Source organism: Schistocerca americana, chromosome 11 (genome assembly GCF_021461395.2).
Source record: "Schistocerca americana isolate TAMUIC-IGC-003095 chromosome 11, iqSchAmer2.1, whole genome shotgun sequence".
Taxonomy (NCBI): domain Eukaryota; kingdom Metazoa; phylum Arthropoda; class Insecta; order Orthoptera; family Acrididae; genus Schistocerca; species Schistocerca americana.
The window spans coordinates 45,457,571-45,601,749 of NC_060129.1; the positions used below are offsets into that span (position 1 = coordinate 45,457,571).

At 44.6% G+C, this 144,179-nt stretch overlaps 2 protein-coding genes and 1 pseudogene across 3 annotated transcripts; 1 reads left to right on the forward strand and 2 right to left on the reverse strand.

Moving 5' to 3' along the window:
- Window positions 1-5,219: 5,219 nt before the first annotated feature.
- LOC124554302 lies at window positions 5,220-5,337 on the reverse strand (annotated as a pseudogene).
- An 8,250-nt stretch (window positions 5,338-13,587) lies between these two features.
- LOC124553624 (ADP-ribosylation factor-like protein 5B) lies at window positions 13,588-65,668 on the reverse strand. Its single transcript, XM_047127478.1, has 4 exons — window positions 65,030-65,668; window positions 62,725-62,933; window positions 52,622-52,857; window positions 13,588-14,534 (listed from the first exon to the last, which is right to left on the reverse strand). Exons 1-4 carry the CDS (start codon window positions 65,073-65,075, stop codon window positions 14,486-14,488), a joined length of 540 nt encoding a protein of 179 aa, XP_046983434.1. The 5' UTR covers window positions 65,076-65,668; the 3' UTR covers window positions 13,588-14,485.
- A 648-nt stretch (window positions 65,669-66,316) lies between these two features.
- On the forward strand, window positions 66,317-101,758 carry LOC124553625 (phosphatidylinositol N-acetylglucosaminyltransferase subunit P). 2 transcript variants are annotated; one of them, XM_047127479.1, is made up of 4 exons: window positions 66,317-66,447; window positions 81,677-81,836; window positions 87,310-87,532; window positions 101,503-101,758. In XM_047127479.1, exons 2-4 carry the CDS (start codon window positions 81,697-81,699, stop codon window positions 101,539-101,541), a joined length of 402 nt encoding a protein of 133 aa, XP_046983435.1. In that variant the 5' UTR covers window positions 66,317-66,447; window positions 81,677-81,696; the 3' UTR covers window positions 101,542-101,758. The 2 variants fall into 2 exon arrangements, with proteins under 2 accessions (XP_046983435.1, XP_046983436.1); XM_047127480.1 differs by lacking the exon at window positions 87,310-87,532.
- Window positions 101,759-144,179: the final 42,421 nt, after the last annotated feature.

A 144,179-nucleotide genomic window follows, 5' to 3' on the forward strand; every position in this document is an offset into this window, starting at 1 on the left:
CGTGGTCCTTACGCACAATGTATGTTAGTGGCAGTAGAATCATTTGGCGGTCAGCCTCGAACACCGGTTCTCTTAAATTTTCTCAATAGCATCCCTCGAAAAGAACGTAGCCTTCACTCCAGGGATTCCCATTTGAATTCCTGAAGCATATCTGTGTTGTTTGAACCTTACAAATATAGCAGCCCGTCTCTCGATTTGCTTTGATGTCTTCCTTCAATCCAACCTGGTACGGATTCCAAAACTCTAGCAGTACTCAAGAGTAGGTTGCGCCAATATATGCAGTCTATTACAATACAATGACAAAGCAAATAAGCATCACTCAACTGTGAAACAATGGATTATGGAGCCCAAAAGAATATTTTCATTTCTTATAATAGTTTAGTAAATAACTCAAATCCACAGTTTCTTCATAAATTGCTCCATTATTACTGGAATATTTGTTAACAATATTGTGTGAAGAACAAACTGCTACTTACAAGGCATTGGAGATGACGTGAGCTTTGGCCAAAAGGCCACGCGCGCACACACACACACACACACACACACAAAAAGCCACTGTCTCTGGCCACTTTGGCCAGACTGCAGCCGGTAGCTGTGCCTTATGGTAGCAGCAATGGGTGATAAGAAGGGGGCACGATGTGGGAAGGGTGTGGGGAAGGATAGCAGGGTAGGTGTGAGGGTAAGTGTAATGCTTATGGGAGCATGTAGGGAGTTCTGCAGACAGGGAGGCAGTTAGGTACAGTTGGGATATAGGGGGAGGGGGAGTGTAAAGGACAGAAGTAGAGGAGGGAAAAAAGACTATCGGGTGCGTTCGTGGAATAGAAGGCTGTGTACTGCTGGAGCGGGAGCAGGGAAGGGGGGTGAGATACGGACTAGTGAAGGCTGAGGCCAGGAAATGTATGATATATTGCAGGGAGATTTCCCACCTGCAAAATTCACAAAACCTAGTGTCGGTAGGAAGGATACAGATGGCGCCAGCTGTGAAGCAGTCACTGACGTGAAGCGTGTTGTGTCAGGCAGCATTCTCACCGACCGGACGGTCCAGCTCTGTCAGGCACAGTTAGTTGGTGGCAGACAGCTTGTTGGTTGTCGTGCCTACACAGAATGTAGCACAGTGGTTGCAACTTAGCTTGTAGATCACACGACTGGTTTCACAAGTAGTCCTGCCTTCGATGAGGTAGGTGATGTTAGTGACCGGACTGCAGTAGGTGGTGGTGGGAGAATGTACGGGACAGGTCTCGCATCTAGGTCTATTACAGGGGTATGGGCCAGGGCAAATGGTTGGGAGCAGGGTCTGAGTATGGACGGACTAGCATACTGTGTAGGTTCAGTGGGTGGCAGAATACCAGTGGAGAGAATAGTGGGTACGACATTCCTCATTTTAGGGCACAATGAGCGGTAGTCTAAATCCTGGCAGAGAATGTGGTTCAGTTGTTCCAGTCCACGGTGGTGCCGAATTACCGGGGGATTGGACGTGTGGGCCGTGGAAGGTAACTGGGGAGACAAGGCACGGATCTGTTTCTGGACGAGGACGGGAGGATAATTTTGGTCTGTGACTGCCTCAGTGAGACCCTCGGTAAATTTTTACAAGAATAGCTCGTTACTACAGATGTGACAATCGCAGGTAGCTAGGCTGTACGGAAGGAACTCCTCAGTACGGAAAGGGTGGTCACTGTCGAACTGGACATATTCGTGGTGATCGATCAGTTTGACGTGCACGGGGGTACTGATGTAGCCATCTTTGGGACGAAAGTCGACATCGAGGAGTGTGGAACCGGGAGATCGTGTGAATTGAAGGGGGAGAGATGTCGAAATTCTGGACGAATGTGGAGAAGGTGTCCCCACCTTAAGCCCAGATCACGAGGATGTCATCAGTGAACCTGAAGCAGGTAAGTTTGTGATTGTGGGTAGTTAGGAAGGATTCCTATAGATAGACCACGAATAGATTGACATAAGATAGTGCCACAGCAGTAAAAATTTGTGTGTGAAAACTATTACAGCTTTTTAAATAAAACCAACTTCATTAACATTCTACCTCTTTATTCTTCGTGTCTTTGTATTTATTTCTCAGCACTGGGATGGCATACACATTTTCTCAACAAAAGGCCAGTTTGTGTTTATACTGTCAGTATAGGATGTTTTTCTTTGACAGAGCCACAACCTCACCAATGCTTGCACTGCTTCATCACAAAGTGTAGTACTCAAAGGCGTTATTTAAACTTTGGGAACAGACGAAAATCAGAGGGGGCCCCGAGACAGAACTGTACGGAGGAGGATTGGTAACAGGGAGCCCGAGGCATCCGACGGTCACAGCGCTCGCGTGCGGTCCGACACGGTCGTACCAAAACAGTGTATGCTGCACGTGTACACGAATTATTCTGTGGTTACAATCTAGATTACAGCACACCATTTCTCACACGCCGGCACATTACATGCTACAATTCGGACCCCTCTGGCAGTAGAAGCAAAATGGGAAAGTCAACCAAGTAATATGCGTGAGAATCGATAAATGATAGAATAAAAAATTCGGAGACACTACTTTTTGGCACACTCTCGTATGAATGTTTTCAACAGTATCTGGGTTTGAGTGTTTTCAGTTAACATGTGAACTGCAACTAGGGCCTCCGACTATTTTTAGAGACAAATAATGTATCTTATTTCGAGTAGAAGTGAATAAAAAGTATGTTTTCTAAAAATAGCAGTTTGTATTGTGTAACAGACATAACCGTCAGACTTTTGTCAGTCAGTGGTCTCTCACTGAGTGAAACTGTTCAAACCCAAAGAGGGAGGGAAAAATTCGTATAGCTGACATGCCCGCAGACACTCGTTTCATTCGACTGAAAAACTGACGGAGGAAACACCCTGACTGGCCAATCGGTTATTAAAACCAGTCAGTTGTCCCAACCTCTGTAGATCTGTTGCTTCGGCAGTTGTTTTCACCTGAAGGTGCATTTAACGGTGGTGTCACATTGACAGCTCAAGCAGTAGCAACAGGAGATGTATTCACCGTATCAGTGAGCTGGAATGGAAACAAAGATGATGCGACTTACCAAACGAAAGTGCTGGCAGGTTGATAGACACACAAACACACGTGTGTGTGTGTGTGTGTGTGTGTGTGTGTGTGTGTGTGTGTGTGTGGAGGGGGGGGGGGGGGAGGCGGGGGCGGCGAGAGTGTATACCTGTCCTTTTTTCCCCCTAAGGTAAGTCTTTCCACTCCCGGGATTGGAATGACTCCTTACCCTCTCCCTTAAAACCCACATCCTTTCATCTTTCCCTCTCCTTCCCTCTTTCTTGACGAAGCAACCGTTGGTCACAAAAGCTTGAATTTTGTGTGTATGTTTGTGTGTCTATCGACCTGCCAGGACTTTCGTTTGGGAAGTCGAGAGAGAGAGAGAGAGAGAGAGAGAGAGAGAGAGAGAGAGAGAGAGAGAGAGAGAGAGAGAGGAGATGAAGTAAGTAGAACTTCTCGTATGATACAGGTGATGCAGATTGTGAGAACATTATGAAAGAGGCCAAAAGGTGGAGGGATAGAGGTGCTGAACTGGATCATAATGGTAACCATTTTTGCTTTCACACACACAGTATACTGCACAACACACATTGGAGTATAGTGTAGTATTAAGTGTTGGAAATTAATTAGTGCACACAACAACATAGCTTAATGCAAGTACATACGTAACTTTTCATTTGCTACATTTGTCTGGGTCTCTGGAGTTCCTTGTACCAGAGGCAGAATGGACACCAGCCAACACCGTGCAAGGGTGCCCGACAGTACTTTTGCTGCCGCGAGGTGTACCGGTACACTCTGTTACTTAATATAGCGACACGTCTTACTTCTTCCTGCTATAATAACAGAAAGATGTTCGTGGAGAAACGTGAATGTAATCAGTCGTATAGGAAGACCTGCACACCGTGCACGCATTTTTGGATTTATGCACTTACCAGAAAGGCAAAATGAGAGCACAGTGCATCCACGAGACACGACGACGAGCACATACCACTCCTCGTGACAGACACGTTGTTTAAATCCTGCAGTCACAGTTTGTGGATGCTGTGGATTCCAGACAGGAAGTAGTCTGGCAACAATGGTCTATCCCCAGAACAAATGAAACTAAATTACGTAATTTCTTACTTTTTCTGCCATTTGATGACTTAGCCTACATCTAGACTGTAAACGAGAGATCCGTTCACTACATTATTTTGGTTTACGAGAAACGTCAGTTGTACAAAAGTTCTTTAAAACCTCGTTACACAGTTTCGTAGCTAGTCGCTAGAGAATACAAGCTCCATCTTACAGTACTCGAGTCGCCGCATCTGGAAATCCAGTCTTACGGCACAGTTAGTGACAATGCACAGCAGGACCACCGCACTGAGAATTGGCGCAAAGACGACCGTAAGAAAATACTCGAGGTACACGGTATTGCGAGAAGAATCGGGGCGACAGATCACTTCGTGAAGTAGGTACCCACGCTAAGGCAAAGATGAACTTGAGTGATCTGTACCACTTCACAGGAGAGAACACCAGTGCACGCAGCTGCAATTGGTAGGATGTCATCGTGCTCGTTGCCACCACGTGTATACTTTCATTTTGTGATTCACCATTCATTACAATCTGTATGGATCTGAACCATTCCTCAGTCCTTTTAAATTCTTGGTACTCCTGTAAGATATGCAGTTTTTATTTCCACCTGCAGACACACAAAATGGAAACAAAACATGCTGAAAATCAAATGGAAGGAAACTCCACTTTTGTTAGTATCAGACTTTATGTAATGCAATTACAGTATATGTCTCATCGAAGCAAAAATTGTCTAGCCCCATACGGTTTTTCTGATGTCAAAATGAATTACTTACATGATCGCTCGTAACACTAACAGCCGATGTTATTCCGTGTGACAGCTCCACAGTAGTACAAGGAAATATTTCTAATCTCTTAAGAAATATCTTTGGCCTAATTTTGCTAGTGCTCCAAAAATTTATTGTATTTTTAACATTTTCTGTCACTGAAGAGATAAAAGCACTCCGTCTATAGGCCACAAGTGGCCCATCGGGACCATCCGACCGCCGTGTCATCGTCACGTGAGGATGCAGATAGGAGGGGCGTGTGGTCAGCATTCCGCTCTCCCGGTCGTTACGACGGTCGTCTTTGACCGGAGCCGCTACTATTCCGTCGAGTAGCTCCTCAATTGGCATCACGAGGCCGAGTGCACCCCGAAAAATGGCAACAGCTCACGGCGGCCCGGATGGTCACCCATCCGAGTGCCGGCCACGCCCGGCAGCGCTTAACTTCGGTGATCTGACGGGAACCGGTGTATCCACTGCAGCAAGGCCGTTGCCACTGAAGAGATAACCTACCGAAATATGTCCAGATGAAAGAAAAATTAGATCTTCGATATAGTTTAACAAGGGTGTCACTTGGTTCTCTATCATTTAGAGGTGTTCAATTGTTCAAATGTGATGTCGCTAGGAGCTTACAAAACAGTCCCTTACTGACAATGTGACTCAGCTCGTCAGACACTTAATTGTGTCACGAGACACCAGACCGACAAGAGGCTCAGCTAGTCTGGTGTTTACGCGGCTCATATAATTTCATATATAGTTTTGCAAAACATTCCAAATTTCAGTCAACATTTGCTTTGCTGTGTCGCAAATGGAAGAATATTCTACTTGGAAAGAATGTGACAGTCCTGCTTGTGTCTGTAGCTGCCAAGTATTTGGAAAGGCAGGAATGATTTATATATCACTGGATGAGTACTGAGTACTGCAGAACTACACAGTGACACAGAAGTTTATATCTGATTGGTAACAGTAGTATGCCACAACAACACTATATTCGCAGAACATTCATATACAAAAATTTTGAAAAGATAAGACCATTTTAGCTGCAAGTCCTTTATTTACAGGTTACAGTGGTTTCACAGCATTTTAGTCCCATCTTCAGGTGCAATCTTTACAAAGTGGGAGACAGAGGCTCATGTAAGGTAGTAAGAAAACACAACTAAAATTTAAAAATACATTAAGAGATCAAAGGTACATTGTGCTGCCACCTACTGCCAGGTACTCCATATCAGTGACCTCAGTAATCATTAGACACTGTGAGGGAGCAGAATGGGGCTCTCTGTGGAACTCACGGACTTCGAACGTGGCCAGGTGATTGGGTGTCACTTGTGTCATATGTCTGTATGCAAGATTTCCACACTCCTAAACATCCCTAGGTCCAATGTTTCTGATGTGATAGTGAAGTGGAAACGTGAAGAGACACGTACAGCACAAAAGCGTACAGGCCGACCTCATCTGTTGACAGAGAGACCGCCGACAGTTGAAGAGGGTCGTAAAGTGTAATAGGCAGACATCTATCCAGACCATCAGACAGGAATTCCAAACTACATCAGGATTCACTGCAAGTACTATAACAGTTAGGTGGGAGGTGAGAAAACTTGGATTTCGTGGTCGAGCAGCTGCTCATAAGCCGTACATCACACCAGTAAATGCCAAACGATGCCTCGCTCGGTGTAAGGAGCGTAAACATTGGACGATTGAACATTGGAAAAACGTTATGCGGAGTGATGATCACGGTACACAATGTGGCGATCTGATGGCAGGGTGTGGGTATGGTGAATGCCAGGTGACCGTCATCTGCCAGTGTGCGTAGTTCCAACAGCAAAATTCGGAAGCAGTGGTGTTACGATGTAATCGTGTTTTTCATGGAGGGGCTTGCACGCCTTGTTTTGCATGGCACTATCACAGCACAGGCCTACATTGTTATTTTAAGCACCTTCTCGCTTCCCAGTGTTGAAGAGCAAGTCGGGGACAGCGATTGCATCTTTGAACACAATCGATCACCTGTTCATAATGCACGGCCTGTGCCGGAGTGGTTACACGACAATAACATCCCTGTAATGGACTAGTGTGCACAGAGTCCTGACCTGAATCCTATAGAACACATTTGGGATGTTTTGGAACGCCGACTTGGTGCCAGGCCTCACTGACTGACATCAATACTTCTCCTCAGTGCAGCACTGCGTGAAGAATGGACTGCCATTCCCCAAGAAACCTTCCAGCACTCTATCGAATGTATGCCTGCAAGAGTGGAAGTTGTCATCAAGGCTATGGGTGGGCCAACACCGTATTGAATTCCGGCATTATCGAAGGATGGCACCGTGAACTTTTAAGTCATTTTCAGCCAGGTGTCCGGATACTTCTGATCACATAGTGTATACACAGGATGCACAGTCAAAAAATCAAGTTTTATACAGGAAAACTAATAGAAAGAAATTCCTTGTTAGAGACTATGAGGTAGGTAAAATATTAACAAATTCCACTCACCATAAGTAACAGTATGTGGTGAGCTTGCGGAATCACCGACTGTCGTAATGGTGCTAGAAGCACATCCCGTATATGATCGTCTACAGAATAATGTAAACATTGAGCAGCTAACGGTCCAATTGCGTAAAATGGATTAAAAACCATATTGCTTAAGACCTTGTTATTCAAGCTAAAAGTATACTGAGTATTCTCAAAAATATCCAGCATAAAGCTATTTTAAAGCTTAGCACGTAACTGGGATGCAGTAAATAATGGAACTGAGTATCATCCCGTACCTAAACAGCTCAACTGATGAAAAGTGACGCACTGCGAGGCCAGCTGGCAAGAGGCCAAGTGCACACACGGGACCGCGTGCCGAACAGGCAGCGTGTCGGGGCGCAAGTGACAGACATTGACACGGACAGAGCAGAGTCGTGTGGAGTGCTGCGAGTAACTAGATGACTACAATGATAGCTGGGTAGTTCCTTACAAAGTAGTAGTTGTCTCCAGTCTTAAGACTGGTTTGATGCAACTCCCTATGCTACTCTACACTGTGCAAGCCTCTTCATCTCCCAATAACTACTGCAACCTACACCCTTCTGAATCTGCTTACTGTATTCACATCTAGGTCTCCCTTTACGATTTTTACCACCCACACTTCCCCCCAATAATGAATTTGTGATCCCTTCTAGTCTGGTTGTGACACAAATTTCTTGTCTTCCAAAATTCAATTCAATACCTCCTCCTCATATATCCATCTAATATTCAGCACTCTTCTGTAGTACCCCATTTCAAAAGCTTCTATTCTCTTCTCGTCTGAACTGTTTATTGTCCACGTTTCACTTCTGTACGTGGCCACAATCCGTACAAATGCTTTCAGAAAAGAATTCTTAACACTTAAATCTAAATTCCGTGTTAACAATTTTCTCTTCTTCAGAAACACTTTTCTTGCCACTGTCACTCTACATTTTATACCCTCTCTACTTTGGTGATCATCTGTTATTTTGCTGCCCAAATAGCAACACTCAGCTACTACTTTTTGTGTGTTGTTTCCTAGTCCAGTTCCCTCTGCATCACACAATTTACAATTAAACTGCATCCCATTATCCTCGTTTTGTTTTTGCTGATGTTCATCTTCAAGAAAGTGCTTCTGTTTCGTGCCACTCACTCTCTTAACTGTCGTCCGGTTTCTGTACACATTGTACATAACCTTTCACTCCCCGTATTTTACTCGTGCTATTTTCTGTTATTCGAGGATTTCCACGAGACCTTGTCTCTTTACCTGTTGGATCCTCTGCTGCCTTATTTCACCACTTAAAGCTACCCATTACTCTTCTATTGTATTCTTTTCCACTGTTCAGTTAAATGTTTCCTAATTCTCCCTCCAAAATGATCAACAATATCTAATTCTTTCAACTTATCCAGGTCCTGTGTCTGCAATGTCTTACGCTTTTGCAAATTCTTGAGTTTTAATCTACATTTCAAAACAAATCCTAAACAATATATTTAAAAATGTAAATTTGTAAAAACTATTCTTAATGCCAGTACGGTGGAGGAGGTCGTTAGTGACAGAGTAAAGCTCGGATTAGGGAAGGAAATCGGCTGTGCCCTTTCGAAGGAACCGTGCTGGCATTTGCCTGAAGCGATTTACAGAAATCACAGAAAAACTAAATCAGGATAGTCGGACACGGGTTTGAACCTTCGTCCTCCTGAATGCCAGTATTATAAAAGGTAGACCGTGGAAAAGCAGTATATTAAATGGCTGCAAAATGAATTCAATATAGCAACTACCTAATAGTTCTCAACCATTAACATAATTTATAAAAAGATTTGAGGCACTGGATGATATTCAGTTCCACTGTTTACTGCATCTCAATTGTATGCTAACTTTTAAAACAGCTTCATGCTGGATATTTTTTTTACCATTATTTACCAATGTGTTTTTTAATCCATTTTAGGTAACTGAGAGGCCATTAGCTGTTCAGTTTTTATATTATTCCGTAGATGCTTATATGTGGTCTGTTTTGATAACCCTATCAACGTACGGGGATTTTGCTGACTTATCAGATACTATTCCTCATGGTGAGTGGAATTTGTTAGTATTTTATCTACTTCTTAGTCCCTTACTAGGAATTTCTTTTAATTAGTTTTCCTCTTTTCCAAGTATCACGGGAGCATTCTATGTTACTTTAGTTTCGACATCCACTACTTAGCGAAAATTTGTCGATTATAAACACTGGCTCATCCCATTCTCTTTTTTCAGTACAAACGTGACTCGATTTTGTGAGTATGCTCATCCCGTACACACTTTTTCCATTTTATCTGTGTTTTCTTGCTACCGTACATGAGGTTTTTCTACCAGTTTGCACGGACTGCACTCGATGCCCTCGAAATGCTAAGAAACCTTTTGTGCCGACAAATAAAAGATTTACAGCTTAAGTAGTGTTTGGCATTAACAAAAATTCTTGAAAAACTATGTGAGAGACTACAGCAGATTCGATTCTCATAACCTCAGTGACGGCAGTCACTCTCGCCTGCGACGTCTCGCTCACTGTCAAATGCGGCACGCATCTGCCGTCTGCCCTACAGGCCGTATCCTGTGTGGCTGTGCCTTTACAGGGTGAGCAAACCTCACACCTCCACGTTCTGTGACGACGCGCGGACGTCCGACACCTCCTCGCCTACTCGAAGTTTCGCAGTGCTTCGACTCCTTTCCGTAGGGGCTCACGACAGTAGCACGTGGACAAGTGACTGGCTCTGCCATTTACGAGATGCTTGTTCTTAAGTGCTGAAGCGTAACAATCTATTATTTGACAGAGATACTTACATCAGTGGATTTCCTTATTTCATCTACATCTACATACACGTACACATGCCACAAACCGCTGTATGCTGTGAGGTTGAGAGTACCTTCAAAATTGCGGTTTTCTAAATTTACTCAATAGTCTTCCTCGAAAAGACCTTCACCTTACCTCTAGGAATTCCAGTCTCATTTTTGAAACATCACCATAATAGTTGTACATTTTTTGAATCTACCGGCAACAAATCTAGTAGCCCACCTCTGAATTCCTTAGATGTCTCGCTTTACCAGATGTGGTAGTGATCCCAACCTCCCTAGAAGTACTCGAGAATGGGTCGCATTAGTGTTCTGTACACTCTCTCTTTTACAGATGAGCCACACTTCCCAAAATTCTCCCAATAAAGCCAAGTCCACAATTCGCCTCACCTATTACAACCCTTGCGAGTTCGTTTCATTTTGTATCATTTTCCACCATTACACCGAGACATTTAATCGGTCTGACAGTGTCGAGCGGCACACTATCGGTGGTGTATTCAAACATTACAGGCTCATTTTTTCTACTCATCTGTATTAACTTACATTTTTCTACATTTAGACCGAGATGCCACTCGTCACGCCAAATAGAAATTCTGTCAGAGTCATCTCGTATCCCCCGACAGTCACTCGAGTTTGTCGCCTTCCTGTACGCCACAGCATCGTCAGCAAATGGCCAGATTGCTGCATGTGCCATCCGTCAAATTTATGTACGACAATGAAAATAATCAATTTTTGACAATGCAATGTAATTGGATACATAAAAAAATTTACTCACCGTGCGGCAGTAGGAGAACACATGTACAAAACAGGTTTTGCATGTATGTAAGCTTTTGTAGCCTGTGGCTCCTCCTTGCAGCAGAAGGGTCGAAGAGGATGGAAAAGGACTAGCGAGATTTAGGAAAACGGGTAGAGTTCGGAAAAGTCAGCCAGAACCCCAGGTCTGGGGAGACTTACCAGACGGGAGGAAAAGGAAAGGCTGATCAGTCTTTGCCAGAAACAGTGAGTGCCAACATTGCACCCAAATTCAAATTACTGCCCAGTTGCCACAGTTGGTGTAGAACTGTCCTTTCTACATATAAAAGATTTTTGAGTGATCGAAGACACGATCGTACTACCGAACATTTGAAACCGTACTTGATTGTTTATGTTTACAATAGTAACAAAATGCAAAATAATTTGTAAATAATACGTCAGTCTGATAATACTAATTTAATGTTAATGTTGTTCAAAAAATTCCTGATTGTATGTCATGCCATTTTCAAAATAAAATATCAGGTAATTCTCGTGCATGTCCTTCCGCGTGCAATATACCTCTAAGTCGGATATGTGCATATCTACTGTTTTGTGGGGACTAACTCGCATTGCATTCACTCGTTACTGCCAACGATACAAAGAAGGAATACTATTTGAAACACAATGTGCATTTCTTTTTGCAATTTTTAAAAATTTATCTCAGAAATAAGCCTGCCTAATCTCTACCACAAAGTATAGAGATCGTGAAGGCATTCCAAATGTTCCTATTTTTCAGGTGCCCAGTGCTCTTCTTCGCAATGGATACGAACAGGTCCAACTTTGAGATATATCACATGCAGTAACTACTACGTTTTTTACTATTCAATCTTGCACGTTTCGACACTTTTTGTGCATATTTAAAGCATTTGTAAGCTATTTATATTGCAAATAATCTGGCCTCTAGCTATAAATAAACAAAAGCTCTCTCTGAAACTCAAATAACTAAAATGTGCAGTTACTTGGTGACTGCATCTTGTAAGGTAACAAACAGGTCTCAAAGCTGAGCATCCCATACAGAATATCGTAAATGTTAATGTGTGCATTTCTACAGAATTTTTTTGACGAGATATTAAAAACAGTTAAAAGAAGTACACCATTCCATCAAAAAACTATAAATACTTCAGTATTTCGACAGATAAAGTTTCGAGTATTAATCGTACCACGAAGTACACACCTGTCTGCACGCTATAATTTTCAAAAAACTTCTTTTTCATATCTAGAGCCATTTACGAAATAAAAGAGGTTTCTACGAGAGCACAATTCACATTAAGCACAAACAGAACACTGGGTGCACTGCACGCAACCCTCCGGCAGATATAAAATCTACGCAATGCATTTTTACCTCCACAAAACTCTTAAAATTGTGAGCAGTAGTTCACAAAATTTGCCACACGGTAACCGAGACAAATAACTGAAAGAAATTCATTCCTTTATCGAGCAAAGATATCGGGCTGTAAGATGTGAAATAATCAATTTTTTTCACCAAATAGTTTTCTTAATATCGGATGACGAGTATTTCAAAGCGACTGGCACATCCGCTCACGAGCATCGCTGACAATTCGTGGAATGCTCCGGGAATATTCGGTACAGAAAAGCCGGACCGTGTGGCAAAACCAGTATTCAGGCAGTGGGCGGAATGCGGTTTCTCGGCACAGATAGCAGTACGAGGTGAGAACGGGACCGCGTGCACCACGGAACGCAGCTACCTAATCTCTAGCAGATGGAGAGTTTTTGTTTCAGTTACTCTCCTGGCAGTGCGCGGCAGATGGAATCAGTCAGTAAAACCCTGACATTACAGCAGGTTCTGTACAGAGTCCGAGAGGAACCCCCCGAGTGCTCTGTTCCGTAGTCCTTCCACTGATGTCAAAGACGAGTGCCACAGAAATACAGAGTGTAGCAAGTGATAGCCGGTACTGGTCAGTAGGAGTCCAGCTCTTGCTCGTGAAAGAACAGCCAGTTTCAAATCGTTACATTTGTCCGGAATAAATACAAGTATTTGACAAAACCAAAATACGGAAAGGAGAAAAAAATGTAATTAGGCTATTTACTTATCTGTGAATACAAATGATAAAAGTGGAGTAAATTTAACCTACCAATACTGCAATTGAGTTTCGTCCCACAAATTAACGATGTAGTGGGTGCACAAACTGAAAGGTAGCCAATCACTGAAAACATTTATTTTGCACTAATATTATTTTTTGAAATGTACATTACAGTGACAGACTAACATGCAGCACAGCCCAGTGTCAGTGGTTAGGCTGGAAGATGATACCGACTGTGAGTTGGCAGTTCCTCTCATTTTGTAAACATGGAAAGCAAAAGTTTGTGAAAAATGAGAATGGGCCTGTAAAATTGGTATATCTAAATGATTTTAACTGGTGACAAGGCAGCCCTTTACATGCATTGCCAATGCAGTCTAAGTTTAACTTTCATCAAATAGTATATACGGGCATTTCTTAAGGTAGATGCCGCTTCCTTCCTTTGCAATTAATACTTATTAATAAACTGGTACCACACAGTTGTTGCACGAGTGAAATATTGTATAAAACTTGACTGGAACAAACTACCACGATGCACTGCATAAGATTACGACGTTCTTCCAAAAATGTTTCGGCACACAAAGAAGCTGGGAATATTAAAACAAATGACACCAGTAAATCTGCAAGTAATTGTTTATTTCTACAGTTACTGAAATGCGATTTAGACCTGTAGCTTATTTACTGGACAAGGCAGAAAACCTGCCGCATACTGCAGCCGAGTGTTCATTTTTTAGAGTTCTGGCGTTCACAGTGAGTAAAACGTCTCCACACGACGAGAAGTCACATTATTGGGAATGGAACAGTTATTTCATAAAAATCTATCACAGCCCTCACAAATCTGTGGGAGACACGACTGCAATTGTCACTTTCTGCGTACCCCGTCCAAACGGAGCCCGCGTACAAAAATTGAGGACACAAACACGATAAGGTAACACAAACAGCGCACAAAGATCACAATACTGCTTGTAACTTGACAAAAAATGCTGGCACTTATTTCATTAGTTAACTGAATAACTTCCTTTTTATTCACTTTGTAAATTCACTTAAAATATGGAAGAGGACGAGTTGTGGCAAAATGATAAGGCCTGGGGAAGGTGGGGGAAGGTGGGGGGTAAGTGGCAGATTTAAAGTTCTATCCTAATTATGCTGAACTTATGAAAGAAAAGATAATAATCATAATAATACAGTAATAGCAATAACAGTGATGTCCTTACACTGAACGACTGCAGATTTATTCCTCCGAAGAAATTAAAAGGCAATCTAAACGAAAAATTATCACATATTTCAGTCACTTTCTGTTCCAATTTGTCCAGTCCACACACCCGCATGGCAATACGCACAGGCGGATGTGCAACGCTGCACAGTCTGCCCCCTCGTCACTGTGATGTTTCGGGTGGCCGGCAGACGGGCAGACTCCGCCGCCGCCGCCGTCTCACCGCCTCCCCTCCGCCCCGCCCCACCCGCGGGCCCGCCGGCAGGGGGAGCCGCGCCCGCGCTACGCCCCCATCGGCCGTCACTTCTTCTTCAGTTGGCTGCATATCCACTCCAGGCCCTGGTACAACCTGCAACACGGCATTCGCCTACACGTCGTGCTCTTCCGGGAAGGGCTGTAAAATTAATTATTAAATTTTGTACAGTACATATCTGCTACCGACTAATGACATACCGGTTACTACCCATTCGTTATTCGTCACATCGTGTAGTGTTACAGAATATTCTCTGTAAGACGGACATCTACTGGCCTTAGCGCGTCGGGTAAATATTTACGAGTTTGCTTTTTAATGTATATTATTAAATATCTACCAAAACTAATAAAGAAATCAAATACTAAGCCGACAAAACATGCGCAAGAAACAGGACTCGAGGTATCCTTCGGAAACATTGAGACGGTGTTAAAAGACACCGTGTAACAGTAAATGACAACAGTAAAAATAGTAAAACAATTTTAATACCCAAGAGAAATTATAAAATGCACGTTAAATGAAAAAAGTGCTTGGCAAGAAATAACTAGCAAAATGGTAAAGTCTCAAAAACACACACGGTCCACACATAATAAAAACTGTATCGATCAAAACAAAATTAATATACTACGAGGCAGTGGTTCAGCCACAAGAACGTACACAAGTCAAACTCTCTTAAAAGTCACTCACAAAATCAATCGACAAAATCATTAAAGAAGAGAGAAGAACAGAACAGCTAGATGTATAAAAAAAACATAAAAAAGGGCAAAGGAGGATAGTGCTGCACATGGAGCTGGAGCCTATTACGGATACTGTACACGGGAAGAGGATTTCTCTCTTTAGCCACACGACGAGGACACTAGAAACCGTATTAATAAGTTACCGTGTGGTGATTTGTAGAAATCCCCTTGATAGGCCAGGGGCGCACAACACAGAGGAAGCAGCTACTCTGACAGCAGACTACTTGTGGAGTGCACACGAGGGTTTTTAGGTCAGGCAGTAGTTCGAAGTGCTCTGTCGAATACTCGCCGGTCGATATGTGGCGAGGGAAATCGAACGGCATTCGGAATTGAGACACTTCCACTGTCAAAATTTTATCAGTAAGCTGTCAAAGTATTCACAATAAAGTTCCCAAATTTACTGCCCTCCAGGAAAGTTCTAACGCTCAAATTATTCTCGGAACTGAGAGCTGGGTGAAACCCGAAGTGGGAAGCTCTCAGATATTTAGCGAGTTGTGGGACAAATATCGAAAGACAGATCAGAGGCCGTACGGGGGAGAGTATTCGTTGAGGTTGACAAAAATATTGTCTCTACTAAGAACGAAGTTGAGTGTGATAATGAAGTCACGTGTAACAGGTGTAAGTGAAACCAAGTTAATTGTCGGATTTATTACCGGCCCCTCATGCCGCTGTGACAGTTCTAGAGACATTCAAAGAAATTCTACAGTCAATAGCTTGTAAATACCCAGATCCTGCAATACTAGTTAGGGGCGACTAATCTGCTAAGTATATACAGGGATGTCTACGGATTCATTGCAGGCGTACAGACAGACAGTTGTGCAAAATACTTTTGAGCACGTTTTCTGAAAATTGTCTCGAGCAGCTAGCTCGGCAGCCCACACCCGACGGAAATACCTTAGACCTCGTAGCTACAAAGAGGCCACGCCTTATCGACGATGTCAATATAGAAATGGGGATTAGTGATTAGGAAGTCATTATAGCAACTTTGATTAGGAAAGTTAATAAATCAGTCAAGCTGTCTAGGAGAGTCTTTCTGCTAGCTAAAGCAGATAAGCAATTATTAGCATCTCACTTAGACAGTGAATTAGCATCACTTAGTTCCAGTAAGATGGATGTAGAGGAATTACGGGCAAAGTTCAAGCAGATTGTAAATCGTGGTCTGGAGAATTATGTGCCTAGTGAGTGAAAATGTAACTGTTACTGGAGATATTACTTTGTACTATAATTATTAATAAAGTGTGATCCTTGACATCTGTAACCGGGGTGCGTACATTGCAAACTGGGGGCTCAAGGATGCAACAGTTGAAAAAATTCGGAAACATAGTGCCGCACTGCCTGCTGAGCCCCTAGCGAGTCGGTGATGCAACCCGCTCGGTGCCAAGCGATAAGGCCGGCACACCAGCGAGTGTGTGCTACTAGTAAGGCTACAGCACGTGTCCGGGATAACGCTCACACGTTGGTGCCTGCAGAGTCTAAGTCCGTTACCAGCGCATTACGTAATCAGCGCATTACGTAATCAGCGCATTACGTAATCAGCGCATTACGTAATCAGCGCATTACGTAATCAGCGCATTACGTAATCGAGGTCACTCCTTTCCTATATAAGTGGGCAGTACACGCCAGCGGAACCATTCCGCTGTGAGCTCTATCTGCAACAGCATTGCGGCACTATGCCTCGTCGACGTGTGTATCGTCAACGCCGCCACCGCATACCTGTGATGTAATAACATAATGTGAGCAAGCAGAGGCTGTTGCACTCTCAGTTGAAAAGGGAACACACAAATGACGGTTAGTAGAGAAGAGTGTGTCTGTGAAAAGATCTATGCACGAAGCATACAATAACTGCCATCATCACACCTTAGCAAAAGATCTGGCAGAGAAACTGAGAAAATTCTCATCTTATGTGAAACTACAAAGCAGAGCTAAGGCTTCCATTCGGTCCCTTGTCAACCAGTCTGGTCTGGCAGTTGAAGATAACAATACGGAAGTCGAACACTGAAATTTCACGTAGAGAAATCGTTCACGCAGGAGTGTACAAAGTACCGTAATTTGATTATTGGACAGACTCTTGTATGAACAATATAGTAATAAGCGTACACGGTATAAAGAAACAACTGAAAGATTTGAAAGCAATTACACCAATAGGTCTGAACGGAATCCCAGTTCGAAATTTACAAAGAGTATTCTATGGCATTGGCCCCTTACCTAGCTTGCATTTATTGTGAATCTCTCACCCAGCACAAAGCCCAGGTGACTCCAGTATGTTAGAAGGGTAAAAGAACGGACTCGCAAAATTACAGACCGATACCCCTGACTTTGGTTTGCTGCAGAATTGTTGAACATATTCTCAGTTCGAATATAATAAACTTTCTCGAGAGCGAGAAGCTTATGTCCACGAATCAGCACGGCTTTAGAAAGCATCACTCGTGCAAAACAGCTTGCCCTTTTCTCACACGATATACTGCAAACATTCCATATTTCTAGAATTTCGGAAAGCATCTGACACTGTGCCCCATTGCAGGTTGTTAACAAAAATACAAGCTTACAGAATAGGTTCACAGATGCACGAGTGAAAAATGTTCATCAGAGACAGGGGTATTGTCAAGAGTGTCCCAGGCAAGTGTGATAGGACCACTGTTGTCCTGTAAATACATAAATGATTTGGCTGAGAGGGTGGGCAGCAATCTTTCGCCGTTTGCTGACGAGGCTGTGGTGTACGGTAAGGTGTTGAAATTGAGTAATTGTACGAAGATACAAGACAACTTAGACAAAATTTCCAGTCGGTGCGATTAATGGCAGTTAGCCCTAAATGTGGAAAAATATAAGTTAATGCTAACAAGTAGGAAGATCAAACCTGTAATTTTCAGATACAGTATTATTGGTGTCCTGTGTGGCACAGTCAAGTCATTTAAATATTTGAGTGCACCGCTGCAAGGCGATACGAGGTGGAACGAGCGTGTGCGAACTGTGGTAGGGAAGGCAAACGGTCTACTTCTGTCTATTGGGAGAATTTTGGGAAAGAACGGTTCACCAGTAATGGAGACCGCACATACAGTGCCGGTGCGACCTATTCTTCGGTACTGCTCGCACGTTTGGGATCCGTATCGTGTCGGATCTAAGAAAGACATTGAAGCACTTCAAAGGTGGGCTACTAGATTTGTTACCAGGGAGGTTTGAACAACACATAAGTGTTACAGAGTTGCTTCCGGAACTCAAATCGGAATCCCTGGAGGGAAGATGATGTTATTTTCGAGAAACATTATTGAGAAAATTTGGAGAACCGGCATTTAAGCTGACTGCCCAACGATTCTACCGCTGGCAACATATATTGTACGTAAGGACCACAAACTTAAGAGAAATTAGGGCTCATAAGGAGGCATATAGTCAGTCGTTTTTCCCTTGTTCTATTTGCAAGTGGAACAGAAAAGGAAATTAATAGTAGCAGTAGTACCTTCCGCAACACACTGTACAATGTCTTGCAGAGTATCTATGTAGGTGTAGAGGAAGTAGTATTGTAGAGAAATAGTGGAACCTGAAACAACAACAACAACAATGATGGATCTAGGAAATTAGAGAGGATGCGGTATGATCTGGAAAACAAAATAGATATAACCAAGAAACTGAAAAACAAGAAACAAGAAGTTCAAGATAGAATAACAACAATATGGAAAGGATAAATTGCTACCCACCACATAGAGGGGGCGTGTGGACACACACACACACACACACACACACACACACACACACACACACACACACACACACACACACGGCCACTGGCGAACGATTGTTTGGCGCTTGGAGACAGTGGTGGTAGAGTGAGAGTGAGAGAGAGAGAGAGAGAGAGAGAGAGAGAGAGAGTGTGTGTGTGTGTGTGTGTCCAAAAACTTGAATATTTCAGTGGTCTTTTTCATGTCTGTGACTCAACACCTCCTCTACGTGGTGAGTAGCAATTTATCCTCTCTATAAGATTTATAGCAACAATAGATGAATGGCATACAGTGGAAACGGTATTTACAGACGACAAAAGACGTAAAAGATGAGAACCGTGGAAATATATTATTCAGAAAGAATGAAACATAGCTTGTCAAAGAAGATGATCGGCAATTCATTGACTAGAGTGGTCCAATGACACCATACAAGTGTGTTGTAATAACATCAAACTACTGAAAGGATTTGTGTCATTTTTTCTGATTCAGGCTGAGCACACAAGTTTGTGACAGTTATTTCATGCGGACATGGTGATACAGGTCAATACTGTGCCTTTGCCAAAGGCTGGTGTGCAGAGCGAGATATCGACCGCATTGTCGAGAACCTCGTTGTGTTTGAACTCTGCAAAGTCATGTTCTTGCTGAGACTACAGATAGAAGATACTATATTATGCAATGACATTACTGTTATCTTCTGCAATAAAATCTATCTCAGCAATGAGGAAGCAATGGAGTTTTATTATAGTAGTATTATACAGTATTAGGAATCAGATTAAGGACGTTAATGTTAGTTGTTAAAATTGGATGTCGAATGTCAAAATCGTCGTCTCTGGTAAATTATGCACCGATTTTGCTTTTATCGAATATGAAAGTTACGAGCTGAAAGAAGTTAAACTACGAAGTTTCGTTCTCTTTTCATCTTAATTGAATGGGAGAACACGTAACAAAATAATAATGACGCAACATCTTAATATTCAAACTAAGCTGTTTGAAACGGAGAAATATGAGAATTTACATAATTTTTTGGTGTTATTGTGCAATTCCAGGCCATTCTTGTTACAAAGTACCCATAAATGGTCGATTGTTTAAAACACCTTCAAACATCTGATTACTTTTCACAACAGTTAAGGTGTTACCAATTTGTCATTTAGCATGTAAGCGAGAAAAACGTTTAGAAAAGTTTTGAAATTATGTTTAAAAGTGCTCTCATTATCAAACACCAGATAAGTATTCTGGGTAATTTGCACTATCTTAAGCAAAAGCTCTATGTTTATGATGTCGTATCTCCCGAACCCTGCGTCTTACAATGATATAATTTTGCAAGTGCAAATGTGGACATTGTCTGCAAAATGTGTTGTGAATACAGGCAGTAATAAAGAAGAACCAAATTAAAATGTCAGGGCTAATGTGTGTGTGTGTGTGTGTGTGTGTGTGTGTGTGTGTGTGTGTGTGTGTGTGTGTGTGTGTGTAGGAGAGGGGCAGAGGGGTTGGGTGTCAGTGAGAAGTAGTTTCAAAAGGTGTGAAACTGCGTACAAAGTTTGTCGGAAGATACTAAGTCATCCTCAAATGCTGGATGAATAGGATGTGGGTATTTGCGCGCTGTGAGTTGTGGCACCTCATAGTATATGCACAGTTTCTAAGAGTAACACGTGTCCCACTGTGTTAAACCAATAACATGAGATTATACCTATTGATGAGCAGATTATAACAGCCATTTTAATTTTGAAATTTCAACAATTATATGAAATAATAGCTGTTACCCACAGCTGAGCTCGAGTGAGTAACTAACTGTATGTGCCATAACACCAGCTGCCCTTATGTGTCTGCCTGTTTAGGTAACCAGAGCTCAAAACAGTTAAGTCCGAAATGACTAAAACTTTCTTAATGTAGTTTTTACTTTTTACGTTTACTCACTCCGAAGTACCCTGCACCGTGCCACGAATCGTCCTCTCGATCATTTCCCAGAGGCCTCAGCCAGAACATTACGATCACTGACCTACTACAGATATAAACCCGTCCGAGTATAGCAGTGTCACCTGGCGAGGAACGATTGCTAGTCGGACACACGCGCGGTGCACTTAGTATCGCCGAGCGTACACGTCTGTGCGTACGACGAGGAAGGTGCGCGACTCGTCCGAGTTTCACCGAGGGCAGATTGTGACGGAACAGAGGCTCGGCTCTCGCATTTCTGAAACTGCGCGATCTGTCAGGAGTTTGAGCAGTGCCGTCTTGAGTGTCTCGAAGACAAAATGAAACTGTGTCCAGAAGTGGGGTCGGACAGCTACCCCTCATTAAAGATGTCGGATATTGTACGATGGGCAGACTGGTAAAATGGGACAGGTGGCAAACTGTGACCTGACATCAGACTTTAATGCTCAGCAGAGTACAAGTGTATCTGACCACACAGTGCACCGATAACCCCAAACGGTGTACTTCTGCAGCCGATGACCTGTTTACTTGCCCCGAAATCACAACTATGACAAATGGGCACGGGGACGCCAGCGCAGTGGTAGAGTGGCACGGAGTTGCACAGTCTAATAATTCCCAATGCCTCCTCCACCGTGGGCACGAATCTGTCATCTTGTAAACAGTAGATTTCCGCTATCAGTCATCCTTTGGAATTTTTATTGGTAGATCTAGATTTCACATAGAAACTAGGCATTCACAATGCACTATCATTATTGCTCAATGCATGTAATACCTGTTGGTCAGGCTCTGTTCACAATTCATTGAATTCAATGAACTGTGAACAAAGCCCGACCAACAGGCATCCCATGCATTGAGAATGGCTAGTTTCTATCTGAAATCTAGATCTACCAATAAAAATTCCAAAGGACGACTGAAAGCTGAAATCTATTATTTACAAATCAAAAGTAACAGTCACTGTGTGCAACAGCCTCTGAATCGAGGGTAACCTGATGAATCTGTCATCTACCGGGGAAACGGCCCTTCGACACCTGTACGGTGGGACAGAGACAGTCTGGGGGTGGCCCATTTCACACTGGGGAACATTCACATAGGCATCCGTTAGTCCAGTGGAGCTCGTACAAAGCAGTGTGACGGCCGAGGAGTACGAGACTGGTCGCAGACCTCGTACGCTCCTTCGTGTCGATCGAGTTTTCCGATGGCAGCGGCATTTTTCTCAACGAGGTAACACACTGTGTCACGAGGACAGGACTGTGACACAGTGGTTCGAGGAATACAGTGGCGAGTTCCAATTGATGTGCAAACCCCCAAAACTGATTGAGCATATCTGGGATGTGATCGAACGTGGTGTCAGAGCTCATCGACACCCTCCCGGGTATTTACAGGGATTAGGCGCGCGCGTGTGTGTGTGTGTGTGTGTGTGTGTGTGTGTGTGTGTGTGGTGCCAACTCCCTGACCTACTGAGGACTCTCACTGCTTCCACGCCATGACGCATTGCCACTGTTATCCGTGCCAACAGTGGAAATACCGGCTATCGAGTAGGTGTTCACAATCGTCTAGCTGATCAGTCAGTAGGGATGACGACCTTTAGAGGTGCACCAAAATATGCGGAATCAAAACATGGAAAAATAGAAGGATACATTGCTGGTCAATACAAAGATGAGACGTCGAATTGCAGACAGGCACGACACAAAGACTGATACGTATAAGCTTTTGGCCAAAGCCAGTCATCATCAGAAAGTGAGCAACCACACCTCACACACACGACCACTACCAACAGTCGCCCCAGTCAGAATGCAACCAAATTGTACTGAACGGAAGTGACAAATCTTAGTGTGGTGGGGAAGGATGAGGGACGGCAGGATACGCGTGGGACAGAAGGACGGAAGGAAGGAAGGAAGGAAGGAAGGAATCGGCACTGCTGCTGAAGTGTGCAGCGACTAGATCGAACGATTAATCGAGAGGGTTTACGGGACCAAACGACGAAGTCACCAGTCCTGTGATTCCAAAGTTGCTCACAGAACGAAGAGGGACCACTAAAAGCGGATGAATCCAGTCAGCGAAGTGAAACTGAAAAAACATGGAAGTTAAAGAGACACACAGTAAAAGGGATAAAAGGTTAAACCAAATCTAAAAACTGGAAAGAAGAGCGGTCTCACCATGAGGGAGTGGTCGCGGTATAACATTACAGGTCGGGATTGATCTATGAAGTCTTGAATATCTTATCTGTATCTGTCAGTTGGTATGGAGAAATTGAGATTTCGGTCATTTCTTTATATAGTTCTGTGAGATTAAGCCCGGGCACTATGCAAAGCTGTTATTTAGTTACATGCGATTTTTCTGATTACCATTAAAATATAATAACGATAAATGTTTGAGGTCATTTGGAATAATATTTTAATAACTATCTAGATGACGTGACGTCATTCTTTTACTCTTAGAAAAAGAGTGCTAATTGTGCGTTTATGAACAGTGTCGGAACCAGTGATTACGATCCGAGAAATAATTGATTTGATGAAGTTCAATTGCACACAATCGCGAGGGGTGAATTATGACCTTGGAATTGATTGTAGATGTATGCAGGTCAATTTCGTGACAGGCTAGCGAGTGTCGCGAGTGTGTCGCACTATCAAGACCGCTTTCACGTCACCGACGGTTTGCTTTAAACTCACAAAAATACAATTTACACGAATTCTTAATTATTGCGAAAGGGTAGAATATTTTATGGTTAGCCCACTGTTGATGGGCCATTGTGGAGGATGTAAGTTTGGATAGAAGATCAATTTAAGAATCCAATATAAATCCTGTTGATCAAAGTAGCCTAGCAATGCAAAAGCTCATACGTGGTTATCAGCAAGAAACAGTGTACGGTCAAACGGGGTGATTTCGGACAATGGGGTGAATTCGGACAGTATGGCTTATTTGCTCTTTGCCACTGCATAGAAACAAAGAGTTACTTATTTTAACATCTGTGCGCCAGCTATTTTAAGCCCAAGATTGCATTTATCGCTTTCCACAACTTTTATTTGTGTCAATTGTTTCCCTAGGTGAATAATTGACAAACAGTCTCAGTATTAAAAATCCACGCATTATCGTAAAGTGGAAACTTTCTATTGTTGTGCCGAGCGGGAAGTTATTGTAACTGTAATTGTCGACACACTCAGTAGCTAACAGCATCGAGACAATTTCTGTACAAGTTTGTCTAGTTTCTCATGCAAGGTTACAAAATAACGACAGTTTTTGTAAAATTGTGTACTGTGTGGGATGATTTCAGACAATGCCAAGAACGTATAAGAGCAGGAGAGGTGCTACAGTACGGTCTAATTACGACCCAGAACTTAAAAGCAGTTCGTGATATTCAGAGTGGTAAATTATCGTACAGAAAAGCGTGTGATTTGTATGGTATACCTAAATCAACCCTACAAAATAAAGTGCAGGAAACACATAAAAAAAAAAAAAAAAAAAAAAAAAAAAAAAAAAAAAAAAAATATGGGAGGACAGCCAGTGCTAAATAAAGGAGAAAAAGAAATGTTGAAGCAAGGTATCTTGAGGACTACACATTGGGGATTTCCCTTCACTAAATTGGATATTAGATATTTAGTTAAAGGCTACCTCGATAAGTCTGGCCGAAAAGAGAAGAAATTTCGTAATAATTTGCCAGGAGAAGAATGGGTGCATTTATTCCTCATACGACAGTCAGAAGTTCTTTCATTCGCTTAAGCGAAAATATTAAATGAGCTCGTGCAGAAGAGAACAAATAGACTTAAGATTCTTCTCCAGTATCAAGGCAAAGCTGGAAAATCTCCCACCTAGCAACATGACCAACTATGATGAAACCGACATGTCAGATGATCCAGGCAAGCAGCAGATAATTACGAAACGAGGGATTAAGCATGCTGAAAAAGCGATGGACTCATCAAAATCTAGTGTCTCAATAATGATGGCAGCTAGTGCTGATGGTAAACTGCTTCCTCCGTACACCCTTTACAAATCAGAGCATTTGTGGGACATGTGGCAAGAAGGTGGACCACAAGCAATCAATTTCAATAGGAACAAAAGTGGATGGTTTGACCTGCCAGTATTTGAAGGCTGGTTCTTTACAATCGCTTTGCCCTATTTGAAGAGGCAAAACGGGCCAACAGTCACGATTGGAGACAACTTATCCAGTTTACGTGTTATTGAAGAGGGTGAGCGGAACGATATTTCATTCATTCTCCTTCCCCCCCAATAGCACGTACCTCCACCAACCGCTCGATGTAAGCTTCTTCAGGCCAATGAAAGCAGTGCGGCGAGCTGTATTAACTGACTGGGAGAAAAACACTCGTGGGACCATTTCCAAGGATGCCTTCCCATCTCTTCTGAAGCAGACACTGACTAAGATTTCAGCATACTCCAAGGAAAACATAAAGGGTGGATTTTGCGCCACGGGCCTAATCCCTTTTGATCCAGTGCGTCTCTTACGAAAATTTCGTGATAATCAGGAGAGCCAGCAAAGCAACGCAGATGCTTGGTCTTCCACTTTTGAAGACATGCTCAAAGAAATTTGTTATCCTCCAAATAAGCTCGGTAGCTCCCGCTGCCGCCGCAAACTAGACGTTCGACCTGGAAAATCTTTCACTGGCCGAGATTTCGAAGGAAACAAATACAGTGGTGAAACAAGTGACAGTGTTTCTAGCAGTAGTGAAAGTGAAAACAACACATTATCCAATGAAGTTTTACTGCTGAAAGAAGAGGCTTTTCTTGTTGCAGAGTACAAATATAAGCGTGGAAACAAGGAGCAAACAGGGCAGTATGTTGGAGTTGCCACAAATGTTGGTGCTACGGAAGTAAGTGTGAAATTCTAGCGCCCACACAAGAACAGTAAAAACATTACTTCCCACACAAGTTGAGAAGAGAGGAATGTTCATTTTTCGAGAAGATGTGCAAAGGACTCTAAGACAATCGTTTATTTAAGGTGTTTGCAACTTAATTTAGAATGACAAGTGAGAAAAACTATTTTGACCTTTTAATTAAATTACTTTGTTTGTTTCTGTTTCTAATATTTCAGTTAAGAACCGTAAAAATTTTTTATTTAAATTCTTGCAAAATAAAAACTTATCTGTAATATATAAAATTCGTATCATATCATTCCATATCACTTATTCGTAACAAAGGGCTTAAAAAAAAAAAAAAAAAAAAAAAAAAAGAAGAGGACAGTAACTGTCCGAATTTGCCCTCTATATACTGTAACTTTGGACACAGATTTAAAAAACACATGTGTCCGAAATCACCCCAATCCATGGGGTGACTTCGGACACTTTAACTGCCTCAGATAAATATACCTACACTTACACTTTCTGGTTCTTGGATATTTTATTTGTTACACATATACCCTACCACTTCCATAACAATCAATTAATCTAACAATATATACGAAAGTTACAATCAAAATAATGACAAAACCATCCGAAATCACCCCGTTTGACGGTACTATTTTTCATGCACACATTTACACTGTACATTGAGGTGTGAATGATTTGTGGGTGCGACAAACATTTGAAAGCATTTGACTGAATAAAAGGAACAATATAAAGAAGTTTATTCGTATATTTCGTTATTTCATGAACAGTGATATTTTATTACAGTGGTGTATAGCCTTACGTACTATGAATATTGTGACAGACTGGTCGTAAGTGCTCTCACTACAAGTCGAGTTTTGGGCCAGATTAAGAGTCGCTGGTTCTTAGAGTCTCAAAGATTAAGTGAAGAATAAAATCACACTTAAATAACATTGCATTGAAGCCCACTATCTTTATACCATATTAAGCTAGCTATCCTGGAATCAGGTGGTACCGTGGCCGTGTCATCGTGTGTTGTCGACAATAAATATGTAAACACGCACAAACATTTCTCACACTCTGATATCGACGAGGGAAAGAAGAGACGTCAACGATGACATACATGTATACATATACAAATGGTATACGTGGCACCTTACAATACGACGCACTGACGTCACGGTATAGCAGGGTCCCAGACAGAGAAAATGTGAAAAGAGGCCCCGACCAGAACTTCCTGCCCCTGCTCAGGAATAAAGCAAAACTTTATACCTGGAAATAGAAACGACTTTCATGGAAGAAATTGAGGACTAGTTCAACTGTGAATATTCTGCTAATACTAAAATTAAGAAATCTAGAAGACTAAACTTTGTACGAAGGGGCAAAAGAAAGGAGCATTCCACCAATATGTGGGATACTGTCAGTCTGGTGCCACAGCCACACTGTGGGGGTAGTTTGTTAAGCAGGAGCAAACACCGGGTGAGCCCGATACGACGAGTGAGTAGATGGCACGTGACAGTGGACTCCTCCTGTGAGGAGGGGAAGGAAGAGCGCCACACTGCAGTAGACTCCTCGACTGAGCAGAGTTTATTACTGAGAGTAGTAGCGCACCAGACGTCATTCCACTTTTGGGTAAAAAGAGATACGTCACATCTGCATATCTGTACCTGGAGGTACGAAAGGGAACGGAGGGTAAGTATCGGCTTCTCTAGCCGAACGGTCAGCCGTTTCGCTCCCTGGGACACCCACACAACTCGGGTCCCAGAGCAAGATAACTGAACAGGTGGCACAGCCGAGGTATGAGAAAGGACACGGACGGCAGAGACCGAAGGCTGACGAGAGCGGCATCGGTCGATTGCCTGTAGACTGATTATCGAGTCGGTATATATTAAAACACAGTGGAGGGAGGCCGGAGTAATAAAATGTAGTGCCCAGGTAACGGTTAGCAGCTCTGCTGTGAACACACTACAAGATCCCAGAAATAAACTGTGTTCTAAGCCAGTAGGAGTGTATCCCGCTTCATCTACCACTTTAGGACCGTCAGTGTAGAAGATAGTAGCACCCTGGAACTCTGCAAGGACGGAACGTATGAGACGCCAGAAGACTGTAGGGGCGACAGAGACCTCGGCACCCAGGAATAGAGACCTCGGCACCCTGGAATAGGTCGATCCTAATCCGTGATATAGGCACCAGCTGAGGGTAGGTACGGGGTGTATTCCAGTGAGTGGAGATGGTGATCCGGACAGATAAAACTGAGATGCAGTCTAACCGACAATTCCACCGGTGGGCGGTGGTTAGGAGGGAGACATCCCTCGCTTGCAAAGAGGACAAAGTACAAGGCACTTTCAGGCAATTTGCGGATAGCAGTACGTAAGAAACCAGGAGTCGGCTCTGTCATATTTGCGGAGAGGGAATCCCCGCACCTGCGAGGAGACTCGACGGGACTAGTGCGAAAGGCACCGATAGCCAGATGCACCCCACAGTGGAAGTGGAAGGAGCTGCCGAGCCGTAAACCTGTCTACCAAAATCTAGCCCAGACGAGACGAGAACGCAGTACGGGGGCAGAAGAGTCACGCGGTCTGCACCCTGAAATGTGTGGGCCGGGAGCAAGTGTTAAGCTTCCGTGTGCATCATGCAGTCTTCAGGTGGGGAGTATGCGTCAGCTTTTTATCAGTAATAAGGCCCAAAAAATGGAACTGTGCTATGAAATATGCTCACTATTTTTATATACTCGAATTTAGCATATTTCGTGACAGTACTCACTTTTCGGTGGATGTTTATAAGATGATATTTGACTTTTTTGTGTCGGCTTCAGTCGTCTAGTGAAAGTACGATTCCATAATGCTGTTTCGTCGGCTGCAGAAATGTCCCGGTTCGATGCGTCTGCCTCATTTTTGGTGCTTCAAATACCATTTTTCCAAATGTGCTTCCTTCTTGATGTTTATATAAAAAAGTAGTAGAATAACTCATTTTTGCCGGTCACTCGCAAATTATTATTATGGGGACCTGTACATTGTTCCACCGTCACACACCGAGTGTTCACTGCCGACTGACTACGGTCAGAGACGACGCCAGCGTCAAAGACATTTCACACGACACACAAGCTTCCACTTGTAACCAATCTCTTTGATATTATTCGTCACATCTACTAATATTAATCAATATGCTGTCACTCTCGAACATATAAGCAAATTAGCATAAAATAAGGCAAATTACAATTCACAAAAAAAATTCTGACAAAAATATAAGAAAACATTTACAACCTCCCTCATTAGATTTGGTATCGACAAATCCGGTAGAAAATAACACATCTCCCAGATCCGTCACAGCTACAACATCGAGGAGCCAGTCATCTAAATAAAGTTCCAGATTGAGGCCTAATGTGGGTTGTCGACAAAAATTCACAAATCACGTTTTCGAGGGTGAAAAGCTGACTTGGAGCCGGTGCTCGGCCGACGGTGCCAGTGGGGACTGCACCAGATGCAAACATCGTCGACAGACAGTAACGGTGTAACCAGAGGTTACAAGCCTACTGCTGGCTATGAGGAAGAGTGTGACACTTAATACGGAATGCTGAGGGATACTGTTCTCCCGAATACGAGAGGTACAGTGAAGTACAAACTCGAACCTGGAAGAACCGGTGGGATAAAAACAGACAAATAAAAGTCAGAAGGGGACCGCGAATGCCGCAGTGATGTAAGGTAACTAAAATGTGGTTGCGCCAAACCGTGTCGTATGCCTTACGTAGGTCAAGAGAAGACAGTAACACGGTGCCGGAGGTCAGTAAAGACCTGTCGGATTGCAGTTTCCGATCTGAGTAAGTGGTCAGTTCGAGTTGGTCCTTTTGGAAGCGACCAAAGGGCCCGATGCTCGAGTACCCGAGATAATCTCAAGCTGCCTGTCGTCTCTAGTAGTTCACAAACTACGATCGTCAGGCTAACTGGGTAGCACCTGTCTAGAGACACTGGATTCTTCCCCGGATTAAGGATGGGGACAACTGTACTGTCTCGCCATTGCGAGGAAAGTCGCCTGTGAGCCAAAGGCGGTCGAAGACCCCGAGTAGACATTTGTAACATCCGAGTGTCGGATCATCTAGTTGTGGATAGAATCCGGGCCTGGGGCCGTGTCAGGTGAAGAAGGAAAAGCCTGCAAGAATTCCCGTTCAGTGAAGGGTTCGTAATAGGGTTCAGCTTGGCGAGGGTTGAGACGGAGGGGGTCTGCTCAACTCGGTGTTTCTGCTGGAGAAAGGTAGCGGGATAGAAAGAGGACACCAACGCCGTCACAAAGTGTGTCGCGAGGACCGACGGAACAGTAGACAGAGCACCTCGGAGGATAAGGCCGCAGACGGTCTACTGTCGCCGGCTGCCGAGAAGGCAGACGAGCTCGGACTGAACTTGCGACGGAGGTGCGTACGTTCCCACGGAGGAAACGTAGTGCTCCCGGGATTCCTTTTTACTCGGTTTAATAAGGTAACGAGCCTTATCAAAGAGACGCTTAAAAGCCGGGACGTGCCGACAGCACGAAGAATAGTGGTGCCGGAGATGCCCTGCACAAACGCACCAGTGCTGTTCGAGAGAGGGTTGTTTCAGTGCACAGCAGACGTATATAAAGGCCAATTGGCACTGCGGAATGCCCGATGTGAATGCCCGTCTGCCTCGCGGCGGCAGGGGAATGACAGAATCGCCAGAAAGTGGTCACTGTTACAAAGATCGTCATGGGGCAACCGATGCGGGGAAGCCACGAAAGCGGGGGAGCAGAATGAGAGATCGACAGCAGTACAGGTACCACGAGCGGCACTAAAGTGGGTAGGGGGACCGTTGTCGAGGGAAGAGAAATCGAAGTCTGCAATACGCCAGTCGAGTAGAAGATCCCTACCTGGCACACCATCACAAGGGATGACACGCACTGAAGTTCCCGAGGAGGAGATATGGGGATGGGAGTTGCTGTATTAAGTAAGACAGTTTGACATAAAGAACTGGGCTACCTAGAGGAACGCAGGCACTGCAAACTGTAATTGCCAGAGTCGTCTGCACTCTAACCACTATCAATTACAGGCCGGTACAAAGGGGGTTCCGGTCACTAACGACATCGGCGCGAACCGAAGTGCAGACCCCTCCAGACAGTATCCCAGGGCAGGCACGGTTCAGGCAGAACATCTGATAACTGCGAAACGCCGGAAAGTGGTCGTCACAAAAGTGCGTTTCTCGAAGAATGAAGGGTAGGAGGAAATGAAGCTTCATGTTTGCGGTAGGTGACGATAATATCCAGTGCGATTCCACTGGATTACAGTGTGGTGAGAGGCCAGTCGAGACATAAATAAGCTGAGGGGAGTTCACATCAGTCTGTCAGTGGTCGCCACTGACGAGGATCGAGCGACATCCATAAAAATTGGGCCAGATTCAGAACGAGGAGGAGGAGCAAAGCCCCCTGGGAAGCCTCGTACTTGGACTTGCCTTGCTGCTTCTTCTCCCTCAGCGGGAGTGAAGAAGGAAGTGTTATCAGTAAGGAGAGAGAGCTAGTGGCTTCGGGGCCCTCGGAGGGCGGGTCTCGCGCCCGACCGAGGGTCCTGTCCCGAGACTGCCACGGAAGGGTGTTCCGAGAGGAAGCCCCATCCCTAGCACGAGCCAGAGAAGAGGACGTCTTCCCTGGCCGAGGAGGAGAAGGAAGAGGAGGGGCGTTCCTGGAGGCGAAGGGGCGGGTGCTGCCGATGGCGGGGAAAGGGAAAGGAGTAATGGGGAGAGGTGAGGAGGGGAAGACATAACAGATGCCGAGGTACGAAAGAGATTCACAGAGTGAAGTCTGTCAAACTACTTCCAGGTCTGAAAGTGGCCGAGACAGTCAAGTATCGTTAGTTATCATTATTTCCTGAATTCTTTTTTCCTTCACGTACACAGGACACTCCGGTGAGCGTGGAGAATGGAGGCCAAAGCAGTTTACACAGTTAGGCGGTGGGGTGCAAGGGGGTCACCACACGAAGAGAGCGGCCACAGTCGCCACAGACGGGAGTGGCATCGCACCGCGAGGACACGTGGCCAAACTCGAGACGACGGAAGCGACGCACGGGTGGTTTCGCATCGCATCTGTACACCATTAGCTCGAACTTCTCGGACAGTGTATCCCCCCGAAATGTCCAAATGAAAGCACTAGGGCTACATGACAGTCCTCGGGGCCTTTCTGGACACGCCGGACAAAACTGATGCCATGTCGTTCCAGATTAGTTCCAAGTTCATTATCAGCCCGGAGGACATGGTCCCTATGGAAATTTACACTTTGTGTTATATTGAATGACTCGTGAGGAACGATAGTCACGGTCCCAGGCACGGACGGAGGCCGACTGACTGGCAGAAGTTATCTTTATAAGGAGAGACAGATCTCGTCTCGCTCAACGACTCAACTTCACCGAACTTGTGGTCCACAGAGGAAAGATGTTCGGTGGTGACAAAAGTCTCCCCGTCGGTTCCAGTACAGACGGGGAACCGCGGAAAGGATTTCGCCCCGAGCCGGGAGGCCCGGTCCTCTTCCCAGGGGATAGAAAAGGAGGGCACGGCCAGGAAGGCAGAAACGCGAACCAAGACAGAACTGTGTCGAGCAGAAGATGCGGCTGCAAAACGGCAGTCCGAGCGTTTGACACATTTTGTGTAACAATCGTCCACCACAGTATCGCCCAGTCCGAACGGGGTCTCGCCTCGTGGCCGCCACCGAGCCACAGTGACGGCCACCCAGCAGGACAGTTCTCGCCAAGATTCAATGTCCCGAAAAGGTGGGCTACTGCTCCCAGGCTCGCATTCACAGTGCAGGTACCGGCAGTGTGATCCCTGTGGTATCAGGCGGCACATAATAGCCCTACCGCACAGACCGGCTACCGAGCTGGCGAACTTCTGAGGAGGTGAAAGGGCTACAGTGGGGAGGGAAGGGGGGTAAAGGGAGACGATGACGAGGGCGAGAGGAACCCACGCCGGAGGCACTAGGGAGGGAGTTCTTCCCCTTCTGGCTCACACTACAGATTTCAAATCCCTGAGAGGGACCAAAAAAGGAAAGCCAAAAAGTAAGGGGAAAAGCAACCGACCAAAACTGCAGGACGAAGAAAAGTTATGAGGATAGTCAGGCCGACATAAAGAACACCTTTAGGTAAAGGAAGGGGCAAAGCGACAGGAAGGGGAAGGTAAAGCAGCATGGAACAGAATAACTACTGCAATAGCTCGGGGACCAGTGCGCGCCACATACGTATCCACGAAAGAGCTGTGGGCACCCCGGGGGAGGGGACGGAGACGCAGAGACTTTGAACTACTATACACACAATCTAGTATCCTGGAATTGAGTAGTGCTTATGTAGCACACAGAATTTTTATCAAATGCTTTGATGTTTCAGTAGTGTCTATGCTGCACACAGTAATTCATGAATTATTGACAATGTAAAATGGTATCAAAAGCCACAGTAGTGCCAAAAGGCAGAGGACTTGCTTCTAAGATACAGTATCGCATTTTTCGATAGTGAAATTGGTATTGTAATCTACAATATTGCAAGTGGTATCATATTTTACAGTTATGATGAAAGTAACAGAAAAAGACCGTTTTCAAAATAGTATTAACTTTTCAAAAATTGAGTAACTTTAGGAAGTGAAATGTATAAGAGAAAAAAAATCATTTATCTTATTATTTTCTGCATCCAAGTTAAAATTTACTGACTGTTGAGTGTTAGTTTTAGTTTTGTTACCCCTAATACATTAATATTAGTATTACAGTTTTGTCTTAGTACATGTGTTTTTCCTTTAATATTACTAACTAGTACTCGCATAAAATTTAACAGCATAATTACATCTAACAAAATCAAATTTTTTTTGTTTTTTAAATTTTTTTGGGGATGAGTCAGTATTTGCTTTTGCCTTGAGGGTTTGCCAAGTATTCTTTTCATGTAACTTCAAATCAGTTAAGAATTCATTTTGGTCTTTCTCTGTCTTTTTTTTTTGAAACTCAGATTCTGAGAGCCTTTGTTTAACCTACAATTTTCTCATGAAATATTTCATATACGTCATTAGAGAATGTTGGATTCTGAAGCTGATACACTCTAAAATGTTGTAGGAAATACCCTGGAGCGGTGTCAAAAAAAAAGGAGACAGTAGGTTACCATAGGTCAAGGCCAGGAGAATTTTGAGAGTGGACAAAGTGTTTCAGAAAAGCTGGTGGTGGAGAAGAGGATCCAAGATTGTGAAGTAGCCACTGAAATCGTACGTGTTATGTTCGGCTGCACGTCGTGCTACAGTGTGTTCCGTTCTGCTCTCCGCTACGGCGGTGGCCATTAATTCTGGTGTACGGCCAGTCGGTTGTCGTACCGGTATAAAAAGCTGCACAACGATCGCAGCAGCTTCGTCTGGTTTGAATCGATTGTTTATTGTGCTTTGATCTGATAAGTGCCGTTCTCTTTGTTATAGGTGTTTACGTCACTCTAAGCTGAAACTGCATTATTGTACTGTGTCGGGCATTGTTTACGACCTGTAGCCGCACGCGGCATGGCTCACTTTTGTGCGCGCTACCGCCGCTTACAATGAAAAAAAAAAAAAAAAAAAAGGAGAGGAATTGTCTCATAAGCGAAACAGAGGCAAGAGACTGCTATTTGTTGTTACTTACAAGAACCAAATAATATACTGCGTATGATAGAAGATGTTCTGAACAAGAGATTAGCGAAAATTCTTCTCCGTTTGAAAATCTTTGCAGATGCCTCTTTAACACATTACATACTGCACAGAAATTAGTGTCATCTTAGATTTAAAAATCTAGTCAGCTGCCGTGCTTAATTTCTGACTATCACTATTCAGCATAAGAATAATACGAATATAAACATGACGTGATATGTATATTCTTCCGTGTTTGCTGTTGTCTCACTCTAGTTTCGTAGTTTATTAGGCATACGGGATTTAAATGCAATAGCAGCAAACACGAAAGAATACACGGCATTATGTTTACATTCTTCTACCTTTTCTTTTAATTTATTTGCTGACGCAGGGGTTTTGGTGCCAGTATTTATCTTTGTGCCTGCAAAGCATGCCTGTGTAATGCTCATATATTCAACAGCAGAAGTTAGTTGTGGCAGCACTACCAACATTTTTCACAACTTCCGCTTACTTTGCACTCGACTAAGCCGCAGGCGGTTTTTTGGATCACAAAAACTGGAAAAAAAAGCGCGGCTTAGATTCGAGTAAATACGGTAACTCTCACAAATACACAGATGTAACACCAGTCACTCAGATAAATACTTGGTCAACTCACTCAAATACCTGGGCGTAAAACTGCAGGTATATGAAACAGAATGATTACGTAGGTTCAGTTGTGGGTAAGGCAGACATTTTCCCACTTTGGTTTGTCAGTAGAATACCGGGGGATCTGCAGTCAATCTGCAAAGGAGATCTGTAAGCAATTACGCGTGCGACCCATCCTATACCGGATAGGACTGACAGCGGATACTGAAAGTATACAGAGAGGGACAGCACAAATGGTCACAGGTTTGTTTGTCCCACGGGAGAGTGTCACAGAAATACTGAAGGAACTGAACAGGAGTACTCTCAAAGATATACGTAACTATCTCGAGAAAGTCTATTAACAAAGTTTCAACAACCATCTTTAAACCATTACTCTAGTGGTATACTACAACCCTCTAATTATCACTCGCACAGGGATCATTAGGATAAGATTATACAGGGTGTATACACAGAAAAGAAAAAAAAAAATTCAGATTTTTCCCAGATTTCCCAATTAAAAGTACAATTTCTCCTGGATGAAAACACAATTTTTCCGTGTTAAGTGACAGTATATTTTCCCTTGGAACTGTAAAACTTATCAATCTTTTGAATAGTTATGCTTTTATACACAGGTGTAGAATTTCCCGGCACTTTAGAGAATGAAACTCAGGGAAAAAAACATGTTTTGGAAAGATCTTTGATGAGAAGCAACATGTACCCTGCGTATTTTCGTATTACGAAAGTATAAATTCTAATTCCATCAAAAACCGCATGTTACTTTCGCAAGCATTTAAATCGAGACTGCAATGCGCTTTGGAAAGCCAGTCATAGCTCGTGTCACGTGATGTAGTCAGCCAATTAGGCACATCACTGTTAAGTAGCACAAACACACAAACAAGAAAAGTTAATTGTTTAAATTGGTATACATAGAGTTACTACAAGAAAAGCAAAGCTTTTACATATAATATTGGTCTCTAAGGTTAATAAGCTGCAAGAGAAGCTAAGCTTCCACATATAATGTTGATCGTTTTGCGCATGTTGCACTTTAAGATACATCACACAAATATGCCAGTAAAATTTTTAATAACGACATAAATGTCTGATCTGCTGGGTTCGAAATTCTTCTAAATGGCTCATCATCAAAGAGTCGATTTTTAAATGAGAGTCAAACGCTGTTTGATTTACGAAATTAATCGTACAATCTCGCACATAGTTCAACTTACATAAAAGGAAGTTTACTTTGAAAGTAACGCTTTTCAAATCACCATCTGCAATATTTTCCCGTGACCTGTTAGAAATAGGTTCATTTCCGCAGTTGCCAGAGAGCGCCAGATGACAGGCGCTATCACATTATGTCATAAAAGAAACAAGACATCAGAGGATACCCCAAGAGCATCAGAATGTGCACAATGAAAGTGCATACTTAAAGTGCACATTTAGATGTCCAGATACCCAATGAAGTAGTCCTCGACCTGATATTATAAGCTTTTCAGTGTGGTTTTCGGGATGTAAATTTTCTTGGAGTACCACTTCTGTATTATCTCATGTTTGGTTCTTTATTATGGCTTAATGCTGTACGTGCTAGAAGGTGAAAACGTGCACTTGAAATGCAGTGAACAGTGTGTGGAATTAAACATTTCAAATACTTTGTCTGCCTCAGCAGAAAAGATTAATAAAAGCCAAATTTCTTTAGCAAACTGACAAAAACAACTTCATTGTTCTGCAAGGGGATTAATGCTTGACTGTTAGAAAGGTAGAAATAAAATAAAATCTGAAACTAATACCAAATTTTTGCCTTCCGTAATTATATGAATGTATTTTAATTCACCAGATAGCTTCCGGCCACAGAAATCCATTTTGTTTTCATTTGACGTGAGAGCATTAACGAAGAGGAAGCAGCAAAATCACGAAATAATATAAACACGTGTCACGTGGAGACTATCCACTTCCCCACTGTAACTCAGACTGCTCTGCGCATCAGCCCCGGATCTATGATAGTTCCGAACCGGGACAATACTCGATACTCAACTGCGCATGCGGACGAGCCCACTCATAACTGCTATATCGACTCTAATGTAAACAGTTGTGACATCACGTTCATTGCAGGCAATTTTTTGTTATGAAGCATTGCATAGTCTTCCTAAAGCCTTTGACACATTTTGCTGCTGGCAGATGCTTGTATGTATGAATACTATGTTCTGTTGTTGTATATGGCGTACTTCCTTTGCAATTTAAGTTTTATTTTTGTTTTTTCTCTCGTTCATCTTTTATTGCTGCAGTATTTTGCAGTAGCAGGATATAGTAATATCCTTTGTTAGAGTATCGGTTCTTACCGGTCAAAATTACGAAAATTTAACTGAAAACTAAAACAATGGAAAATTCCCGGAGTTTGAAAAATTCCCTGTTTTTTCCCGGTTCTCTCTCGGATGAAAAAATTCCTGGGTTTATCCCAGATCTCCCAGGTTCTATACACTCTATTATAATAATTACCGCACGCACAGAAGCATTCCGACACTCTTTCCTCCCACGCTACATGTGAATGGAACAGGAAGAAACCCTAAAGACCAATACTACAGGACGTGTATCATCTGCCGAGCACCTCACGGTGGTCTGCAGAGTATACATATAGATGTAGATGGGCAACAGTGCAACGAATCACGGCTCAAATCGACGCAGGACACGCTAGACAAACACCGAGTGGGCAATCTGTAGGAATACAGGCTCTGTTGGATACGAGAGCCTGCACCGTGCACAGTGCCACTGTTAAACTGACGTCGTCTGGCACGACAGCTCCCATTTATCGCCGATCACCGGGGACTGACACCGGAACAGTGGCTTAACACGATATGGTTGCACGAATCACAATTTCGCCTGACAGGAGACACCGTGCGAACACAGACCTCACGAATCGACAGATACTGCCTGCCGAGAAGGTGCAGTTCGAAGCTGTGGTGTGTGTTACAGTCCGGGTCACATTTTCCCAGTACAGAATGAGCCACCTAGTCATTCCGGAACTGACTTCAAACGGTCCATGGCACATCGAGCCACTCAGAGCGTCTCCACCCGTTTGGCCTCCCGACAGCCAGACAGTACTGCAGTGTTTCGAGATAATGTGTTGCCACATTGCTCCCTTGTTGCCAGGGAACGGTTCCAGGAACATGCACCGGGGGACATGGTCAAAGACCGGGAAGACCACCCGGGAGCCAGCCCAGATTTGAACCCCACCGAACGTATCGGGGATGTCACAGAATGCGGGCTTGTACCGTGGATCCTGCATCCGGAACAGATCAAAATGGGCAGCAGCTTTGCACACAATTCGATGTCAGCTGCTTCCGAAGGAGTATCGAGGACTTGTAGACTCAGTTCTGTGGTGTCTCACTGCAGTCTGCAGGGTCAGAGGAGGCTCCATGGAATATTAGGTACCTATCCCCTGAAAATATTAGGTCCCATGAAATTTTCAAAATCATTGTATTGTTGGCAAAATCACCAACATACACTACTGGCCATTAAAATTGCTACACCATGAAGAAATGCAGATGATAAACGGGTATTCATTGGACAAATATATTATACTAGAACTGATATGTGATTACATTTTCACGCAATTTTGGGTGCACAGATCCTGAGAAATCAGTGCCCAGGACAACTACCTCTGGCCATAATAACGGCCTTGATACGCCTGGGCATTGAGTCAAACAGAGCTTGGATGGTGTGTACAGGTACAGCTGCCCATGCAGCTTCAACACGATACCTCAGTTCATCAAGAATAGTGACTGGCGTATTGTGACGAGCCAGTTGCTCGACCAGATGTTTTCAATTGGTGAGAGATCTGGAGAATGTGCTGGCCAGGGCAGCAGTCGAACATTTTCTGTATCCAGAAAGGCCCGTACAGGACCTGCAACATGCGGTCGTGCATTATGCTGCTGAAATGTAGGGTTTCGCAGGGACAGAATGAAGGGTAGAGCCACAGGTCGTAACACATCTGAAATGCAACGTCCACTGTTCAAAGTGCCGTCAATGTGAACAAGAGGTGACCGAATCGTGTAACCAATGGCACTCCAAACCATCACACCGGGTGATACACCAGTATGGCGATGGCAAATACCTGCTCCCAATGTGCTGTCACCGTGATGTCGCCAAACACGGACGCAACCATCGTGATGCTGTAAACAGAACCTGGATTCATCCTAAAATATGACGTTTTGCCATTCGTGCACCCAGGATCGTCATCGATTACACCATCGCAGGCGCTCCTGTCTGTAATGCAGCGTCAAGGGTAACCGCAGCCACGGTCTCCGAGCTGATAGCCCGTACTGCTGCAAACATCGTCGAACTGTTCGTACAGATGGTTGTCGTCTTGCAAACGTCCCCATCTATTGACTCAGGGATCAAGACGTGGCTGCACGATCTGTTACAGCCGTGCAGATAAGATGCCTTTCATCTCAACTGCTAGTGATACGAGGCCGTTGGGATCCAGCACGGCATTCCATATTACCCTCCTGAACCCACCGATTCCATATTCTGCTAACAGTCATTGGATATCGACCAATGCGAGCAGCAGTGTCGCGATGCGATAAACCACAATCGCAATAGGCTACCATCCGACCTTTATCAAAGTCGGAAATGTGATGGTACGCATTTCTCCTCCTTACACGATGTATCACAACGTTTCACCCGGCAATGCTGGTCAACTGCTGTTTTGTGTATGAGAAATCGGTTGGAAACTTTCCACATATCAGCACGTTGTAGGTGTCGTCACCGGCGCCAACCTTGTGTGAATTCTCTGAAAAGCTAATCATTTGCATATCACAGCATCTTCTTCCTGTCGGTTAAATTTCACGTCTGTAGCACATCATCTTCATGGTGTAGCAATTTTAATGGCCAGTAGTGTAAATAGAGCCACAAATTTGGAAATGACATTACACTTACCAATAAAAAAATCATTACAATGTGATGATTAAAACTGGGTGTCCTATTCCTCAATGCCTTGCACAAACACAGCCAAACAATGAAAAAGTGGAAGATCCCAGTTTATGGCTATGTAAACAGTATGGATAACAAGAAGCTGACAAAGAAATTTCACCTTCTGTGACAACAATAAAAGAAAACACCTGGGGGAGTTGCTAGTCTCCTACCAGGTGCCTCCCCAGGTGGCGGATAGGGGAATGCTCACCAGATATGGTGGGTACCGGGGAAATAAAATACCCGGGGTGGACCAAAACTAGCAAACTAGGGCACGACGGTTCCACATGTCAGTGGCGGTTTCCCGACAGCGTCTGTTCCACATGTTAGTGGCGGCTGATTTGTGTTTCAAGGCTCCACAACCTTGATCCTACCAACTGGCACATGTCAGACCAAAATACAATTACAAGTAAAATCATGGTTCGTGTATGTAATAACAAAAGTACCCCAGGTGGTGAAATCAACCCACCTAGCAGAAAGGTGGCAACCGGTCTATCGGATTCTGGGGAGACCGGACCTACACGACTTGTGAGTGGATCGGAGCACTCTGGAAAACTTCCCAAAAATGAAGATTACATTGGAACAGTAAACATACGGACACTAATACAAACCGGAAAATTATACACATTAACAGAAGAATTAAAGAAGCTGAAAATCCAAATCCTAGCAGTACAAGAGACCAGATTTCCTGATAATCAAATCACTGACTACAATGGCTTCAGAATTTTCAAAAGTGGAACGGACAGAAAAATTGGTAAAGGGGCAAACATGCTTGGTATGGCCTTTATGGTCGAAAAATCCTCAGTTAAATTTGTAAAATCTGTAAAAACTATTAGCAATAGACTAATGTTTCTTAGGTTGAAACACAAGAATAAATATTACACCCTAATTAATGTTCACGCACCCTGCAACGTTGACAATAGAAAGGACCTAGACAATGTGGATAAATTTTGGGAACGATTAGAACTTGAAATGTCAAAGATACCGAGGAATGATGTCAAAATACTTCTTGGAGATTTCAATGCACAGATTGGCAGAGAAAAGAAATACAGGAAGACGGTTGGGCTATACCCAGCACACAAATTGACCAACAAAAATGGCATGCGACTAATCCAACTTTGTCAACAATTCAACATGAAAATCAGCTCAACGTCGTTCAATAAGAAACCAAGAAAACAGAAGACCTGGAGATCCCCTATAAGCCAATTGGGAGAATTTCAAATTGACCATGTGGCCATCTCATATAACTTCCAAAAAGAGATCAGAGATATCCAGGTTAGGAGAGGTGCAAATATTGACTCAGATCATTATCTCACAAGAGTTCGGGTCCAATTCACCCCAAGAAGGAAAACACCAAGAATTCCACCAGCAATCCCAAAATTTGACCAACAAAAACTAACAGAATCAGAAACAAAAAATGGGAAAATTCTCCCGCAAGCAACTGGGAAACATTCAAGGAAAAAAATCACAAAAACAGCGAAGGAGCAAATACCACTGAAGAAGAAGCACAAACATCCATGGTGGAATATGGAATACGAAAAGGCAATTCAAGTTCGTACAGAAGCCTTTGCAAAGTACAGTTCAAATAAAAATGAGAAAACTCTTCAAAACTTTTTAGAAACACGGAAACTTTCAAATAAACTTATTAGACAAGAGAAGAGAAAGTATGTAACTCAGCAACTGGAATCAATAGAAGCAGATTTTAAAAATTATAATACGCATGGATTCTACAAAACTTTTGCAAACCAAATTAAAGGGTATATCCCTCAAAATGTCTGTTTTCGGAAATCAGACGGGAATCTGGCACTAAGCGACGAAGAAAACTGTGAAGAATTAGCCAAATATTTTGAAACGCTACTAAACTGTCCAGAACCAACAGAAGCTCTTCCAATATCCAGCACTAAAGCCCCGCAACAGCAAGACCCTGTACCGCCAACTGAAGAAGAAATTATCAAACACATAAACAAACTCAAAAATAACAAAGCATCAGGAGAAGATGGAATTGTAGCCGAATTTCTCAAAAGTCTAGGGTCTAACTCAAGAAATGAGCTAGTTAAAATTATTCAAAACATATGGGTTACTGAAGAAATACCAGAAGATTGGAAATGTGCCCTAATACATCCGTTACATAAAAAAGGGGATAAATCGGATGTGAACAACTATAGAGGAATCTCCTTACTTGCCGTCACATACAAGATATTATCAGCTTGTCTTCTTGAAAGAACACAAAAACTGCTAGAACCCAAAATCTCAGATTTCCAAGCTGGTTTCAGACCAAACAGATCATGTCCAGAACAAATTTTAAACTTGAAATTGATTACAAGGATGAGACAAATGCGAAGGAAGCCTACAGTATATGTCTTTGTCGACTTTAAAAAGGCATATGATTCAATTCACAGACCCACACTATTTAAAATTCTTGAAGAACAAGGATTGGATAAGAAGACACGGAACATCATAGAGCAGACATTAACAAATACAAAATGCAAAGTGAAATTCATGGGAAAACTTTCAAAATCATTTGAGATAAAAACTGGGGTTAGACAAGGTGATGGATTATCACCTCTGTTATTTAACTTAGTTCTGGATAGAGTCATGGCAGAATGGGAAAAAGAACTCAAAAAAGAAAAGTACTGGAAACCAATATCACTGGGAACCAAAAAAGATGACCTACAAATCCCCTATTTAGCCTACGCAGACGATCTTGCAATAATGGCAGATTCTAGTGAAATGGCAGTCAAACAGATAGAAACTTTAAAAGAGTGTGCAGGAAAAGTTGGCCTACAAATATCTTTTGAGAAAACGGTGTTTACAACAACAAATCTAGAAATTTCTAAGTTACAAACCAAATATGGAGAAATTAAGAAGGTACCATACTTTAAATATTTAGGAGAGATAATTTCTGAAAAATACTCACAACAAGAAAAAATATTAACAGCTCGTAGGGGTCTAGGGCTGGTCCAAAACATTTACAATAAAAAATGTCTGTCTATAAATACAAAAATTAAACATTATAAGTCGGTAATTAAACCAATAATGCTATATGCCAGCGAAACCTTGACACTTAAAAGGAAAACAGATATGGAAAACCTGAAGAAAGAGGAAAGGAAAATCATTAGGAAAATTCTGGGACCAAGATGGACCAAAGAGGGGTATAGATTACAGAAAAATTCTAAAATTGAAGAATATTCTAACATAGAGATAGACATGAGGAAGAGGCGTCTAAAATTCTATGGCCACATAATGAGACTTCCTGATCACAGACTTACAAAAAAAATAGTAAGATACGTAGCATCCCTTGTTAATGGAGGAGAATGGATCAAAAATGTAAAGAAAGATCTGGAATTAGCCAACATTACTACTGAAGACATGAACAAAAGAAACAATTTCAAACTTAAAGTTGACAAATGGGAGGTCAAACCAGAGACAAAAGCGCCGAGAACTGGAACAAAATGGAGCGAAGAAAGAAAAGCTGAATTCTCGCAAAGAATGAAGACCTGGTGGGCAAACAAGAAGAATAAGAAGCCCCAGAAGTGAACCATCTTTACTTAGCGTCTTCCATGTTGGGAGCTTTACGACTAATAATAATAATAATAATAATAATAATAATAATAATAATAATAATAAAAGAAAACAAATTTCATGGTTTGTAGACGTTAAGAAAGATATGCAGGAGTTGGGAATAATTGACAAAGACATAAAACATACGTGAATTGAAGGAAAAAGGTGCAAAACGTCAAGTGTTTCCAGAAGAGAACAAAAGAAGTGAGGAGGGACAGAGACAGAAGAAAGAAGAAAGCAACAGAAAGCAAGAATGAAGAAATGTCGGGAAGGAAAAGTTAGTGTCCTGAACCATCTGCTGATCCTGAGTTGACTAGATTCAAATACTACTACTACTACTACTACTACTACTACTACTAATAATAATAATAATAATAATAATAATAATAATAATAATAAATCTAGGGTGGACCAACGCAAACCCAGAATCCCATAGCATGGCTGAAATCCATAACAGCATGAAAGATTTTAAGGATTTTAAGGCCCCTGAGGTAATTCAGTAACTGCTGAAATGTGGAAAACTGGAAATGCTGGAACAGTCAAGAAGCTACATGGAGTCTTTCAGAAAGTCTGGGAAACAGTAGCTGTATCAGATTACTGGGAAACAGCATTCATTTCTCCTATCTATAAAAAAAAAAAAGAGGTAAAACTGACACAAACAACTGTAGACGAATTTCCATTCTTCCAACAATTTACAAAATTCTGTCAAAAACATTGCAAAACTGACTGGAAAGCCAACTATATCGGCAACTAGGAGAGTACCGAGGAGGATACCCCCTGTAGAACAAATTTCAGTTATGAAGTTTATTATCAGGTATATAAGAATGAGAACCAAAATCATTTATATTACATGTGTAGTCTTCAAAAAATCATGTGAGTCAACTGTCAGTGAAATATTGTTCAACTCCTTAAAATAGTTTGGTGTTCACAACACATCATTGGCAACCGTAAAATACACATAGATAAATACAAAACGAAAAATTAAAGTTTTAGGTGAAACCTTCAGAGTTTTTGAGATAAAAACTGGTCCAAGACAAGATGACGGACTGTCCCCACTGCTGTCAAGCTGTGTACCAGAAAAAGTAATCAGGGAATGGAAAAAAGGGGACAGAATAAGAAGGAATTTAAAATATTTTGAATAAATAGACCGGCTCTTTTGCATATCTTTCCATCTCAGCTGAAACTATAGACGACGCAACAATGTAGATGAGTCTACACAAAACAGGTTCAAAGGCAGGCCGACGGACGAGGCAGTTATTATTAACGTGCAGCTACTCTCAGAGGACCAGTGTGGTGCGTAATTATCTCACGGCAGTGAAACTTGGTCGATATTCCAATTTTGGCCACAGGGTGCAAATCTGGCGCTGTAAATGCAAGACAGACACACGGAAAAGTTTCCGTATGGTAACAGGACGTGGACAGTAAAGGACAAACACGTGAGAAAGGCGCAACACTGATTTTGTAATTAAGTGCCGCTTACAAAATTTGTTCAATACGAGCACCAAAGTAGCCTAGGAGACGGTGCATCCGCGAAACGACACGTTCGACAGTTACTCGCAACGATTCCAGTGGAAGACAAGCGACATGTTCCTGTATATTGGCCTTCAGATATGGTAAAGACTGAATGTGTCTCTGGTAAACACGTTCTTTTAGATATCCTCGGAGTCAAAAGTCACACGAATTCAGATCAGGTCATCTAGCAGGCCACACATCTGGAAAACCTACAGAGATAACACGTGTGTGGAAGGCTGCACAAAGCAGATCTGTTACTGGGCGAGTGACTCGAGGGGTTGCCCCATCTTTCACAAAAACAAAGGTTTCCACACAATTGCGCTCTTCCAAAGCACCGTACGAGGTGGTCGATAACATTCAAATTTCACTGTACACCTGTCAGGGTCTCCGGTTTATTCTCTTCAAAGAAGAATGGCCCCAGAATGAAGCCGCTCGTCGATACACCCCACACAGTGAGTGCAATGTTTCTTTGCGCACAATATGCGTTTCACTAATATCCCCGATTTGGTAGTTCTGTGTCTCACTGCACCCTGTAGCGAGAAACGTGCCTCGTCACCCCACAGAATATTTACTGGACACAGAGTGTCAACTTTGGCGCTTGCCAGAAACCGAAGAGCAAATGCAAAATGTTGCTGCAGATCGTGAGGTTTCTGTTGCTAACTCGTCCGGATCTCGTCGCTCGCAATGTGTCCGGTGGAATATAAGCGAGGTGTTCCCGTATATTGGCCTTCAGATACGTCAACTACAGCCAGTGTAAAACAGACAACAACCCTTTCCGTACTGTCAGTCACAGGACGTACAATTCTTGTGACACTCAGTAAGAACTAGTACTATGCAGAGCACGTGCTGCACGCTCAATTAAAGCGACAGCAACCTTGTCAATAAATTCCACCGAGATAGCGTGCCCTCCTCTTCTGTGTGACAAAGTGAGCTCACCCGTGTTTTTTAATTTCATTGTCATCGTCTTTAAACCATTTAATGAGATCAGGGTTCTCCTCAGACATTTCAGTTGGTGACAGTCTCTCGATGTCACACTGCTGGTTGGTTTTGGGGTTTGATGAGGGCTAAACATCGAGGTCATCAGTCCCCTGTTCCAAACAGACGTACTTGTAAAAGTCATATACAGTAAAAGCGTAACCTCTGCACCCAGAGGGAGGGAATACCAAGGGGTACAGAGCGAAAATGAACACCACAATAACACAAAATAGAGAACACTTAAAAGGAGCAGAGCAAATAGTTGACTAGAGTAAAACAGACTACAGTGGTTGATGGATCAGGTAGAAAGTCAACCACTCAACTACAGACGAAGAACCTCCAGCTGGAAAGTGTCAATAGAGGTACCATCACAACTTGTTACCAGAAAAGACACTATTTTGGTATCCACGTCACAATTAAAAGTAGCCGGAGTGGGTGTAGCCTGAGAAATCGTGCGAGAGCGCCCACACTAGAGCGAGTGATAAAACACAGCTGCACGGATAAAACGTAAAACTGAGTCAGCTATAGAGGCATAGTCATCGAGAATTAAAGGAAGTGCGGCTGGTAAATTAAAGGACTGCCACAAGGGGGCTAAAAGGGGGCAGTCCATCAGAAGATGGACCACTGTCAGCCCTGCATCACAGAGACACTCGGGCGGGTTCTCACGACGAAGGAGATAGCTGTAGGTCAACTGCGCATGTCCAATTCAGAGACGGCAGAGAACAACTGAGTCCCTACGCGTGCCCCTCAAGGATGAGTTCCGTACGGCCGTGGACGACTTGACCATGTGGAGCTTATGTGGCGTGTTCGAGACAGACCATTCGGAGCTCCAGACATCGCAGACCTTGCGATGTAGGGCTGACCGGAGTCTCTTTCCACGAGACCGAGCTCCAGGGATGGCGAAGTGGTGGCCTGCTCGGCCAACCGATCGATACGTTCGTTTCCTGGAATGTCTATGTGGCCCGGAGTCCACACAAACGTCGCCAAACGACCACACTCGGAGAGAGCAGAAACAGCATCTAGAATACCACGCACCAAAGGGTCCCGATAAAAAACACTGGTCGAGTGCTTGCAATCCACTCAGGGAGTCACAGCATATGAATGTCACACTGTAATTGCAACCGTACAGAAAAACAATTTCACTAACTGTGCACGGTCTCCCTTCTCGACAGCATTACAGCTTGTCAAATGACACCGTGGATGTCATCCTCTCATACAAACAATGTACAGTGCCAAACTTGGACCTGGTGGCCAAAACAGGAACTAACTGTTTTTCCAGTATAAATCAGTTATGCACTAACACATTATAAATCTACAAAGTTTTGCTGCCATACAATAACTGTAGCCCACACTGTATCTCCATGTGTAGCTGTACACCAGCTGCAACCACCCAGTACATGTTTTGAAAAAAAAAAAAAAAAAAAAAAAAAAAAAAAAAAAAAAAAAAAAAGAGAGAGAGAGAGAGAGAGAGAGAGAGAGAGAGAGAGAGAGTATGTGACAAACGTGAAGGAGACACCGAAATACGTGGACACTGATTACAGATGAATAAGAAAGGGTACAGAATTTGAATATATAGGTGAAATAATGCAATCGAGTGCTTCTGACACAGAAGCTAACTTAGCAAGTACAAGGAAAATGGATGCAGCTTTTCATTTAACAAAAAACCTGCACAACAAGAAATCTTTATCCATAAATATTAAACTTGGCACTACAACAATCCTTAGACCAGAATGGCTTTGTGCTTTAGAATGCCTGTTGATTAAATTTAGCCAAATATTTGGCTGAAAAAGAAAAGAAGAAAAGGAAAACATCTTGGCATCAATGGAAAATGGAAATTAAGACGTAATGAAACAGTAGGATGAATATTAGACAGTGAGGAAGAGAACAGTTGTATTCTATGGATATCTAGGAAGGCTAGAAAGAAACAGAACAAAAAGAAAATAATTTTTTTGACATAAATCCAAAAATAACAATGAGGTGAATCAAACAATGGAAAATCCTGGATGGAATGTAACAATACAAGAGAAGGAAAGTTGCTAGTCACCATATAGTGGAGATGCTGAGTCGCGATAGGCACAATAAAAAGATTCACAGAATCATATCTTTCGGCCGTTAAGGCCTTTGTCAGCAGTACACACACACACACACACACACACACACACACACACACGCACACGCACACGCGCGCGCGCGCAACTTGCACACACGTCTGCAGTCTCAGAGAACTGAAACTACACTGCGAGGAGCAGCACCAGTGCATGATGGGAGTGGCGACTGGGTGGGGGAAAGGAGGAGGCTGGGGTGGGGAGGGGGAGGGATAGTATGGTGGGAGTGGCAGTCAAGTGTTGCAGTTTAGACGGAGGGCAGGAGAGAAAGAGAAGGTGCGGAGAGGGTAAGTAGCGGAAAGAAGAGAAATAAAAAGACTGGGTGTGGTGGTGAAATGACGGCTGTGTAGTGCTGGAATGGGAACAGGGAGGGGCTGGATGGGCGAGGACAGTGACTAACGAAGGTCGAGGCCAGGAGGGTTACGGGAACGTAGCTGGTGTCGGTGGGAAGGATCCATATGCCACAGCTACTGGAAAGAAAAAAAGGAGAAAAGAAACAAGACATTAGTTATTCTATGTGGTCCTCAATAGGCCAAAGCCATATATCTGTCCTAACAATAAATCTGTAAAATTCTCGGGTCTGTTTGCCCGAATACACTTCACCAAACCCACACGATAAATTTTCACAGGGGTTTCCGCAGGTACTTCGGGGCACCATATAGGCTTTATTTCATCGAAATCAGAAAAAAAGATACCGTAATTGAATGTTTTATTTGTAGAAACATTATCAATTTATAAGTTTTCACAAGTAACCTGGTGGACCAATTTCAATAATACTGATTTTAATTTTAATAATCAACAGCCTCAGTTGCACCGTTTACCTAGAATTTACCTAGGTTTCAGTCAGGATAACCCAACCTTCTTCAGAATAACAGTAACTACCATTTGTCCGTAGTGGACATCGTCAAGCGAAAACTACAAATCCATAAATTTTCATCAGAGTGTAAAACTTATCTGGAACTGCCTAGGCCCTACGGGCAGCCCCTTCCTCCTGTGACAGACTTCTTCCGACAAATGTTTTCCCTCGTATTTTCCCTTCGATTACGAGTCATAATAGCTGGTATCTTTCGCCTCTTATAACGTCTCCTTGATATTGATTTACTTTATAGAGGGAAACATTCCACATGGGAAAAATATACCTAAAAACAAAGATGATATGGTTATAATAGAGGGAAACATTCCACGTAGGAAATAAATCTCTAAAAACAAAGATGATTTGACTTACCAAATGAAAGTGCTGGCAGGTCGACACACACACAAACAACCACAAACATACACACAAAATTCAAGCTTTCCAACAAACTGTTGCCTCATCAGGAAAGAGGGAAGGAGAGGGAAAGACGAAAGGAAGTGGGTTTTAAGGGAGAGGGTAAGGAGTCATTCCAATCCCGGGAGCGGAAAGACTTACCTTAGGGGGCAAAAAGGACGGGTATACACTCGCGCACACACACACATATCCATCCACACATATACAGACACAAGCAGACATATTTAAAGACAAAGAGTTTGGGCAGAGATGTCAGTCGAGGCAGAAGTGCAGAGGCAAAGATGTTGTTGAATGACAGGTGAGGTATGAGTGGCGGCAACTTGAAATTAGCGGAGATTGAGGCCTGGTGGATAACGGGAAGAGAGGATGTATTGAAGAGCAAGTTCCCATCTCCGGAGTTTGGATAGGTTGGTGTTGGTGGCAAGTATCCAGATAACCCGGACGGTGTAACACTGCGCCAAGATGTGCTGGCCGTGCAGCAAGGCATGTTTAGCCACAGGGTGATCCTCATTACCAACAAACACTGTCTGCTTGTGTCCATTCATGCGAATGGACAGTTTGTTGCTGGTCATTCCCAACGATCAAAGGCAGAGCCACGTGTGCAAGCACCCACGTGATCTACCAACTGACCTGCCTACACTGTGACGCATTATTTATATATATATATATATTTTTTACAGTCGGCAATAGTTCTTTCTGCTTTTTAATCCTACAACGGACTACTTCATTTGAAATTTTCATCACCCAGAACATCCGTAAGAAACGGCAATACGGATACATTTCCAAAGTGTCATATTTTCTTCCCCCAGATATCGATTGAAGGGCCAGTTTTCACACCGACGGAAAAAAAATTGAGAACTAGTAGTGACAAATCATTTACATGTTCAGTTGCGGACCGAGACCCGATCTTACGAAAGGTTTCTTCAGGCTACTAAATTGGTTCCTGGCTTTTTCTATTCTAGAGCTGATCTCTTTCTTGCAGTCACACTGCTGAGCCACCACAGGGCCCCGAGTACTTCGACGACAATACCTGTACAACCTTATTTCCCCGTACTGACAAGGTTGCCTGGACTCTTCTCCCAGATAAGACTACAACTTAGGTCTCAGGCAGGTCAAACTTGCCACACTGCCGGACTAAATTGTCTGTCAGGTGTCGGACTGCAGGCAGACCGTGTACTACAACAGTGACCAGCGTACCTAATACTGTCGATTATGTTTCCATTTGTGAAGATCCCACTGCTACCTTCTGCCAAAACTCTCCTAAGAATTGCTCCAAACTAAATGATAAATGAGAGAGGTGGTAGTACACGGAACTGACAAACACCTTTACTAATTGTAGTCGCTTCCAAATGTTCGTCTGCCAGTTTTCACACCTGCAGTCAGATTCCAATATCGGACACTCACGATACGTAGATCGTTTTGCTCGAAACTGGTTAACCTCAAAATCACTGCCTTTTACGGCTTACGCAATCGAAGGCATTTTTATAGTCCACAGAACACCTGTTCACATTGACATTCGTATGACTAACATATCTGTGCAGACTAAAGTGTCGAATGAAAATTTGTACTGAAGCTGGGAGTCTAAATCGGGCCTCCCGCTCACTAGGCAGGTGCGCTAACCGATACCCCCTCAGGGCACAGTGGCTCTGCAGAACTGTACGAACTATCCTAGCTCGCCTCCCTGCCCGATCCAAATTCCGTCACGCCTCGACCCACTCGGTATCCTTCCCCGACAGCACTGCAAAGACGCTCTAACAGTACCGGAATACTACCTCAGCTTCCAACAAATCCCAGCCTCAGAACGAATGTTCGTGCGTCCCCTCAGTCTGCACGTATACACCGTACATGCTCGAGACTCTAAAAGGTCTCCGGAACTGTATATTTTCATCTGATTCGTATCTCTGCACTCTGTGCACTAGTGCATTAGGAAATAAGACACTTCTGAAATGTGCTGCTCCAGAAGGAAGCTACCGTATTTACTCAAATCTAAGCCGTGCATTTTTTCCGGTTTTTGTAATGCAAAAAACCGCCTGCGGCTTAGAATCGAGTGCAAAGTAAGCGGAAGTTGTGAAAAATGTTGGTAGGTGCTGCCACAACTAACTTCTGCTGTTGAATATATGAGCGCTACACAGGCATGCTTTGCAGGCACAAAGATAAATACTGGCACCAAAACCTCTGCGTCAGCAAATAAATTAAAAGAAAAGGTAGAAGAATGTAAACATAATGCCGTGTATTCTTTCGTGTTTGCTGCTACTGCATTTAAATCCCGTCTGCCTAATAAACTACGAAATTAGAGTGAGACAGCAGCAAACACGGAAGAATATACATAACACGTCATGTTTATATTCGTATTATTCTTATGCTGAATAGTGATAGTCAGAAGTTAAGCACGGCAACTGACTAGATTTTTAAATCTAAGATGACTCTAATTTCTGTGCAGTATGTAATGTGCTAAAGAGGCATCTGCAAAGATTTTCAAACGGAGAAGAATTTTCGCTAATCTCTTGTTCAGAACATCTTCTATCATACGCAGTATATTATTTGGTTCTTGTAAGTAACAACAAATAGCAGTCTCTTGCCTCTGTTTCGCTTATGAGACAATTCCTCTCCTTTCCCCCCCCCCCCCCCCCCCCCAAATTGTAAGCGGCGGTAGCGAGCACAAAAGTGAGCCATGCCGCGTGCCGCTACAGGTCGTAAACACTCATTATCAGAATGCAACGAACAATGCCTGAAACACCTATAACAAAGAGAACAGCACTTATCAGATCAAAGCACAATAAGCAATCGATTCAAACTAGACAAAGCACGTGAAAAAGGAAGGGTACCCGTATTAATACGGACGGAGCGCCTGACGCATAGCAATGGCTACCTGGGAAAGCTTAACTGCTAAGCTTACGACTCGAACCAAACTACTGTAGCTGTATCTTCATCCATTCGACCTAAATTGTGTCTCGTGTTACAATTGACCAACTTTGTTTCGATTTGGAGGTGCAGTCTAAGACTTTTCTCTCGTCTCAAATTCCAGGTGCGGCTGAGATTCGGGAAATTTTTTTTTCCTCAATTTCGAGTCTCATTTTTCAGGTGCAGCTTAGTTTAGAGTGCGGCTTAGATTCGAGTAAATATGGTAAACATTACACAGGTAGATGGAGTAAACTAATTAAGAGATGCAACTGCGGAGAAAAGACCCGAGGAAGGGGTCAGTCAGTAGGACACGTCCCGAAGTACCGAGGAATCGTCAATTGAGAGGCGAGAAATATACCACTCTGCTAATCGGGACCCGGCACCGACCTCTCGCAGAGACTGCCACCGACACCTACGGACGACAGACGGGAGGGGTCCTAGACTCGGGGACGTGCGAGAAGAGGAGAGGAGAGAACTGACCCTTCTCCGGTGAGGGCGCAGCAGGACTGGATCTGCCACTGGTGGTGCTTGATGGAGGTGAGGTCGAGCAGGCGAGAGATCTCGGCCGCCGACATCGAGCCGCGCAGGTCCTGCTTGTTGGCGTACACCAGCACCGCCGCCTTCGACAGCTCCTCGTGCTGCAGCATGCGGCACAGTTCCTGCCGGCACACGCCGATGCGCTCCCGGTCCGTCGAGTCCACCACCAGGATCACGAACTGAAACCGGACGTGCACTAGTCTATCAGGCTGTGGCTGAGGTGGTCGTAATTTATGCCGACCGAATAAAAATGCCAAACTGTAATTATGAAAATTTGATCGATATAAAAATGTTACACAGTCAGCCTTACAAAAATTAAAAAGAGCCATTGTATTTATTGAAGGCAACTTGTCTCTTAACTTTTCTTGCCGAATAACATTTACATTCCCAGAAAATAAAGTAACTTTACATATAACTGTAATAACTGTAATGACTGTTAAGTACAATTTAGTCCTTTTTTGGAATGCTGCACAAATTTATAGATCTTCACTAGTTTCTTAGTTCTTTTTCTGCTAAATTATTCCCTTATTTTCAGCAAACAAGCCGGCAAAATGACAAGATTCTCTCCGTGCATGTAGTGCTGGCAGGACAAGAAACAATGAACTAATAAAGAACTTGTATAAATGGCTTAGTGTTTCGAATAAATTAATTGTACGAATTTAAATGAAACTATTTACCATATTTTATAGACTGTACGACATTTATTTCTTCAAAAAACTGCCTCCAAAATTCTAGTGCTTCTTGTACTCTAAATTAATATAAAAATGCCTGATTGTTTGATTTGAAATTTCCACTAGTCTTAAAAATGGCCATCTATTCGATGCCACAAGAAATCAATCTCTATCTGGCAACACTGGATTCGACTGGCAGCAGCAGTGCACCAATGCAACAAACTTAAGATGCGAGGATTCGTGAGCTCGCTAACACTGTCTCCCTCCCGGCTCGCCGTCACAAACCCTGGACACTGTCTAGCCTATGATGCGTAATTGCAGTCTATGGTGACAGTGAACTCTAAAGTGATGTATGTTATCGATGACAGTACAATATTTTTATTAGTAACTAGTTTTGTAAAGGAAAAAATAAAAGATCGTATGATGTGGGTTATAAATTTAAAGTAATGCCATATGGAGAGGAAAATGGAAACAAAGCAACTGAGTAGCATTGTGGCCCTCTAGCAACAGCAGAAACAATTTGTGGCTAGCAGACAAGTAAAGAAGAACTGAAAAAAAAAATGAAGGCTAAATGTGCAAATAGGGGACTGAATGCAAAATGGCCAAAACTACAAGTCGACTTACTGAAATGGATTCAAGGATACTGTCAAAATGGCATTAGAGTTAATACGAAAATGATTCAAGCACATACTCTAAGTTAGAGCTACAGTGGAACTTAACAGAGGTTAAGAGTGAAGTTGGTAACTGATACAGGTTTACAAAGCATCACGGACTTGGCACGTGAATCAAAACCAAAATATGTCAGAAAATGCCACAAGAGTATGAAGACGAAATATTACCTTTCCATCACTTTATTATTCAACACTGAAAGAAAACTACTGTGGAACTAAGCCAAACAGCGAATTACGGATGAAACTTCTGGCATCTGTTGTGCCGAGTAACAGAACTGTTGCCATGAAAGGTGCTAAAACTATAAATATAAAAAACAAGTACACATGAAAAAATACACTACAGTGTTGTCATTTCACGTCGTGCTGGTAGCACTAAACTTAATCCGATGATCATTTTCAAGCACAAAATGAGGCCAAAATCTTCTGAAATTCAACCACGTGGCAGTGTTCATGTACACGACAAGGGTTCAACGGATGAGGTCTGTACGAAATTACGTATTAACAGAGTGTCGGAGAGAAGGAAAGCTACTTTATTCAAGAAGAGTCCTCTTCTTTTGTTGGATCAGTTTAGAAGTCATTTGAAAAATTTTGTGAAAGAGAAACTGAGACAGAAAACTCAAGTACAAAGTTTGCTGTTATTCTGGGAAGACGTACTTCAGAACTGCAACCTCTCGATGTCTCGATAAATAAACCATTTAAATGGCGTGTATATGAGGGAGGAATGGAACAAATGGATGACTGATGAAATCAATCATGAATTCACACCAAAGGGAGATGTAAAATGACCTACGATCTAAGAAGTGCGTCAGTGGAAAAAACAGTACATGGTCTTGAATGAGAGAAGACATTATTGTTACATCTTTCAAGTAGCGTGGCATAAGTAATGCTCTCTATGGCAGTGAAGACTGTCTTATATATAAAGAGGACAAGGAGGAGGAGGAGGAGGAGGAGGAGGAGGAAGAAAAAGAAGAATATTTTTTAGTGTGGCTTTGCAATCTAATAATAAAAATGGTAAGGCTTATTTATTAAAAAAAAAGACTTGCTTAAAAATTAAGGTGCATCTTTTAGTCCATAACATCTTATGGGTCATAAAATACAGTAATTGTCAATCTGGACAGGGTGGGGGTGGGCGGACAAAAACCCAATTTCACCCACCAGGTGTATTCTAACAGGGTTTATCCCAACGCTGTCTGCAACACTTTAATTTTGTCATGTAGACAGTACAATATTTCCATAAAATATGTAGTGATATACACCACGCCTTGGAGTGAGGCATGTTCCCACACAATTCTTACCTATGAACAGTGCTCAAGGAGGAAATAGGACAAACAAATGGGTCACGGTAAATAGCACTTAACTGCTAGTCCACGAAAGGTGTGGTTCTGAGTTACTGAATGTTACATGTTTGTTTAAAGTTGTGCATTGCAAATAACAAAGTACTTATCTGAAACTTTTTCTATAAACTGTTGCACTTTTTTTAGGTATGTGATCTGCCACATGGGTAAATAAGTCAATAAAGCCTGGAAAATTGTTTACTTGTAGCACTGTCCCCACAATTTTAGGTTAGGCACTGTCATAATCAAAATGTAACCAGAAAAATATTGACAGCAAATATCTTACATCAGAGCATAGTGTAACAGAAATGCTAAATACAAGGAAAAAGTTATTACAAAACTATTCGTAAAGTCACTACATAAATTGTTCTGTAGTGACTGGATTAATCTACCAATTGTTTCCAAATTCGTGATCGCTTTCTTTAGCATTACAAAATGGAATACCAGAGAATTAAATTTTCATACAACTCAACAACACAATCCAATATGCATAAAACACTCAGGGAGAAACTGAGGTATTGTTAAGTGTAATCATAACACTAATACATGATTTGGTCCATATTATCATCTTGTTGACTTAAAGGTGGGAGTAATTGCCTCTCTACCTCTGTTTCGTAATGACACGTTTAAATAAAAAGTCTGTATTCACTTAATGTCTGACCTTCATTGACATTGTCACCTGCTTCCTACTTCGCTTTAGTATTGGGTGGTGGTGGTGGAGGAGGAGGAGGATCAGCTGGTACTGAGCGCAGGACAGTATAACCTTCAGTGCCTACGCGAAAACAGTTTGAGGCAATTGTCAGTAAAATACACTAAACAGGAGCACAAAACAGCACGGAAACTAAAAGTAACAAAATTTGGAAAGCTATATGTGTGCCTACACAGAATCACGAAACAAAGTATAGTGCCAATATTAAAACATTAGCTAAACAGGAAGAATGTCGTAGGAGGAGTTAAAACAATACAGCTGATGGACATGGCTGGCTGACTGCAAGAATAAAAAAAGGATGTGGAACCCACTCTGCAACATACTCAAACCTCCAGTCTAGAAGCTTATGCCAGAGTCCACAGACATAAGAAAACTTTAAAACTCGGGTCACGCTCATCTCGTGATTAGCTGAAATAGAGGGGCAGAACCTTGCCAATATTGGCTTCTGCCCTCGCATAGCGGTGTGAAATAATCTGTTAAAATATGGCGTGCAGAGATTCGCATTCCTCATCCTACAACTGCACGAGCTTCCTACGGAGTGCAGAAACGACAGCCTTTAGGGGAATAGGACACTGAGCCGTATTCTGTTTTCTGCAGCGTGATCGGCCTGTTCATTTTCCCACATCCCTACACAATCTGGCACTCGGCAGAATGACACCTGCTTTGCCCACCATCGGAGCAAGTATACAGTCGGTCGTATACCGGTCGGGCCAACTTCTCAGCTGGGTACAGGTTCTGTAACGACTGTAAGGCTCCGAGGGAATCTGAGCAGACGAGGAACCGTTTGCCTCGAATACGTCACATCTGCTCCGGTGCCTTCACCGTGGTGTAGAGCTCTGCTGAAAAACCGCTATACTCGTCACGATGGGGAATCCTAGTGACGTGGTCAGGGAGCACTACAGAGCAGCCGAGGGCATCCCTCGTTTGGAGCCACCGCTGTACATTACTGTGAAACAGTAATGCATACCAAAAATGTTAAAAAACATGAAGTGAAATGGAATATGCAGTGTACTATCTTTCTTAAAATTGGTTAACTCTAAAATAAGTCTGGGCCTCTGTAGGAGCCAATGTGGAAATCTGCTCCAAACCTGTTGTAAAACATTAAGACCACCTCCTAAAGGCAATTCTGTGCGCGAATCCCGTACGGCATCATCGACTGTTACCTGTTACGAAAAAGCCTTTCTGATGAAGGCTGAGCAATGGAACGGTACGCAGATGTGTACGGTTCGAACGGTATTCTAGAAGCCTAGTGCAACGTACGTAGCGGTCGCCTGACGTGAAGTGGCGGTTCACCGGCCTCTGCACAGAGGTTCGGTACGGGGCCCGTTCCGGACGCCCCAGTGGCCGACCGGATCCCTTCACAGTGCAACGAGCCCGACATCTTCAAACGAGAGGGCCTCGCAGACCCGTACACCCGTAATCTAGCCGAGATCGACAGAGGCTCTGTGAAACCAGAGCAGACGAGTCCTGTCTGCTCCCCGTGTACTGTGGCTGAGACATTTTAAAATACTTACAGCTTTAAGAGGGACTTTTTTCAGGTCCTCAATATGTGGGAACCGTGTAAGTTTACAGTCAAATATGACGCTCAGAAACATCACCGTGTCTTTAAAATTAAGACCAGTGTTCCACAGCCTCAATTCAGTAAAGTTTAAAACGGAACGAGAACAGTTAAAAAGAACACACACGGACTTCTCGGTCGAAAACTAAAAACCACTCTTCTCCACCATTTGTCCAAATGTCAAAGAGTTAGTCACAGCTGACAAGCTGTCGTCGAAAGGCTGGAAGAACAACAAAACAGGAAGAAGTCGTCGACAAACAGAGAAAACCGGACAGGAATTTTCACTACTGACACAATGCTATTATTAGCTATGGCAAAGACAGTAACTCTTAAAACATTGTCTCGAGGAATAGAAGCATCCTGCTCGCAGCAATCCTACAGGCCATCACTGGGTCGTATCTACAGTACTGTAACGAAAGGACAGAATAAAAATGGGAAGCCGTCCACGAAATCCCCATTCGTGAAGCAGCTCGAGAATAACACACCTCCGAGTAGTACCGTACGCCTTCTTAATGTCAAAAAATATACCCAGAAAGTGATGCCGGTCCAGATGCCTGTTGTACAGCCACCTCCAGGGCGGCTAGATTATCGAAAGTGGGACAATACCTCCTGAAACCACCACGGAGTTGCCCGGTTTCTAAGAACAAGACAAGGCGGCAGTTGACTATCTCCTCCTAGGTCTTTCCTATGAAGCCAGTCAGGACGACACGACAGTAACTAATTGGGCACATGCTGTCTTTCCTAGGTTTTAAAAGAGGAATTGAAATTGCCTCACGCCACGAGTCGGGAAAGTGACCCGACACCAAAATGGCATTAAAAAGTGCGAGGAGGGTATCTCCGTTTCACCTCGTGAGTGAGCAGCTGTAATGTTCATCAGTGGTGGATCGGAAGACCAAATTGCTCCTCTCAGCAACCAACCTTTGGTGCTGGAAAACAACACTACTGGCCATTAAAATTGCTACACCACGAAGATGGCATGCTAAAGACGTGAAATTTAAACCGACAGGAAGAAGATGCTGTGATATGCAAATGATTAGCTTTTCAGAGCATTCGCACAAGGATGGCGCCGGTGGCGACACCTACAACGTGCTGACGTGAGGAAAGTTTCCAACCGATTTCTCATACACACACAGCAGTTGACTGGCATTGCCTGGTGAAACTTTGTTGTGATGCCTCGTGTAAGGAGGAGAAATGAGTACCATCACGTTTCCGACTTTGATAAAGGTGGGACTGTAGCCTATCGTCATTGCGGTGTGGCCTCGTTTCACTAGCAGTCGAGATGACAGACATCTTATCCCCATGGCTGTAACGGATTGTGCAGCCACGTCTCGATCCCCGAGTCAACAGATGGGGACTTTTGCAAGACAACAACCATCTGCACGAACAGTTCTACGACATTTGCAGCAGCACGGACTATCAGCTCGGAGACCATTACTGGCGTATCACCCGGCATGACGATATGGGGTGTCATTGGTTACACGTCTCGGTCACCTCTTGTTTGCATTGACAGCACTTTGAACAATGGACATTACATTTCAGATGTGTTACGACCCGTGGCTCTACCCTTCATTCGATCCCTGCAAAACGCTACATTTCGGCAGGATAATACACGACCGTGTATTGCATGTCCTGTGTAGATACACAAAATGTTCGACTGCTGCCCTGGCCAGCACATTCTCCAGATCTCTCACCCACTGAAAACGTCTAGGCAATGGTGGCCGAGCAACTGGCTCGTCACAATATGCCAGTCACTACTCTTGATGAACTGTGGTATCGTGCTGAAGCTGCATGGCCAGCTGTACCTGTACACGCCATCCGAGCTCTGTTTGACTCAATGCCCAGGCGTATCAAGGCAGTTATTACGGCCAGTGGTGGTTGTCCTGGGTACTGATTTGCGTGAAAATGTAATCACGTCAGTTCTATTATAATATATTTGTCCAATGAATACCAGTTTATCATCTGCATTTCATCTTGGTGTAGCAATTTTAATGGCCAGTAGTGTAGATCTCTACTGGTGATTGCAGTAAATCAGGCAAAATAGGTCGTTACAGTCCAGGCAATGTCTTGTGTGGTTTGGAGAGTACCGTTCTCCACTACGGCAACCACGCGGCACTTCCCTCCTCTCCTAGAAATTCTACTGACCGTCTCCAAACCAGCAGAACTCTCTGAGGAACGATTAACGGTGCTCAGAAACTGTCGCCACGAGCTTTTCTCGCTCTCTCAAATAATGCGGCAACATTTTGGTCTCGCCACCCGAAAGGCTGCGAGATTATCACCCCGTGTCTCCACCGGAGTGGGGGGACTGCGACGGGCGAAAGTTCAGTTGTGGGCGAGACGACTGCCCCACATACTCCCCGTACTCCGACAGCTCTGGGGAAGAGTCAAATGCAGCACCAGGTAGAAGCGTGTCGACACGGTCCGACGTCTTACTACCCAATTTTACTTGTTATTGCTGTACATTAGCTTTTCTCTGTTTTGAGGGCTCTGCCGGAGCTCGAGTAGGGGCGGTGACGGTCGTGCCGGGCTTCTCGACAACCTCAGCCCTCGGAGGTGCCTGGGACTCTCCAACGTTGGCCACCACCTTTTTGTACTGCTCTGGGGGGCGCTACAGGTTCTGAAACACTTGCTGCCTTGCAAGTGCACTGACAGGTGCAGGCGTCACTGCTGACACGCGAACCTCCATTTGTGTAGAGGCATCAACTTTCGAGGTACGCTCCTCGAGGATCGATGCTGAAGGTGTAGCAAATGCGGGAGGCTGCACGAGCTTTTAGATCTTTTCAGCCTCACCACACGGGATGTGCTTCGGTGTTCTTATTTCTCGAAGTTTGCATTCCTCTAGAAAGATTATGCAGTTTATACATTTGACAAGAGACGCGCAACCGACTCCTTCACGGGTGACCTCGATGCAGTCGCCACACGTCGTTACAGCCTCGGGTCGTACGGCAAAATGCTGGAATTTGAGACAGTCCGTCAGGTTTGGGACTTAAAGCTGTACATTTAGGTGAAGAAAGACCACCTCGGTGTGCTCTGGGGCTTTGTCAGTACTGACCGAGTACCTGACCACCCTTTTCATAATTTTCTGAACATCAACAATTCCCTCCAGGGCCCACTCTTTCTTCAATCCTTCTACAGGAATTTCAACTAGATCCCCACAAGACAACACCTTTGCCGAAGTTTAAGGAACTACGGAGCTCAGTGTCTGTAGCATATTCCCCCGGGCACTTACCTCTCTGTAGGTTAACAGCTTCTCCAGAACTGGACATTTCGACCGACAGTGTCTCATTTTGCAACTGTACAGATTTTAGACTGCTGGCAGCTCCTGCTCAGCCCTTATGGACATATAAAAGTGAGACACTCTTAAAACTTCCTTCTTTCCTTTTTATTAATAGAAACACATTTAGATTGCCACCTCATGTTCTGTTATTCTTTACCGCTTTGCTTTTCTTTACTCCCCCGTCTGGACGGCCGATTACCCGAGCCCTCGTATTAAGTCGGGCCTCTGTGCCCATCGCCAGTCTACCCATCCTACTGGCAGGTGTAAAATTAAAAGTCGAAGGATCCATTTTAGTCCCACGAGCAGCTAGGGAACTAGAAGTCCACCTAGACAGAGCGCCACATACCCGGATAAGCCTCATACAACTGATGCACGCTCAGTTTCCCAGGAGGTTCCCACTCTCGACTGTTCCACCTCGTCAGCCACGCACCTTTTCGGTGCGCTGCGCACCGTAAGATTGAGGGCTTTTTAGACATTCCACCGCTGTGCCCGGAGCTTACGGTGACAGAGGACACGCGGCAGTCGGCGGTCCCCGGCTCAGGTACACCGGAGTCTCCAGACGTGTACTCGGCAAATGAATTCTGAGTCCCTGGGGGGTTTCTTTCAGTGATCATAATGCAATTTCCGAAAAATAAACACACACAGACATTTGTAGACAAACAAAACAGTAAAAGTAACGCTAATCTGAAACGTTTAATGACGGAGCCATAACAACGCAAACTCTCAAACACTTTCATTGTAAGTTTTTATATTGTCTGAGGTAAAATGAGTGTCTGCAACAATATTCCTGGCGTTCGTGATAAATATTAGATTAAATGGACATGCTGCCAACTTTAAAGAATTCTCCAGGATTTGTGTATAAGCCTTTTGAGGTCAGATTAGTGGCAATAGCAGCACCAGCATATTTTCAACATCTGATGTATTCCTTTGTATGTATAGATCACTGCTGTCACTAACATCCTCACCAAATCTTATAAAGTAGCAGGATAGAATAACACACACGGTTCGTGGCCAACTGAAGTTCACGACACCACCTACCGGTATATATGGGAAGGTATTTAATTAAATGAACACGTACTGTAATGGTATTAGCTGACTCAATAAATGACACAGAGGTACCCGAAATTTAATTAAGATGAAATATAATGATATTTAATCACTAACTGGGCATATAAGGATAAAACAAGTGTCCAAACTTGTACTTACAAAATTCAAGCACAGTAAATTAATAGCAATTATTATTCAGTTAGTCGAAGTTGCACGGGTCCTGTTAGTATCAAAATCAAATCTGTATTAACAAAGTTACAAAGGAAATGACATCCAACATCATTTTATAAAAGTGTTTCATGTCATTTCACCAATACACTCTTGATATTTTGGCACATTAATCATTTTAGAAAGATCGCAACACATTTGAATCGACAATTCTGTAACCTGCTTTGCAAAACTAATTAAATTTTACTTGTAAACTTCAAAAATATCTAATTCAAACAGTGTATGTTTTCGTGCTGCAATTGTTGAAACTTATATAAAGACCAGTGGCAGCAGCACTGACAAGGCTGGTATTGTCTCAGACTTTGTAGGGTCAAGTTTGTATCATCTTTGCGGTACAATTAATTGACTTTATTTAAATCGATAAATTGCTTCAGCCACATTATTTCAATTCGACAGACACTTACACTGTGAGTGACCTTTATCTGTTTGCAATCAAAACAAACAAATTACAAAAGTTATGAAGGTGGTGCACACATTTTTAGAGCTATTTACAAACTGTATAACGTAACGTCACTGTGAAATGAGTATTCTGACAGTGCGGTCGGCAGGCTCACCTCCGTGTTGGCGTAGTAGGTGCTCCAGGCAGCGCGCAGGGACTGCTGCCCACCCAAGTCCCACATGATAAAATGGATGTTCTTCCAGACCACCTCCTCGACGTTGGAGCCAATTGTGGGACTCGTGTGCACCACCTCGTTCATCAGGTACTGGTACAGGATCGTCGTCTTGCCCGCATTGTCCAGGCCCACCATCACAATCTTGTGTTCTACAAGCCACGCAATCTCAGTTTCCTTCGATATGGCAGTCTAACACTTACAAACGAATGCACTCTACAATAAGTTGAAAAACATCTCCTTTTACTTTCTGTGTAATATTTGTCATCATAATAAAATGAAAATAAACATCTCTAATGCACAGACATAAAAAAATACAAGGAAATATTTATGGGATATGACACGTGATCGGCAATGACCTCGGGGGAAGCATGCCAGCATTTGTCATATTATTTTGGGAAACCTCAGAAAACCCAAATCGAAATGGTCGAAAAGTGCAAATTCCATCCGGCTGAATATTAAGTACACTGTCTCATTCGGTCGGTATAATTTTCTTTCGATTACACACAATTTTCACAATTGTAAACAATACACACAGCAACATCTAAACTCAAACATACAAACAAAAACATTAGAAACACCATGTGTGTAATATAACAGCTCACTTCAAAGAAGATAGTCTACCAATTGCTTGAACTGTTTACTATAGAATTCCTGCTGCTGCTTCTCTGATTTCATTGTTTTTCAGTGTACCAGGGTGAAGAGCAATAACGATTTTTTGTTTTGTTTTGTGTGTGTGTGTGTGTGTGTGTGTGTGTGTGTGTGTGTGTGTGTGTGTGTGTGTGTGGGGAGAGAGAGAGGGCACATGCGCGAGGGAGGCAATGCATTTGTGTGGCACATGCTAAGTTACAATTTACAATCTTGTGGATGTAACACTTTAACCACTTTTGATCAGCCAGTGGTCACTGCTGGACAAAGAATAAGCTGCAAGTGGTGACATAACATTCCTGTTGTTTAGTTGACTTAAGTACTTCTGTGATTGTGTCAACAACAGGAAGGTGATAACTGACCGGTCTATATCCATGGAAAACTTTTCCAAGCTCGAAAAGGCAACAAATCTAACAGTAGAGGTCTCATATCTCTTCACATGTTATAAATATTATCAACCTGCTTGTAACAGGAACGAACATGAAACATGTCAAATAAAAAAATAATAAAAAAAACCATCACCCTTCAAATAAAAACGGAGAAATAACAAAGATAAAGAACCCCATAAAATCCAGTTACAAGAGTAGTGGGAAACATCTTGAGCACATCACATTTTAAAAGTATCTTGGATTAACACCATGAAGCTGTGTGAAATGAGAATCAGGTAAAAACAGTCTCAGGGAAGATAAGTTTGTTTGAAGGGTTCTGGGAAAGTCCAGTGCATCTCAAAAGATAACCACGCATGCAAGATGCTAGTGTGACCAAATTTTACATTATTGTTGTGTTTGGAATAATTTAAAGTAAGCATGAAAAAAAAAAATCATTAAACTAATTTACACATGCACTGACAGAATTGTTGCAGGCTAATATAGCCCTTATGCAATTTTAACAAAAACGCTTGGGGAACTTAAATGGGAAACCTCGGAAGAAAGAGGACCTCTGCCTTAAATAAATAAATATTAATTAACTGGCTCAATCCAGGTAACACACACACTGTGCAACAATTTTGCTGTCATCTCTTAACATCTCACAAAGGAATTATGAGAGTAAGATCAGAGAGCTTACGCAACATCTCCCGATGCAGTGTCATTTAACAGCTGACATGCAACCACCACAGCTGTTACTCGGACACGAAAAAAAAATTATTTAAATATCTAGAATGTTACAACTAGAAGAAAAAAATGAAAGATGAGAAACTGAGAATGCTGGTCAAATACGGATACAAAATAATAACAAAATAGGTAATACAAAATTGCCTAACTTGCTACTAGCTTTGATCCCATAAACAATGTTGTGAGATCAAACATGACAACAAAAATCTCAGGCAGTTATTAATTTAAATAACTTAAGCTACTATCGTTAATGAATAAAACAAACAATTGTGATGACATGAAAACATGAACAGCATTCTGACAAAATTGTGCGAAGAACTAAGGGTGTTTCATTCCGTGTACTTATGCTAATGTTTATAAATTACTAGTGTATGACGTAAAGTGCTGAATGCAACCCACAATAGTTAACAGCTGTTGATATGTAGCTAACTACTACTCACAGAATAAAAATAAATAAACAGTGTGCCAAATGGCTCTCTTTCCCTTACCTTCATTTCCGAACAGGCTCCAAATTTTAGAAAACAGCAGCCCCATTGTTCTATCACGCAGTGTTATACAAAAAATGGAACTTGGTAAACAATCACCAGCCTATTGCCATCGCAATATGGTACGTCGACGAAAAACCACGTAAACCGTTATAAAAATACTCACTTTCACTCAATGCCACTGGCGACTGGTATCTCTCATACATCAAAGAAGTACTATGAACTTACGTAAATTTAACAAGTTACAGTTTCTAACCTAACATGATAATGAATTAACCACAAATAAAGCTGGCAGGCACTATCGATTCCAACACCTTCTTTACTTGTCGGACACGGAATTGCCATTTACTCCAGTTTCCACAACCTATGTGTAAAGTAGGCCATTTGTTACAGTTAAATGACCATGAAACATGAGGTCTGCGAAAAGGTGTTGTACTATCTATAAAACGGCTTGTACATCACAGAATCGTTAGCATAACAATGTCGATGACTTCTTGACGCTTAGAGCGGTGACTAATGAAGGCTTCATATGGTGCACTTAATCTCATTTAAACGTCACTCTCCCAGTAAAAAATACTATCACTCCCACAGCCTTTCTCTTGTTGATTCTCACTGTGACGTCACGCAATCAGATTTCGCTTGCGCATAGGAAGAAACCTCTGATTGGTCAAGGCCGCCAGCATTGTGCGACTAACGTTATCGATAACAAATGCGGAAGAGAACTATCGATACGGTAGAATATCGAATCAATTGTGAGTTGTGAGTATCGTCGCTATGTCGGTGGAAGGTGATGAATATGAGTTGTATCCTTTTGTAACAACAGCGAAGGCTCATTAATTGATTAAAGTTATAGAGCTCTGTTGTAGAAGTGTAATCAACTCGCGTACTGAAAGTTGGACCTGCCAATGCTATTATGTGGCGCTACGTTTTTCGGTAATCGGAATCGGGCCGAATGAATCCCTTGTTTACATGTTGGCATTCAACTCACAAATGATGTGCAGCAATTACAGAACGAATTAATGTAATTTATTTCCATGATAAAGTAGTTCCTTTTCCTTAAATAATGCTCTGTAGACAAGTCGATATTCCGTTTCTAGCGAAACGACACGCTGAAATAGCACACAAGGTCCTAAGAGTGGATCTAGAGCCTGCCAGAAGCAAAGTGAAAAAGAATTTCTCTATCAACGAAAATGTTTTATCTATGTGAGTTCCCTTTCTTCCAAGTTAGCAGGACAATCATTACCATTTTTCGTTTACGGTGAAGTTTATACTGTGGCCTTTATTTTGCAGTAAAGTGAGGGCGCCAGAAGTACGGAATCTAAGGGTGTGCATGACGAATTTTTTCGAGAGTCTCCTCTCAGTAGTTGAGACAATTGAAGAATTCGGGGAAGAAAACAGTTAACGACATTAACACTGAAGAGGTGAGAGGGAATAACATCCTCAAATATCCTATTTATAATTTTTAAAAAATTGTCTAGCGTTTGTTTAGGTTTGTTCAATTTTAGTTAGTTATTAATAATTTTATTCTAATTAAGCTTTGAACATGTTGTGAATGAATATTACTTTCCTTTATTATTAAACAAATGTATATGAAATTTTGTTGTTCACATTTGAGTGTAATATGGACAAAGCAAATCTGTATTTCTTGATATTGTGTAGCTCTTTTACTTGCAAAACTTTGGACCTATCTTCTGGAGGAGATGAGGTGAACATTCACCTTTTTATGAGCAGAAATTTCGAAGATGTACACAAGACTATTGTATGTCACTGTTAAACATACATTGATGTATTTTTCATATGTGCATTATAAAATGAAACTTAGTTACTGTCACATGTTTCTTGTCACCTAAGTGCATACCTTATGTCGGCAGGAAAAGCTAGCAGTTGATAATTGTTCAGCGTTTCCATGAGGGATGTGTAGGACATTATATATATTTTTAAATCCTTGGTTCCTTTCTGGAATCCAAACTTTTATTAGTTGGTAAAAAAGATTACTGGGCGATTTTAGTAGTTCACTGTTATAGTCTGCAAAAAAAAAAAGGGGGGGGGCAAGATTCGTGTGATTTATGTATATATTAAAACTAGTGTAACTACTACAAGAACTTGAAACCTCAAGAACTGTCCATAGCACATCTTAATGTAGGGCCATTTATAAATTTAAATTTCTGAAACAATAAATGTTATGCACGGGGCAGGTAATGTGATGGACAGGACGTGCCTGATGATTGGCCCTCCAAAATTATATTAAACGCTTTCCAGATGGCTAAAACTGTATAAAGTGGCAGTAGCAACAGAAATAAAGCTGCAGTGAAAGAGTAATGTCTTAAAAAAACAGCTGAAAAACTAAATTACACCATAGAGGCACAATATTTGCTGTAAAAGTTATCAAACTTGAACCTCCCCCCCTACTGTTTTGTACAACAGCAGAAGAAATTATTTTCATCATCTTTGCTGTAGTATGTTCAATCTGTTTACTGACACCACTTCCACTGGCCTAGAACATGTGTCTAGAGCAATGCTGTGCTCTGACCGCTCTAATCACTTCACTAGGATAATTTTTTTACGACGTAAGTCACAGCAACTAATTTCCCAGATGCATCATCTGTGTCGGCTTGTAAAGCAGTCATTAATATCAGTGCTAATTTGAATCTCAGGAACGCGACAGCATAATTGTCTGACTCATCCTAAGAGTAAATTTCATATATTCTTACTCAGTTTTAGGGCTCTGTACCTCAATTGGTAAAAATGAAGAGTCAACAGAAGCGTCCAATCCCACGCATCGACTTTGACCCATGACATAAGGGTGTTGTCGTGTGTGACATCATGACGGCGCAGAGTTAGGTTTGTGAGTGTGGCGTGTTTGTAGAGGTCGTCGAGTTGTGGTTTGTTGTGCTCTCTGTTGGTATGTTCAGGGTTTTCGTTTGTGGGGTGTAATGGGCTCAGTTTGCTTTTGCTCATTATCCAGAATTGTTCGAGTGTCAGTGTGTTTGTAGCGGAATTCGTTTCAGTGAGTTAACGATTTTGTGTGAAGGTTAATTTAGTGTTGTTCACTGTATGTCGTGTGGTAAATTTAGGAAAATTAATCGGTTGTTGTTTTTGTTCAGGAATGGATATGACTGATAAAATTAACAGTGCGCAGGTCAAGGGAAGTGTTCGATCCCAATGTGTGGCTGTGTATGTTGGTGTTGGTATCGGGAGATATTTTGAGCTATATAGGCCAAGGGAAGTGTTTGATTCTAATTTATGGGATCGGGAGCTGCTGTTGAGCTATATAGGTCAAGGGAAGTGTCCGATTCCAGATGATACTGTGTTTAGTGGTATTTGGGGAGTTTTGTGATGTCTTTTTTTTGTTTTTCTTTTGTTTTGTATGGGGGTGGGTGTCTAAATTTGTTTATATTTACTTTGCCCCCACCCAAATAAAACCCCATTTCCCGCACTTGTCCCGTTAGTGTCATTAGGCTTTTTGTGGAAAGTATGTGTGTTTGTTTTTCGATGTATTTTTGTCCTCATAATGTGTACGTAACGACTTTATATGCGCCATATTGGAATCGTGGTTTATGGTCGTTTCTGCCATATTTGTGACGTCATGGGTCAAAGCAGACAGGCGGGATCGGACGCTTCCGTATTTCCAAAATGAAACCCATTTGTGTAGGTTTCCATTGTTGTCATCCTGTTTGTTAAGAACCCTTTTTTTCACATGACTGGGTGGGTGTGTCAGGTTCAAATTTGTCACATACAAAAGCCTGCACTTCCTTGGCTGTGTAAAATATTTAATGTTGTAAGTCAGTGCTGTCAAAGATACAGCCATTTGTGTCACATATTTTGATGATCTAACTCGCTATTGGGAAGTTCCCATGGACATAGAACCACGAAGTTGAGGAAGAAGCAAGGTTTCACGGTACAAGTAAAGGAAAAAAATAAAAATTTGAAAATTGGTAATTTGCAGTTATATCACAAAAAAAAGGTCATTTGTTACCTATTTGTCTGTTCGTCTGCCTGTCTGTTAAGGCCTGTTTTTCTCAGGAATGAGTAGATGTATCAAATTAAAAACTACATTACATACTAAGACATATGCTGGATAATGTAAAAAATTTAAGCTCACTCAGTGCAGACAGAAGACATGGCCATTTGTGACACATATTTTGATACTCGCAGACTCTCCCATAAAAACTTAAAGGGCATTTCTCACTGACCTAGAATCATAAAATTTGACAAGAAGCAAGGTTTCACAGTACAAGTCTAGGAAGAAAATCTGAAAATTGTTAATCAGTAATTATACCACATGAAAAAATATTTTTGTCTTTTTTATTTGTCTGTCTGTTTGTCCTTCTGTTAACCCTCCTTTTTCTCAGGAATGGGTACACTTATATATTTTGACACTCGCAGAATTCCTCGTCAAAACCTATAGGGTACTTCCGTTTGACCTTGTAACATGAAATTTGGCGAGAAGCAAGGTTTCACTGTACAAGTAAAGGAAAAAAAAGATCCAAAAATTGTTAAATTGTAATTATTGCATGTAAAAATTCTCTCTTTGCCATTAGAACTAGCATATTCAGCACCCATCAAAAGCATAATAGAAAAGTATTAATGTATGCAAACATAAAATGTAAGCTGTATGTACGCTATAGTTGTGTTTTAGTAAGTAAATGGAGAATATTTTATTAAATCTTCTGTCTCTTCAGATCCCTTCACTTCCTTTTATATGTTGAATGTAGTCTCATGAACTACCATAGAGGTCTTTACATAGTTGATTCCTCAGATGGCTGAAGTGTCTATATATGATTAAATTTGCACAGAACCCTCAGTGTGCAAGTCTTTCACACACTTGTCCCCCCCCCCCCCCCACTTTTTTCCCCCCTTTCTTTCAACCAGTAAATGATTCAAGTTATGTTGTCTGAAAAAGTGACTGGACTGAGTTCTGGGCACATCTGACACTGAACCACTGCTTAGAAAGCATTTGTTCATTTTTTAGTACTGTTTCTGTACTTATTAAAAGAATTGAGGTATTTATTATTTCTTCTTTTGCACTATCAAATAATTCCTGTGGGTTAGGTACTGTACTGGTGAGACATCACTCATTACGAACCTTTCTTTTAACGTTTCCATCAGTTGATCCTTCTCGGCGGGATGTTGCAAAAAGAAATAGAGAGAGAGAGAGAGAGAGAGGAGGGGGGAGGCAGTGGAGCTCTGCACCAGTCATCTCTTGAATAGCATGATGGGCTCACAATAAATTTATTTTTAAATTTGGGTGCTGCCACATATTTGTCACGTGTAAGGTGGTCACTACTGCAAAGGACTGCTCTCTAATTCCAGTCCAAGCACATGCACTCAAGATAGTCACTTGTTTGTAACAATAATGTGCTGACTGTATTTCATCCTGGGAAACCATTGAGTGTGTAAAATCCATTTGCAGGACATTGTGTTGCACTGGTATTCAGCTTTTTCTTTTCAGACTATGCATCTTGAAAATTATGAGAGATTGTTTCTTGAATACTGGAACCTGATCTTTAATTTCAGGACTCATTTCGTGGAGAGGATCGTTTTCTTTCAAAAGGGCTATCTTTTTATTTCTCCTCTTCCACTACTTCCATTTTACAGACTGGTTTCTGGCAACATCTTTTGAGAGGAACTGATAAAGATCAGGGATGTTATCAGAAATATCACTGTGTCTTAACATCTGGGGCACTTTCTGTGTTGCAAGACACAAGAGGAAGCAAGCCCCTACTAGGAAATTGTACCCACACACTATTTACAGCCTCTAGCAGGTAATTAAAGTTAGCATGATATTGAAACACACACACACACACACAAAGTGGAGTATCTGAAACAGCCAGTACACACATGGGATGAAGCTTGTAAAAGAGAGACTTCTTTATGACAATTTCTGTTTCTTGTTTAAAGACTTCATATGCCTGTTTAACAGGAAGCAACATATACATCTTCTGGTGAACCTCGAGTTTCCCTGTTTTGAAGTTATTTACAGACTTTGTGCCTTGTTTTCCTACTGATTGCACAATAATTAAAGGTGCATCTCTAGTAAGTTCATTCCAATGAGCAATCAGTAAAGCAAAAATGTTGCTAAGTAAAAAATATATATTGGAATATTTACAATATTATGAAAAGAAAGATTGCTATTGACCATATAGTGGAGATGTTGAGTTGCAGATGTTGTTGTTGTTGTTGTGGTCTTCAGTCCTGAGACTGGTTTGATACAGCTCTCCATGCTGCTCTGTCCTGTGCAAGCTCCTTCATCTCCCAGTACCTACTGCAGCCTACATCCTTCTGAATCTGCTTAGTGTATTCATCTCTTGGTCTCCCTCTATGATTTTTACCCTCCACGCTGCCCTCCAATGCTAAATTTGTGATCCCTCGATGCCTCAGAACATGTCCTCCCAACTGATCACTTCTTCTAGTCAAGTTGTGCCACAAGCTCCTCTTCTCCCCAATTCTATTCAATACCTCCTCATTAGTTATGTGATCTACCCATCTAATCTTCAGCATTTTTCTGTAGCACCACATGTCGAAAGCTTCTATTCTCTTCTTGTACAAACTATTTATTGTCCTAGTTTCACTTCCATACACGGCTACACTCCTTACAAATACTTCCAGAAACAACTTCCTGACACTTAAATCAATACTCAATGTTAACAAATTTCTCTTCTTCAGAAATGCTTTCCTTGCCACTGCCAGTCTACATTTTATATCCTCTCTACTTCGACCATCGTCAGTTATTTTGCTCCTCAAATATTAAAACTCCTTTACTACTTTAAGTGTCTCATTTCCTAATCTAATTCCCTCGGCATCACCTGACTTAATTTGACTACATTCCATTATCATCGTTTTGCTTTTTTTTATGTTCATCTTATACCTTCCTTTCAAGACACTGTCCAGATAGACACAACAAAAATACTGCTAAATAAGTAAGATTATAGCCAAAGGCGTTCTTCTGACAGAGACAACACGCACCCATGCCCTAATGCAACTTGCACCCGTGTGACACGGTCTGTGGCTGCCGAGGCCAGACCTGGCGGCCAGACACAGTGGTCACGTGTGTGTGAGTTGTGTTTGTATGAATGTGCTCGTGTGTACTGTCTACTTCAGGAGGAGGCCTTTGGCCTAAAGCTTTCTTATTTAGTGGACTTTTTGTTGCGCCTGTCTGTAATTCGGCATCCCCACTATATGGTGAATAGCAATCTATCCTTTTCATAACATTGTCATTATTCCAGCCTGGATTTTCCTTTGTTTGATATTGGAATATTTACATAGGTTCACTGGCTACTTCTCAACATAGTTGCCATTGCCGAGATATTTATCGTAACGGTGCATTGTCAGTTGTGTTTCACAGGTGTCTGCCACCAATGTCAAGAGTCACAAAGTCACTTCAGTCTGCACCTCAACGTCTTCGTGCAAACGTTTTCCTACCAGAAAAAACATCACGAAGTGGAAGAGATGAGTCACTTGTAGTGTAGGTGGTCAAAGACCTCCAAATGGATTTGATACATTTTTTGTGGCATCGGATGTACGAGATCTTGCATTGTAATGAAAAAGCTTAATGCCTCCCGTCAACATCCCAGATCTCTCATTCTGGATTGCAATTCTTAGATGTCGACGTCTGTCTATACCGATCGGCATTTTTTGCCTCCCCTCATGATAAAAACTAGCACTGGATGACATCACATCAGTCCCAGAAGACTGTGTACACGACTTTTTGACAAAGATTGTCCGTTCGAATTTGATCTTCGCAGGCGAACCACTACGCCGCCAATGTGCGGATTGTTGTTCTGTTTCCGGTGTGACGTACGATACCCACATTTCATCCCCAGTGACGACACGGACGAGAAACTCGTCACCTTTCTCTGCTTACGGCTGTAGGAATGTCAGAGCTGTAGCCAGACGTGTGGTTTTGTCGTCAGTTGCCCCGGCACCTATCTCGCACACACTTTACGAAAACTGAGCCGCCGGTAGTCAGTTTTGGTCAACAGCAGGTGAAGTTGTTGGGATTGACAGTACAGTTCCGAAATTGCATTCTGCACGTTTCGGCGTCACCAGACAGAGTCAGCCGCTACGCTCTTCACCACAAATATCGGTCCGTCCTTCAGCAAATTCCCTCCCAGGGGGCTCACAATCCTTTCGTTTATACGTGCATGGCGAGCACGGGACTCCGAGCCATTGCAGCCTTCCTTCTTTCCAGGGCTGCATTTCCTTGCCCTTCCCCTCCTTTCCTCTCCTCGTTCCTCCCCTTCGCCCTCTCATCTCCCTCTCTCGGTGTCCTCGCTTATGTCGGTCCCGCTATCCTCCTGGTTTTGCAATTTGGTTTTGTTGCGTCATCACCTCATCCTTTTGGCATTTCCTTGTCCCCCTCTGGGGTTTGACCTCCATTACTAAATTTCTATTCCGTGGTGTGAGCCATTTGGGGAAGAGCACCTCACCTGGTGTCTCCGACGTGTGCCCTCCTAGTACATTCCACCTTTTCTTTCACGTTGTTGTCTGATGCTAGGGTGCATAGCCAGCACGGTAGCCAGCCCGTGTGGTGGGGTCGCTATGTACCCTTTTGGTTGAGCCCCCTGAACACACAGGGATCACACTTCTGATACCTGGGCCGTGACCACCTCGTGCGTGCCTCGGAGTGGTTGCTCATCATCCTGGAGCATCTGAACTCCCGGCAATAGCCGCCGTGCCAGACGGCCCTCGCTGTGGCTGGGTTGCGCCCGTGGGGAGAGCCCCTGATTGGAGTGGGTGGTACCAGGGCGGACACCGTGCAAATGAAACGCGTACGGGTCCAGAACTCTGGCCGTTCGGTTTGTTTTCTAATTGTGGCATGTGATTGTGCAGTACTTTTTCAGAATTACCTTTTTTTTAAAGGACTCATTGGTAACCCTGATTCTGTCCTTCTTACACCCTTCTCCAGGCTTTGCAGATCTTATAGTATCCTATACTTGAAGTAGATCAGGTACTATTTCCAGTGGAGTTTCCTCCTTTGTTTTTCGACCAGCATTTCTGCTTTCTTTGCCTTTCTTTCTCCCTTTTCACTTTCAAAGCTTTCTTCTTTTGTAACAGAGCCTGCGTTTGAATAATTTTTCCTGTTTTCTTTCTTTCTGTGTACTTTTTTGAATATTCACTTCACCTGACCTCATCTGATATCAAGATGATCATGATACTTCTTTGATCACACCTTGACCTCCATTTTCTTCACTTAAATAAAGTCAGCTATAACATTGTTTTTATTTATTTATTTTAACAATCAGGGTTACTTATTACCTTATAAGTCAGAGAACCTATTAATAATTTTGACTAATGTCTGACACAGAATTCTAGATTAACACCATAAAAATGATGAACAATTTTAGTGATGGATGGGACAGCTTGCATCGCAAAAGAAAAATCTTATGCAAAAGAATTTAGAAACACTTAGCAGTTTTCAGGTTTTCTAGATTTAATAGAAAGACTGCTGTACCAGAAACAAGCGTAACAGTGAACTGTTTATCAATACTAGTGGGAATTGTCGTCAGCTTGACAACCTACTTTCTGCCACTACCACCTGTAACTGTAAATTTTCTAAGTTGGTGATAAACAAAAAGAAAAAGAAATTGCAGATCGTTTTTATCCTCTATGTGTAATTTCAGTGCCTTAGGATAACACTGAAACTACTCACATCCGTGACTTTCAGATTTTTAAATGTGTACTCACTATGAAGATGACATGTTAAGTTGCAGACGGGCACAACAAAGAGACATACATGTCGAGCTTTCGGCCAAAGCCACCTCCAGAAGGGAAAAGAGAAACAAACTGTGCGTACATTAGCATTACCTCACACCCAAGACTGCTATCTCCGGCTAGAATGCAACTGTACCGTGATGAGTGGAAGCGGCGGTGAGGAGTGGGTTGGGGGGGGGGGGGGCAGTAGCAGAGAATGGGTGGGCAGGATAGGAGCCGGTGCCGCCTGGTGGAGTGTGTGGGAACTAGGTGGCAGGTCGGGGCTGCCGTATGCAGTGTCAGGAGGCTCTGGGAGAGGGTAGAGGGGTGGGGAAATGGAGAACAGAAAAGGAGAGGAGCAGAGTGGCACACAATAGGGGTGAGGGGATATGAACTGGGTGGTATAGGACAGAGAAGTATAAAAAGTCGGATGAAGGCAGCAAGTCGACACTCGGACGATTTCAGGAGAGGAGAATGTTGCGTAAGGATAACTCCCGTGAGCACTGATCCGAAAAGCTGGTGACGGAGGGCGGATCCGGGTGGCCCACGTCGTGAAGTAACCGTCAGATTGTTCGGCTGCAAGTCGTGCCACGGGACAATGTACTTCATCGGCCACATTCGCTATCAGCTGTTCGATCCGGTGGATGGCCGGTCGGAGGTCGTACCGATATAAAAAGCTGTGCGACAGTTGTCGCAGAGCCGGTATACGACACGGGCAGTTTCACATGTGGCCCGGCCTTTAGTGGGGTAAGGTAAGCCCGTGACAGAACTGGAATAGAAAGCGACGAGTGGTCGGGATTGGGAGTGTAGTAGAGACGGGCCGTCTGGATCCTCCTCTGTACTGCCAGCTGTTCTGCTGCACACGTGGGAGTTATCCTTACGACACTTTCTCTGCTCCCGAAATCGTCCCGCCCTCGACGTTCGGTAACCTACTGCCGCACGCCCTCCACGCGACAGTTTCTGCCCCGTCTGTTCTTTCGCATCCTCTTAACACGTCGTGCTCTGCTCTCTGCCGACACACCCACCCAATTTTTCACCTTTGCTGTTGTTCTCCTTTTCCATTTCCTGTTTTGTCCCACCTCCTCTCTCCCCCACTCCCCCACAGCCTTCTGGCACTGCGTGTGGCGGCCTCATCCTCCCACTCGGCCTCTGCTCGCTTTACCGAGCGGTGCTGACCCCCCCCCCCCCCCCATACCTACCTACCTCCTCTCTCTCTCTCTCTCTCTCTCTCTCTCTCTCTCTCTCTCTCTCTCCTCCCCCCCCCTCTCCCCCTCCCCTCCCCTCCTCTCTCCCTCCCTCTCCCACTTCACCACCCCTCTCTGGACTGCCGCTTCCACTCGACACGTTACACTCGCATTCTAGCTGGAGCGGCCAAAGGTAGCAGTTGTGTGTGTACGAGTTGTGTTCAGTTTGTGTGAACCTGTGTACGTTTTTCTTTTCCTTTTGGAAGAAGGCTCTAGCTAAAAGCTCAATGTGTAACAGTCTTTTCCACTGTGCCTGCCTGCAACTCGACGTGCTACCCGTAAGGTGAGTAGCGATCTGTCCTTTTCTTAATATTGTCTATATTTGTTGTCAGATTTTTACATTTCACTCGTAGGCTCAATAAGTCTCTGAATGCCTTTGGTAAATATTTTTCAGAAATTCTAAACAGATGCCAAAGAAGAAACTGCCGCAGAAGAGAATCGAATCACAGCTATTTGTTTTGGTGGGGGACAGATCTGAATTCATTGGGTTGAGGAAAACTGTACGGTTGTGGTAGTAACTGGCAAACAGCAGTAATTATACTTCGTCACCTTTCAGCTTTCTTAATGATTTACTCAATTAAATTTAGATAGCATGATTGTTAATACAGATTATGTTTCTATAATGTCTTTGTCTTGTGTAAATGAATACTTTGGCTTGTTCCACACATCTGAAGGAACTTACTTATTTATTGAGCCTGTGAGTCTAGGACCGTACAGTGTACGAAAGATACTTGATTTCTTAATTAGTATACACATTTCTTGAAATTAATTTTACACACAGCATTTTAGCAAAAGGTAGTGTTACACTATATTTTATTAATCTATACACCTCACAAATACATTCTTAATTGCTGCTACAGCTTTTGTTTTTCTAGGTTTGCCTTACTGTATAGAAGCAGTGCTTGACAAAGTAATCCTTTCAGATGATTTGAAATTGTTTCTTCCCATTATCACCTTTGTGCATTTGGGTAATGCACTGTACAGTTTGACGCCAGGATGTAGTATGACTTCCTGTAATAGTGCGCAGTATCAGGTGTGGGCACAAAGTGGTAATTGGAATCTTTTATTGTCCTCCAGACGCGTCTCCTGATGTGACCAAAAACTTAAGAGAAAACCTCAGTTCACTTCTGTGTAACTTGCCTAATCGTACTTTCATCGTCCGACAATTAATTGTGAAAATTACAGTCTTGTTAGTGGTGGGCACGATTAGACATCCTGTTAAGCTTTACAAAATGTCTCATGTGAAAACTACGTGGAACAGATAGGAACCCTGCTCGTGATGGAAATATGTTGGATCTAATAGCAACAAATAGACCTGACCTCTCTGAGGATATCCACTACAAAAATTGGTACCAGTGGCCACGAGACGGTTGTGGCAACAGCGATCGTCAAAGTAGAAAACAACTGAAACAAGCAGAAAGATATATTTGTTGAGTAAACTAGATAGCAAGTCAGTATTGTCCTGTCTCAGTGGGAACTTGAAACTTTCAGCACAGGTCAGGAGCATGTAGAGGAACTTTGTTTCGAGTGTAAAACAATAGTTGATGATGCACTGGGTAGATATGTACCCAGTAGAACAGTTAATAATGGGAGGGAACCTCTGTGGTATACAGTCACTGTAAAGAAACTTCTAAAGAAACAGAGATTGCTGCACAATACAAGGGTCGAATGAAAAGTAATGCCCCCACCTTCGTTAGTTGGGTTTGGATGGGAATATTTTAATAAATTAAATGCAGAAATAATCCTTAGAATGTGATCTTTAATTACCAATATTCACTTTTCCACATAATCACCAGCCAATCGGATACATTTCTGCCAACGGTGACAAAGTTTTCTGAAGCCGTCACGGAAGAAGTCGACACTCCGTTTCTGCAACCACTGTCCTGCAGTTCTCTCGACGTCTTCAACAGAAGCGTAACGGTGTCCCCACAGATCGTGTTTCATTATCGTGAACAGATGGAAGTCAGACGGTGCCGAATCTGGACTGTACGGAGGATGTTGTACGGTGATGAGATTCAGTCTCCGAAGTTCTGCTGTGGTGGCACGCGAAGTGTGTGGTTTGGCATTGTCACACTCCAGGAAAACATTTACGTTTTCCTTTCAGAACCTCATTAGCTGTCGTTTCAGAGCTGCAGTTTCTCTCCGAGTGATACGATGATCGTCCTGAATCAATCTGTCAACATTTTGCTTGTGAAACTCGGTGGTTGCTGTCACAGGATGCCCAACTCTTTGTTTATCACGCAGGTGAGATGTTCCCACCTCAACATCTGTAAACTTACTCGCTCAATGACACACAGTACTCACATCGACACAACTACCCTGAACTGCTTTCATTCTCTGATGAATCTCCTTTGGGGTGACACCTTCTGCTGTGAAGAATTCAATGACTGCACATTGCTTTAATCGCATTGGCCGATCGTCTGTGCAGGGTTCCGTACTTAACACTAACAACACACCCGTTCGATGCTAAGATTTCCCTCCGACTGTTGAAGAGTTGCGAATGTGGAGGCATTACCTTCCAGTCAACCCTCGTAGTAGTAAACAGAGCATAGGGCTACAGACGGAGAGATGCTGAATGAAACGCATTTGGTTGTCGGGAGAGCAATGTGTGATGCCTTCAGTGAATACTGTAGCAGAATATTGTCAATTAACATTTTATTAGTGTCTGTGGTGGTAAGAAACAGCTGAAATCATTAAAATTGAGCAAAGCTCGAGGGCGCAATGGAATCCCTGTTATGTTACATACTGAATTGATGACTGTGTCAGCTACCGTGTAATATCCTTGACTTCAATTTGTTGTAGAATCTTAGAACATATTCTGAGCTCAGATGTAATGAGGTATCTTGAATAGAATGACCTCCTCAATGCCAGCCAACACGGATTCCAAAAACATCTGTCATGCGAAATCCAGCTCTCACTTTTCTCGCATGACTTACTAAAAGATTTGTGTGAAGGCAGTCAGATTGAATAACATCGGGGAGAGGCTACAACCCTGTCTCACTCCCTTCTCAACCACTGCTTCCCTTTCACGCCCCTTGACTCTTATAACTGCCATCTTGTTTCTGTACAAATTCTAAATAGCCTTTCGCTCCCTGTATTTTACCCCTGCCACTTTCAGAATTTGAAAGAGTATTCCAGTCAACATTTTCAAAAGCTTTCTCTGCGTATACAAATACTAGAAATGTAGGTTTGCCTTTCCGTAATCTATCTTCTAAGATAAGTTGTAGGGTCAGTATTGCCTTATGTGTTCCAACATTTCTACAGGATCCAAACTGATCTTCCCCGAGGTCGGCTTCTGCCAGTTTTTCCATTCGTCTGTAAAGAATTTGCATTAGTATTTCGCATCCGTGGCTTATTAAACTGATAGTTTGGTAATTTTCTTACCTGTCAATACTAGCTTTCTTTGGGATTGGAATTAATATATTATTTTTGAAGTCTGAGGGTGTTTCGCCTGTCTCATACATCTTGCTCACCAGATGGTAAGAGTTTTGTCAGGGCTGAATCTCCCAATACTACCAGTAGTTCTGATGGAATGTTGTCTACTTGTCTACTCCCTGGGTCTTGTTTCGACTTAGGTCTTTCAGTGCTCTGTCATATTCTTCACGCAGTATCGTATCTCCCATTTCATTTTCATCTACAACTTCTTCCATTTCCGTAATATTGTTCCCAAGTACATTGCCCTTGTATAGACCCTACATATACTCCTTCCATCTTTCTGCCTTTCCCTGTTTGCTTAGAACTGGTTTTCCATCTGACCTCTTGATATTCATACAACTGGTTCTCTTTTCTCCAGAGGTATCTTTAATTTTCCTTTCAGGAAGTATCTGTCTTACCCGTAGTGATATATGCCTCCACATCCTTACATTTATCCTCTAGCCATCCCTGCGTAGCCATTTTGCACACCCAGTTGCTCATTTTTGAGATGTTTGTATACCTTTTTGCCTGCTTCATCTACTGCATTTTTATATTTTCTCCTTTCATCAATTAAATTCATCTCTCTTCCGTTATCCAAGGATTTCTACTAGCCCTCGTCTTTTTACCTACTTGATCCTCTGCTGTCTTCACTATTTCGTCTGTCAAAGCTACCCATTCTTCTTCTACTGTACTTCTTTCTCCCATTCTTGTCAATCGTTCCCTAATGCTCTCTGAAACACTCTACAACCTCTGGTTCTTTTAGTTTGTCCAGGTCCCATCTCCTGAAATTCCTACCTTTTTGCAGTTTCTTCAGTTTTACTCTACAGTTCATAACCAATAGATTGTTGTCAGAGTCCACATCTGTCCCTGGAAATTTCTTATAATTTAAAACCTGGTTCCTAAATCTCTGTCTTACCATTATATAATATATCTGAAACCTTCCAGTGTCTCCAGGCCTTTTCCGTGTATACAACCTTCTTTCATGATTCGTAAACCAAGTGTTAGCTATGATTAAGTTATGCTCTGCGGAAAATACTACCAGGCAGCTTCCTCTTTCATTCCTTAGCCCCATTCCATATTCATCCACTACTTTTCTTTGACTTCCTTTTCCTACTATTGAATTCCAGTCCCCCATGACTATTAAATTTTCATCTCCCTTCACTATCTGAATAATTTCTTTTATCTCATAGATTTGTTTAATCTCTCTGTCATATGCGGAGCTAGTTGGCATATAAACTTGTACTACTGTGGTAGGTGTGGGCTTCGTCTCTATCTGGACTACAGTAATGTGTTACCTATCCTGTTCGTTGTAGCTTACCTGCACTCCTATTTTGAAATTAATTATTAAACCTACTCCTGCATTACTGTTCTTTGATTTTGTATTTATAACCCAGTATTCACCTGACCAGAAGTCTCGTTTCTCCTGCCACCGAACTTCAGTAGTTCCCACTATATCTAGCTTTAACTTACAAGCATTTAACTGGGTCACTTCTCCCAGGGTTTTCTTTTTTAAAGGAACTTTTGAAAATGGAGTTAACCATTTCAGCTTTTGCTACCGCCAATTTCAGTTCCTGTCTCATTTGCAAGTGCTCGGATACTACACATGGCCAGAATTTATTTGGGTTTTGTGAAAGTTCATTTGACAGTATTCTGCTACAGTAATCGCTGAAGACTTAATGCGTTGCTCTCTTAACAGCCAAACGTGATTCAGTCAGCATCTCTCTATCCGTAGGCCTGTGCTTTTTTTTTACACCCATCCTCAGACCTCTGCATTCTGTGACAAGTCACGGTTTCAAACACCTTTGTCACTTCTTTACAGTTTCACCTTTCTTCAGTGATTTTTCATAGGTGCTCACAATTAGTGCGTGAACAGCTGCCAACTTTTTCATTCCAGAAACACTAGTCCCCAGGTGCCCTTTGTTAAAGTTGCTTATGTTAGTGGGTTTTCCCATTTGCACAAGAATGATTCCCCATTTGTATCTGGTCCAATTACGTACTTTGCTCACCGTGTTGTGAGCTACCGAGTGGCATTCAGTGTCGTGGTGGTGATATTGTGACTCGGTGTTATATTATTACCTCGTACTATTAAGTTGAACATTATGAAAAAGAATTTCAGAATAAAGCAGAACTCTCTTATTAGCAGACAACAGCTTACCCGTTCCTCAACATCAAACTAAAAATCCAAATTCCTGAAGAGACGGGTGTCTTATTGGGAAATATGCAGGGATAGTATATTCTTCACTAGCCCGAAGTACTGTACACTTCAGAAACGCACAGTGTAGGCCGCGGCCTGTTGCAGCGTGCATTCGGCCGAGAGCCATGCCCGAGCACACCCCGGCACCGACACCGGCGCGTGCCGTCTACGGGTTCGTCTTGTACCTGGCGTCCGTCACGTCAGCCGCACTCTTCCTGCTGTGGGCGTACGTGCCGCCGGACGTGGCATCTTCGCTCGGTCTCAGGTACGGTGTGCCGTAATTTTGGTTGAGCCGAGCTCGACTGGGATAGTTTGATGGCGGCTGCAGTAGTGTGACAGCCTCGTGTAGTTTGGACGTACCCTAATAAACAAACAGAGAGAGATATGTGCCAATGTAGTTGGTACACTTCTCTCACGCATATAAACAGTAATGTGTACAGTTGTATTAGCAGTTGTCTATTTGATTAAGGGGATAGTAATAGTAATAATTTTTTTGGTAGTGGAGAAAGTAGTTTTCCTTTCATTTTATGTTTATTTGCTGTACTATAGATTCTTCTTTTTTTCTGGTGGTGTTATAGTATTAGGAATTTTTCCTATGTAGTGTTTGTCCGTACCAGGTAGTAATAATTACCATTTACACTGTTTATTAGACAAAGAAGTCTGAGGTCACTGAAAAGTGGTAATTCTGCTGGTTATGACTGCATGTATAAAAGAATATATCAGGGTCACTCCAAAAGAAATGCACACTATTTTTTTAAAAATCCATCTTTTATTCTACATGTTTGAAAGTTTTAGTGTGTAGACACATCCTTTAGGGACAATATTTTCATTTCTCCACATAATTTCCATCCCTCTCAACTGCCTTACACCATCTTGGAACCGGCACCTGTATATCCACATGGTAAAATTTTGGACCAACCTGTTGGAGCCACTGTTTGGCAGCGTGCACAAGGGAGTCATCATCTTCAAACTTTGTTCCACGAAGAGTCTTTCAGTTTCCCAAAGAGATGATAGCCACACGAAGCCAGGTCAGAACTGTAAGGCGGGTGTTTCAGTGTTGTCCATCCGAGTTTTGTGATCGCTTCCATGGTTTTTTACTGACATGTGGCCTTGTATTGTCGTGCAACAGCAAAACATCCTGCTTTTGCCAACGTGGTCGAACACGAATCAGTCGAGCTCGAAGTTTCTTCAGTGTCGTCACATATGCATCAGAATTTATGGTGGTTCCACTTGGAACGATGTCCACAAGCAAGAGTCCTTCAGAATTGAATAACACCGTAGCCATATCTTTTCCAGCAGAAGGTGTGGTTTTGAATTTTTTTTTTTCTTGGGTGAATTTCCATGATGCCGCTCCATTGATTGCCTCTTTGTCTGTGATGAAAAATGATGTAGCCATGTTTCATCACCTGTCACAATTTTTCCAAGAAATTCATCTCCACCATTCTCGCACTGTTCCAAAAGTTCGCTGCATACCATTTTTCTTGTTTCTTTGTGAGCCACTGTCAACATCCTGGGAACCCACCTGGCACAAACCTTTTTTAACGCCAACACTTTCAGCATTCTGCTGCAAACACTTCCTTCCCCTATCCCAACATACCGTGACAATTCGTTCACCCTGATGCGTCTGTCTGCAGTCACCAATTCGTTAACTCTCCGCACACTGTCTGGAGTGTGTGCAGTGTGAAGCCTGCCGCTGCGAGGACAATCCTAAATATTGCCGTGCCCGCTTTCATCACGTAACCTGCTTGCTCACCGACTAACTGTACTGCGATCGACAGCAGCATCTCCGTACACCTTTTTCAACCTCTTGTGGATGTTTCCCACAGTCTCGTTTTCACAGCACTGGAATTCTATGACAGCACGTTGTTTCTGACGAACGTCAAGTGTAGCAGCCAACTTGAAGACCTGCTGTGACGGCGCCACTCACGGGAACAGGTTTAGCTGAGTTTTAAAACAAGCAGGAAGGATGTATCTACACACTGTAAAACTTTCACACATGCAGAATCAAAACTGTATTTTTACAAAAATAGTGTGCATTTCTTTTGGAGTGACCCTCGCAAAATGTTGTGCTTACTTGATAATGTTGCTGTTAGTTATCTTTATAAGCATTCAGTGACTCACAGCAAGTTTCCTATAGACTTAAATATACTGCAGTAACACTCATATGTGAAACTAGATACAGACAAATAATTGCAGACCTGTATCACTCATTCCGATCTTTGCAGAACTGTTTCAGAAAGTGGCCTGTGGTAAGATACCATCTCATTTAACTGTGCAGAACATATTAACTACTTCGGAGTTCAGCTTTTATAAAGGATTGTCCACACGGAAAGCAGTGCAAGACCTCACAAATGAAGTGCTAGCAGAGCTAAACGAGAAAAATTATCCTGTTCGTATGTTCTGTGACGTTGACAAAGCCTTCGATTTAGTAGGTAACAAAATTCTGCTTATAAAACTGATGTATAATGTCATTCATCACACACGGATGGAATCTCACCTCTGTAACAGAAAGCAGTGTTCCCATTGAGACACTTATCGCAGACACAAAAATATCAGAATGGGAGAACATAATGTGTGGGGTGTTTCTGACCTATGTAAATGATTTTCTATTGACATTAGAGGACAATTCAAAAACTATGTTTGCTGATGACATGAGCATACTAATCAAGGTTCCAGACTCGACCCTAAAAGACACAGCTCGAATGATAGCCGAACTGGCTTGCAAATTGTTAATAGCTAACGTTTTAAGTGGTAGTCTCACAAAGACTCAAATTACACATTTATGAGCACATAATAGTGACCTTCTAACACCAGAATTTTAATGCTAACATGAATTTGACATCAAAATAAAAGTTTTGCTTTACTGAATAAGTGACTTTCGGTGTAGATCACAAAGAACAAAAATGTAGACATACCGATTGTGGTAAGGATATTATAGAATCGAATAATTTTTATAATAATGAAGATGGAGAATTATATAAATTTGAAGTAAGAAACAAAGCTAAAACAATGATGAACAAACAAAATTAACTGGAGGTTGGATTCCATTGGGGACCGTGTGCTGTTTGTATTATGCAACTGTTGGTCTTATTAAACTCTCTACCAAACAGTTTACCATCCACAACAACAATTTTATTCTGATCAGCTTTGGTACCTTAATTGTGTTCATTGCAAATATTATGTGAGGTGACATATTTTTAATAGCCTTCGTATCAGTTCTCTTACTAATTTTATACTTAAGCTGTTTCTTTAACAACAATTTCTCATGTTGCTCAAGCACAATGTTTGTCAAATTTAAAACCCAAAATGTGTTTCACAAACAGCATAGGAGGTGCACGACTGTGCCATTATGTTTAAAATCTTTTTTTCGTACCTTTGCCTTACATCATTTATCGCTTTTACGACAGTATCGAGCACAAAATTGGACAGTGGATCAAAGACTATAGGGAAAACTAAATTAGCTAAGTCAAAGAAGGGCAATTCGTTTTGTTTTTTGTGAAGTAAGGGAGAGACTGCCACAGATACAGTCATTAAAACAGAGGCCTTTCTTGCTGTGGCAGGACCTTCTCATGAAATTTCAACCATCGAGCTTCTTCTTAGAATGTGAAAATATTTAGTTAGCACTCACCTACCTTGGGAGAAGTAATTGTTGTAATAAAGTAAGAGAAGCCAGAGCTCGCAAGGAGAGATTTAAGTGTTTGTTTTTCCTGAACGCTGTTTGAGAGTGGAACGGTAGAGAAGTAGCTTAAGGGGGGAAGCCACATTGGATTTTTAATAAAATTTTGACATTTCGTTCATATTTCGAACAGTTTTTGTGAATTTTTTTGAATAATTTCAGCCAAAAATAACAAAGTTACGCTGTGTTGTCTGCTGAAGGTTGAGAGTATAGTTCAAATGTGTGCTGTGTAGCCATTCAGATTTTCATTTGAAATCAAAAAGGTTTTGATTTTACATTAACTTATTTTCTAAGAATATGAACCTCAATGCAGGTGAAAATAATGAAAATTAAAAATTTTGTAGGTGTTGGAAAAATTTTCTTAGATATTTATGATTTTTTTTTCTAATTATTCAAAGAAAGATACCCTTAAAATCATGATATCATGTCACAAGTTGGCACATATAATTTGTAATTTTTATGAAGAATGATATTATAAGTTTTCATAATGATCAGTTCTATACTTTTTGAGTTAGAGTGCACGCAAATGTGAAAAAAGGCATTTAGAGATAAACGCGTTTGAAAAATAAAATCTCGGAAACTAGAAATTCGAGGAAGTTTACAGTAATGTAAAATGCTTACCAATTAATCTGCGATTCCAGTACCGTATAGTAATCCTTCTTCCTCATAGGTTTCGTTTTGCGCTTGCAGCAGTGCTTTCTGAGCTTTCCGATCTTCCTTCGATTCCAATGAACTATGTCGATTCTGTTGGCTCACGTGCTGGTCATCCGTTTGTTCTGCATAATTGAAGCTTTGCGTGCCTACTACAATTCCTGCCTTGTTCGTGACCGTCAGAAGGGATGAATTTCCTTCATTGAATAAGCCCACTGCTAAATACAGTGCCAATTCAATGACTTTTGTTCCGGAGTTCACGTGTTTATGAGCTAATCGCCAAATAGTGAAATTAAAACTTCCATTCACATTTTGTGTGTGGCCACTTAAACATCTCTCCAGTAACTCATCCCTTGATAAATCATCATATATTGGAAGAATTTCGTTCTGTACGTCGGGGTGCAATGGAGTAGGGAGCGCTTCATGTTCCATTCCGAGGGCTGCTCGTTTCTGCAACTCGCACTAGTTGTCTTCTCCCTCTGGGAAATACTCGTGTCGAGGATTTTCAGCCGTGGAAATTGTACGATAGTATGTCGTCATAATTGCTTCTTTGACGTCTTGCACATTATCGAGGTGTCACGTACAGTACTCGCGTATTGTGTACGCCAGTTAATTTCCCAGTAGAACCTGACCTCGAGAAGATCGTGCCTAGCCCGGCACGTGCAGCGTACTTTGAGTTTTACCCACGTCAGAGTCACACTAGCAGTTACGATTTGGCACATTTCGACAATGCCTTCGAATCGGTAGTCCGTAATAAGTGCTAAGCATTTTCACTAACGACGCTGTGAGTTTGCCTTTTCCACCGAGCTTTTTAGTTTTTCGAATGTTTCGGTGTCGCGTCCCCATTCTCCTGGAGTCGAGCCTGTACGTAATGTGCACTGGATTCTGTGCTCGTAAAATCTAAACGAACGCAAATTTCGCTTCAAAATTTTGACAGCGTATTCTTGGAGAGTTGAGCTAACAATTTGTGCAATAAAAAAAGTCAGTTTTTTTGGCCCTTCTAATGCGGTTTCCCCCCCTCGAAGGTGGTTTGATGGAACCCCTGACAGGCACTTAATCGTGAATTGTAGAGTCACCGTGTAGATGTAAATGTGTTATATAATTCTGCACTAATCACTTTTTTGTCGGATAGAACTTTCTAATTTCACTCCTTACCAAAACAGCTTCGCATTTTCTCATAGCTAATTTTCTAGTATTTAGTCCACCGTCGAAATGTGCCGAAGTGTAACTGCTAGTGTGATTCCGAAGTGGGTAAAACTCAAAAGTCCGCTGCACGTGCCGGGCTAGGCAGAATTTTCTCGAGGTCAGGTTCTATCGGGAAATTAACTGGCATACGGGAGTACCGCACGTGACACCTCTACGGTGTATTCGGGCCGAGTCGGGGTACCGTAATTTAGTGTCTGTGGCGCAGCTACCTGCCGCAGCGCTACTGGGCCGTCGCCCTGCCGGTGCACCTGTGCGTCGGGCTGGCGCTGTTCGCATTCTTCTTCTACCCCGGACTGGGTCTCGCGATGACGCCCGCCCTCTCCGACCCGCAGACCGTCGGGGACGGGCGAGGCCGCGGAACGCGCAACGCCGCGCCTGCGCCTGCGCCCGGCGCCGTACCCCCGGTGGGAGACCTACACGTCTCCGAGGTGAGTACTGCCGCGGGAGGCTGTAAATGAAATGTACTCATTTTACGAGTATGTAGTTTGTGACGGAGCGGGTCCGAAAGGAACGGGAGGACAGAGGAACTTCTCGGGAACGCTCGTCTGTCCTCCACTTCTGGTCAGTCCCGTTTCGTTTCCACGTCGGTCTCGTCCGTTTTCGACCGGTTACTCGTCGCCCTCTCCTGCCCCACTGTTCTTTGCCCAGTTGCAGTTCCTTTCATTTTTTATGTTCACACGTTCTCGTGCAGTTTCAGACGATTCTCGAAATTTTGCCTTTTAGTTCTTTGTGTGCACTGATCCGTGTCCCTGACCGGTAAGGTTATTTTGTTTGGCCACACCCTCGGAACTTGCGACCAAAGTTTAATGTTAAATTTATTGTCTTCTGTGAACTGTTGTTGTAATTTGTATATAGCTTATTAATTAATGTTTCGCAAATTTTGTATTAGCTAAATAATCTTACATCACATTTACACTAAAATAATTCCTCTTCTTATATTCCTAAATCTAACATTTCCATCTCTGGAAGCGGAGTTACTAAGAGGGTATTCCCAAAAGTAAAGTCTCCTATTTTTTTTTATAAGTACGTAGACCTGTTTCCTTCTACAATGGCTTACATCAGTTTACAGCTTGAACATTTAGCTATTTTTCGACATAAGCATCATTTCTGTCAATGCGTTTTTGTAGACGCTGTGGCAGTTTTTGTCTGCCCGTGTGATACTAGCTCGCCACCGTGCTGTTCGGAAAGTTATGAACTGACACGATTGTTGCTTGGTCTCAGGTGTAAAGTGGTATGCCCAGGTTTTGTCACCCGTGACAACGGAGTCCAGAAAGTTCTCCTGTTCAGCTGCAAGGCGGTGAAGAAATGTGCGGGAACCATCAACTCGTTACTGCATGTTGTAATGTAATCAACCGTCGGAGATAAAATTTATCTTGTGCAAAAAGTACAATGCCCACAGTAAAGAGTTAAGGTAATTTCATTATGTTCCCAGAAAATGTTTAATTTATTTAATTGTGAATATTTTCTTTTATGATAAATAATTGACTTACCTTAGGGGGGAAAAAAGGACAGCTATACACTCGCGCGCGCGCGCACACACACACACACACACACACACACACACACACACACACACACACACACACATCCATCCACACATATACAGACACAAGCATATATATATATATATATATATATATATATATATATATATATATATAATGGAAGGAAACATTCCACGTGGGAAATATTTATATATATCTGTGTGTGTGTGTGTGTGTGTGTGTGTGTGTGTGTGTGTGTGTGTGTGTGTGTGTGTGTATATATATATATATATGAATTAATAGAGGGAAACATTCCACATGGCAAAAATATACCTAAAAACAAAGATGATGTGACTTACCAAATGAAAGTGCTGGCAGGTCGACACACACAAACATACACACAAAATTCAAGCTTTCGCAACAAACTGTTGCCTCATCAGGAAAGAGGGAAGGAGAGGGAAAGATGAAAGGATGTGGGTTTTAAGGGAGAGGGTAAGGAGTCATTTCAATCCCGGGAGCGGAAAGACTTACCTTAGGGGGGAAAAAAGGACAGGTATACACTCGCACACACACTCATATCCATCCGCACATACACAGACACAAGCAGACATTTGTAAAGGCAAAGAGTTTGGGCAGAGATGTCAGTCGAGGTGGAAGTGCAGAGGCAAAGATGTTGTTGAATTACAGGTGAGGTATGAGTGGCGGCAACTTGAAATTAGCGGAGATTGGGGCGTGGTGGATAACGGGAAGAGAGGATATATTGAAGAGAAAGTTCCCATCTCCGGAGTTCGGATAGGTTGGTGTTAGTGGGAAGTATCCAGATAACCCGAACGGTGTAACACTGTGCCAAGATGTGCTGGCCGTGCACCAAGGCATGTTTAGCCACAGGGTGATCCTCATTACCAACAAACACTGTCTGCCTGTGTCCATTCATGCGAATGTACAGTTTGTTGCTGGTCATTCCCACATAGAATGCGTCACAGTGTAGGCAGGTCAGTTGGTAAATCATGTGGGTGCTTTCACACGTGGCTCTGCCTTTGATCGTGTACACCTTCCGGGTTACAGGACTGGAGTAGGTGGTGGTGGGAGGGTGCATGGGACAGGTTTTACACCGGGGGCAGTTACAAGGGTAGGAACCAGAGGGTAGGGAAGGTGGTTTGGGGATTTCATAGGGATGAACTAAGAGGTTACGAAGGTTAGGTGGACGGCGGAAAGACACTCTTGGTGGAGTGGGGAGGATTTGGTAAGTCACATCATCTTTGTTTTTAGGTATATTTTGTTTGTATGTTTGTGTTTGTTTGTGTGACTGTCGACCTGCAAGCACTTTCATTTGGTAAGTCACATCATGAAACTTCCTGGCAGATTAAAACTGTGTGCCCGACCGAGACTCGAACTCGGGAACTTTGCCTTTCGCGGGCAAGTGCTCTACCATCTGACTTACCAAAGCACGACTCACGCCCGGTACTCACAGCTTTACTTCTCCCAGTACCTCGTCTCCTACCTTCCAAACTTTACAGAAGCTCTCCTGCGAACATTGCAGAACTAGCACTCCTGAAAGAAAGGATATTGCGGAGACATGGCTTAGCCACAGCCTGGGGGATGTTTCCAGAATGAGATTTCCACTCTGCAGCGGAGTGTGCGCTGATATGAAACTTCCTGGCAGATTAAAACTGTGTCCCCGACCGAGACTCGAACTCGGGACCTTTGCCTTCCGCGGGCATGTGCTCTACCATCTGAGCTACCGAAGCACGACTCACGCCCGGTACTCACAGCTTTACTTCTCCCAGTACCTCGTCTCCTACCTTCCAAACTTTACAGAAGCTCTCCTGCGAACATTGCAGACCTTACAGAAGCTCTCCTGCGAACATTGCAGAACTAGCACTCCTGAAAGAAAGGATATTGCGGAGACATGGCTTAGCCACAGCCTGGGGGATGTTTCCAGAATGAGATTTCCGCTCTGCAGCGGAGTGTGCGCTGATATGAAACTTCCTGGCAGATTAAAACTGTGTCCCCGACCGAGACTCGAACTCGGGACCTTTGCCTTCCGCGGGCATGTGCTCTACCATCTGAGCTACCGAAGCACGACTCACGCCCGGTACTCACAGCAGGAGACGAGGTACTGGCAGAAGTAAAGCTGTGAGTACCGGGCGTGAGTCGTGCTTCGGTAGCTCAGATGGTAGAGCACTTGCCCGTGAAAGGCAAAGGTCCCGAGTTCGAGTCTCGGTCGGGGACACAGTTTTAATCTGCCAGGAAGTTTCATATCAGCGCACACTCCGCTGCAGAGTGAAAATCTCATTCTGGAAACATCCCCCAGGCTGTGGCTAAGCCATGTCTCCGCAATATCCTTCCTTTCAGGAGTGCTAGTTCTGCAATGTTCGCAGGAGAGCTTCTGTAAAGTTTGGAAGGTAAGTGACGAGGTACTGGCAGAAGTAAAGCTGTGAGTACCGGGCGTGAGTCGTGCTTCGGTAGCTCAGATGGTAGAGCACTTGCCCGCGAAAGGCAAAGGTCCCGAGTTCAAGTCTCGGTCGGGGACACAGTTTTAATCTGCCAGGAAGTTTCATATCAGCACACACTCCGCTGCAGAGTGAGAATCTCATTCAAGTCACATCATCTTTGTTTTTAGATATATTTTTCCTTCGTGGAATGTTTCCCTCTTTGTCAGTATTAGAGGGAAACCGATTTGCTTATGTGACAAGTGCAGTATAATGGATTTAGATTACCAATGTTCATAGTGAAAATGGTGTAGTTCCTAACAAAAAGTATGAATATATATAATTTTTATCTGAAAGTATTTCATATGTGGTGCTGTTTATTTCAAACAAGAAGAAGACCCAGGCCACGCTTGTTGGAATGATTATTTTGCAGACAAAACTAAGAGAACCCCCTAGAAAAACGGGATCTGCAGTGTGTAATCTTTCAGCAGCTACTAAAAAAATTGTGCTGGAACTGGTTCTATTATTCTCATTGAAAAACACATGAGGAGAGTGTGGTCCTACCACAACATACCATGTAAGATTCCACAAACAATTTTTCAGTTATCTAAGAAATGAGAAGGATAACAACCAGTACAATGTGGTCCTCAGTCAGCATGTGTGGCATCCATCTTGTTCACACTTTCCGGTAGTTCAATTGTTTCGTTTCTGTTAAAATTCTGTGAGTGGTGCTTCGGGAAACCTCAGGAACCGACATGCAGAGATCATCCACGGTGATCCGCCGATCTTTACGCGTGCTTTGCTCAACCTTCAACACTGTCTCCTCAGAAATTGACGGTCTCTCGCTCATTAGTTCGTCGCGAATTTCGGCCTTACCAGCTGCAAACTCTCTACGCCATTTACGAACATTTTTGACATCCGCACACAACTCCCATACACTTCCATCAATTGGCGATGGATTTCAATTGGCGCAGTGCTCTTTGCGTTCAAAAACCGAATAACTGCGCGCAGTTCACACTTGGCGGTAACATCTGACGGGAGCTCCATTCTCGAGGGCTGCCGAGCCGAGACTGAGCGCCTCAGCATGGCGTGCGGGTGTTTACACACAGCGCATGAAGCACTCTTCATAACAGGGTGACCAGCTGCCGCACAAGCAGAGTTCTGTACTTATAAAAAAATAGAAGACCTTACTTTTGGAATTACCCTCGTATGTAGATTCACTAGTTTAAATTCCTTTATTCAAGCAAATTCCACTGCACCACTTATTTATATCTGTCCCTGACGATGGCTTAACAGCCACAAACTGGTTTGTGAAATAAATAATAAATACTGTAGAATATTACACCATTGTTGTGTGTGTTTTCATTCACAATGTATAAAATTTGATACCACGAACCAATGGAAAAGTCAATAAATGCACTTCGGTGATCACTTTGTTGTCTGCTGTCTGTCCGTCTGACTGTTAAAAGCCCTTTTTTCAGGAGAAGGTAGACATATCAAGCTGAAATTTGTGTCATACTGAGGTCTGTGGTCCTTCAGCAGTGTAAAATGTCGAAGTTTCTAAGTCTGTGCTGTTAAAAGATATGGCCGTATCTGTCACAGATTTTGATACTCGTGAACCCACTCGTCAGAACTTATAGAATACTTCCTGTGGGTGTAGAATTATAAAGCGAGATTTCGAACTAGAAGTAGAGGGAAAAAATCCAAAAATTATTGATTTGCAGCTATCTCACACAATACTTTATGATTGTTTACCTTACTGTCCGTCCATCTGACAACACGCACTTTTCTCAGGACTGGATAGACATATCAACTTGAAATGTATGTGACATACTAAGGCCTATGGCCCCCTGGTGGTGTAAAAAGTTAAGATTCCAAGTTATCAAACAGTGGAAAATCCAGGTGGAATGTAACAATATGGGAGAAAGAAAGTTGCTACTCACCATATAGTGGAGATGCCGAGTCACAATAAAAAGTGTAGTTTCAGCTCTCTGAGACTGCAGACGTGTGTGCAAGTTGTGCGTGCGTGTGTCTACTGCTGACAAAGGCCTTAATAGCCGAAAGCTATGATTGTGTCAATCTTTTTATTGTGCCTATCGCGACTCAGCATCTCCGCCATATGGTGAGTAGCAACTTTCCTTCTCCCGTATTGTGAGGTTCTAAGTTAGTGCTACCAAAAGATCGAATCGTTTGTGTCACATATTTCGATGCTCAAACCCTACACGGTTTTGCAGTAAAAGTAAAGGGGAAAAACCAGGAAATTATTAATTTGTATTTATGGCACATTGTCGTCTGTTGTGCAACTTCAGACTTAAAATCAAAACATTCTCAAAAGCTTCAGAATTCCCAGCATCGATATCTGGCCAGTACCGATGTCGATAATGGGCAGAAATCGCCAAAGTTCTCGATTCCTGGGACGGGTGAACTGTCTGTATGTACGGACAAGTTTGTACGCAATCCTCAGAGCTCGGATCCTGCTCCCACCAGCTTTTTTTATATTATTCAACTCAATTTGGTATTTCCTAAGTAGTCGTTTTATCTACCCTATAATCTTCAGCAGTCTCCTATAAGACCACATGAAAAGCTTTTATTATCTTCTACTCTGATCAGACAAATGTCCACCTTTCCCTTCCGTACACGGCTGCACTCCAGACAAAAGCCTTCAGTAAAAGCCTTCCTAATACTCAAACTTATTAATACAAACTGTAAATTTATTATTTTCAGGGACGCTTTCTGTGCTATTGCCCTTCTGCATTTTATACCTTCTGTACTTCAGTCCTTCAGATATTTCGCTGGCCGAGTAGCAACCAGTGTTGCCCCCGTGTCCCGTACGGCGAGGTTGAGAAGATCTGTGGGGCCGTGTGACCTCCCACATTCGCTCCACCTTCTGCTTTGACTCTCGAGAAGCCTGTTTCCTCAGTCGACACTTTTACACAAATGGATATTGCTAGCGTCGTCACTAGAACCTGTGTTCGTAACTGCACTTGTCAAGCTGCTGTTATTTCAGAGCCCACAGCCGCCGCCCGGAGAACATCAGAGAAAGCTACAGTTGCCACGACTGCAGTGCTCCCGGCACCTCAAAAGACAGAGCCCGATAAGAAACCCGGCACTGCGTGTGCCTCTGCTGCGGCATCTCGTAGAAAGTACTCCCAGATCGAAAAAGCAAATGGGAAGCTTCCACTGCAAGCAAAAACGGGCAGTAGACTGTCAGACCGTTTCGGTGTCACTTGACGTGACGGTTCTAGTGCTTCTCCTCCGGAGCTGACGGATTGCGAAGTCTGCCCGGGGTGACCGTCTCACCCCGACTCTGTACCTCCACCTGTTGCGGGCTCCCCAGCCCGGTGGAAAGACAGGGTGAAAGTGCAAACCCCGCGGTAAATGGCTCTCGTACTAAAGTGGAGCATAAACTGGTTCAGAGCTCGTGTGAAGGAACTGAAACCCCCTGGCACTCGGACATTCCCAGTGCTCGTGTTTACTGGAGACCCCTGTGCTACCGGGCTATAACCTCCACCGAATGGACGACCTGACTCGGCCGAGAACTGAGGGAGGGGTTGCTGTGTTTGTCAATAACACACACCACTCCTCGGCTGCTGACCTACAAGCAGTAGCCAGTGGGTCACTATTTGCTCCCTATATTTACCTACACAGGAGTGATAGACTTTGAGGCTCTCACACCTCTTATCGCACAACTGCTTCCCCCCCCCCCCCCCCCTATCCACCCTCCGTTACTGTGTGATTTCGGTGCCCGTAACGTATTACGAGGCTCAAACTATATTTGCCCCGGGGATCGGAGAACCTCGTGATGTTTCGTGAGCTGTGCACCCTCGACACAGGCGGTCACACTCGCTCCTCTTCCGGAACCGGGTCATCCTCGACTGTCGACCTCACTTTCTGCTCTCCGGCCTCGAAGACGGTAAAAAATGACTGGTGACCTTCATTCCGGTGACCACTTCCCCACTGCAGATCCACCTACCGGACAGAGAATTGCTCAAACAGAGACCACCGAAATGTGCGGTCGGCAGGGCTAACTGGACACCGTTCAGCCAGCTGGCAGTGTCCGAACACCCCGACAGTGTCCGGCAGTGGGTGGACCGCATCGGGTGTGTGATCTGTCACCCCGCCGACTTGCCCGTCCCGACGTCTTTTGGCCGTCGCAGGTGACTTGTACCTCGACAGACTGACGAGTGCCGTTCGACAATCTGGGACGGGCGCATGGCGCTTCGACAGTTTAAATGCTACCCGACAGCAGGCGATCTCCCAGTTGTACGAGAGCCGAAGCGAAGCTCGGTGCGTAACTGACCGGAGTGGGTAAAGGTCGTGGAACTCATTCCTGTACCCGTCAACTTTTCTGCTTGTTCTACAAAAGTATGAGAAGTCATCTAGAGGATCTCTGCTCAATGCAGTTGTTTACCATTAGCAGTGGTGCTGCAGTAGGGGTGTCTCTGGACAATTTCTGGAGGCATCACACAGATGATAACAGAGCATTTTGCAGTGACTACTGGCAAGGCTAGCCAGGATCCGGCATTTGACCACTATCCCGTGACTGCAGAGACGGGCAAGTTGGACTCCAGATTCCATAATTCTGAATCTTACAACTCTTCTTTCTCTACGTGGGAGTTGGAATCGGCACTGTCTAAGAACCGTCATTCTGCACCCGGTCACAATCGCACGCTTAAACATTCACTAGCAGCATCGGAGGAAATCCTCCTCTGATGTTTTAATATGATATGGCAGACGACCCATTTTCCGAACTTGTGGAGAGAGGCAATATTGGTACCTCGCCTTAAACCGGGAAAGAACTGCATATATTTCAGTAATTACGAGAGTGTCGCATTAACGAACTGTGTAGGAAGGACCCCGGAGCAAATGGTTAACCGTCACCCGGTCTGGTTGTTAGAGACAGGGTAACTCCTTAGCCACTCTCTGTGTGGATCGTGGAGGTTTCGGTCCACTTTCGATGACCTGACCTGCTAGACGCGGCCGTTCAGCAGACTTTCGTATGTAAACATCATTGTCTCAATTACAGTGAAGAGACAAAAATGCTGGTACACCTGCATAGTATCGTGTGGGGCCCCCGCGAGAACGCAGAAGTGCCACAGCGTGATGCGGCGTGGACCCGACTGATGTCTGAAGTAGTGCTGGAGGGAATTAACACCGTGAATCCTGCAGAGTTCTCCGTAAATCCGTAAGAGTATGAGGAGTGGAGATTTCTTCCGAACAGCACGTTGCGAGGCATCCCAAATACTTTCAATAATGTTCATGTCTGGGGAGTTTGTAGGCTAGCGGAAGTGTTTAAACTCAGAAGAGTGTTCCCGGAGCCACTCTGTCGCAATTCTGGACGTGTGGGGTGTCACATTGTCCTGTCGGAATAGCCCACGTCCGTCAGAATGCACAGTGGACGCGAATGGATGCAGATGATCGGACAGGATGCTTACGTGCGTGACATATGTCAGTGTTGTATCTAGACATGTGAGGGGGTCCACAGTCACCTGCTGACATGCAGGGTCCACGGATTCGTGAGATTGTTTCCATACCCGTACACATCCATCTGCTCGATACACTTTGAAACAAGACTCGTCCACGCAGGCAGCACGTTTTCAGTCATCAACAGTCCCACATCTATGTCGACGGGCCCAGGTGAGGTGTAAAGCTTTGTCGTGCAGTTACCAAGAGGACACGAGTGGGCCTGTGGCTCCGAAAGCTCATATCCGTCACGTTTCATCTAATCGTTCGCACGCTGACACTTCTCGATGGCCCAGCATTGACTTCTGCAGCAGTTTGTGGAAGGGTTGCACTTCTGTCACATTGAACAAGTCTCTTCAGGTGTTGATGGTCCCATTCTTGAAGGATCTTTTTCCGGCCGCAGCAGTGTCGGAGATTTGACGTTTTACCCGGGTGCCTGATATTCACGGTAGGGAATTTTTAAATGGGCTCCACAAATATGTAACTGTCTTCACGGTCAGGCCTAAACAGGGGGACTCCTTCGGTTCTTCCGTCATTTCTCCAGATCGTGTCCTCGAAATTCGGTCACCTCCAGAGTTTACTGTATTTGATACCGAACTATCTGCTTTCTTGAGGGTGCTGGAGCAGACGAGATGGGCTGTAACTGCTAAATTTGTCACCTCTTTCGACTCTGATTGCCCTTCTGTAATGGTTAATAAAAAAGAAAAAGAAAAGAAAAGGTAGAAAATGTGGGAAGAAATCGTGAATAAAAGGGGGTTTTTAAAATCGTTAATGACCGTGAAAAAGAGAAAGCATGAAATGCAAGTCGGACTTTGTGTTACAGAAAAGTTATCGGACTTCGTGATTCGGAAAAGCTATTGTTGGGGTGGTCCTTGTGGCGTTTCTGAGCAAACGTCAAACCAATTTCCACTACAAAAATTATTTGAAAGAGAACAGAGAATAACAAAATGTGATTAACAGGGGGGAAATGGCGTAGATAAGAGTTCATTCTTTACCGTGTTAACATGTCTTCTCTTGTGCAGCGTCCAGGTCTTGTTCTCCAAAAATTTCCTGTTTCATTTCTGCGTGAAAAGTCGTAGCTGCTCCGAAATTTTGCAATCGTCCAGGAATCACTAATTTATACAAATCAAAACCATCTTGGTATTGAAAGCAATTTATTTTACGTTGCTACTTCTATCCTCTGAATTTCATACCAACTTCCACAATACGTCTGCACATCAATGAGTTTTTTCGTCTTAATCTGACCACGAATAGCTAATAAGTAAGTTAAGCTTCTGCTCTCAAAGACAAAAAGCAGGTAGAAAAACAAAAAAAGTTACAAGTTTAGTACCTTCATTTTCATATATATTTTCCCTGCCGTCGAGCACTCGTACAGCTGCGACGGTATAATTTATATCTGAGGGAACGAGTGTAGCGCGGCGAAATTCAAAGTCCCACTACACTTCAGTCTCCGCAATTCTTGTGTCTAACTGATAAAATAATCTGTAATATCCAATACTCCCTCCTCTGGCTACAACAGTGGGGAAGGAGGTGTACTTCTGCCGGATGCCGGGACGCACAGATATTACGCCAGGACACTCGGGTATTGCGGGGAACAAAAGGGCAGACGATACAGCCGAGGAGGCGTGTCGCAATCCTCAGTTACTTCGGTGTGCCGTCACCACGCACGCTCTCGCCTCACTGTCGAGGTACAGTGCCATGCGTCGACGGGAAGGGGAGTGGCTGGAACTTACGGACGACGAGCCCTGTCTAGTAAAGCGTACGACGCAGCAGCGGTGTAGCTCCTTCCGGCCACGTGGGCGGGATGTAGCTCTCCGTACTCATCTTCGTGTAGGTCACAGGTCTGTGATGCACGGCTCGTTGCACCGGTGGCTAGAGGACCCTCAGGGTGTGGTGCTTGTGGCGTACAGATCACAGTGCACCACATTTTATTACATTGTGTTTTATTTTCCGATAAGAGGGCGGTCAGATTGCTGCCAGATCTGCCCTCTATTTTATGTAACGTTTACACAAACGTGGTGTGAGGTTTAAGATTTCGTGATATGTCCAACTTGTTTCCTAAAAATTTTAGGGAGATGTTCCCAATGTGTTAACAGGGTAAATGTCTCACTCACGTATTTCGCAAGTGGTCAGTCAGTCACATTTCCCTTTGCATTTGTTTTAGCTCTTCTATGATTTCACATCTGTTTCAATCCCAGGTATAGTACCTATTACCTTTCCTCAGTTGTTTTCAGGCATGTGAGATAGTGTGACTGTGTGGCTCAATGCAAATGTTATCCCTCATTTTGTCCAACTGCTCTATTGTCTTCCTTTCAAACTGTCTCTTCTTCACTCTGCATAATTTATCTGCTCTTTCCCTCCTCTCTCTCCCTCTAATCTTCTGCAGCTAGTCTCATTTTCCTTTGTAGTATTCTCTGTCTTGCCTCATTTCTTTCTCAGATTACCAGTGTGCATCTAACCATTTCACCGTACTTTAGTGTTCTGCCCTCACCGATACTCCTGCCGCGGTTACAGTGACGGCTGTTTCCAGTATCCCCCATTTAGTTTCCAAATTCCCTTCCTTTTGTGTGCCATTTCTTGCCTCGATAATGACTTCTAATTTCTTCTTCTATTCTTCTGGTTGTTCTTTGATTTGGAGACTTTCTCTGTTTGTTTCACTTTTCCCCTACTATTTTTGTTTCTTGTCCTATCTATCTTCTGTCTATATTTGAGCCACATCAAGGACTGATTTCTCTCCATCTGCCCTTCTACAACCACAGACTTTCATAATGTCTGATGTTTGCATTTATGTACAGAATCTCTAGAAATTCCCTTTACAGACTTCTATGACTTGCAGAGGGGAACGACTACATAATATTTTGAATAGGAACTCGCGTCCGGATACGTACTGTTTCCATTCTACGATAGTTTCAGTTCAAAAGTGTATTGTGTACCTATCTGCCGAGGGGAAAGAGTAAAGTCCCGGAGTTGCTCGTCCCGGTATGCAGTACGGTGGACAGTACGACACGTACTACGTAAGATGGTCACCCGACGGTACTCGACATCTGCCTCGCTGCGAGACCTGTTCGATGCCAGTGCGTCTCAGACACAGATCTGCTGGCACGAGATCTGGCTGCTTCACTAGAAATTGAAGAGACACCAGGTGGGATGGAGAGAGTGTACCAGTACACGCTTCGTAGGTACAATGTCTTTAACAATGTCGATGGTTGCTGCAATTAGCCGCTGTCGTAATGCGTCAGTGCCGTTCTGGACGTACAGTATGCTGGGTTCTTTTTTAATTTGGAATAATGTAAACACATAATGTTGTGTTAATACAGACAAATATGTGTTTTTGTTACATGGATGTTTCGTTATGTTTCCTTTTGAATTTTTACCTAGCATTTGTTCCGTGTCAGACATAATTCAGTTCCTCAAGTGGAAGTGAATGAGTTAAACATATGAACTGAAACTGTGGAACAGAAATGGTATGTTTCTGGACAAGGTTACCTATTCAAAATATTATGTACTAATTCCCCTCTACAAGTCCTAGAATTTGTAATGAGGAATTCCAAACATCATCTATAATCACGCAGTCTATCTGTTCTTTTGTAACGCTGTCTGGTGAAGCCTGTTCTTCATAATACCTTTCATCGAATGCTGTGTGCTTTTTATCGTCGTCTCCTTACCGTTGACGAAGCGTATTGTGCTGCATTAGAAGGAGCTGTGTGGAAGTTAGGACCAGAAGTAAACACGTGTAAAACAAAGTGCATAATGATGGGAGATCTTGGTGGGGATAGAAGAGACACTTCAATTAAAAAAAAAAAAAAAAAAAAAAAAAAAAAAAAGGTAAGAGTACCAAAGAGTGAAAAAGTTAAAATACGTAGGCCTGATAATAACAGAAAATAATAGTTCAGCACCAGAAATTCAAGAAAGGATAGCAAGTTCAAAATGGTTCAGATGGCTCTGAGCACTAGGATAGCAAGTGAAAACTGATGTTACTATGAAATAGCAGTGCCCGCGTTATTTAGAAGTACAATGCAGTGTTCCTTTGCACGGCTGAAGGAATATCACACAGCACTTCTCGATAACAGGGGCACTGCTATTTCGTATTTATTCTCAGATATCGTACCCTCGGTTCGCACTAACGCGCGAGTGCAGGTCGTGACACGCGGAAGTTTGTGTCCGGTCGTGATTCGTACACAGGTAGCCGAAGCAGTTAAGTGACTGCTCGCATAGAGAGGGAAATCCACGTTCGAATCCTGGTGCGGCATAAATTTTCATTGCTGTCATTCCAATATACAGCTGATGGTGGTTTATATTTGCAGCTGCAAATACATTCCCTGATGTAGTTATTCCTTTCAGATTACATTGAAGCCCAAAAATGTTAGTAGGAATCCAAAAATCAAAATATATTTTACAGTAATGTACGGATCAGAAGGTCAGGTGACGACTGCAAAGGAGGAAGGCAGGTTATTGAGGCGGGAAAAGGAAGTTTGTGAGAAAGATATCTGGGACAGTGTGTGAGGGAGGAGGCTGGAGAACGAGAACAAAGGCAGAATTACAGACACTTTTCAGACACACGGCTACTGTAGTTAAATGACCGAGGAAGAATAAGGTGGGCCGGACGTGTACAGAGAATACCGGAAACTCGAGGTGTTAAGGAAGAGCTTATACAGAGGAGGAGAAGAGAAAGACCCGGGGAAAGGTGGCTCAAAAATGAGGAGCAAGTTTTCAAAGGAATTGAGGAAGGAAGGCAGTGGACAGAGAAGAACGGGGGTGGGTGACAGAGGAGGCCGAGGTCGTACGAGGCCCGTAGGGCCGAGTGGTAAGTGAGACGCAGATCTGCTGCAGCGGGACCGATGCTGAAGGGAAACGAGAAAAACTGAATAAAAAGTAGATTGCTCTGCCTGCAAATTTTTTCTTCATATTTGGCGTGGACTTAGGTGTGATAAATGTGCTTTCCTAGAGCAGAGGAATCGTCACAGAACTGGAGCGTGCAGAGTGGGGCAGGGTCCGGCTGTCACGTATGGTCTGTTACAGGTGTGCCGCCACCTGTACCTCGGGGGGCAGAGCGGCTGACAGCCGGGGCGTGGAGCTGGGCCGGAGGTGCCTCGCCGAGTCGCGTCCTGAAGTTTGCCAGGCGAGAGGAGCTTCAACTGCTGGTGTTGTTGTGTGGTGGACTCTTGTGGAGCATGTGTTTATGTTCAGGAAAAAGTGTAAAATTGTTCTAAAGGCTATTGATAAAGGTTGTCTTGTTTGGTAAATGAATAAACTATATTACATTTTTTCCTCAAAACCACATTATTTCTGATGGTAATGCTTTTGACCTCCGTATAGACTTGTGGTGGGTACATTTCTCCCTTTCAGTGACACATTTCAAGTTACGATATCATCTCACTTGGTCCAAGCAGAAATCCCATGTTTCATTAATCCTTTAACATAAAACCCTGAGTTATCTCATTTTTATTATTTTGACAGAAACTTAAAATCCCGAGTATAAGCGGGCAACTTAAGAAGAGAGCTTTTTTTTTTTTAATTGAACTGATAGTTATTACGTATAAAAGCCAGCTGCACTGCCCTGTAAATTGTTTTTATTTTATGTCATTGACGAGGAGTCCATTTTGTCGTATTGCCGTCATCAGGTGCTCTGTAAATACATAAGTAAGCGATGGTCTTAATATGTATTTACAGAGCACCTGACAACGGCAAGATGCCGAAATGGCGCGTTGTGAATTATATAAAATAAAAACAATTTACAGAGCACTGCAGCTGGTTATTATTCGTAATAACCGTGTCATTAAGACATATTTTGCACTGTGGACCCCAAAGAACAAAAGTTATGATAGTTAAGTGTCTGGCCACAAGAGAGCATCCAGTCTTACGTACATAGCCGGGCTGTCGTGTTTTGGTCGAGGTGGCTCCCGCCAGATATCGTCTTTACGGCGCTGCAGCTTTGGATACTCGACAACAGAACGTGTACTTTGAGCCTGCGACGGGAGGAGTTAAATGAGGTGTTGTTAATCGTGTAACTAAACTGTTCACTATCTGTCGGTGTTCGGCATGCTGTCAATGACAATTTTATCACTTATCTCAGCACAACGTCTGTTCACCAACCCGCTTCTCCGCAATGTAGGTACTACGTAGACGATGTTAAAAGCAGTGTCGAAGAAAACCATCGCCCGTACTTACGATTGTAGAGGCCTCAAAAACTCGGTAGCTAAATATCCTGAAATATCTTATAACAAAAGTTCAGGTGGAGGGCAATTGCTTCATCTTTATACAAAAATGTCTAAACCCGGTAAATTTTTGTTTATTGCCTCGAGAGGCAAAACTAAACAGGTGCCAGCCGCCCACATTTAATGGAACAGTCAGTGTCACTGTCCTCCTCTCTCACAGTACAGGCGCAAGGCAGCCAGAAATGTGCTACGTCCAACCCAAGTTCTTATGCGATTTTACAGTCATTGATCTGCTACAATATGAATTTCACATCCGGTCCTTTTCACTGCATTTCCTTACAGGAAGATGCTCGTAAATATTGTTCAGTACTTGAATACTGAAACGTGCCACGCATAATTCTTCGCAAAGGCCGATAGTTTCACATGCTGTTTTCTCTACACCAAACACTCCAAAATCTTCCATACTTCACAAAACTATTCATAAATGCATCTGCTATTATGGCAATATAAACCGAACACGAAATACTAGCATCTTCTTCATTTTACACACAACTTTTTCCGACACGTACGACGTGACCTTCCCGTCCGACAGCTAGTCCACGACTGCCCTGAATGCCATTACTGACAGCACCTATACTACTTGATAGACCACGGGAAAGACTTTCCTCTGATTGGTTGATCAAAACGAACAGCCAATAAGATCAATCTTCCCAGATCATATTCGCACTGAAACCGTTTTACTCCAATTAACATTCGCAGATGCATTTATGTCATTTCGTGCTGCAAATATTAACAAAATGTTCAACCAAACCAAACGAAAGAATAACTAGTTTTGAAATAACTTTAGAAAATCATTATCCTACAAACAGGTATTCTGGCTGCCTTCTTACAAAAACAAGTACTCTTCGACATACGTCATCAGCAAATAAGGGGAATTACAGCTTTCGTTGATACAGTTTGCAATACTTTCCCCGTGAGAAGATTACAGTATGCTACACATAGAATATAATATTGAAACTTTTTGTAAGTCCATCATACACACTCTCATTTACTCTTGTTTACTCACACAACAAAACAAATAATTATTAAATGCATATTGACTTACTGAAACCTCTATTATGAAAACGAAAAATGTTGAATGTTAAAAAAAAAATCTAATACATTGACCTAACCTATTGTAAGCTTCTGTAGGAATTTCAAATGATAGTAGAAGACAAATTTCTATGAAACCTAACTGATTTTAGTCTTGACAGTGTCAGTTTTGTGATTTTTACATAGTTTTTGGTATCTTTAAAAGTATTCCATCTAGAAAGCTGAGACACTATTAACAGCTTCTTTTGAATAACATAAAGTGATTCCAAAAATCCTATCAAAATTGAACCATATTTAGTTCTGTTTATTTAGAGTCTTAGGGGCTGAAATATTATGTCGCTGGCAGTGACGCCAATATCTATTCCCACAGTCGGCTGACAGCAGGTGCGGATAGGTCGCGTGTAGGAGCACACACCTACATATGCGATCGCCAATGGCTCCGAGCGACAGAAGCCCGTATAAGTGACGTACTGCAGTAAAACTATTGGGAATTGACTCGTGACATTATGAGCCCCTCTCTTATGTTATTGTTATGCAGTGCCTTGAAAAAAGTGATGACAATAGTGATACTGAGTTTGACATTGAATTTAACAGCACAGAAAGTGAAGAATAATACGATGTTACTTCACTAAAGACTGGAAGTCACAACAGTTCATCAGTCGAGCGACAAGTGCTTAGTAGTGGTACGAGATAAGTTCATCCATTGTGCTCCAGCCAGCACCTCCGAGATTTATGTTCACGGGAAACCATTTCAAAATACACCGACACTGTTAGACTTCATAGCTATACAGAAACTAAAAAAATGACTTCGAACTTTGGGATATTTTAGTCAAAGTCCAGTGTACGAGTGTACTCAGGATTTTATTATTGGTGATCTTCAAAATATTGTGACTCATTATTTCGAGCTTTAAAAGCTATGTTTATACTCTGAGATGACAAAAGCCATTGGAACCTCCCGATAAGTCAGATGTCCTTTTGTGCAGTGTAGTGCAGCAGTGTGACGTGGTACAGACTCGAGAAGTCATTGGAAGTCCCTTGCAGAAATATTGAGTGTCGCCGGCGCAGGAGTTTCTGCACGAACAGACCTCGCAATTGTGCCTTGTAAGTATTCGACGGGATCCAACTCGGACAATCTGGTTGGCCAGATCGTTCACTGGAATTGTCCAGAATGTTCTTCAAACACATGACGAACAATCGCGGCTGGATGACTCGGAGCATTGTCGTCCGTAAAAATCCCTTCGTCGTTTGGGAACGAGAAAACCTCTTAAGTAGTGGACATAACCGTTCCCAGTCAGTGGTCAGTTTATTTGGGCCTAAGGACCCGGTCCATTCCGTGTAAACGCAACTCACACAGTTACGGAGCCGCCATCAGCTTGCAGAGTGTGTTGTTGACAACTCGGGTCTGTGGCTTTGTCGGTTCTGTGTCACACACGAACCGTACTGTAAACTCGTACCAATTGAAATTGGGACTTCTGTAACCGAGCTACGTTTTCCAGTCATGTAGGGTCCAACTGATCGAGTCACGGGCCCAGGAGAGGCACTGCAGGTGATGTCGAGCTGCTAACAGAGATATTCGTGTCAGTCGTCTGCTACTGTGGCCCATTAACGTGAAATTTCATCACACTGTCCTAACGGATACATTCACCGTACGTCCCACATCAATTTCTGCAGTTATTTCACGCAGTGTCGCTCGTCTGTTTGCACCGACAACTCTACGCGAATGCCGCTGCTCTCAGTTATAAAATGAAGCTCATTGGCAACTGTGTTGTCAGTGGTGAGATGTAATGCCTCAAATTTAGTATTCTCGGCACTCTCGACAGTGCAGATCGCAGAAAATTGAATTCACTAACGATTTCTGAAATGGAATATCCTATACGGGTAGTTCCCAACTACCATTCTCCGTTGAAAGTTTATTAATTCCAGTCGTGTGGCTGTAGTCGCATTGAAAACATTTTAACACGAATTGTCTGAGTACAAATGACAGCTCCGCCAATGCACTGCCCTTTTATATCTCGTGTGTGCGATACTACTGCCACCTGCATGTGGGCACATTGCTATGCCGTGACTTTAGTCCTGTCAGTGTATGTCCATATATGAATGTTTTTAATTAATAATGAAATGTTACATTTTGGAACATAATTTGACCCCCGAGGAAGCCCACAGTCCTTTTGTGGGTACCTGTGTGGCGTGCATGGCGCCCCGAGCTGTTGCAGTCTCCTTTCCTTTCCTTTCCTTTGAAGGTTGCATTACTATCCCTGTTCCTCTCCCTCCCTATCTTGGTCCTTTGTCCCTGCCCCCCTTTTCCCTCTTAGTGGACTTCTTTATGTCTTCCTGGCTATCCTCCTGGCTTTGTTTTGGTCTGTGCTATTGTTTGGTTTGCTGTTTGTGTCCCTTTCGTCGTTTTTGGTCTCCTTGGGGTTTGACCTCCATTTCAAAATTTTCTGTTCAGTGTGAGCCATTTGGGGATGAACTCCCTACCTAGCTTCCATGGTGCAGGTTCCTCTCCTCCTCCCCTCTCCTTTCCCATTGCACCCTGACCCCCCTCCTGCTAGGTCACCAGCACGGTAGCCAGTCCGTGTGGTGGGGCTGTTAATTACCCACTTGGTTGAGCCCCCTGAAACCACAGGGATCACCCTACTAGTGCCTGAGCTGTTAATGCATCGTGTACGCCCAGGAGTCGATGCTCATTGTTTTGGGGCACCAGAACTCGCGGCAATGGCCGCCGTACAAGACGGCCCTCGCTGTGGCTGGGTGGCGCCCACAGGGCGAGCCCCTGGTCGGAGCAGATGGTATTAGGGTGGACGCCCTGCGCATGAAGCAACAAAAGCTTCACCATCCTGGCCTTCTTTGGCCGTCTGTAAGAGTGGTAGCAGACGTGACACTCCTTCTGATCCTTTGGCCTTCCCCTCCCTGGCCTTCCCCTGGGAGGAGGGGCAAGCTCGCCGGCTTGGGTTGAAACCTTTCCCTCAGTACCTGGTTTATACCGGGACAGATGGTGGTAGTTTTGCCACGACCAAGCCTTTGTTTTTCGTGGAGACGATTGAAGATAAGTATGGCGAAGTTGAATTGGTGAGTAAAATGCGGTCCGGTGCTTTGTTCATCGAGACATCTTCTGCTGCCCAATCTGACGCCCTGCGTGCTTGTGACCATCTCGGTGACGTCCCAGTCTCTGTCATGCCCCACCAATCTTCGAACTCAGTACAGGGCATTGTTTTCCACCGAGATCTTCTTTTGCAAACCGACGAGGAGCTCCGTGCTTACCTCGAGTGGTGAAGGATTCATTTTATCCACCGTGTGCAACGAGGTCCTCCAAACAGTCACGTCGCTACGGGCGCCTTTATCCTTGCCTTCGAGGGGGATGTCCTACCAGAGAAGGTCAAGGTAATGGTGTATCGATGTGATGTAAAGCCTTATATTCCACCACCGATGAGATGTTTTAAATGCTTAAGGTTTCAACACATGTCTTCCCGCTGCACCACTGATCCCCTCTGTGGTGACTGTGGGTGCCCCCTCCATGAGGGGAGTGCCTGTGTTCCCCCACCAATGTGTGTAAATTGTAATGGACAGCATTCTCGATGCTTGCCTACATGCCCGGTGTTTGTGAAAGAAAGGAGGATTCAAGAGTAAAAAACCTTAGATCGCCTCACCTACACTGAGGCTCGTCAAAAATATGACCGGCTCCATCCCGTGTCTGTGACCTCTACTTTTGCTTCAATTACATCCATTCCTCGTCCTCTTCCCAGCACCACCCCATTCGCCCCATGCCTTCCACCTGCTCCTCCCCCCTCTCCCACTCCCCCTCCCCCTCAGTACCCATACCCATCCTTTGGGTGCTGCTCCCCCTCCCCTACCAGAGAAGTGCTCTCTTCCTTCGGCGGCCGCCGGTACTGGAGCTCCCTCCCGGGACTCCTCTTCCCGGCAGTGTGATCCGTGCCCGGTGGGCGCCAAGATTGCCCGGTGTAATTCAGTGCCTGCCCTCGCTTAAGTCTGCCCTTCTCAAGACAAGATGCAGAAACATAGAAACAAGGGCAAGGCCCTTCTGGTACCCCCTGAGGTGCAGCCTTCCCCTTCTGCAGTCAATGGACCAACAGAGTCTGACTCCACATATATGGATATTACCCCATCCTTATCGGTGACGGATAGCGACTCGGTGGCGTGACCGACTCCGGTCCATTCAATTCCACTTAGGACTCCGGCTTGAGAATCCTCCAGTGGAATTGTAATGGATATTTGCGTCACCTTCCAGAGTTGCAGCCCCTTCTTTCCTTCTACTCTGCCACTTGTTTTGTGCTCCAAGAGACCCATTTTGTCAGTTCTTACTCATCCACCCTTCGTGGGTTCCACGCTTTCTGTCGGAACCGAATTGGCCCCTTGCGGGCTTCTGGTGGTGTTTGCACCTTGCTCCGCAAGGACATTGTTAGTAAATGGGTTCCCCTCCATACCACTCTGGAAGCCTTTGCTGTCAGGGTTCATCTGGCCACTCCACTCACGATCTGTAATCTTTACCTCCCACATCCCATGCCCTCACCACCCTTCATCAACTCCCTTTTCCCTGCCTGTTATTAGGGGACTTTAATGCCCACAACCCTCTTTGGTGTAGTCATACAACTACTGCCCTGGGCAGGACAGTTGAAGCTGCTCTGGCAGGGCTTGACCTCTGTTTACTAAACACAGGCACTCCCACACACTTTAGTGTGGTGCATGGCACTTTCTCAACTATTGACCTCTCCATCTGCAGTCCCGGCCTTCGTCTCTCCATTCAGTGGGGCGTCCACGATGACTTATGTGACAGCCACCATTACCCGATTGTTTTGACCTTCCTTCAGTGTCTCTCGCTCCGTCACCCTCCCAGGTGTGCCATATCTAAGGCTGATTGGGGTGCCTTCTCCTCTGCTCCCATCCCCCCTGTATTGCCGCACAATATTGGTGATGAATCTACTCAGACTTTGACTGCCACCATCCTTTCAGCAGCTGTTTCAGCAATCCCTTCTTCTTCAGGTTCCCCCCACCGGAAGATGGTCCCTTGGTGGACTCCGGAAATTACTGCAGCCATAAAAGATTGCCGCCGTGCTCTTTAACACTTCAAGTGGTACCCTTCTACTGCTCTCCTTCTGGTCTTTAAACGGCTCCATGCCCGGGCCCGCTACCTAATCAAATTTCAGAAACGAATTTGCTGGGAATTATATGTAGCTGCCATAGGACCCAACACCCCCTCTTCACAAGTCTGGTTGAAAATCCGGCAAATTTTTGGCCACCGTCCTCCCACCTGGGTTGCGGGAATTTCTGTGCGTGGTGTTGCCCTTACCAATCCGGACTTTGTGGCAGAAAATTTCGCTCGACACTTTGCTCAAGCTTCGGCATCGGCTCAGTATCCGCCCACGTTGCTTTTCCTGTAAGAGTGTTCAGAACGACTGCTTTTGTCTTTTGTTTCTCGCTGCTCAGAACCGTATAATGCCCCATTTAGCGAGTGAGAATTTGCCAGCGCCCTCGCCCTTTGTCCTGACACGGCTCCTGGACTGGATTGGATACATAACCAAATGCCCCTACACTTATCAGTGACTGGCCATTGTATATTGACCCTCTTCAACTGTCTCTGGGTCGAGTGACTATTTCTTAGCCAGTGGCAGGAAAGCATTGTTGTTCCAGTGTTGAAGCCACGGAAGCCGCCTCTTCAGCTGGATAGCTGCCGTCGATTAGCCTTACTAACACCCTCTGCAAGCTCCTTGAACACATGATGAGTCAGCAGCTGTTTTGGATCCACGAATCCCGCGGCTTTTGTCATCGACTCAAAGTGGTTTTCGCTGTCACCAAATGGTTCAAATGGCTCGGAGCACTATGGGACTCAACTGCTGAGGTCATTAGTCCCCTAGAACTTAGAACTAGTTAAACCTAACTAACCTAAGGACATCACACACATCCATGCCCGAGGCAGGATTCGAACCTGCGACCGTAGCGGTCTCGCGGTTCCAGACTGCAGCGCCAGAACCGCGCGGCCTCGCTGTCACCGCTCTACGGTGGAGTCTGCTATCCGGTCAGCTTTTGCCCATCGGCAACACCTCCTTGCAGTCTTCTTTGATCTGCTTAAAGCCTAGGACACCACCTGGCGCCACCACATCCTCACCACCCTTCACGAATGGGGCCTTCGTGGCGCTCTGCCCGTTTTTATCCGTAACTTTCTTTCTTGTCGTTCTTTTCGGGTCCAAGTTATCTCCTCCTACAGCTCTCCCCATCTGCAAGAAAATGGGATACCACAGGGTTCCGTGCTGAGCGTCCCTCTCTTTGTCGTAGCCATTCATGGTCTAGTGACAGCTGTTGGGCCAACAGTGTCCCCCTCTTGGTATGCTGACGATTTTTGTATCCACCTCGCCTCCTCCACAATAGGCACTACAGAACGCCGTCTACAGGTGGCAATCTGTCGGGCTTACTCGTGAGCTCTCTCCCATGGCTTTCAGTTTTCAGTGGCAAAGACTTGTGTTAAGCATTTCTGCCGTCGCCGTACAGTCCATCTCCATCCGGAACTGTTGCTCAATGGCCAGCCCCTCGAGGTGGTGGACATCCATCACTTCTTGGGTCTGGTCTTCGATGCCCAGTTGACGTGGCTCCCTCACCTTCTCCAGCTGAAGAGGATGTGCTGGTCCCATCTCAATGTTCTTAGGCGTCTGTGGAATACTACCTGGGGTACGGACTGCTCTGTTCTCCTGCGATTGTGGAAGTCTTGTCTATGGTTCTGCGTTGCCTTCGACACTGCAGATACTAGACCCCATCCACCACTGTGGGGTCCGACCGGTGTCTTCCGGACTAGCCCCGTACTTAGCCTTCTCGCAGAGGCGGGGATTCTGCCACTGCGAGTTTCACTCCAGCAACAGCTGATATCTTGTGAGCTCCGCATTTGCTGCACCCGAAAGCACCCTAATTATGGTCTCCTTTATCCAGAGACAGAGATCCCCCAGCCACAGCGGTGGCCACAATGTGTGCTTACCGTGGCTGTCCGCATTCAGTCGCTCTTTTCTGAGCTCCAGCAATTGCCTTTACCACCCCTCTTCTTCGCTCATGCACATACCCCTCAATGGTGCGTTTCTCGGCCACAGCTCTGTCTTGATCTCTGAATCGTGTCAAAGGATTCTGTCCCTCCGATGGCTCTTCACCACCGGTTCTCCGTTCTCCTCAGTTCTTTTCAGCATTCAGAAGTGATCTATACTGATGGCTCCACGGTTGCTGGCCACACTGGTTTTGCTTACACCTATGCGCGGTGCATGGAACTTCGCTCCTTGCCACATGGCTGTAGTGTTTTTACTGCAGAATTGGTAGCCATCTTGTGCGCATTGGACCGTATCCACTCCCGCTCAGGACTATCCTCCACTATCTATAGTGACTCATTGAGCGGTTTGTATGCTATTGGCCAGTGCTTCCGTCGCCACTCGTTGGTCATCGCTATCCAGGACTCCCTTTCTCTCCTCGCTCAATGTGGATGCTCGGTGGTTTTCATTCGGACCCCAGGCCATGTTCGGATTCCTGGCAATGAACTTGCCGATCGACTGGCTAAATTAGCTATTACCAGGCCATCTCTATTTTTGGCATTCCGGAAACAGACCTTCACTCTACTTTACGCCGTCAGGTTTTGGGCCTTTGGGATGCAGAATGGAGCACTCTTTCTTCGCTGAACAACCTCAGGGCAATTAAGGCCTCTACAACTCCGTGAGGGTCCTCCTTACGGGGCACTTGTAAGGCCTCTGTCGTTCTCTGCCGGCTCTGCATCAGCTGCACTTCTTTGACTCACAGTTATCTCCTCTGTCGTGAGGACCCCCCCTCTCTGTCATTGTGGATTGATGTTGACATCTTATTGGATTGCCCCAACTTAGCCACCCTAGGACTTTTAGCTTTCCAGAATTGCTACCCCTGGTGTTGGCTGACGATGCCTCAGAAGTGGATCTCGTTTTACGTTTTATTCATGATGGGGGTTTTTATCGCCTTCCACCTTATCGGTGAGTGGAGGGGATGACAGGCTTTTGTGCTGCCCCCTTCGCCCTGACTGGATTGGCTTCAACTGGGCTTGGTGGTTCACCTCGTCCCTCTGCCTTCCCACTCCTTTCCTCATGGGGTCTGTTATGTCCTGAGCGTCTCTCGTCTCCTGTGCTGCTTCCTTCACGCCCCTGTCATTAGTCACTTTCTTTCCCTCACCTCATCTACTGTCCTTTTCCTTCCTTCCCTGTCAATAGTTTATCATTTTACGGATGTTGTAGTTCCCTCTTTGAATGTGGGATTTTATCGGTTGTAGTTGCTCTCAGGTTGGAGGGACTGATGACGGCGTAGTTTGGTCTCTTCTCCAATTAACCAACCAACATAATTTGAAAAAAACATCAATATGTTAAGGCATTAATTCTTGATCATTAGTGATAACTGATGAATTGTTAAATCTGGTAGTATTTGCATTTGCAAACATTTTTCTCGAAACATTATTTTTCGTCACATTCAATCAAGTTCTTTTTCAGTGACGAAACATTGTATTTCACGAAAGACTTGTTATCCGACGTTTGAATACATATCGATGCTGCTCTTTTGATCACTCTCGACAAATTGTCGCGATCTGTCATTCTCATTCTAGTACGTTTTGCAGTCTGTTTTGAACAGCTCCAGATCTGCTGTGTCCTATCCTCACTCTTCTTACATACAAAGTGCATCGTGTTGAGAGCACTTTTGTAACTGGCAAGTGTGCCACTACGTTCTTCAGTGTTACAGTCTTAAAGCTGACTGTTCGGAGCTGAGACTGGGCGATTCCTGTTGCCTAACACTGCATCAGGATTCCACAATCCTCCATTAATCGACTGTCTGTGGAAATACCTTCGAATAGACAGATTCAGATATCTAGATGAAGTTATTTAATTGGCGAGACTAAAAGTGGGAAGTTCACATAGAAGGAATGGCATTGTTACTAAGATCTTGAGCGTGGCATCAGTCAGCAACAATAGAATTATTGATACAAAGGGAATCGAACAGCCAACCAGTTGCATGCCAAAAGTTTATTGAACCTTTACCTAGGTTTCCATCAGATATAAACCTGTCTTCCTCAGAATGAGTAAAAACATCTGAAAATAGGATATATTGCAACCAGTTTGTAGATCTCATATGTGAAGCAGAAAGAAACATCAAAAACTACATACAAGGTAAATATAAAACAAACTCGAATACATACTGTGTGCGAAGAGAAACAAAGCCACAAGGCTTAAACCCCCCAGGGAGATCACGGTTCTTTCATGAGTATGTGTGTGGCGAGTGCGGGGCCCCGAGCTATTGCAGCCTTTCTTCTTTCCAGGGCTGCATTTCCTTCCCCTTCCCCCCCCCCCTTTCCTTTCCTTGCTCCTTTCCCTTCCCCTTCGCCCTCTCATCTCCCTCTCTCGGTGTCCTCGCTTATGTCGGCCCCACTATCCTCCTGGTTATGCTGGTTTTGCAGTTTGGTTTTGTTGCGTCATCACCTCATCCTTTTGGCGTTCCCTGATCCCCCACTGGGGTTTGACCTCCATTACTAAATTTCTATTCTGTAGTGTGAGCCATTTGGGGAAGAGAACCTTACCTAGTGTCTCCGGCATGTGCCCTCCTAGTTCCTTCCATCTTTTCTGTCACATCGTTGACTGATGCTAGGATACGTAGCCAGCATGGTAGCCAGCCCATGTGGTGGGGTCGCTATGTACCCCTTTTGTTGAGCCCCCTGAACACACAGGCATCACACTTCTGATACCTGAGCTGTGACCTCCTCATATAAGCCTAGCTTGTCGTCCTGGAGCATCGGAACTCCTGGCAATGGCCGCCGTGCCAGACGGCCCTCTCTGTGGCTGGGTTGCGCCTGTGGGGAGAGCCCCTGATCGGAGTGGGTGGTTTCAGAGTGGAGAACTGATTCTTTTAATGCTGCCTCTTCTGCCCCTTCGGCCTTCCCTTCTGTGGCTACCCCGTGGGAGGAGGGTCAGGCTCGTCGGCTAGGAGCAAAACCTTTCCCGCACTATCTGGTTTGCATCAGGACTGATGGGGATACTTTCACCAATACCAAAACTTTATTTTTTGTGGAACACATTGAAGACAAGTTTGGTGAAGTGGACTCTCTGAGCAAGATGCGGTCAGGTTCGTTGATGATCTAAACTGCTTCAGCTGCCCAGTCTGTGGCCCTTGGTGCCTATAACCATCTTGGCACAATTCCTGTGTCCATTACCCCCCACCAGTCTTTGAGTATGGTTCAAGGTGTAGTTCTTCACAGGGACCTCCTCCTTCAAACTGATGAGGGACTTAGAGACAATCTAGGAAGGTGGGGTGTTTACTTTGTTCGGCATGTTCAGAAGGGCCCAAAGGACAATCACATTGATACTGGTGCCTTTATCCTGGCCTTTGAAGGGGACACCCTCCCTGAGAAGGTCAAGATTATGGTTTATCAATGTGACGTGAAGCCATAAATCCCACCTCCTATGAAATGTTTTAAGTGCTTGCATTTTGGACGCGTCTTCCCGCTGTTCGCAGGCCCCTCTCTCTGGTGACTGTGGGCTTCCACTCCATGAAGGGGGTTCCTGTGTTCCCTCTCCTCTGTGTGTTAATTGTCATGGTAATCATTCTCCACAGTCACCAGATTGCCCAGTATATAAGAAGAAAAAGAAGATACAAGAGTATTAGTTCCTTTATCGTGTAACCTACACTGAGGCTCATAAGTAGTATGCAAATCTACACTCTGTGGCCATGATATCTAGTTATGCTTTAGTTAAATCTTCGCCCCTTCCTTCCCCTTCCTTACCCCAGTCCTGAACCCCTCTCCTCCCCCCCTCCTCTGCAACTCCCACACCCTCTCCTCCAGGTGCCGCTCCCCCTCCCCAGCCGAAGAAGTGTCCCACTTCTTCGACATCTGCCGGTCAAGGGCGACCCTCCCGGGATACCCCTTCCCAGCGCATTCCAGGCCAAAGGTCTGCTGCCACGTGTCAACCACAAGAATCGCAATCTGTGGGGCACCCAGGTCGTCCGATCTCTTTCTGTTCCAGATCTTGCTGCAGCTGGCTACTTTATGCTGCACAGCCCTCCTCGATCTCAAACAGAAAAGAAGAAGAAACATAAGTCCTGGGACAAGGAGCCTCTGATGTCACCAGAGGTCCGATCCCCAGCTTCGCAACCTGATTCTGCCATGTTGTTCATGGATGTTGCCCCCCCTCCTTGTCGGTGACAGGTGGTGACCCGGCGGCATGACTGGCTTTAGCCTGTTCAACCCCTATTTGAATCATCGTTCTGTGGTTATCAAATGGAATTGTAATGGATATTACTGTCACCTTCCGGAGCTGAAATCCCTTATTTCGTTTTACTCTGCAGCTTGTGTGGTTCTACAGGAATCTCATTTTACTGATGCTCACTCACCGACCCTCCGTAGGTTCAGAGTTTTCTGTCGAAATCGGGTCGGACCCCTGCGGGCTTCTGGTGGCGTTTGTACGTTGGTCCGTACAGACATTGCTAGCACGTGGATTCCTCTTCAAACTACATTGGAAGCGGTTGCTGTTAGGGTCCACCTAGACTCTGAGGTCACGGTTTGCAATCTTTATCTCCCTCCTGACGGGACTCTCACATCTGCTGCCTTTACTGCCCTTCTTCAGCAACTTCCTCCTCCCTTCCTCCTTCTTGGGGATTTTAATGCTCATCATCCCTTGTGGGGCAATGCATTTCCATCTAGACGAGGTCTCTTAGATTAGTTTATTACAGACCACGACTTGTGCCTTCTTAATGGTGGCTCCCCTACTCATTTCAGTGCCGGTCATGGTACCTTTTCTGCCATTGATCTTTCTCTTTCTTCTCCTTCTCTCCTCCCTTCATTAGACTGGTCGCCACACGATGACCTTTGTGATAGTGACCATTTCCCGTTGTCTCTCTCGCTCCCTACCCGCTCCCCGATGGATAGGTCACCTCGTTGGTCTTTCCAACGTGCCGGTTGGCCTCTATACGCTGCACACATCATGTTTTATCCCTCTTTGTCGGTTTGTATTGATGACGTCCTACGTGATGTGTCTTACGCGATTGTTCGCGCCGCTAGCCTTGCTGTACCGTGCTCATCTGGACCATTTCGCCGCTGGCAAGTCCCGTGGTGGAGTACGGTCATTGCCATTGCCATCCGTCATCGCTGTCGAGCTTTGCAACACCTAAGAGGCACCCATCTGTTGCCAACCTTATTACCTTTAAACACCTTCGCGCTAAAGCCCGTTACTTAATCAAACAGAGCAAACGGATGTGTTGGGAAAGCTTTGTTTGTTCCCTCAGTTCTACTGTCCCTATGTCACGGGTATGGTCTCTTTGCTCTCTCCGAGGTTGCCATCGGCAGTCTACCCTCCCAGGCCTTACCCTCCCGGATGGCCTTTGTACGGTGTCAATTCTCGCGGAACATCTTGTGACACGTTTTGCAACAGCATCAGCCTCCTATCCAGCTGCTTTCCTTCACCATAAACAGCGGGCCAAAGCTTCTGCCTTATGTTTTACCCCTTGTCAGTCAGAATCTTACAACATACCTTTTACTGAGTGGGAACTTCTTTCTGCACTTTCTTCTTCTCGTGATACGGCTCCTGGCTCAGACTCCATTCATAACCAGCTGCTTCAACCTCTCAGTGCTCCACAATGGCAAAATCTTCTCTGAGTGTTTAACCATATTTGGCCCCAGAGTGACTTCCCTTCTCAGTGGAGGGATAGCATCGTGGTTCCTGTCCTTAAGGTTGTAAGAACCCCCTGTTTGTCGAAAGCTATAGGTCAATTAGTCTGACAAATGTTGTTTGCAAGTTACTTGAACAGATGGTAGCCCGTCGGCTCAATTGGGTCCTCAAAGTGTGGCTTCAGAGAGGGTCGGTCTCCGATCGATCATTTACTTCGTTTGGAATCGTCAGGCTTTTTCCCAGCACCGCCACTTGGTTGCAGTATTTTTCGACCTTCACAAGGCCTATGACACGGCTTGATGTGCCTCATATCAGACTTCTGAAGGTAGGATGTTTCCATAAACTCAATGTCCTTCACTTCCTCGCCCACACCTCTTGGGGTGCAGACCGCTCCATCCTTCTCCACCTTTATCGGGCTTTAGTGCTGTCTCGCTTGGGCTATGGTTGTCAAGTTTATAGTTCAGCTGCTCCTTCCACACTGCACCTGCTGGATCCAGTCCACCATCGTGATATCCGTTTGGCCACCGGTGCCTTCCCTACTAGCCCTGTTGATAGTCTCCTGGTTGAAGCTGGGAACCCCCCCCCCCCCTCTGTTCAGCGGTCTCAGCTTCTGGTTTCTTATGCAATCACTGTCCGTTCCTCTCCCACTCCCCTCAGGGGGCTCAGTATTTAGTTGCTGGGTACGGGCTTGGCGACCCCGGGGTCCCTGAGCTTGGGATCGGGAAGCACCACCAGTCCTCAATACCGTAAGCTCTGAGGGTGCTTCAACGACCACTGTAAGGCGCGACGGTGGAATGTTGTACGGTACAGAGCCTGGGGATCTTGGCTTAACTGCCTGGGTCGCGAGGATGGTATAAACCTTTATAAAAAAATCTCTCAATCTCAAGGTGTGCTGCACACCGAGATGACGCATGGCTGTTGAGGTAGAACAGTTGCTAGCGGGCGACCTATGGGGAACCTGCCGCCCCGGTTGTATTAGGCATACCAAGGCAAGTGAGGCTCTGTCTGGGTGGACATTCCTCCCCCTAGCTGCTCGTGGGACCACCATGAAACGAAATACGAACAGTGCACAAGCACGAGTCTCTAAGAAAGGAAAGTTCAATGCTTTACAGTATGACTTCCAATCGTTCCCTTCCCTTTCCACACCAGGGGAGGAACGGTGGTCTAAATTACCTAATGAGACGTATTCTCCTCAATTTCTGGTTTGCAGCCGAACAGATGGGGACTCATTTCTGACCAAAAAGCCTCAGTTTTTTGTGGAAAATTTAGAGGACAAGTTTAGAGAAGTTGAGGGCATGTCTAAAATGAGGTCTGTAGCAGTCCTCATACAGACAGCATCCCCAGCACAGTCACGGGCATTGCTCGCTTGTGACAAGCTCGGTGGTGTTGCAGTCACCATTACGCCTAATAAGAGCCTCAATATGGTTCAGGGACTTATTTTTCATCGTGACCTGTTGTTGCAGTCTGACGATGAGCTCCGTGGAAATCTGAAACACCGCGGTGTCCACTTTGTACGACGTGTCTTCAGGGGACCTAAAGAAGTAGGGTCGCCACCGGCGCCTTCACCTTGGCTTTCAAGGGAGACACCCTGCCCAAGAAGGGCCGTGCGGTTCTAGGCGCTACAGTTTGGAGCCGAGCGACTGCTACGGTCGCAGGTTCGAATCCTGCCTCATGCATGGACGTGTGATGTCCGTAGGTTAGTTAGGTTTAATTAGTTCTAAGTTCTAGGTGACTGATGACCTCAGAAGTTAAGTCGCATAGTGCTCAGAGCCATTTGAACCATTTTTGAACCCATGCACTGCTTTAAGTGCTGGAAGTTTGGGTATATGTCATCGAGGTGTGACGCCAACTCTACCTGTCGGGATTGTGGACGTGCCTCCCACCCCAACGTCCTGTGTTTGCCGCCCCCTGTTTGTGTCAACTACGGACAGAAACATTCACCTTGCTCGTCAGATTGTACAGTTTATCAAAAAGAACGGAAGATTGTGCAGTATAAGACCTTGGAGAGGCTCACTTACACAGAGGCTAAACGCAAGTACGACCGAATTCATCCTGTGCGTATTTCGTCGTCGTTTGCTGCAGCAGCTTCGATTTCGCCATCTCTGGCAACGAGCCCCCAAGCTCAGCCGCTTTTTGTGGGCCTTCCAGCCCGGCTGTCTATTCCTGCCCCCCCCCCCCCCCCCCCAGGTAGTTTGGGGAACACCCTCTTCCATTGCTCCCCTGTTATCAACATAGGTAGTAACAACCCCTCCTTCTTTGGGGACTTCAGTCCCCACCTCTGAGCTGGAGAAGTGCCCACATCCTCCGGCTCCCCTAGCGTGGAAGGGATCGCTTGGTGCCCTCCCTTCCACGGTTACTGCCCCTCCAGATGTCAGCCAGTGGCTGAGAAAGCCACCACCTGATGGCCGTAGGGCTTCCAGGTCTTCCTCGGTCCATGAGATTGGGTCGGAAAAACCCACCCAGCGTGATAAACCGAAGGACAAACAGGACCCTGCCAAAAAGAAGGAAAAGCAAAAGGAGAAGGACACAGAGACAGAAAAGTTTACCACTGCACCTGAAGATGATGTGGAACATCTAGCGTCCCCTCAGGAGCTAGATGTTGCTCGACCCGCAGCTCCTATGGAAGTTGATCAGGCTACTTTGCAATTGGCAAGCGCTTCTAAGGCGTAACCTAAGCCCCCCCCCCCCCCCCCCCCCCCAGGTTCTTTCATGTCTTCACAGTTGGATCACTTGAAGAACTGGCTCAATACTACAATGCCAATCACCTGAAGCCAAACCCTGACAAAACCCAAGTATGTGCTTTCCATCTGCGCAATAGAGATGCTGGAGTTGAGCTCGACATTACATGGCAATGTAAGAAGCTAAAGCACTGTCCAACACCTAAATACCTTTTGGTTGTACTTGACAGAACGCTTTCCTTCAAGCAGCATTGCCAAAACACCAAGGCTAAAATCTGCTCCAGGAATAACATCATCAGCAGGCTGACAAACTATGAATGGGGAGCTCAACCCATCAGTACTGAGAACATCAGCACTCGCTCTGTGTGTTTCTGCAGCAGACTATGCAGCGCCAGTATGGGAAGCATCTGCACATGCTAAACAGGTTGACGTAAGTGTAAATGAGACAATTCGAATTGTTACAGGCTGTCTCAGACCCACAACAATGGGTAATTTGTACCTACTTGCTGGAATTGCCCCATCCAAGATCAGAAGGCAAGTGGCAGCAGACGCTGAGAGAACAAAGAAAGAAACAGATTCTCGACACCCACTGAATGGGCTTGTCACTCAGACTCGGAGGCTTAAGTCTAGAAACAGCTTTAGTGCAAGAACCAAGATCCTTGAGGCTCTACAGGAAGATAATAGAGTCCGTAAATGGGACAATGAACAAACCGCACTGCAGATAATACCAAAAGAGCAACAGTGTGGAGAACACTAAATAGGCTGAGGGCTGGTGTACGCAGATGCAAAACTAATCTGTGCAAGTAGGGACTGCTGACTAACGATGACGACGTTCTCTGCGGTTGCGAAGAGGTACAAGATGAGGCACATCTGCTCATGTGCCAACTACTGCCAGAGCCCTGCAGTTTTAGTGACCTGCTACAAGCCAACGAAAAAGCCATAGCGGTGGCTAACTATTGGAAAAATAAAATTTGATCTAGACATGGAAAAGTAAAGTAAGTCAGATACCATTATCCTTCAATGGAATTGCCATGGTTTTTTCCACCACCTTGCTGAGTTGAAACAACTTTTGTGCCGCTTCCCTGCCATTTGTCTGACTCTACAGGAAACCTGGTTTCCTGTTCGGTGGACTCCCTCCCTCTGTGGCTACCAGGGTTACTATAAGAACCGCGTAGAATACGACAGGGTGTCTGGCAGTGTCTGTGTTTATGTTCTTGCCACTGTTCCTAGTACTCCAGTGCCACTTCACACGACTCTCGAGGCTGTGGCTGTTAGAGTCTGGGCAGGAATGGAGCTTACCATCTGTTCCCTCTACCTTCCCCCGGATGAGGTTGTACCTCTTGCCGACCTAGCTGCCTTGTTCGCCCAGTTCCCCCGCCATTCCTCCTTTTGGGGGACTTTAATGCCCACCACTCTTTATGGGGTGGGGCGCAGATCTCAGGCCAGGGTAGGAACGTTGAGGCTCTCTTGGCACAGCAGGATATTTGCCTCCTTAACACTGGTGCTCCCACATATTTTAGGTTGATTCATTGCACATGCTCGGCCATTGACCTCTCTCTTAGTAGCCCAGGTCTTCTTCCATACCTCAGTTGGAGGGTCCACGACGACCTCTGTGGTAGCGACCACTTTCCTATCCTGGTTTCTCTTCTTCAATCCCAACCCCCTGACCAGCTGCCACGATGGTCTCTTCGTGGAGCTGATTGGGCAGCCTACACCTCAGCTACTATGGCCATTGCTCCGCTTCCTGGTGACACTGATTTGGCGGTGGACGAGGTTACTATAGCCATTGTTTCTACTGCTGAGGCAATTGTCCCCTGCTCTTCCAGTCCCCTAAGGCGAAGTCAGTCCCTTGGTGGACACCAGAGATTGCAGAAGCTATCTGGGATCGCCGGCGAGCGCTGCAACGACGCCAGCGTCATCCTTCCCTAGAGAATCTGGTTCCCTTATACGGCTGTGGGCTCAGGCTCGGCGGTTAATCCAGTGGAACAAACAGGACTGCTGGGAATATGTTGCCACCATAGGTTCTCGCACCTCCCCATCTCAGGTGTTGTCGCGGGTTCGGTGAATTTCTGGCTTTCAACCTCATGCATCTGTCCCTTGCCTTTCTCTTCAGAGTACACTTTGTACTGATCCAATCGCCATCGCCGAACATCTGGCAGAGTACTTCGCTCGTATTTCCGTGACAGCAGGCTACAGTGCAGAATTCTGCGCCATTGAAGAGCAGGCTGAGCATACGCAGTTATCGTTTTGCACGCACCGTTGGGAACGATACAATGCCCCGTTCAGTGAATGGGAGTTCCAAAGTGCCCTTACAGCTTGCCCCGATACCTCTCCAGGTCCAGACCGAATTCACAACCAGTTTCTTCGCCATCTCTCGGTGCACTGTCAGGGTGAATTACTCGCCCCGTTTAACCACATCTGGATGGAGGGCGTTTTCCCAACTCGTTGGCAGGATAGCATTACCATCCCGGTGCTGAAACCTGGTGCAGATCCGCTGGTGGTTGATAGCTGTCGCCCTATCAGCCTTACCAACGTTAAGTGCAAACTCCTGGAACGAATGGTGAGTCAGCGTGTCATATGGATCCTCGAAGTTCGGGGCCTCCTAGCCCAGCAACAGGGGGTTCAAATGGCTCTGAGCGCTATGGGACTTAACATCTATGGTCATTAGTCCCCTAGAACTTAGAACTACTTAAACCTAACTAACCTAAGGACAGCACACAACACCCAGTCATCACGAGGCAGAGAAAATCCCTGACCCCGCCGGGAATCGAACCCGGGAACCCGGGCGTGGGAAGCGAGAACGCTACCGCACGACCACGAACTGCGGACCAGCAACAGGGGGACTTCCGTCAGAGCCGCTGAGCAATCGACAATTTAGTCTCGCTAGAATCGGCTATTCGTACAGCTTTTACTCGGCAAGAACATCTAGTTGCTGTTTTCTTTGATCTTCGGAAGGCGTACGATACCACCTGCCGTGATCATATCCTTGCTATGCTGCACGAATGGGGCTTAAGGGGTCCACTTACGATTTTTCTACGGAATTTTCTCTTCAATCGCTCCTTTCGGGTTAGAGTTGGCACATATTTTAGCTCTGCTCGTATTCAGGAAAATGGTGTTCCGCAGGGCTCGGTTCTCAGTGTTCCCCTCTTTTTGGTGGCGATTACTGGTCTTGTGGCTGTGGTGGGCTCATCGGTCTGTTTCTCTCTATATGCTGATGACTTTTGTCTTTATTACAGTTCCCCAACCATCAGTGTCGCTGAACGGCACATTTTCAGTTCTCAGCCTCTAAGACCCGAGTGATGCATTTCTGTCATCGTCGAACGGTCCACCTCCATCCAGAGCTCTACCTTGCCAATGAACTCCTTCATATTGAGGAGACGCATCACTTCCTTGGCATGCTGTTTTATGCTCAGCTCACTTGGACACCTCATCTTCGTGAGCTTAAACAACGGTGCTGGCGGCACCCCAACATCCTTCGCTGCCTCAGCCACACTGTTTGGGGGGCTGCACGAACAACCCTCCTACAGCTCTATAAGGCCTTAGTCCAGTCCCATCTTGACTATGGGAGCGTGATGTACAACTCAGCAGCACCTTCAATGTTGCAGATCCTCGACCCGATTCTCCATTGTGGCGTCAGACTGGTGACGTGCCTTCCACACTAGTCCGGTGACTAGCCTTCTTGTAGAAACTGAAATCCCTCCCCTACGATTCTGCTGCCAACAGTTGCTTGCGTCGTACATCGCCCGCGTGCATGCCTCGCCCGACCACCCACTCTGCAGGCTCCTTTTTCCATCTTCTGCACGCCCCTCCTCACGACGGCGGCCTAGGTCGGGTCTCCCGATTGCGGTCCGCGTTCGTTCCCTTCTCTTGTCACTCGAGTCCTTTCCCCTTCCTTCATCCTTCCGGCCCTTTTCTTCTACCCCTCCTTGGTCCCCCCCTCGTTTGTGGCTTTGCTCGGATTTGTCCTGCGACTCCAAGTCCTCCGTTCCACCTGCCAGTCTTCGTCAACAATTCCTGGCTCTTCTTGTGTCATTTCGCGATGCAGATGTAGTCTACAGCGATGGTTCTGTGGTCGATGGACGCACTGGGTTTGCTTTCATCCACAGCGACTATGTTGAGCAGCATTCTCTGCCTTGTGGGAGAAGTGTTTTCACTGCGGAGCTGGTTGCTCTTTATCGTGCACTCGCTCAACTTTCCTCCTGCCCTGGGGAGTCATTTGTCACATGCAGTGACTCCCTGAGTGGATTGCAAGAACTCGACCAGTGTTTCTCTCAGGACCCTTTGGTGTGCAGTATTCAAGATGCTGTTTCTGCTCTCGCCGAGTGTGGTCTTTCAGCGACGTTTGTGTGGACCCCAGGCCACATCGGCATTCCAGGAAACGAACGTGTCGATCAGTTGGCCAAGCAGGCCACCACTTCGCCACCCCTGGAGCTTGGTCTCGTGGAAAGAGACCTCCGGTCAGCCCTACATCGCAAGGTCCGCGATGTCTGGAGCTCTGAATGGTCTGTCTTGAACACGCCAAATAAGCTCCGCACGGTCAAGTCGTCCACGGCCATACAGAACTCCTCCTTGAGGGGCATGCGTAGGGACTCAGTTGTTCTCTGCCGTCTCTGAATTGGACATACGCAGTTGACCCACAGCTATCGCCTTCATTGTGAGAACCCACCCAAGTGTCACTGTGATGCAGGGCTGACAGTGGTCCATCTTCTGATGGACTGCCCCCTTTTAGCCCCCTTGCGGCAGTCCTTTAATTTACCAGCTGCACTTCCTTTAATTCTTGGTGACGATGCCTCTATAGCTGATTCAGTTTTATGTTTTATCTGTGCAGCTGTGTTTTATCACTCAGTCTAGTGTGGGGGCTCTCGCATGATTTCTCAGGCTACACCAGCGACTTTTAATTGTGACGTGGATACCAAAATAGTGTCTTTTATGGTAACAAGTTGTGTTGGTACCTCTATCAACGCTTTCCAGCTGGAGCTTCTTCGCTTGTAGTTGAGTGGTTGACCTTTTACCTGATCCATCAGCCACTGTAGTCTGTTTTGCTTTAGCCAACTATTTGCTCTGCTCCTTTTAAGTGTCCTCTATTTTGTGTTACTGCGGTGTTGATTTTAGTTCTGTACCCCTTGGTGTTCCCTCCCTCTGGGTGCATAGGTTACGCTTTTACTATATAGGCCTTTTACAAGTATTTCTGTTTTTAACTGGGGACTGATGACCTCGATGTTTAGCCCCCAACAAACCCCAAAAACAACCAACCAACCAACCTCTCCCACTCATCCTTCCTATTCTATCCTGTTCCCAGACCATGGACATCATCCACCTGATCCCCGCCCTCGGGCGGGTTTACCGGTTGGGCTCCGCCTTGCATGTCTTCGCCATGATTTTCAGCTTCCTTCTTTGTCCTTCCTCCCACACTCCCTCCCCAACATCTCTCCCCCCCCCCCCCCCCCCCCGGTTAGTTCCTCGGCCCCGAATTTGGATGGATCTCCGCCGAGGTCTGAAAGATTCCATTCCTCCGATGGTGTTCCGTTGTTTCTTCCGCCGAATTTTATGGGAGTTTAGGGATCCTGTTGTTTTTTACACCAATCGCTCTAAATCTGCTGATCGTGTGGGATATGCCTTCATGTCCCCTGTTGGCACGGAAAATCATCTGCCACCTACATGTGGGGTGTTTACCGCAGAATTGATGGCAATTTCCCAGGCCCTTACATTTATTAAAAACAGTCCCAACACAACCGCATTTTGTTATGTACAGACTCAATGAGTGGCCTTCTGGCTATTGACCGGTGTTTTTCCCGCCATCCCTTGGTCTCGGCCATCCATGACCGTCTCGCTGATCTTCACCGTGCTGCTTGTTCTGTTGACTTCCTTTGGGTCCCTGGCCGTGTGGGTATTCCAGGTAATGAGCTCGCTGATCGTTTGGCTGGGGGAGCAGTCCCTTACCCCCCCAACCCCTTCTCTGTGGCCCCTCCTGCAGTGGATTTATGGCTTCATGTCAAATCCCACTTTGCACAATCATGTGCCAACTCTTGGGAGGCTACCTCCTGTCTAATAAACTTCATGCGATTAAGTTGGCACCAGCCCCATGGTGTTCTTCCTTCTGCCTCTCCCAAAAGGCCTTGACCATCCTTTGTCGTCTCCACATCGGCCATACCATGCTGACCCACAGTTTTCTTTTGTGTAATGAGCCATCCCCACTTTGTGGTTGTGGTGCCTTCTAGTCAGAAGCCCACATTTTGGTGGACTGCCCCCTCCTTTTGGCTCTGCGTACTAAGTACAGACTTCCCCACGCTTTACCTTTAATGTTGGCTGACGATTACTGGATGGTCAAACGGGTTCTCAGTTTCCTCTGTGAAAGCGGTTTTTATTCTCAGTTTTAAGGTTTTTAATCTCACTCTGGTGTTGGGGCAGGGCGGTGAGGGTTGGGGTGTCTCCCACTGTAAGCTGTGTTTGGAGATTCCCGACTCCCCTCCATGGCCGAGATCCTCTTTTCTCTCCCTTTTACTCTGTTTTTATCACTTTTTAGATTTGGTTAGTCCCCTTTTCCCGTACGCACTTCTATGTTCTAGCGGTTGAACACTTTTAAATAGCTGATGGTCTTGCCTCTACTGCTTCAGAGGTAGGATATTTCCTGCCTCTGACCTCTGAAATAGCCCTGGGTTTACTCTCTTGCTGAGTTCCCTCATATTGTTTTTACCACTGACGACACAACTGCACTTTTACGTTTTTTAGCCTGTTCCCTTTTATCATTCTCACTTTTCTGAGATGTCAAATTATATGACCACATTTGAAACAAGGGACTGATGACCTTGCTGTTTGGTCCCTTCAACCAAAATCAACCAAACAACCATAAGGCTTGCAAGGGGAAGGCCTCAGACATAGCCAACCGATTTGTCTCAAATTTGGCAGGTCGCTTGTGTACAACTCAAAATGAAGGACTCTAAGATATTTCAGCTCAACGCCCTCCCATTTTAGAGAAAATTACCCCTAAAGATTATGACGAGCAGTCGACTCAAAATTGGTGGGATCGATAAATAATTGTAAATAGAGCACTTTTCATTATCAGGTATGGGGTCCATAAATGCACACTTTCCAGAAATCAGGGAAAGAAACTTTTACCACTGCCACTTCTGTAGCCACACGGTAAATGCTTTTCTATGAGAGCGCCGATAGCACAGTGGCCGAGGTAACTGACTGCGAAGCGGAGAACCCACGTACGAATCTCGAGGAAACCAGCGGATGTTATTCTTCTCATTTGTATTTCTCCATATCTCAATTGATAGGGATAGGAGGGTTAATAAAGAAAGTAATTCAATAAGGAATGATAAAAACGTAGGCAAATAATATTTCTCAAACATCTTGGGATAGTAAACAACTAATATGTTACTCCTGGTCACTTTACAATGACTCTTCCAGTCGCTGTTTCATGTCCTCACTTTTCTTCAAACAACTAGATGGATAGTACCTGTTATATAAACATATGAAACAAATGTACTCACGCCATCGAGAACATCTAATGAATGCGGTATTTCGACAGCTACACTGATTCTTCCAAAGAGTCGGTGGAAAACAGAACTTCATTTACATTTAAAAACAAGGTCTTTTACGGAAATTAATTTTGATGTGTAGCTCGCATATATCATCATTTACATTTAAAAACAAGATCTTTTACGGAAATTAATTTTGATGCGTAGCTCGCATATATCATTGCCTGAAAAATCGGTGCTGAAAGTTGGCTATGAATTAAGCTGTGAATAGTTAATGCATCCTGCAATTGTGCCACTCTGCTATGTTTCCAGAAGTACACTGCAGTTCTGAAGCCTTGAAAATAGTTTTTAACCTGGGGATATACATAAACATCACACGGCTGGCACACAAGTGTGCAGTTTGGCGGTATTACTTTTACTGTGCACGTCAGTTGAGCCTTGTTGTCTATAAATGTGATGTCATACATTAGAGTATTAGTTTGTCCACCCCAGGAATCCAGTATTAGACAAAACTTGTTATCAGCAATGTATGGTTTTAAAACATTCTCAAGAAATGTTCTGTAAATCGCATTTCTCCATTTCTCTGATTTACAGCAAGTAATGTAAACATTTATCAACGAGTCGCTTAAGCAATTGACCTCCTCTATAACCTGAGGACCAAATGTAACATTCGTTTCTTGTAAACACAGGAAAACGTCAGGCAACACTTTCCCAGAGGCTGTCATGGCATATTGCGCCACGTGCGAAAGTATTAGTTTCCTTTACTATCAACTGCGACAAGGGTCCATTTTTCTCCCTTAGACGATAACGTGCGTCAAATGTTCACCCGATACTCGCATCCCGTTTGATCGCTGTGATCACGTAATCACGATAAAAAAACTGTGTGCCGGACCGAGACTGAAACTCGGGACCTTTGCCTTTTGCGGGCAAGTGCTCTACCATCTGACCTACCCAAGCACGAATAACGCCCCTTCCTCATAGCTTTACTTCCGCCAGGACCTCGTCTCCTTTCCAAACTCCACAGAAGCTCTTCTGCGAACCTAGCAGAAATAGCACTCTTGGAAGAAAGGATTTGCGGAGACATGGCTTATCCACAGCCTGGGGGATGCTTCCAGAATGAGATTTTCACTCTGCAGCGGAGTGTGCGCTGATATGAAAGTTCCTGGCAGATTAAAACTGTGTGCCGGACCGAGGTGGAACACTTACCCACGGAAGGCAAAGGTCCCGAGTTCGAGTCTCGGTCCGACACACAGTTTTAATCTGCCAGGAACATTTCATAACAGCGCATACTCTACTGTGGAGTGAAAATCTCATTCTGGAAACATCCCCCAGCCTGTGGCTAAGCCATGCCTCCTCACATCCTTTCTTCCAGGAGTGCTAGTTCTGCTAGGTTCACAGAAGAGCTTCTGTGAAGTTTGGAAGGTAGGAGACGAGATACTGGCAGATGTAAAGCTGTGAGGACGGGGCGTGAGTTGTGCTTGGTAGCTCAGATGGTAGCGCACTTGCTCGCGAAAGGCAAAGGTCTCGAGTTGGAGCCTCGCTCCGACAGACAGTTTTAATCTGCCAGGAAGTTTCATATCAGAGCACACTCTCCTGCAGAGTGAAAATCTCACTCTGGACGATTAAAACCAGTCGTAAGTGACGCCGTTTGCAGGGTGTCAAGCCAAAATATCTTAGTCCTTTGTTTTAGGTTCTACACGAGCGACCAAATCGGTTGGCCGTGTCTGACAGTTTCCCCTCATTAGTCGACAGCAAACGGATTCGTGTAAAATCTAAGCAGAAGTGCATCATATACACAAGCAGACAATTAATGGGGCAGAAAGGACAAGCCAGCAGGAAACAAGTCCAGGTACAGTGTGTACACTTTTACATGGCAGACCTCTCCCCAGTCCTGAATCGGTAGAAGTCGGTAAACGTCGGGAGGCTTCGGTAGGCACGCAGTTTCGACTGCTGCCAACATTACGTAGCTGACCGTATTGTACAAGGTAGCCATTGTCGTCTGCTTCGTTATTGTTTTGCACTGTACTGTTCTGCGTGTTTTTATTGTGCAGTTCTGCTAAACATTATCAAAATGAGTGAAGAGGCAGTTGCTGGCCCATCTCGGAAGTCGCCAACAACTCCTACCGGTAGGCCTACGGTTAGAAGAAGCCTTCAATCTGCTTTCGTGTAAGCATGACGCGCAAATTGTAGTGCCAGCACTGCAACTGGTAGGTGTGCCTTGTCCCCCCCCCCCCCCAAAGGGTCCACTCCCCTCCCACCGCTAGCCAATGCTTGCTTCCTCCTCTCCCCGCACTCCCCTCACAACTCTGCCGTCTTACAGTTAACACACTGTAGCACTCCCATAAGAAGCGGTGACAATCACGAAAGACAGGTGACGTATTAATAAAATTGCTTTAAAATAACATTTTAGAATCAGTAACATAACAATAATGGTAAAAAAAGCAAAGGAATCCAAGCAAATGACGAACAAAACTGTGACGTGTGTTGAAGGAGGACAGTGACAGGTGGCATCTTTGAAGAAAATAACATCTCAAAACAGCACGTAAATCTCGATACAGGTGCTGTGTCAATTGGAGAACAGGCCAAAAACCATCAAAAAAGTAGCTGTTTTCAACCTGTAATTGACCGTTAAGAATAAAGTCCCTATAATAGGAATTGTACTTGAAAATTTGAAATTCCTCAAGCAAGTCCAATATAGTCTTTCTCTTCCCTGTGTAAAATAACCGTCTTCCAATTTAATAGTGGATTGTTATTACTTCTGAGGAAGACATGTTTATATCTTTCGAAACCTAGGTGAAGGTTTGAATAAACTGTCAGTGTGCAACCAGTCAGCCGTATGATCCCCCCTGTAGCCGATAATACTGAGAGAGCAGAATCCCACCTCGATAAGATACAAGAAAAAGTCTGACGCCAAATGCAAACCTGTGACTCCATTCGAACTACAGAAAATAGAGGACGGAACATAACAGTATAATGAAAGGGGTAGTTTCTTCTCACCGTATAGCGGAGATATCGAGTCATAGAAAGGCACTACAAAAAGAATGTCAGAAATTTAGCTCTCGGCTGGGGCCCTATTCTGTATCGTTCATACAGATCGTTGTAGTAGGTTAGTCTCGGTACTGGCGTCATTTTCGGTTCTTTATCGATATATCCTATTCAGTAAGCTTCTGAGACATTTTTTATCTTAAACATATTTAGCGGTTTTAGCTTTGGATTTAGTGATTGTGTTACTAAAGAATTACCAGAGGACGCATCCGTTTGGAAAGTGAGTTCGTAATAGACTATTTTCCTTTGTTAGAAATAAGGTTAGGTTCGGGTGTTATTGTGAATGATTACATAAAAAAAGTTTTCGGTCAGTATTCTCTCAAAATACGTGTTATTTTTATGAAAATAAGAGTTTAAACATAATTAAACATCAAGACATTGGCTCTGCTTACGTATATTACATGTGCGAACTGATGTTACTAGTGCCTTTGTGTACTTTTTCCCACAAATAGGTTAGTTAGTAATTATCGAAACGTGTTTACAACTTTCAAGTAACAATGGAAAGCAATTATGTGAAGCCTGATAGTGGAAACCTTCCAAACTATCACGCATTTATGACTTATGCAACACCGTTTGGCAACGAAGTCAGCCTACGTTCCTCTTCACAATACTACAAGAATTGAGGAGTGCATGCATGTCGTTTGGCGTGGCCAAGTGGTTAGCGCGCGGGAATGCGATATGAAAGGTAACGGGTTTGCGCATGGGTGGATGCAAAAAAATTTTTTTTTCTCTTCATATATGCACCACGTTCTGAGACACTGTTATTCGTGTAAGATTTTTCGGCAATATTCGTTATTACTTGTAAGAGCGCACTTCCTCAGTAATGATTTCGTGATTTCTGTGTGTTTAAAATACGAAATATGAAATTGCTGTGAGTGAAACAACCGACAGTGACCTTAATATTTTTTCTTGTCAGAAATAATTCACAATTTTTTCCGAATATGTAGCGATTTCCAACTATGCATTTAGACAGGAATCTAAGATCACAACTTAAAATTACTGGTAATGTAACTAGCAGCAGTCATCTTCATAATCTTGCTTGTCACAAGTATTTATCTGCGACTGAATACTCAACCACAGTAGATAGAGATGAAAGATATCTGCCATAATATTTTTAGACTCAAGCACCATATACCAAACATTTTGACTCATGAGACGCATGTTATAAGCTTCGACGAACTGCAGGAGCTCTCGAAAATGCGTTGTTTTCAGAATGAGATTTTCACTCTGCAGCGGAGTGTGCACTGATATGAAACTTCCTGGCAGATTAAAACTGTGTGCCCGACCGAGACTCGACCTCGGGACCTTTGCCTTTCGCGGGCGAGTGCTCTACCAACTGAGCTACCGAAGCACGACTCACACCCGGTACCCACAGCTTTACTTCTGCCAGTACCGGGCGTGAGTCGTGCTTTGGTAGCTCAGTTGGTAGAGCACTTGCCCACGAAAGGCAAAGGTCCCGAGTTCGAGTCTCACTGTACGTGATGAGTGATGGGTTTTGTTGCGTTGTTGCTAGGGCGACAGTGGTAGCGGAGTTGTTTTGCTGTTTTGTTTACAGTCGACTTGGACAGGTTTTGGTGGTGGGCAGTCGGGGTTCAGCGCCTGGAGGTGGGGAAGGGTGGGAATGTCGTTGTTCTGTATGTGCAGTTGTCTTGCGTGCTCGTGTTGATGTATTGTGTCAGGGAAGGTGTGGAGGGTGTTGTTTATGATTGTTCTGGGTGGGTAGGTGTATTTGTATTTGGGTTTGTTTCTGTGTCGGGTTCTGTGGGTGTATATTGTGTGTAGGTCCATTCAGGAGGTGAGGGTGGTTTTCCCATAGCGGGCTCTCAGGTTAGCTAGTCTTGATTGTATAGGTGTTAGTTTTGCTTCCTCAAAGACCTCTTGCCTGGGGGTGGAGGGGGGAGTCGAAGGATGCTGCATAAGATTCGTCCCTCAGCGCGGTAGATTCTTTTGGCTTGGGTTCTGGAGATGCAGGTGAGGGGCGCTGTGGCATATTCGAATAGTGGGCGGAGGAACGTATTTATAGCTGTCTTGTCGTTACAGCCTATGAATTTGCCTTGTATTCACCTTATGAGGGATTGGCGTTGTCGGACTGTGTTCGAGATCTCCTTTACGTGGTTGCTCAGGTTCAGGTATTTGTCTAGATGAATGCCTAGGTATTTGGCATGGGAGGAGGGGATGAGCTGGGGCCCCACAGCGTGAGGGAGATGTGGTCAGAGTTTTGGTTGGTCTTGTTGTGGATGTTACAGTGTTTGAAAAGGATAAGTTGGGTTTTGGTCTGGTTGGGTTTAATGCGCCACTGTCGCATCCAGCCTTCTAGTTTCGTAAGGCAGGTCTCTGTCTGGTTGTTGATGGTGTTGTCGAGGGTCCTGAGTTCCAGTAGGCTGTGTCGTCTGCATATAGTTGGAGTTGTTCTTGTCAGGGTGGGTATGTCAATGGTGTAAAGGGAGTAGAGCAGGGGGTGAGATAATCCCGCCCTGAGCTACTCCTGCTTCGGGGGAGGAGGAGGATGAGGTGGTTTGGTTGATGTGGATTTGGCAGCGTCTGTTGTGTAGGACGGTTTGGATTAGTCATACTGTCTGAGGTGGGAAGCCTGTCTTTAGCAGTTTGTATAAAAGTTCGTCATGCCAGATTTTGTCGAATGCCCGCTCGATGTCCAGGAAGACAGCGAGCGTGCACTGTACAAGGTTCTGGTGTCTTGTGATGTCTGAAGTGAGTTGGAGAAGGGGATCATTGGTGGAGTGGAGTTTGCGGAAGCCAGACTGGAGGTGAGGGATGAGTTGGAGTTTGTCGGTATAGTGTGTGAGTATGTCTGTAATTATTCTCTCAAAGGTCTTACGGAGGATATCAAGGAGGGATATGGGGCGGTAGGATTTGGGATCTTATTTGGGTTTACCTGGTTTGGGGATCATGATGACTTTAGTGGATTTCCAAGCTGTGAGGATGGTGTTGTGGGAAAGGCAGAAGTTGAAAAGGAGGGTGAGGAGGGGGATGATAGTGTTGAGGGGGTAGTTGTGGAGGTGTAGTCGCTGTATTCCGTTTTCGCCACGAGCTGAATTCCTGCCTGAGATGATGGCCTTTTTTACTTCTCTCTCAGTGATTGCGTTCTGAAGTTTAGTGTCTTCTTCTGAAGGGGCTGTGGGGGAGACGAGTAGTAGAGGGAGTTCTGTGACGACTGTGTGGTGGAATGGTTCGTTGAAGAGGGGGTCCTGTGGAAATCTGTGGGTAGTTTCTAAGACGGTTTTGAAGGCTTCTGCTATTTGGGTGGGGTCAGTGGTAGGGGAGTTGTCTATGTTTAGTTTGAAGGTCCTGTCAGTGTTCTGTCCCGTGAGTGTCTTGAACTTGTTCCAAAATTTGCATCCTTGTCTGCAGTCAAGTCTGGAGCAGGTTTTGTTGTTTTTGTCGGTGTTCAGTGGTGAGGCGCTTAATTTCGTTGTTCAGTCTGTTCCAAATTGTTTTAAGATAAGGGTTTCTGTCTTTGTTGAATTCGCGGTAGAGCTTTCTTTTTTCTCAGATCAGACTGAGAATTTAGCGAGGTAGGTGTGGATTGAAGAAGGGGATGGTTTTGGTGGGGATGGCTGCGTCGATGACTGTCTTGATGGTGTCTATTATTTTGTCATTGATGTGATTAAGGTCGCCAGTGTCGGTCATGACTAGTGGGGCTAGCAGGTTATTATTGATGGTCTCCTTGTGCTTTGCCTGTGCTTTGCCCAGCCAGCTTTGCTGTAGAGTTTTATCATTCGGGAAGAGGGAGCTGGGGGAGGGGGATTGATGGGTAGGTGAGGGCTAGTGAGGGTGTCACCTACTGAATACTGGGTGATGGTGTCAGAGAGGGAGGGGCTGTATAGGATGTGATAGGGGAGGGAGCAGCTGTTGTGTCCTATGAAGGTGAAGGTATTGATAGGAAGTCATGTTGCATTTTCGGTGCTGAGGAAGTCAAGTAGGTTGGTTCCGTTGTGATTCTGTGTGGTTTCTCCAAGTAGTTTGTGTCTTGCATTAAGGTCAGTTAGGAGGAAGAATTCTTTAAAAGTTGTTAGGTAGCGGAGGAAGGATCTTGGAAGTGCTGTGTTTTGTGGGTTGTATAGGCAGGCTATAATGAGGCGTCTGCGTCTGGGGTGGGGTATGGATATCATGACTGCCTCTAGGTGTTGATATTGAGGTGGAAGTGGGACCTCTTGGGTGGCCAGGGTTGTCAGGGTTGTCTCGGTGTATATCACAACGCCGCCTCTGCCATCAGGTCGGTATTTGGCATAATGGTTGTAGTTGCGGTTTAGTCTCATGTTGTCGGTGGGTTTGGTCCAGGTCTCTGCTAGTCCAAGGGTATCTATGTCATTTCTGCAGAGGCAGTCATTGAGGAGGGCTTTGCAGCTGTGGAGGCCTTCTATGTTAACAAAAAGGAGGTTGAGAGTGTACTGCCATGATTGGGGTTAAGGAGGGGGGGATTGGGGTGTTGGCATTTGTTACTTAGCTCCTCAGGGCCTGCGAGTATGCTGTTTTGGTTACTGTCGTCATGACGTTGTTGCCTGTCTGGTTGTACTTTAGGTCCTTATGGAAGAATTTTTGGGCCAACTGTTGAAGAGTAGATATGATCTCTTGACGTCGGCCTAGGGAGAGGGAGGCAAGTGTAAAGGTGATGGTTTTTAGGAAGTCATCATGAGAAGGTGAGGTCCTTGGGTAGCGGGGGTGTCAGCAAGGTGGAAGGGGGCTTGAATATGGTCGTTTTCTGCTTGTTGGGGGCGGTTTTTGCATCTGAAGGAGCGGGAGGAGTGTGGGCTACCACAGGTGTCGCAGGTGGGGGTAACGGAGGGGTCTAGTTCGCAGGATGAGAGGGGATGGTCCTTGCCACAGCAGCCGCATTTGTGTGTTGATGTGCAGTGTTCTGTTCTGTGATTGAACTGTTAGCATTTGTGGCATTGGATAGGAAGGGGATTAGGTGGGTTAGATGGTTCCACCCTGTGGTGTGATAGGAATATGTGGATTCCATGTTCTAGCATGAAGTTAATGTCCCTCTCATTGTTTGAGATGACTCGAATCATGGGGCCAAAGTTGCCTGTCTTTCTTAATTTGATTCTCCAGGCATTCAGGACAGGGATACCCTGGCTTTGGAGTTCGGCTTTGACATCTTCAGGAAGAATGTCAAAGCCGACATCTTTGATTACTATGCTGACTGCGGGGGGCTTCAGTTGGTGAGTGGGGGCCGCGGTTTCCGTAAAGGTTTTCCTCTCCATGTCACCCTAGAGTTGAGGAGTTTCCTGAGCTCTTGTTGTAGCTGGTTCGGGTCAATGTCTTTGTAAGAGGTTAGTTTGGCCGTCCTGCCATCTCTGAATACATTGAGGGAACCATTGAAGTTTCGGAAAGAGGGAAGGTGTTCCCTGAGAGTCAAGGATAGGGTTTTGTTTGCGGAGTTGTCCGGGAGGTTCTTGAGGAAGAATATGGAGGGAGCAGAGGATTTGGTGGGTTCCTGGTTTGGGGAGTGGGTGGGAGATGATGATGTGCTGAGGAGGTGATAGGGCCGGAGGGCTATAGGAGAGGGGAAGGGTGGGTTGGGGAGGCTGTTACGTTGAAGCCTGGGATCTTCCAGCATGGTGTCGTTTTTTGGGGGGGGGGGGGAGGAAGGGGTGAGGGGTATGTCTTCCAGTAAGGTGTGTTTTCTGGAGAACTTTTTCTTTGCTGTACTGTTTGCCATCCTTCCTCTTCTAGTTGTTGGCTTTCCTGGGTGAAGTCAAACTGGAGAGCAGGGTTAAGATCTAGGGTGAGGGATAGCCTTTGAGTCTTTGAAGATGTGGTAGGAGTAGGGTAGGTTGAGGTTGCTGGTGGTGCGTTGCTTGGAACATCCATGTTTGTGGTTGGGGGGTCGCCTTTGTCCTTGGGTTGGCGATATTGGTATTTCACCATCCCAGGGAGGAGAGGGAAGGACGGACTGGGGTGGAAGTGTGGTCGCACTAGAGTGGGGTGGACCTTCGCCCACTTCGTTAATACCTCCTGTGATCCGTGAGGGATCGAAGATCTCCACAGGAGACAGGGTCTCCTACACTTGCTCCACATACGTGGGAGACAGGTGCTGGCTGCCTCGATTCTGTTCAGCTCGAGGGGGCAAGCCATTGGGCCCTGGCACAGTAATTGCCCTAGCTGTTTTAAGGGGAGGTGCGACACTGTTGTGTGCTGTGGCTGAGACAGAAATCAGTGGTCCAGGTGTAGAAGTGGGTGTTCACTCGGCGGTGGCAGCTCAGTCGATGAGTTACGACAGAACGCGTCCTGTCATGGAACGTTGATGATTGCAGCACCCTGGGTGTGAACACGACATTGCTTTTTCGTGAATCGACAATTTTGCTTCACCCCGTGTGCCACCGTCATTTCACAGAATTGTGAGGGGTGCCAGTCTGCCTCCCTCTGTCAGCGGTGGAGAGCTGTACTGCGCTATAGCAACCGCTTCGATGTTGATTGATGCGACTGAGGAAGTGGCCTCCTCTGGCTGCCGGTCCTGTTAAACAACTGCCGAAGTACTATCGGCAGGCTGCTCAGCGGCGTGGGTAGCACGGCATCTGAGTTGCGCACGCTTCGGCCGTTAAACCGTGACTGAGGGCGCTGCGCCATGTGCGTCACTCCGCCAGGTGGTAAGGGCAGCGCAACACAGCAGGTCCGCACGCTACGGCCGCTGCCAGCTGACTGAGCGCTGTGCTGTTCTGCGCCGCTATGGCGCTGCTGGGTGGTTGGGAGAGCGTGCTAGACGAGGTCCGCATGCTACAGCCGCTGCCCGTTGACTGTGGGCACTGCGCAGTGCTCTGCTGGACTCTGCGCAGCGTGGAGGGGGTGGCGGAGCAGACTGGCCCACTTTGGCTTCGTTCCGCTAGCGGGTCTTCATTCCACGGCGTCCTGACTGGGTGTGTGACTTGTCGGCCTTTAAAGGTGGGAGCCCCTCCACACTCGCACAAGCATGGTGGCCAACTCAAAAGGTCTACTGTCACCTCTGCATTGTTAGTAATTATAATCGAGGAGATCGCAGGAGCGAGGAACTGCGATGTTATCCGTAAATCTGGGTAAGGTTACCCATTAATACAGGTACATCTGGGAGATAGAAGTGGTCGAAAAAAGCTTGACAGAATCGAGCTTGAATGAAGAACGGTTTGAAGGGCAGATGGAAAAAAGTGCCAAGGCAAGTGCCAAGGGAAAAAAACCTCTGTGGCAGTGTCAGGTTGGGTATTAAGGGCAGTAGCGGTTTCTTGCTATCTGTGACAGATCGTGCAAGGTAAGGTTATGTTAGTGGTTGGGTATCGTGCATCAATACCGTAGAGCAATGCCAGATTGTCACAGAATGATCAGTCCTGTCGAGGAGGTGAGCGCTGCAGCTGCTGGCGCCGATGTCGTCTCCTGGGCCAGCTGCTGCTGCTGCTGCTGCTCCTCCTCTTATGTTGCTGTGTGATCCGGTTGCTGCAGCTGGGCCCGTACGGATTCTCCTGGGCCTGCTGCAGTGGCTTCGTCCCTGTAACAAGGAAATTAGTGCGCCAACGCGCGCTTCGCCATTACGCCCTCTGCTGCGCCGTGTCGTCTGTGACTTGGCACAGGTTCATCAGGCTGGTCGCTGAACAGCGGCAGCCCGCCGCCATTCGGCGTCATCCTCCTCTACTGCACGGCGCAGCTCTGCCGCATTTGAGCCTCGAGGAGCTCCGTTTGTTCGGTGAGCTGCACCACTTGAGCTTCAGAGACGTGGGCGCCGCTTTCTCGCACAACCGTGAGAAGGGCTGCTCGTTTGGCTTCTCGGCCCCTTGCGGGGACCGCCCCTGCAGCGTTCGGCGTCGCCGCTGGGGCGGTGGTTGTCTTCTTTGTACCCCTCACCTGCGGTGCTGCTGGGGCAGCCGCAGGGAAAGGCACGCGAACGTCCTTCTGCGAGGTTGCAGGAGTGTTCGCAGGTACTGCTGCACTGAGGCCTCGGGCGAAGACTACACGCAGTTGCCTCGAGGCCACTTCCTTCCCTGCAGCCACGGCGGCTGCGAAGGCAGCCCTCTCTGCCGCCGTGACGGCTTTCAGGGCTGCTGTGGCCTCCTTCACGGCAGTGCCGAATTCGTGGCCACAGTTCTTCTCAGGGGCGCGAGCTGCATCCCGACTACCCGTTTCCGGGCGGTCGTCACCGCCCCTGGCAGGTGGAGCGGCTACTGCGCCATCCCTCAGCTCCGCCGGGCTGGTCTGCGCCCTACGTCTTTCCGACTCATCTTCTCTTCTTCCACTGCGTCGGTGCGGCCGCGGCCGCCTCGCCGCCTTCGGCACGTTTGCGGCTCGAGAAAGTCGTGGAACCGCGCCAGCTGGCGACGTGCGGGCCGCCACACCGGACACAAGTCGGCACAACGTTGCTGCCGCGGTCGCAGGCGCGGCTGTCGTGCTCGCCTGAGCCCTTGAAGGCCGGTTCCCACTAGGGCTGCCGCGCGTCAAAACCGCGCGTCAGCGGCGTGGTTGCCATGGAAACGGTGTCAGCGGCACGGCGCGGCGGGCTCTGCCTCGCGGTTTGACCATGTCGAACCGCTTCCGCTGCCGCGTGCCGCGCTCCAGGTGCGCGCCGCCAATCACAGAACGCGCTGAGCGTGACGTCAGGTACGGAATCCCGGGCCACACGAACTTTCGCCTAACCGCTGGCGCGGACGCGGCGGCAGCTATGAAATACTTATCATCCGATTCCGAGGAAACTATTCGGCAGAAAAATTTGGTTCTTGGGCATGTTACAGCCCGATATCTTCTCTCGATAAAGGACCGAATTTCTTTTCGTTATTCGTCGTGGTTTCTTGCTGTATCGCATTTACGTAAATCTTTACACGAAATTTTAATGAGTGTGCAGAGGTAAAAACACATTGCGTGGACTTTGCGTACAGTTCATTTTAGGTAATACATTATTGCGTATGAAATTTAGTCAACATATCGAAATTGTTTTTAAAACAGAGAGCAGAACGATAGCTACCACCGTTCTCGAGATATTGAATGATATGTCGGCGGACGGGCTGTGCGGTGATCGCGCGCGGGTCGCTCGCGACGCGACCGATACTTCGTCCTGCTCGTTGTAAACCATGTGGTTGTATCAACTGCAAATTTCGTAAACGGTTCAAGAAATTTAAAAGCGTTTTTTTGCAAACGATAACTTGTAAAAAGTCATGTATTTCGTTGCATGATAAATATCCAAAATCTGTTTATCTCCCGAGATATGAAAGAAACTACAGTTTTTCAGAAGGGATAGATGATTTTTTTTAAACAGCATTTAATAGCGTGTGGAATGAGAAGTTAAACAGAAACTAATTTGCTGGTATGTCATAAGATGTAATTTGCTAAGTATCTACAGCTATTGATTATTTCCTTTGGTAAGTAACAAACTTTTTTTTTTCTTTATCGAGTGTACTTTATTGGTTCAAGACGCCTTGCGCCTTTTACTTTAAGGCATTTTCGGTGGAATCTAGAATGATTCAGTTTTGTTTTAAATGCATAACTGATTACTTACAGTGAATCGAGTTTTTGGCGGACATATACGTTTCGCCTCACCTGGTCACATGCTGGAGGTTGAACTAAAACTTAGGTTATGGAACATAAGCACATTTTCATGTTCGCTCTTTTTTCTTCTGTCACTAGCTGTAGACATTTTACCGAAAACACTGATTTGAAGTCGTAACTACAGTGTGTTCACCTCATGCCCCTTCCTGTTTGGTTTGTTTATGTACATGTTGCCAACCTAAAGAATTATATGCTGAAATTGTTTGTTTATTTCTGTTCTCTTTATGTCTGTATATGTGTGGGGCTAGCCAGTGATAGTTATAGAAAGTTGAAAGTGAATGCAGAAGTTGTCAGACAGTGGTTGAAAGGTTTGGTGTTCAGCTGATTTCAGTTTTGGTTTAAATGTTTTGTGGAGGAGTGCATGGAAGACTAAATTCACTGCTTACATTAACAGATAAAATAGTAGAATAGCATTTGAACAAATGATTATTATCAGAATACTATCACCCAACCCCTTTGTCCTCACTCTTTGACGCCTCATAATATGTCCTGTCAACTTACCACTCTTGTAGTCAAAGTTGTGCCGTAATTTCCTCTTCCTACTCTATTTAATTCCGTACCTCTTCTTTAGTTACACGATCCTCATATCTAATCTTCAGCATTCTTATTGATCACCACGTTTTGAAAGCGTCCATTGTCTTCTCGACAGAACTGTTCATCGCCCACGTTTCACTTACAAGGCTGCACTCCACACAAATATCTTCGTAAAATAGTACCCAATCATTACAATTTATATTCCATGTGAACAAATTTTCTTTTTCAGAACGCTTTTCTTGCTATTCACAGTCTTCATTTCATATCCTCTCTACTTCTGCCTTCTCAATTACTGCTTCCCTTTCAAGTCATTGAAGTCTTAGAAATGCAGTTTGGTTTCTGTACAAGTTGTAGATAATCTTGTGTCCCTGTGTTTTATCGATGACATCTCCAGAGCTTCAAAGAATGTTTTAATTAAGATTGTCAAAACCTTTCTCTAAACATGCAAATGCTATAAACACAGTTTCGCTATTCTTCAGTGTGTCTACTTAGCTAAGTGGTAGGATCAGTATTGCCTTGCGTGTTCAGACATCTCACAGGAATCTAACATTGTACTTATGTTAGTTTGTACAACCCCTCCCCCTCTCCTGTCTACATATTCCTTCCACTATCTAGCCTTCTCTTATTTGCTTAGGTCTGGCTTACCAAATGAGTTCTTGACAGTTGCTTCTCCTTTGAGCAAAGTTTTCTTCGTTCTTTCTCATTTTCATTCCCTTATGTTTTCCAAGTGCACAATCACGTTGCAATTTTGGACTTTCTGTCAACGTCATGTTTAGACATTTCTATTTCCAATGGCCTACTTTATTTGCTGCATTTTTATATTTTTCCCTCTTGTCAGATTTAATATTTCACGTTTTATCTAACGATTTCTACTGTACCTTCTTCCCGTTCTCATACTCTGCTGCATTCACCACTTCTTTTCTCAAAGATATCCATTCGTATTCTAGCGGATTCCTTCCTCTGTTTCAGTCAGTCGTTGCATTACGCTAACTTTAAGATTATCGAAAAACTGTGGGTCTTGACTTATTCAAGTTCCATTTCCTTAATTTGCTACCGTTTACTGTCTCTTTAGTTGTAAACTGCAGCTCGTAACTAATAAAGTATTGTAGGTTTGCGTCTGCACGGGGAAATGTCTTATAATTTAAAATCTGGTTTCGAAAACTTTGTTCCAAATATGTATTATTCTTTCATGATTCTTAAGCAATGTGCTAGATCGTGAACAATGATGAACGGTAGTCATGAAATCTGTTTATGGTGAAATGAGAAAACATGCATAATGGAATATGTGAAAGAGTACATTGTACAGAAAATGAAAAATTGTTATGTCTTCTCCCAACTTCGTCTTCCCTCCATGTAGGTGTAAGATATAGTTTTTCAAACGCACCGGGCGTTTCAGTGGGTCCCGACCCGTACCTCAGTAGCTGTCCGTCATTGGCTACCGCTAGCGTCTGCCGCTTCCAGATGGGAACGCCAATTCTGCAAGCCACCGCATCAAAGCAGAAAACGTTTGCCGTTGCTGCACGACGCGCTGCCGCGCTCTAGTGGGAACCGGCCTTGACGCACCGCGCCGCATTGCAGCAATACGTCACGACACGGCCCTCGCGCTGGCACCTGAAGCACTGGGGCTGGGGGTGCGTGGAGGTCGGGAGAGCCTCTGTCGTCACCGGGAAGCCCATAGAGTGGCGCCCTCTTCCTGTTGGTCCGGTTGTGCAACCTTGCGGCTGCATTACCAAACCCGGCTCGCAGCAGCCCTTCCCGGACCGCTGCCTCGTCACAGCACCGAGGTAACCCCCTGAGGAGTGCCTCGGTCGTCTTCATCCTTCCTACAGAAGGTGTCTTCTCGTGCGCTGGAGGCGCGTCGACTATGTGTTTGGCCACTGCGACCTCGATCGCCCAGTGGTCGGCCACGTTTGCAGCTGGAACACAGATCAGCGAGTCTGTATCGACAGACCCGTAGACCACCGCGTTCTTCGCGCAATGCGTCACAGTGTCGAACAGCGCTGCCCACCCACCTTTGCACTTGACGTACAGAGGGGGGACAGGCCGCGACTCGTCTTCTCAGGAATTCCTTGCACGGTCGGCAGACTCAGTGAGTTGCACAACCGAAGGACCCTTCGTAGGGGAAGGTTTCCTCTGCCCGTACTTCTTTACCGTGCTGCGAGGCGCGGAACACGACAATCTGTAGGCGTTGTGAAAACAACACACAACAATTTGCTTTCCGCGGCGCCCACAGCACAGAAACCTCTTCACGAGCTCTCTACGGCCGAGTAAGTGTAGCACGCAACACCAGATGTGCTCTCCTCGCTAGCTCAGTGACTTATCGGCGCAAGCGGCGGCCCCTATATAGGCCACAGAAGGCTGACAACGCTTGGGCGAGGAAGTGCCGTAACTGCCCTCTAGCGCAAGTAAACATACCGCGCTGCCAGTGGTGGAAACAGGCGAGGTCGTTATATCTCTATCGAAAATTAAAAATTATTCCGACGATCGAAACACAGACCGTTGTTTTTTAATGTCTGATAACGCCGGGTTCCAAGTCTTACTTAAAAGGTAACCCTTGTCTCTATTAATAAGATTATCAGATAAACGAATCTCTATGGATTCTTTTACAACACAGTCCCAATAGCGAGATGGAGGGGCAACCATTTGTGTCACGTCACACAGCATTCTATGTCCCTCGGTGAGACAGTGCTCTGCCACTGCAGATTTATCAGGTTGAAGCAGCTGTGTGTGCCGCGCGCTCAACACATCGGTCCTGAATGGCCCGCATTGTCTGACCAATATAAGCCTTCCCACAGTGGCAAGGGATCTCATACACACCGGGCTTCCTCAAACCCGAGTCATCCTTAACAGAGCTAAGAAGCGCTCTAATCTTGGCTGGTGGATGAAAAATTGTTTTGATATGCTATCTTTTTAGAATTCTTCCTATCTTCGAGGAAATGCTCCCAGCAAAAGGTAGAAAAGCCACCGATTGGCAGGTATCTTCCAGTTGTTCAGGCAAAGGTTCAACGACGGATCTGTTTATCTGTATAGCCATTCTGCTTGAACACAACCTTAAGGTGGTCCAATTCTTGTCAAGCTTTCTTCATCTGAAATGGCATAAGCTCTTCATGCCAACCCCGTATGCTGGATTGATGGATGACAGCTAGAAGCCTGGAATGATGGATGACAGCTAGAATCATGCAGGTAACGGTCCGTGTGCGTACGCTTTCGATAAACACTGTGTCCCAGTGTCCCATCATCCTTTCTGTACACCAGAACATCCAGAAACGGAAGCTTTCCATCACTTTCCACCTCCATGGTAAACTTGATGCTAGGATGCAGGGAATTAAAATGATCTAGGAGGCGATCAAGAGCTTCTCTCCCATGAGGCCACCTGGTGTTATCAGACATCAAAAAACAACGATCTGTGTTTCGATCGCCGGAATAATTTTTAATTTTTGATAGCGATATCACGATTTCACCTGTTTCCACCACTGGCGGCGCGGTATGTTTACTTGCGCTAGAGGGCAGTTACGGCACTTCCTCGCCCAAGCGTTGTCAGCCTTCTGTGGCCTATGTAGGGGCCGCCGCTTGCGCCGAGAAGTAATTTCCGGCGAGATCGTGTATCAGCACTCTCACCCGATGATGGCGGCCAGTTGGACCGCGGAAATATTGTGTCAGGATGACGTTATGATCCGGCTGCACACCCGAGAAGAATATTACACACTGTTGTTTGCCATGCAAAGAACGAGAATTATCGATCCTCGAACCTAGATATTAAGACAATTTGTAGAAGGGTGGGTCAGTGAGGAGCGTTTTCAGTTTGCTCTTGACCTGACCCAGTATCTCTCTTCGTGTCGGGTGTCGGTCTGTACGTAATTTGATTCTGAACACTAGGCGAGGGGTCCGGGTCAGCACAACATTTATTTTCCGTTTTTCCATTGAGATCGTAGTTAGACTGGAACTACTTTCAAACTTAAGCCACGAGTAAAGTGGGAAGTGAGTGCGAAGTTAAGGCTATCGGATGCTCATATTTACCAGTCTTTTTCTGACAGTTATCGGATGACTAAATCGGTAGATAATTATTCGTCACAATGTTGTCAAATTTAATTTCTAGTTCATTTACTTTGATTCCTTTAAACATCCAGTGATTAGGCTTTCAGAAAGTTAAGTAGTAATGTTGATACGTCATCAAAGGAAAAAAATATTGACAAGTGGCAACCAAAATAACTAACATCTCAGCTCCTCGCCCGTGACAATTAACTTAATGAACCAGCTGAATTATGTACTAACTGCACTGACTTACTGGTACAGACCAAATGCAGACACGACATGGCACAGTGTTTTAACCGATCGAATGCTTGCCCACAAGTGACTCGTGAACCTTACTTGTCGAACACTTACTGCAGGTCACCTGTGGCATTGTGTGCATCCTAGTTGTGCCTAGTTCAGAAATGACAAAATGTCAAAATACAAGAGTGTTTTGTCTTAAACATTACCATAAAAGACAGCAAAAATAAAAAAAAACAGAAACCATGTTACAGAATGAGGTTATCA

Coding starts and splice junctions, on each gene's coding strand:
- LOC124553624 (XM_047127478.1), bottom strand. CDS start 65,075: ATGGGGCTGCTGTTTTCTAAAATTTGGAGCCTGTTCGGAAATGAAG. Junction 52,858..62,724: donor CCTACTACGCCAACACGGAG/GTGAGCCTGCCG, acceptor GTCCGGTTTCAG/TTCGTGATCCTGGTGGTGGA. Junction 14,535..52,621: donor TGCGCCCTCACCGGAGAAGG/GTCAGTTCTCTC, acceptor GCCGTGTTGCAG/GTTGTACCAGGGCCTGGAGT.
- LOC124553625 (XM_047127479.1), top strand. CDS start 81,697: ATGCCCGAGCACACCCCGGCACCGACACCGGCGCGTGCCGTCTACGGG. Junction 81,837..87,309: donor GCATCTTCGCTCGGTCTCAG/GTACGGTGTGCC, acceptor TCTGTGGCGCAG/CTACCTGCCGCAGCGCTACT. Junction 87,533..101,502: donor GAGACCTACACGTCTCCGAG/GTGAGTACTGCC, acceptor GGTCTGTTACAG/GTGTGCCGCCACCTGTACCT.